General features: G+C 28.8%; 15 protein-coding genes across 42 annotated transcripts; 6 read left to right on the plus strand and 9 right to left on the minus strand.

Moving 5' to 3' along the window:
• The first annotated feature begins 6,471 nt into the window (after positions 1–6,471).
• Positions 6,472–34,318, plus strand: LOC126844856 (leucine-rich repeat flightless-interacting protein 2). Of its 5 annotated transcripts, none has more exons than XM_050583289.1 (12): positions 6,472–7,279; positions 10,609–10,742; positions 30,563–30,692; positions 31,558–31,706; positions 31,794–31,940; positions 32,043–32,159; positions 32,236–32,374; positions 32,982–33,125; positions 33,251–33,330; positions 33,394–33,498; positions 33,591–33,738; positions 33,807–34,306. In XM_050583289.1, the coding sequence occupies exons 2-11, from the start codon at positions 10,650–10,652 to the stop codon at positions 33,699–33,701; spliced, it is 1,215 nt and encodes a 404-aa protein (XP_050439246.1). In that variant the 5' UTR covers positions 6,472–7,279; positions 10,609–10,649; the 3' UTR covers positions 33,702–33,738; positions 33,807–34,306. The 5 variants fall into 5 exon arrangements, with proteins under 5 accessions (XP_050439246.1, XP_050439247.1, XP_050439245.1 ...); XM_050583290.1 differs by lacking the exon at positions 6,472–7,279 and adding an exon at positions 9,393–9,523 and having other exon boundaries at positions 33,807–34,307; XM_050583285.1 differs by lacking the exons at positions 6,472–7,279; positions 10,609–10,742 and adding exons at positions 17,029–17,326; positions 29,700–30,364 and having other exon boundaries at positions 33,807–34,318.
• Positions 34,319–36,131: 1,813 nt separating this feature from the next.
• On the minus strand, positions 36,132–50,755 carry LOC126844855 (cyclin-dependent kinase 12-like). Of its 2 annotated transcripts, XM_050583284.1 has the most exons (14): positions 50,262–50,755; positions 46,967–47,037; positions 46,041–46,833; positions 45,721–45,840; positions 45,512–45,661; positions 43,398–44,407; positions 42,788–43,150; positions 42,339–42,502; positions 42,076–42,272; positions 41,390–41,594; positions 41,053–41,321; positions 40,001–40,129; positions 39,696–39,891; positions 36,132–37,367 (listed from the first exon to the last, which is right to left on the minus strand). In XM_050583284.1, the coding sequence occupies exons 3-14, from the start codon at positions 46,802–46,804 to the stop codon at positions 37,257–37,259; spliced, it is 3,678 nt and encodes a 1,225-aa protein (XP_050439241.1). In that variant the 5' UTR covers positions 46,805–46,833; positions 46,967–47,037; positions 50,262–50,755; the 3' UTR covers positions 36,132–37,256. The 2 variants fall into 2 exon arrangements, with proteins under 2 accessions (XP_050439241.1, XP_050439240.1); XM_050583283.1 differs by having other exon boundaries at positions 46,041–47,037.
• Positions 50,756–55,195: 4,440 nt separating this feature from the next.
• LOC126844307 (probable nucleoporin Nup54) lies at positions 55,196–59,662 on the minus strand. The gene is made up of 10 exons (XM_050582417.1): positions 59,429–59,662; positions 58,487–58,738; positions 58,302–58,397; positions 58,055–58,219; positions 57,841–57,994; positions 57,040–57,182; positions 56,737–56,892; positions 56,302–56,678; positions 56,101–56,211; positions 55,196–55,589 (listed from the first exon to the last, which is right to left on the minus strand). Exons 1-10 carry the CDS (start codon positions 59,508–59,510, stop codon positions 55,485–55,487), a joined length of 1,641 nt encoding a protein of 546 aa, XP_050438374.1. The 5' UTR covers positions 59,511–59,662; the 3' UTR covers positions 55,196–55,484.
• Positions 59,663–60,132: 470 nt separating this feature from the next.
• On the plus strand, positions 60,133–62,320 carry LOC126844396 (bifunctional coenzyme A synthase-like). Its single transcript, XM_050582557.1, has 6 exons — positions 60,133–60,807; positions 60,905–61,053; positions 61,116–61,325; positions 61,405–61,659; positions 61,721–61,897; positions 61,975–62,320. The coding sequence occupies exons 1-6, from the start codon at positions 60,249–60,251 to the stop codon at positions 62,164–62,166; spliced, it is 1,542 nt and encodes a 513-aa protein (XP_050438514.1). The 5' UTR covers positions 60,133–60,248; the 3' UTR covers positions 62,167–62,320.
• Positions 62,321–64,319: 1,999 nt separating this feature from the next.
• On the minus strand, positions 64,320–72,710 carry LOC126844472 (kinesin heavy chain). 8 transcript variants are annotated; one of them, XM_050582694.1, is made up of 21 exons: positions 72,298–72,470; positions 71,991–72,205; positions 71,690–71,875; positions 69,309–69,396; positions 68,578–68,805; positions 68,358–68,501; positions 68,162–68,286; positions 67,830–68,083; positions 67,586–67,723; positions 67,402–67,499; positions 67,128–67,315; positions 66,842–67,048; positions 66,629–66,775; positions 66,402–66,548; positions 66,159–66,327; positions 65,907–66,025; positions 65,552–65,830; positions 65,266–65,475; positions 65,068–65,203; positions 64,913–65,005; positions 64,320–64,849 (listed from the first exon to the last, which is right to left on the minus strand). In XM_050582694.1, exons 3-21 carry the CDS (start codon positions 71,834–71,836, stop codon positions 64,830–64,832), a joined length of 2,937 nt encoding a protein of 978 aa, XP_050438651.1. In that variant the 5' UTR covers positions 71,837–71,875; positions 71,991–72,205; positions 72,298–72,470; the 3' UTR covers positions 64,320–64,829. The 8 variants fall into 8 exon arrangements, with proteins under 8 accessions (XP_050438651.1, XP_050438649.1, XP_050438653.1 ...); XM_050582692.1 differs by having other exon boundaries at positions 72,268–72,470; XM_050582696.1 differs by having other exon boundaries at positions 71,958–72,205; positions 72,268–72,470.
• Positions 72,711–75,038: 2,328 nt separating this feature from the next.
• Positions 75,039–76,251, plus strand: LOC126844683 (uncharacterized). Its single transcript, XM_050583057.1, has 2 exons — positions 75,039–75,183; positions 75,252–76,251. Exon 2 carries the CDS (start codon positions 75,363–75,365, stop codon positions 76,074–76,076), a length of 714 nt encoding a protein of 237 aa, XP_050439014.1. The 5' UTR covers positions 75,039–75,183; positions 75,252–75,362; the 3' UTR covers positions 76,077–76,251.
• A 349-nt stretch (positions 76,252–76,600) lies between these two features.
• LOC126844682 (denticleless protein homolog B) lies at positions 76,601–82,235 on the minus strand. Of its 6 annotated transcripts, none has more exons than XM_050583053.1 (10): positions 81,833–82,234; positions 81,342–81,554; positions 81,068–81,253; positions 80,862–80,969; positions 79,344–79,452; positions 79,067–79,281; positions 78,920–78,979; positions 78,750–78,856; positions 78,125–78,299; positions 76,601–76,898 (listed from the first exon to the last, which is right to left on the minus strand). In XM_050583053.1, exons 1-10 carry the CDS (start codon positions 81,885–81,887, stop codon positions 76,657–76,659), a joined length of 1,470 nt encoding a protein of 489 aa, XP_050439010.1. In that variant the 5' UTR covers positions 81,888–82,234; the 3' UTR covers positions 76,601–76,656. The 6 variants fall into 6 exon arrangements, with proteins under 6 accessions (XP_050439010.1, XP_050439009.1, XP_050439011.1 ...); XM_050583052.1 differs by having other exon boundaries at positions 78,750–78,979; positions 81,833–82,018; positions 82,100–82,227; XM_050583054.1 differs by having other exon boundaries at positions 78,750–78,979; positions 81,068–81,187.
• A 196-nt stretch (positions 82,236–82,431) lies between these two features.
• LOC126844219 (protein O-mannosyl-transferase 2) lies at positions 82,432–88,747 on the plus strand. Its single transcript, XM_050582229.1, has 17 exons — positions 82,432–82,656; positions 83,378–83,467; positions 84,030–84,114; positions 84,184–84,288; positions 84,373–84,481; positions 84,567–84,675; positions 84,751–84,913; positions 84,980–85,169; positions 85,545–85,654; positions 86,483–86,695; positions 86,817–86,968; positions 87,066–87,154; positions 87,595–87,743; positions 87,818–87,968; positions 88,038–88,178; positions 88,281–88,392; positions 88,469–88,747. The coding sequence occupies exons 1-17, from the start codon at positions 82,598–82,600 to the stop codon at positions 88,572–88,574; spliced, it is 2,133 nt and encodes a 710-aa protein (XP_050438186.1). The 5' UTR covers positions 82,432–82,597; the 3' UTR covers positions 88,575–88,747.
• Positions 88,748–89,432: 685 nt separating this feature from the next.
• LOC126844419 (glycosaminoglycan xylosylkinase) lies at positions 89,433–93,062 on the minus strand. 2 transcript variants are annotated; one of them, XM_050582606.1, is made up of 8 exons: positions 92,802–93,062; positions 92,036–92,230; positions 91,720–91,892; positions 91,348–91,541; positions 90,519–90,696; positions 90,283–90,459; positions 90,160–90,219; positions 89,433–90,082 (listed from the first exon to the last, which is right to left on the minus strand). In XM_050582606.1, the coding sequence occupies exons 1-8, from the start codon at positions 92,919–92,921 to the stop codon at positions 89,881–89,883; spliced, it is 1,299 nt and encodes a 432-aa protein (XP_050438563.1). In that variant the 5' UTR covers positions 92,922–93,062; the 3' UTR covers positions 89,433–89,880. The 2 variants fall into 2 exon arrangements, with proteins under 2 accessions (XP_050438563.1, XP_050438564.1); XM_050582607.1 differs by lacking the exon at positions 92,802–93,062 and adding an exon at positions 92,457–92,477 and having other exon boundaries at positions 89,434–90,082.
• Positions 93,063–93,621: 559 nt separating this feature from the next.
• Positions 93,622–97,633, minus strand: LOC126844191 (dehydrogenase/reductase SDR family member 4). 5 transcript variants are annotated; one of them, XM_050582150.1, is made up of 8 exons: positions 97,152–97,633; positions 96,772–96,937; positions 96,331–96,514; positions 95,674–95,751; positions 95,331–95,477; positions 95,116–95,250; positions 94,186–94,241; positions 93,622–94,125 (listed from the first exon to the last, which is right to left on the minus strand). In XM_050582150.1, the coding sequence occupies exons 2-8, from the start codon at positions 96,909–96,911 to the stop codon at positions 94,011–94,013; spliced, it is 855 nt and encodes a 284-aa protein (XP_050438107.1). In that variant the 5' UTR covers positions 96,912–96,937; positions 97,152–97,633; the 3' UTR covers positions 93,622–94,010. The 5 variants fall into 5 exon arrangements, with proteins under 5 accessions (XP_050438107.1, XP_050438106.1, XP_050438109.1 ...); XM_050582149.1 differs by having other exon boundaries at positions 97,175–97,632; XM_050582152.1 differs by having other exon boundaries at positions 96,772–96,871; positions 97,175–97,629.
• A 314-nt stretch (positions 97,634–97,947) lies between these two features.
• LOC126844192 (ER membrane protein complex subunit 5) lies at positions 97,948–100,886 on the plus strand. The gene is made up of 3 exons (XM_050582154.1): positions 97,948–98,181; positions 98,933–98,985; positions 100,030–100,886. Exons 1-3 carry the CDS (start codon positions 98,106–98,108, stop codon positions 100,213–100,215), a joined length of 315 nt encoding a protein of 104 aa, XP_050438111.1. The 5' UTR covers positions 97,948–98,105; the 3' UTR covers positions 100,216–100,886.
• Positions 100,654–106,210, minus strand: LOC126844190 (mitochondrial uncoupling protein Bmcp-like). 2 transcript variants are annotated; one of them, XM_050582147.1, is made up of 8 exons: positions 105,983–106,210; positions 104,404–104,530; positions 104,104–104,251; positions 103,740–104,025; positions 103,298–103,416; positions 102,050–102,110; positions 101,084–101,170; positions 100,654–101,023 (listed from the first exon to the last, which is right to left on the minus strand). In XM_050582147.1, exons 2-8 carry the CDS (start codon positions 104,465–104,467, stop codon positions 100,907–100,909), a joined length of 882 nt encoding a protein of 293 aa, XP_050438104.1. In that variant the 5' UTR covers positions 104,468–104,530; positions 105,983–106,210; the 3' UTR covers positions 100,654–100,906. The 2 variants fall into 2 exon arrangements, with proteins under 2 accessions (XP_050438104.1, XP_050438105.1); XM_050582148.1 differs by lacking the exon at positions 105,983–106,210 and adding an exon at positions 105,110–105,244.
• Positions 106,211–108,508: 2,298 nt separating this feature from the next.
• LOC126844993 (protein 60A) lies at positions 108,509–112,255 on the plus strand. The gene is made up of 6 exons (XM_050583558.1): positions 108,509–109,114; positions 109,573–109,753; positions 110,211–110,365; positions 110,586–110,789; positions 111,044–111,120; positions 111,226–112,255. The coding sequence occupies exons 1-6, from the start codon at positions 108,721–108,723 to the stop codon at positions 111,484–111,486; spliced, it is 1,272 nt and encodes a 423-aa protein (XP_050439515.1). The 5' UTR covers positions 108,509–108,720; the 3' UTR covers positions 111,487–112,255.
• Positions 112,256–113,027: 772 nt separating this feature from the next.
• On the minus strand, positions 113,028–123,787 carry LOC126844992 (recQ-like DNA helicase Blm). 2 transcript variants are annotated; one of them, XM_050583556.1, is made up of 19 exons: positions 123,484–123,787; positions 122,614–122,680; positions 122,470–122,524; positions 122,260–122,327; positions 121,459–122,185; positions 121,236–121,375; positions 120,084–120,305; positions 119,731–119,812; positions 119,506–119,653; positions 119,296–119,427; positions 118,405–118,669; positions 118,124–118,319; positions 117,030–117,214; positions 116,736–116,895; positions 116,417–116,604; positions 116,155–116,334; positions 115,546–115,684; positions 114,397–114,595; positions 113,028–114,044 (listed from the first exon to the last, which is right to left on the minus strand). In XM_050583556.1, exons 1-19 carry the CDS (start codon positions 123,606–123,608, stop codon positions 113,906–113,908), a joined length of 3,417 nt encoding a protein of 1,138 aa, XP_050439513.1. In that variant the 5' UTR covers positions 123,609–123,787; the 3' UTR covers positions 113,028–113,905. The 2 variants fall into 2 exon arrangements, with proteins under 2 accessions (XP_050439513.1, XP_050439512.1); XM_050583555.1 differs by having other exon boundaries at positions 122,428–122,524.
• A 924-nt stretch (positions 123,788–124,711) lies between these two features.
• LOC126844991 (uncharacterized) lies at positions 124,712–137,192 on the minus strand. Of its 4 annotated transcripts, none has more exons than XM_050583552.1 (12): positions 136,652–137,192; positions 135,322–135,492; positions 134,693–135,209; positions 133,923–134,215; positions 132,028–132,111; positions 131,724–131,957; positions 131,024–131,104; positions 127,347–130,273; positions 126,490–126,833; positions 126,193–126,423; positions 125,548–125,635; positions 124,712–124,921 (listed from the first exon to the last, which is right to left on the minus strand). In XM_050583552.1, exons 1-12 carry the CDS (start codon positions 136,665–136,667, stop codon positions 124,880–124,882), a joined length of 5,028 nt encoding a protein of 1,675 aa, XP_050439509.1. In that variant the 5' UTR covers positions 136,668–137,192; the 3' UTR covers positions 124,712–124,879. The 4 variants fall into 4 exon arrangements, with proteins under 4 accessions (XP_050439509.1, XP_050439508.1, XP_050439510.1 ...); XM_050583551.1 differs by lacking the exon at positions 136,652–137,192 and adding an exon at positions 135,962–136,250; XM_050583553.1 differs by lacking the exons at positions 132,028–132,111; positions 136,652–137,192 and adding an exon at positions 135,962–136,250.
• Positions 137,193–141,862: the final 4,670 nt, after the last annotated feature.

A 141,862-nucleotide genomic window follows, 5' to 3' on the forward strand; every position in this document is an offset into this window, starting at 1 on the left:
GTTGTGGAAAAAGTAAAAACTTATCGAATTGAATTGTCTACTTACCTAAATTAAGAAACAAAGGCATAAGCTATGTTTATGATTTTTTTAAGAGGGGGGAGGAAAGATGTTTTAGAAAAGGGAAAAAAACATACTTGCACAAACTTTTTCAGTTAGGTATTCCGAATACCTAAATGAAAAAGTTTAATAAGCTAACTACTTATTGAAAACTAGTTGTCGATCAGTAAAAATGTTTAATAGCCTATAGGCAATAGCTATTATATTCAATCAATTTATAGATACCTATAGGTTACCCGTATTTAATTTTTAAAGTACTTATACTACTTAAAAATGTTTAATGAGTGTACAAATTTTATTGTGAATAGTAAAATTGGGTTTATTTATAAAAAAAATTACATGCCCAATGTTTCATACACTATAATTTTACCTACCTAAGTAAAATTTAGTTATTATTTGTTTTTATTTTATTTTAATAAGATCGTTTATTTGTCATTTTCACTACTGTGAAAAAAATATCAACATTTTCTTGTAATATTAACTATAATGTATGTCTTCGTAACTCTAAAATCTAAATAAATAACCGTTATTATTGTTCACATGTGTTCTGTAGATAGATATCCGCACGACTTAAAAAAAATTATTCTTTTTTATTCAATGGACATAATACATTGGGGCGAGAATTGAGATCCTGTTCCGCCAATACTGTTCCTTTCCCTTTTTCGCCCAAAAAGACTGTTCAAAATTTAAAAACTTTAAGCCAAGTGGAAATAATAACAAAGTATAAAAGTAGAACAATTTAAAAAAAAAAGCTAGTACAAATATGGGGTCAGAGCATAGTGGGGATGGAGAGGTCATAGGTCTACAGGAATTATTATAACTGAAAGTGATAAAGTCACTTTTAAATAAATGCTTCGATGCGAATCTGTGGGTAGTATGTATAAACCATACTTAGCAACCTAAAAACTGACTATGGTCAAAGTGTAATTTTTCCCTAATAAAAAAAAATTATTGACTACAGATTTTTGAGGAAATTGTAAATGTTACAGCCCCATTCTAGATCTACATTTGGTGTAATTTTCATACATAAACATTAAAACCCTAAAACTTTGCATGAAAAAGCGAAAGAAAGAAACTCCTTCTAGGAGAATAGGTGTACGATAATTGTTTAGGTTGTCAACGATTGTCGGTAGTATTATGTCTTAAGAATATTCTATACAAATTTGAAAAAATATATGGAGCGCCGTAATTTTAAGTTGAAAAAAATGTAAATTTTTTTGGTATTTTTCTCGATTTTGAAGGGGAAGGGATGAACTTTTTACATTTTTAGTCTTATAAAGTACCTTACAGGTACGATGTCTGATATTGAGAGCTGCTACACGAAGAAATCGTTTCAGTGTAAATCTTGCATCTTTGTTGTAAATCTTAAATGTTATACTATAACTTCAGTTGTTTGAAACATTTTTAAACTATTTTTTTCTTATTTTGCCATGGAAATGGGCTACTTTTACTTAATCCATCGACTAATTTAAATTCAATTTTATTTTTGACGAAAAAGGGAATTTGGCGGAAAATGGACATTTAAGGGTACAATTGGTTAATTGCTAACCAGACACAAATCCAAAAGGGAAGGAGGTGGGTTTAGACTTTAGTCGCTCTCCTGCTTTAATTGTTTCAGCCTTCAGCCTAAACATGCCTAATAACTACCCCAATTCATTGATTCTGTAACTATATAGAAAGGGTTTATATTATACTTCTTGTTAAAAAAATATATTGACATGATTTTTTTTTTATCATTATTTAATTACTTTTTACAGAAAAATATGAAAATGTTATCTGGAAATGTTATATGTTGCTACAAATACCTTATTTAAAAATTAATTTTTAGTACCCACCTATTAATGTTTTATTGGTACATATTTGATTTAGTCTATGCCAGATCACAGATACGCACACGGATGAATGCATACTTTTGCGACTTCAGATAAAGCCCATCAAATATGTTACAGTTAAAAAAAATTGTATAAGCTTAATTTCTGACTAAAAGTAAATATATAGAGAAACTGTTTTGAAATTTAGGTTTCCCGCTAATGGAACAATAATACTTTATTTAGCGGTAAATCTAATTTTTAAAACTGTCTCTCCATGTATTGTCTTTTAGTCAGAAATTAAGCAAATACAACTTTTTAAACGAAATAAAACTGTTAAATACTTGGGATACTACATAATAGTAATATCATTGTATTGTAATTATGTCTATTACATACTCAACGGTTTGACCGATACTCAATATTTTGGGGAAACAAAAAAAAATATTTAATTTAAATGATAAATTATTATATTATTCTCATTTAATACCACATTAATGGAATAGTGTGATCTAGATGATCGTTTTTATATTGATAGTTTTATTCGAATAATGTATAACTCTGGCGACACTGACTACGGCTCACTTTTTAAGAAAATTTGGCTCGAACTAAAGGTTCCGTCCACAATCACTTATTAAATAATAAGACATGTGCACAGAAAATAGTGTGTAGTAGGTTTATTTAATCCAGTTTAAATAACGGTTATAAATTATTTATTTGTTAGAAGTAGTGCTAGGTACGAGCATATTCGTTTAATAAATGCGGTGTTTTATATTATACGGTATTACTCATTTGCTAGTTGTTCGATGACAGAAAATTGCCAACTATAGTATTACCCATTCCTTATTATAATTCGTCGAATTTAATTATGAAATTAAATCAATTCTAGCTAAACGAGCTTATGTACACCACTCACTAGTTGCATTTAAAAACTCATAAACATTAACTGGATTTCATTACTTCTAGTCTGCACTCATTACATTAGTTAAAATGTTCGTGTCTAAGTTATATTACCTTCCTTTTCTTCTTCGCGTTGTAATTTGTACAAATAGTATAACTTCAATTTTACGTATAGTTTGATATACTTACACAACATTTAAATAATTACCTATATAATAACGAATCATATTCACTACATGGTAATTCCTGAATTAAAAGAACAAGGTGAAGTTGATATAATAATATACAATTTATTTTATGTTCTGTACTTACTATTTCATACTAATATTACACTATAGTCCAAAAAATACGTTTGGTAAATGTTTGTATAAATTATTAGCTTCTCCCCTTTATATTTTATAATGCACAACAAATTACTAATTTTAAAGCTAAGGACTGTACAAATAATTTTAGAAGAGCCACGAATATCTTATAAAACATTATTCCTACAACACACGATTTTATTGACTGCCAAGAGTAGACTATTTTTGTGCTGTTGAAATGCGGTTTTTGAAAGATTAATCGTTAGCACTATTTTATTATACAACTGTGCTTTATAAAAACATATTACACGTACTATTTCTCGTGTAAATGGTATAGGAAGGAAAATGTATTGATGCAAAACGTAATATTTCCAAAATAAAATATTATCTTATATTTTAATTTACTGTTATATTTTATTAAATTATATGGTTTAAATATATCTAAAGCGGTCTTTATAATTCATATAGTAACATTATGACAACACAAATTATAAAAAAAAAATATCGTTGGTAACTTTCAAACACTAAAAGTTATTGCCTTCAAAATTGTGATAAGGTTCATATTTTATACCTTATTACATAAAAGATTAGTAATGTTATGATCATTTATTTGTATTTTGTATTACTGAGAAATAAAGAGAAATTTAATTAGGAGATACTAAATAATATAGATTTGTAAGTTACTTGCTTTTCAAATTTTTTTTACAATACATTTTAATAAAAAATGTGTTTTTACTATAATTTATTTGAAATATTTAAACTTATCTAGTTTAAAAAATATAATACAAAACAAAAATAGAATGTTTTGTAAAAATTATAGTCAAAACTTGATATTTCCACTGAAGCAAAATGTACTAATAGTTTAAAATTGTGATTTGTCAAAAATAAATGTCTAAATTCTTACTTATACCAACAACACTTTATTTAAAAATATTTTATCTATTTTTAACACTTTTCACAGCATATATACCTCAAATGTTCCTTGCACAGCAGAAAAAGATCTCTCCTGAAAAGCCGGTAAAACGCCAATAGCTTATAATACTTATTGCATTGTCACCCCACAATTATTAACGACATAATAAATTACACAATTTAATTAAAAGATAACATTTTTGGTGATTTTACAAATGAAATAAAAATATTTATTTAATGAAAATTTCATTACATGATTTTTACCACACTATTTTGATTTTCTAATCCATCTCATGTTTTTAAAAAAAAATTGTTTGCACATACCTTCACCTAAAAACTGCAATATAACTAAATAGTACAAGAAATGATTTATTATTTTTTCCTTTTAATATAAATTATAATAGTTGTCTTTTGTACCATGTGTCATTTTACATCAATCAGGTACTCCAGTAGTACTTCAAATTATGAAAATTAAGTTTTTGTTGGTAATTTTAAAATAAAGAATATGCATTTTCTTTTACAGTAATGTTTTTGAAAATTAATTTTTATAAAGTTCTTACATTTTTTTTAATGAGGTACCTAAATAGATATAAATAAAATTAGGTTTTTCAAAAGGCAAACATTTTATATGTATGTAAAAATATCCCCCCCCCCCCAGACACATACACACAATTGGTGAACATGGGTACAAGAGTTGTACTGAATTTTTAATAAAATTTATTGTTTTTTTTTTTGTTATCCTTTCCAGACAAACAAAAAATAGAATCTCCAGAACAGATTAAACAGAAAAAAAATGTATACATTTTTGCTAGGTAAATATAATAAATTAGAAAATAAAATATGTTTTATAAATAATTTGTATTAAATAATTATTTTTAAGTTTGTTGTTTTCTTCAACCCTATTTGGTAAACACGTCTCTTAAATCATAACATTTATTTTCTTTATGAATTATAAAATCCTAATTGTAAACAAATCTTATGTTAAGCTGTAGATTAACTGCTAATCACCAATGCCAATAAGTATAAATTTATAACTCTAAAATTAGACTATTATTCGAAAACTTATTGTGTGTGGATTTTAAAATTGTCAGTTGATAGAGTAATGTTATGAAAATACACTTTAAGGTTAGTTATTTCCAAGTGTCATTATAGTTAGGATCCATAAGTGTAGTTTTACTAGTTTGATTCTGGAAATATAAAAAAAAAACTATCTTCTAGTTTTAAATTTTCAGCGGGATGTAACATGTTTGATTTTATGAAAACTGATATTTAAAATGTTAATGTATAAATATACTTTCTCCTGTAATGTCAATTTTAGCATTGCCAAATATGAGTATTATACAAAATGACCGATATCTATTGATTAACCGATCCAAAAAAGCTACAACAGTTTGATGCATACATCAATATTAAAGGTTACTACACATTTAAAAATTCAGTCTAGACTTCAAAATATTTTCATTTTGTGATGGGATAAAAAGTAACTTTTGTTGAAATATATTGTAACTTTTTTTTTTTAATACAGAGATTTAATATTTTTTATTTACAAGGTTTGGATTATGTTATAATCATATCTTGCTTGCAAGAAAAATACCAAAATATAGTAAATAACTAAAGTAATAATAATAATAATAATTTTAAAAATTAAAGAAAAAGAGTAGACAGGCAATAAAACTATTGGAAAAGTTTGATGCATCAATCATTTTCAATTAAAATTCACATTTCTATTAATAGTTAATCATTTTTTTATAAAATAGCATAAGTTTGGTATTTAATAAATCTATGAGCTATGTCATGCTAATAATAATATTTTTCCTTACAATTAAAACCTGACATTTTCTACAATGTATTATTTCATAGATTGTTATATTATTTTTGGAAAAAGGTATAGCGTACTTGATGATTACTCTATAATGACTTATTAAAGCACAGTTAAATATTTTCAAAGTAATAACAATTTACAAAATTCAAATCAAAATTATTCACAGTAGAATGTGATATAATATATATGGATTATCAAAGTTACAACTGTGATAAGATTTTAGCTAACGCATTGATATCTTAATTTCGTTATCACCGAACGGTGTACCATGGTTGTTAACCGCCGATAAGGATAATATATGAGGAACATAATTTACATATCAGATATGATAACCGGTCTAACTTTTTAAAAATACCATTTTTTCCGAAAATCATAAGTAAATTGATTAAGTGATAGGTATTGTTATTTAAAGTAAATTAGAATTTAGGAATATAAAATACTAAACTCTTATGAAAAAAATATGGCCATGAAATACATATGCCAGAATGAATAAACTGTTTTATGAATTGCAAACCGTATTACACACGTCATACTACCTAGGCCCTAGTTCATAGTCCACCCACCATGGCTATGTCTTGTGTATCAAGTCAATATAGTGTAAGCACAGTAACTCTGGGTCCTCGGAACTGTATTCTAATGACTAATAAGTAATGTGACTATGGCCACAACTTAAGAAAAACGGGAACATCAGTAATTAGATTTCGATTTTTAATATGTTCTGTGTATAAACTATTATATAAGTTTGACCCAAATGATAAAATATTCGTTTTGCAAAAAATTATTTTAGCGCCTAGTGCTTATTCAGTCCCGTTCCTCTATTAATCGCAGCCATAAGAATAATGATTTCTGTGAAGTCTGTGGTTTGTTCAAAAAATTGTCTAAAATCTAAATAAGAGTAAAGAGGTCAAAGATTGTTTTTTTGAATTGACAATTGTGATTCTCGGCAACGACCTCGGATCCTCCTTCGCGCCCCGCCATTTCCTGTCGACCGCGCCACCGGTCGCAGAGAGATTTTCTCTTTATCATCTCCGTTTTGTAATGCACGCTTGTGTGCGTGCGTGCGAGCCAGTGCCCAGTGTGTGCGTACGCGCGTGTGTATGTGTGTGTGTGTGTGAGTGATTTTTTTTTAATTTGTTCACCTTCGCGTATCACGAACTGATCGTCGTCGGCCGTCGTTAATCTTGATGTGTTAAAGTTATGTTGTTGTTATACCAGTAACCAAGATATTGTATTTTGCAATTTTATATTTTTAAATCATAAGTGGCTTGTAGAAAAGTTATTATACCGAACTTATATCTTTATATTGGTTGTCGTTGTTAATTGTTATATAGTCGTTTACTGTTCCCTACTGTACATTACAATCCGTGAGCGCAGGAATTGTGAACAATAAATGTGCTATTGTTGTTTATGCACGGCAGATGGACGTCTCCAGCGTCCAAAACAATGACTGTAGCGATGTATTACGGTTAGAAATCGAGGTAAGTTGACTGACAACTGGTGCAGACATCTTAATTTACACTTTTGGGACGATACGAGACAACAAAATTTTGAGTGTAGGACGGAAAAGGCGTTGAGCTGCAAAAATGTGCTAATAATTAAAAACCCTTGGGCAAAAGCTTAGCCTTTTCATCTATAAGATCTTTATCTCTTGTAGTTGTATGGTTTCTATCCTATTTTTAAACACATCCTGTACTCTTTACCCAGTTTTTTGTATAGACACTAGACCCTTTGTTATCCACTCAACCAAACATAATGTTGAGCAATAAGCATACTCGGAAAATATTTTAATTGTATGCTCAAATATAATAAACCTATAAAAAATATCTGCATTTTCCACCCCCTAATTTGTTTATAAAATTAATCTGTAAATGTTAAAATATCAATATAAATCATTGTATATGCAATAAAAGTGTTTGTAACCGTGTTAATAGGGTTTTCCGTTATAAAAAAAGTTTGGCTAAAGATTTTAGAAAAAATTATAAATATTATAATACTTTCGTTTAATTCTACGAAGAAAAAGAAAGTAGGAAGAAAAAAATGTCACCCTCTAGAAGAACCTTAAACAAGTTTAGAATGATTTGATAATTTCTTTGAAATTTATAGTTATATTTCAAAGTTAAAAATATGGTAAATATGTTTAATGTTTAAAATTTATTAAAGGGCTAGGTAAATACAAAATTAATTCTAAAACCATACTCTTTTCAGCTCTACATTGAAGCCAAACAAAAAAATACTTCTTTAACCACCTAAAAATTTACTATATCTAAGCAGTGCTCGAATTGGGAAAATAAAAGTAGGTGGATGTTTTTACTTTATATGCTTGATACATTATCTAGTATTTTTTATACCCCTAAAAAAACGCCGCTTAATAAAAATTGTTAGGGGTACTCAATCCCCCCTATTTCGAGGACTGTATCTAAGCTATGTTATACTTTAAATTAAAATATTTAGTTCATTTTTAAATGCTAAAAAAAATTATAGCAAAATGTATTTATAGTATAATATATATATATTGTAATAAAAAATATTTTTAATATTATATTTTAAACATACATTTTTAACTACAGTAAAACTAATTTTTATTAAATAGTATTAGTTGTAATATGAAACAAATTAGCACAACTAATAATAAAGCATACAACATTTTTTACAATGACAAAAAATTAATTATTTGCTATAAAGTTAGTATAATGTATTTTATTTTTCTTATGCTTCACAAGCTTTTAAGGCTCTTAACAGCTTCTACTAAACTTGTCTATCTATCTCTGTATAGGGAATCTTCCAGTCTGACTGATTTATTAGCAACTCTGTTATTCTGATTCACTCTGTCTAACCAACATTGTGGTCATTTCTTGGATAAGTTTTTATATGTATTAAATTTGAATTATATCTAATGATGAGATTATCCAGGTTTCTAGTTTTAAATAATATGTTTTTTAGTTCGTATAATTTTATTTTGAAGTACATAATGGTATAGTAGAATAATATATTATGAGAGAAATAGCTACCCGAGTGACATGATAGGTGCGGAATGCAATGGGAAACCACCGCACTTTTGTAGAGCAAGAGTTGTCCAACCAACCTAAAATGGTCTTAAAAAAAACATATATTATCCTGTAACATCAGTTAGAGATATGTTAAATATTAGTAATAATTATATACAAACCAATACCAGTTATTATTTTAGATAACTTCTGTACAAAAAAGTGTGGTTGTAGTGGTTTGGTTTGGTACTTACTTCTTTTATTGAGTTTACTTTTTACCAATTTTTTGCCTCAATTATATATTATTATTATTAATTAGAATTATATACATTCACTGTGTTAAAATCATATATTTTAATTGTCAATACTATACATAGAAAATAAAATATAAGCTTGTCTTGTGACAAACAGACTCTTTAGTAAATGTTGGAATAAGGCCAACGTATTCTAAATTCTTGTCTTTATATACTGCAGACTAATCATTGATGTCTATCTAACTATATTAAGTTAAGCTAAATAGAGGTGATAGTAATATACGTTTTGTTAATACACTTTTTGACCTCCAGATCATTTTATCTAGTCTTCTTTATTTATTACCTATTAATTTTAATTAATTGTTAAGAAAGTTAATCATTATTACACTTAAGTATGTAATTTTTTTATTTTAAAGGTCTTAAACAATATATTATTTAAAAATTCAGATGATTTTAATTGGACTATATCATTTATAAAATATTAGTAAGTTTTAAGTATCTCTCTTAATTTATAATAAATACAATGGTATAAAATGTGTTGTGTCATATATTATAAAATACTTAATTTATGACTAACAATATGACTATATACTTTAATACCCTGCTGATAAGTACATTTAAATTATAGTGGTAGATTTGAGGTAGGTTTGAACGAAAATTGTGTCATTATTTTTCTTAATTTTATTTTATAGCAAATTTCAAGTTTGAGAGCTCCGATCTGTAGTTTAAAGGTTTGTACACATTATACTATTACCAACCACACCAAACAAGTAATTTATAATCAATCAATTTTTAATATATTTTGAATTTGTCTTATTAGTATAATAAAATATGTTCAATACAATTTATATAAAACTATTTTTCTGTATTTAAAGCAAATGTAGAACTATGCATAAATGCACTAATGCATATTCTATGGGGGAAAATATTCAAATCTACCCCGGTGGTCTAAAATTCAAATCCACCTACTTCACAATAATTGTTATTAATATTTTGTATTATATCAGGTAAAATAATTACAGTAAATCAATGTTGGGTAGATACATTGATAAAACACAAAATGTACCTAATACATCATTTTCTAATTTTAATTAATGAAGTCAAATAAAATGCAAACACACGTTGACATTAGTATTTTTGCTTATCACATAATCAGTCAGAATTTGTTGATAACACTACTTTAAACGGTGTGAATATTTAATCTTTTTTCTTAATATTTTCGGAGTGAAAATAATTCTATCAACATTATTTAAATGTAACCACGAAATCAAATCTACCACATCTTCCCCTACTTATTGCTTATAAATTTTAAACGCCAATGGTATTTGGCAGTTAAGTCTGCATGCACAAAAGCGGTTCAATCTTAATCTGATTAGAGTATAGTAACAGCATAGATTAAGTATACTATCGATAAGCAATGTTAATGTAATAACTGGTTAGGTTAATACAATATTGTTTGAACTTCAATTTTGGATTTTATTTTTTAAAATTATTATAAAAAAAGATAGTTGTTTTTTATTTATGCAGTTTATTTATATAACTAACATGTATTTATGTTTCAACTTTTAGAGGATTAATGCTACTCAATAAAAAATGATAAACAATCTATAATGGACAACCCAAGCTCAGCAATGGGTGGTCGCCGAAGACTTCCAACTACCCACTTTGCTGAGGATCAAGCATTTGATCAAATAGCTAAGGAAGTAAGTGTTAAATAAATCTTTTCAAAATAATAATTTAAATTATTATTAATTTAAATATAAGTAATGTTTTACAATTTTAATTTGTATAAGTCTGGTTTATTAAATTATAATTAGGTATTTATTATAATTAATATAATAACTAAATTATTAAAATGTTCAGAATTTATGTGCAAGTATATATCTCCGGCTTTATAACAATTATTATGGAGGTCTCAACCAAGACAAACAAAACAGTTAAAAATTTAAGTATTCTATTGAAAAAGTTTAAATTTATATGCATAAGCTCAATAATCACAGGAATTAATCTCTTTATATTTTAAATTTGTACGACCCGTATTAATATTATAAATATGCATGTACATTTTTGTATTGATTATTTTCTTTACCCGAATGCAAAAGAGGAAGGGTATGTGTGTGCTAAGATCTAATGTATATTTGTGTGTATGGTTGTTTGTTTGTTCTCACTTCTTACTAGTGACTGACAAAACAACAACAATTTAAAGCTTCTAAGAAGCAAAACATGCCTATATAGCTATGTTACTGCTTCTTGTTACTGCTCAATCGATATTAATGATTAATAAAGTAAAAACAAAGAACTCAATTTCTAAATCCGTCCATAGCTTGGTATAACTAAATAATTGCAACTATTAAACTACTTATATGAACAATAATTTTCAAGTTGCATTATGTTGAAAACTTTGTGCAATCTACCCATTTTTAAGAAAATGAATATTGGTTAAACCCGAAGTATTGGTACTATACATTTTGCATATATCTGTAACAACTGTGAATAAGTGTGTAAGTTTCAGTGATTTTACAGGGGAGCGATTTAAAACTTTAACCAGCTGCCATAAATCCCTACTTAGTGAATAACTCACATCTCTCTCAAGGTTTTCTTGTTGGTCCAACGAGTTAGACATTTATTCAAGGTGTGCTAGACGCCTCTGACTACATCCTAGCGTACTTAGTCAATTTTGACCAAAATTTGACTTGCACACTTATTCACAGTTGTTACAGATATAACCTGTAAGTATTTTTAAATAACATTGTTTTTTATAAACCTACAGATATATACACAAAAAAAATGTACAGTGATACGTGATAACAATACCTAATTGTATTTATATTTTTAAAATTATAATAAAAATATATTGAACTGTTTATAACCAACAATTTTTTTTAACATTACAATATATTTTTGAATATTTATTTAGCATGATGTTGTCTGAAAAATTGATTAATGTGTTATTTTAACACATTGTGAATTTTTGCAAATAAAACGGTATACAGTAAAGTGATAAATTAAAAAAAAAACTGCACATTCCAAACCAAGCTTAGTATAAATCAATACAGAAGAAGTTAGCAAATTTTAGTCAAAGCAATTATTAAATTTAAATGTGATTTCATCACAACCAAACACTTTGATGTGAGTCTGGAAATAGTAAGAATCCAGCACAGTGTAAACCAGTAAGTCTAAACCAGAACAGTTTAACCCAGCATAATCTAATTCAAGCTCAATTCAAACCAAATACAGTGTAAATCATCACAGTCCAAGCCATTATCAATCTAAAGTCTAAAACCATCACAGTCTGAACTAAGCACAGTCTAAACCAAGCATAGTCCAAACCTGAAACCAGCATAGTAAGAAAGTACCAAAGTGGGGTCTAGTATTCACTGATTTTCATTAAGTGTTTTCTTGGATGTGATTTTATTACTACCTCTTAATTACTAGTCTAGAAGAACTGAATAATATACCTGAACTAGTTTTATATAATTTAGCATATGACATAAGGTTCTATAGCAATTATAGCTAAAAGTCTTGATTTTATTCCAACAGGCTTCAAAACATTTCAAATTATGTGTTTTCGGGGTCGTCAATTTCATTTTTGAGATCAGTTTTCCATTTTACTCCATAATTAAGAGGTTAAGAGGGGGAGATATAATCCAATTTTTTTTTTATTTTGCGCTCATATACTAAATTTCAAGTTTGTAAACTCATAATAGTCTTCAAAATCCATATTTATAGTGTTTTGAGTCACTTTTTTTCATTATAAAAAAAAATGTTAAGAGATATTTTTTTTTACACAAACCTATCAGTAATTGTCAGCGCTTAAATCCTAAAACTTTTTTTGCTATGTTATCGCATATCATAGATGAAGGTAAACGGTCAAATTGTTTTCCCGGGTTTGAAAGTGAAGTAATTGTTAACTTTTGGCCAACCAAAGTATCAACCTCGTACGATTTCTTATCTATAGAGGTGTTACACGAATAAATCGGTCCATAGGGAGAAGTTATCGTGACTTCCAAAGTTATCAGACACAAACAAAACACATCATTTTAGTTTTGTGAGTTTGTTAAACTACTGATGTTGTTTGCAAATGTTATTAGGTTTGTAGGGAAATTCTCTATTCCAGGAGAAGGGGACTAAACATAATGGTATGATGTTGATGTGAGGATAGGCTTCGCTCCTAACTACTCCGTAGAATACTGTAGTATACCGTAGGTTTACTGATTACTCATTCTGGTGTCTTTAAATTTGTATCTTTTGCTTAAGTATAATGCAAATTGTCTAAATCAAGTCAAATTTTACTTCTTCGCTATTTGAGTCGACATTCAATGTTGGTAGAGAGAGCACGTGCTATTCGTGAGCTCCCTAAAGTTTTTCGATTTTCCCGAGATTTTTGTGCTAGTTTTTATAATTTTGGGTCTAAAAGTTGTATAACAAGTGCGCGTTCGGACCGGTGTCGATTTAGAGTCGGTCCGACTAAAACTTACTGACTTATTCAAGTTTCGCTCCAACCGCCCAGTAATAAAGAAATCTTGTAATCTTGAAGAGTGCTCCGTGGCGCACTGCCCCAAATAAAACACCGGGCTTTGATAGAGTCACTGGTAAAATGGCCAGGATGGCATGGCCTTTCATTAGTGGATACGTCACACAGCTCATCGATAGCTGTCTCACTGACTGCATCTTTCCCAACCACTGGAAAAAGGCCGAAATTATCGTCATTAAAAAGGGTAAGGACAAGGATCCTGTGCTTCCGAAATCATATCGCCCAATCAGCCTTCTTCCTACCCTGTCCAAGACAATGGAAAGGGTTATCTGTGACAGAATACTTGAGGAGATAACGCCAAACCTCAGTGGACTACAGTATGGCTACACCAAAGCTCGCTCCACTCTCAACGCCATTGGTAATTTGCTACAATGGGCTGAATTTAGCCTTGCTGCTGGCACTTCGTTCTATTCATGCATATAGCTTGATCATTCTTTTCCATTTTAATTGGTACCCCAAAAGTTAGTAGTGCGTTGCTATTTCGATAATACTTCTCTATTTATCGAGTCTTATGCTTGTTTGTAACCCACAAACAGCATATAATGTAATTCTTTAATGAATTCCTAGCGTCTCAACTAACTTCTATACTGTGAAAATGTGGTCTATAACGACCTAAATAAGGCGAGCCTCCTCACTTATGGGCACAACAAAATCGACTTCAAGAAAATACCTATCGTGGAGCGAAAAGGGGGGAAAAAATAAATTTTACCGCGTACAATTAATCCGATAACATAGCCCACCTGTCACTGCCGTTGATGCTTTCAATTATTATTATAATTAATAAACTTGTTTTTCTTCTTGATCGGTTGACTGAGAATCTGAGAGATTTTATTCAAATTATGTTATTATGCATGTATGATAAAGTATGTGAATATGTATCTGTTTACATTCAACCTAAATAGTTGGGTATGTTTTTCACGTATAATACTCTTTGTGTCTATCTATGTGCTGATGAGTTGTCCGTGGATTGAGTTATTCTCTGAACACTTACCCAAATTTCTTTGTATTTTTTCCCCCTACTGTAATTTATCTCTATATTTTCTAAAAAAAAAACAGGAACCTACTCTTAAGTACCTAATTTATTATTATTTTAGTATATTTTCTATAGTCCGATTTTTAACATAATATAATATGTGTATCATAATACATATCCTTATCGTGCAGTGGCGGAACTGGACCGAGGAGAGTGGTTGGGGTGTCTGTAAACTCCTCTTTCGAACTATGTTTATTTGAAATGCGGCCAGAGTAAGAAAGTTTAGCACGACGACCGACTATTAATAAAAAGTTATGCATACAATTTTTGTATGGTAGGTAGTGATTCGTCAGATTTTCCAATCGTTCAGTACGCTCGGTTAGATGTAACAATAATTTATTTATTAAAAACACAATCGCCGATAAGAAGTAAAACCTTGACGTTATTTGCAAAACTTCTTACGACAATATTGTTTATGAAAAAAAACACGATAATACGACCTAGTTTACTTTAAGCCGCGTTCTAACAACGTCGACGTCTAAGTTGTTTGAATCTACTTCGATTCAATGAATGAAATCAATAAAAACGTTTAGTTTAAACTTAGGTCAATTATTTATTCGATGAAAATCATCCTTAGATTTCGAATTCAACTCAGCCGGTGGAAAAACGGTATGCTGCTTACATTTGAACGATGCTGTACGAAGTATCATAATATTTGACTGCCATTTATAAAAATAATATGTTAAAATACCATAAGTTCTTACAACGCGTCTCTCGTTTTATCGTGTGTTTCTCTAGCCATAATATACAAGCAGATGTCCCGTGTTTTTAGTTCTAAGTATAGACTCGTGCGTGTCGAGCATTGCAGTATCTCATCATTTTTATTGTCTTTCTCTCCCGTTCGGTGGCTTATGCGGGTGGAGTTGTTCATTGCGCGTTTCGGTTGTGTTTTTACTTTCTTCAGACTTCAGTATAACTTCGGTACATCAGTTTTATACTGCCGAATGGTTTCGCGGACTCTTTTCGACTATTGATGTTTCGCGTAATATGTTTGGTAACGTAATGAACGCTTTGCACTATGTGCTTAACTACCAGGACTGGGACATTTATTTGCGATGGGGCGGCCGGTCGACGTCACGTGTCAATCGTACTCACTCTATGGCCGATTATCAGAAGACCAACGGCAACAAAGTAAGTAAAAAGCTGTAAAAATCCCAGAAGTAGTTTACATTTAGTTAAAAACGATGTTGTCCAGATAGGCAAATCAACAAGCTTAGGCTAATGTAATACTAACGGAACGTGCAAACAAACAACAAATTATCTGAAAGAACTAAAGTCTTCAAATGACAAATCCACGTAATATTGAGAGGGAAAATAACAAATTCCATATCACATTTGAATAGCTTTTTGTTAAAAGGGCACATGTTTCAACAGGTAAAATTTTGGGAAATGATAGAAAAACTGTAGAACTTTCAAAATGTGGTAATTTGTAAATCATTTTTTTATGTGCATTATGACGTGCACGGTACTCGACATTTATACCAAATTTCGATACTGTAAAAATATTTAATTCAATTTCATACTAGTTGAAAGTTGCAAAACAGTTAAACAACAAATGTAACATATGCCCTTTTAACAAAAAGCGATTCATTTATAAAACGTGCGTGTAATTTACAAGAATTCAAGACTGAACACGAGTGTTTTTTAGAAATATAGATTGAATAAAAACAATAGTTCAAATTTCGGCTACGGTTTTGTTGAATTGCTAAAGCCCAGGTTTGTAGTGAGTGGAGAGGGAAAAGCATTCTAACCAAGAAATAACAATAAAATATTTTTGTATGCTAAACGCTTTATAGGACGTCGATAGACAACCGGTGTAACCCCCTCGCTCAAGCACTGCTTAAAGTATTAATTTAAAATAATGTTTTTTTTTCACTTCTCATACAAAACAGGTAATAGTCACGTCCGCGCGTAATGTTAATATTTTGATGTAAACAAGGCGTTATTTCAATCGTGTTATTCAACAATCAAGTGTTTTTTTTCCCCATTTTATGATTTTTCTCACGACTGAGTCAAGTGCCAACGAAAAAATCGCTTTTCATTCAAAATAACCATTTGTTTCTTTTGTACATCCTGGGACACTCGCAATAATTACATACAACTTGTTGTTTAATCAGTGTTTCGGGCTATTCTATTCAAGGATAATATTTCATTTTCGACAAGCCGCGTACGCTCTATAATATTATTATTATTTATTATAGAATTCCAAGGACCTAGGGTCATAATAACGATTATGATTTAGTTTACCCGCATACAACGTGTAGTTTCTTAAGGGTATTGATATAGTATACAATATGTATGTTTATATATTTTTTTGTATAACGGAGCGCAAACGCCACCACTACTGCGTTCACGGTGCCGCGCAACCGGTTTGCCCAGAGTTCGCTATATACTGCCTTGTTGCAGTATACAATCAGTACGGTTGGGTCTGAACTCGGAGTACAACTCGACTTCTTCACATTTTTCGATGCCAGTGTGTGTAGTGTCGATGAGCCACCGCGGCAGTGCGTTTCTTCTGGGCCTGTCCGACCGCGTTAGTCATATCGATTGGTGTTACATTAATATACATATTGTTCGGTTTAGTCGGCAAAATTTTTTCCTGTTTTCTAGACAAAACCGACTCCATTTTTAATGGATACCCTGGCAACGTTGGACGAGTTTAGGTTGCGGTAAGTCGCTCCCAAACAAGGCGAGTCTCCTGCGAAGAAGTCGAATGCCAAGTAATATCAACCTCTCCCGACAGTCGCCAACCGACCATTCCGCCATAATCCGATTTATATTTAATTGAGACCGGGAGAGAAAAGTATCAAAATATGTGTGTGTGTATGTCTGATAGCTGTGTTTAAATAGTTTAGACTATGTTGACGAGGGGATGATAAAACCGGCTACCGTCGCGTCGTCAGCACCAAAACGTTTTTCGTTGTTAGTCCGCCCTCGCGTTGTTAAATACGGGAGTTTTTTGGGAAGAATTTATTACAATACAAAATAGACTGCATATTTCTAATGATTTTATAAGTACACCAAAAAGAACTTCAACAAAATACTGATCGTATATCGGAAAGGGTGAAAAAAGAGGATTTAGCCTCGGGGGGATGCCGTCATTTAGTGCTATCTCCATAAAAATAGACACCTGTCACTGCCGCCGATGCTGAAAATTATTATTATAATTAATAAACTTGTTTTTCTTCTTGATCGGTCTACTGAGAATCTGAAAGATTTTATTCAAATTAAGTTATTATGCATGTATATTTTGTTCACCTATTTATGTTTTATAATATACGACAAAGTATGTGAATATGTGTCTGTTGAAATTTAACCTAATTAGTTAGGTTCGATTTTTACGTATCGTGTAACATAATGGCGTATGTTTTATGCAAAATTTAAACAAAAACAATAACTTGAGATATTATTTGTTTTTTTGTAGTAGTAGTACTTAACTTTTTATGGATTTTCATATTTATTGTTAGTCGTAGTTTAAAATGCATTCTTATGTCTTAATGGCGTCTGATAAAACTTCCTAAAAAAACCTTAATAATACGTTAAAACCATGAGTGATGAAGCGATAAATTTTATTGTTTGCCGGACTTAAGTGTTTTTTTGTTATACCTAGTCAAAAGACAATACGCATAATATTGACAATGAATTCCTAATGTTAGAAATAATTTTTTGTAATCAATAATTCACTTGACTTGGTTCTTGTTTAAAAAAAACAAATATTCGGAGTAAGCGTTTAGCTAACGTTTTTGTTAAAATATGTATTAATATTAAGTATTAAAATATATTGTTCAATTTTTAAGTCTACGCTGTAAATTTACGGTTTACGTACAAATTGCTAATGACTTTACTGTATATTATCCAAGCAACTTAAAATTGTCTGCAAAACATATAGCTGCGAACGAGTAATTGATGCGAAACCTAATAAAATTATTAGAAAATATATCATAATATCTATAATATCTAACGCTATTTTCGTTGTATTATTATGTTTATGATTTCGTAGTCCCCACGCAGAACTCATTTGCAAACATTTTTATTATGGGCTCGACTGTAGGAATTTTAATGTATATTCAATGTATAATCCAAAAATACAAGAGATAAGCTAACCTTTTTAAGTACGCTTATGCCTTTATTACAGTTTTATGGAGACTTTAAAACATCAATCAATTCCCAACTATTTTGTTTTACCATCATTAAAAAGTTTGATTCATAAGATAAGCGCAGTCATTAAGATAATATATATTAGATATAGGTGTATTATTCAATTTAGTACCTCAATTTAATATCGTCAGTGCGTGAACTTCAAATCGAATGTCGTTTTTCCTTCATTGTCTGTAAAGTAGTAATATGTTATTGGTGTTATTTAAACGCGCCGTGAGTGCAGTTTTTTACATTTTACAAATTATATTTTTCAACTTAAGATTTTTTATGTAACGCGGAATTAACGCATTTGAGGCACATGGATATGCATAGTAAAAATGATTTAAGGGTAGAATATTATAATATTATGTGCTAAAACTAATTAATTCGAGGCTTTCCCGATTACGACAACGCTTATTTTAGGGAAACTAATATAAAATTTGTAGTAAAAATGTTACCGAAAATATTTTGTAATTATAGTTAGGTACAGAAGTGTTTTTAACGGAAATTGACCACACATGACACATTACGAACACTTAATTTTTATTTTTTTACCTAATATACAGATTTTTTCATTCATGTAAATTACAACTCTACAAATGCTTTTGTAATATTATTTTGAACGATAGAATTTTATACCTAACTTAAAATTATTAATATTGTCACAATATCAATTAATTTTATATTTTTTGGAAATTTGTCTGAGTTCTGTAAAGAAAATAATTCGGTTCGAAAACACATTAAATATTCTAGTGCCAATTGAAATTTGAACGTTAAAAACTTTTAAATATTTTATTATCTTATCAGGTTTTTCTCGACATTAACTGCTTATAATCGAAGTTTTAAATAGTCTTCGTGTTACAAGTGTGGGCTATAACATTTTTTTTATGAAGTGGAGTGTAAAATAATGGCGCAATAACTTCTGTGTACACGAACGTAATCATTAATATTTTAACTTGTCAAAACAGAAAAAAAAATGTCTACCTATTACACGATAGTAATAATAATAAATTGTAACAATTTAAAATTACTGTGTAATACGGTGTAGGAATTTTTTTAAAGAGTGTTTAAAAACACTTAATTAAAAACAAATAATATATTATTGTTCAGAATAAGAACAGAATTTTCACAACATATTTGTCATGAGTAAATGTTTAAACTTACCTAAAAAACATATCTTAACTATTTTTATTAGTACATTAATTATTTTTGGTCTCATTATTATAAATGAGGTACTATCACTTGTATCTAACAATTACTTAAAAAAATTACACGATTTCAGATTTCCAATCTCATTTATTACATTATTTTTCTTTCAAATTAGTTATTATTTAAATTTCAAATGGTAACCTGCATATTATATTTGCCAATCTCTCACGAACCTACGATGGTTTGGTATTTAAGATACTTACGAGATGGAATACTCGTATTTTTTTAAAACAAACTGATTTCTAATAAAAATGTTCTAAGTCAATAATCAGTTTTAACTTTTAAATGCTAATTTTTGAAGTATTCTTTTTCATAGTTAAGTCGGGAAAAATATGGGTTGTAATATTTTCTTTATCTCCACCCATTCTAAACCTTATGCTTAACTAAACTATAACCATTTTAAAAGAATTTAGCCAAAATCGTATTCAGAAGCAGCTTAGTGGGTGTCAACTAATTTCCTAAAACTTAAATAAGGTACAAGGATAGAATGATGTTTTTTAAATATATTTTTTCATTAAGAACGTATTTCTCAAAAAATACAAAAAAATGTGAAATTTTTGGTTAATTCAAATAATTTCTATGCCTTTATTTAACTTATTTCTAAAATCAACCAAGAAACATTAGACTTAAAACGTTAAAAATAGATTTATCCCCTAAATATGCCACTGAATTAAGATACATTTTTGTCAAAAAGTCAGTATAATTTAAGACTAATAGGTAATAATAGTTGATTGCACCATTATTCATTATGTATATTATCTCATAATTGGTGAATAACCTGTAGAATTGAATTGTTGAAGACACGATGGTAGGAGAATTTTAAGAATTTCACGTTATATTATCGCCACCCTACACATATAATACGATAATATTATGTATGTTGTGGTTCGTTGACCATAGCCAATGTGATAGCACAGCACTTACGTTATATTGTGTACATAATATAATAACGATGGCTATGATCGGTTAGTTTGTTGTTGATATTATTTTTTATTATAACATTTTATGTCACACTTACGTTGCATGCAACGTGAATGCGCTTTTTAGACTAACGAGTAATGACGTTGTACCGATGATGTCACGCTGGTCTCCAGTGATTCTTCATTTAGTTTAACCCATTTGTCATAATCATTAGTCGGCCTTCGTCAAGACGGCAAGCATTTTGATTTTGTACAAATATTTTCGTAAATAGCCCTATGAAAGTAAATTTCAATGATGATTAGTGAGAAAATTAACATTTTTAAGATTGAGATCATAGTTTAACATCTTAGGGGTGGTATTATTTAAACTACGCGGGTTATCATTCCTTTTCTTTTAGATGGATGTTCCTAAGATTTAATGGCAATTAAAGGAGTGCAAAATTAATAATTTTTTAGCGAAACGAAAGATTTCTTTTAATCTCAAATTAACTTCTGCCTATGTATACCGAAGTATCCATGATATTTTAAGCTATTTTGATTAATATTTAATGTGTGAAATTTTAAGTGCAACATTACAGGATTGATTAATCTGGGTTCAGTTAGGTTGAGTAAACACGAAAAATAATCAAAAAAAGATATACCGACAAAAAAAAATATTAGTATAATTGCCGTTGTGCACTAATGTTACACCTAAACGGCATAAATAAAAAAAAACTGTCGTCAGCAAGTCTCAATTGACTTTATATCAATATACGGTAGCCCGTTGTAATTGCTTCATTATAATATTGTATTGATTGCAAAAAATCAACCGGTCGTCGCCTCGTTAGACACAGTATGTGGTCTTGTATTTAAAATTGTTCTGTGTCAACCCAGATTTCAGATTTGCATAAATTATATCTTTCGAGTTAAACATAGTTTATCAACTTCCTAATAACCACTGTCATAAAGTGTAATACACGGAGTTTTTTTTATTACTATCGTGGGGTCAAATTCTTGGTTGAGTTTCATGCAGTTAATATAAGTGACAGGTGTAGTCAAACCTTGGGAATTAAATTAAAATAATACATTTATAAATATAATTTTATTTTTATTCGAACACAAATTCGTTTAATAACTCACATTTAGTTTTTGCTTAGTGAACTGTTAATTCTACTTAATGTTTACATAACGATCGTAAAACTTATCTTGTCCCGGTCGTATAGAGTTATTTTAATTCCTGATGACATTTTTCCGTACAGTATTTATAATCATGACTTCCATATTGTGATTTGCGAGTTCCGCCGCCACCTGCGCTATAACAATTATGCGTGAACATCGAACAATATCCGTTACATCTAATATTGACATGGTACGTGAAAAAATGTCGGTGATAGTACTGTATACTCAATACTGTAAGTTACTATTGGTGTGTACCAAGTGTGTTTACATTGAATATGTGTGAGCTTGGTAGTCGATAGTCATTATTTTGTGCCGCTTATCTACTTGTTGAACAGTCGTATAGTACTACCTAAACTTCCTGTGTTTGTGTGTATCACATACTATACATATTACATCACCCGCTATTTTTTTTTCAACGTATGCTAGCCGTGCGTTTGTGAGAATTGCATAAATCACCCTTCTCTATCAGTTGCGTAATTAGGAATTTGTAGGTACATCATTAATGAATATCTAATTATTATAGTTTAATTATTTATTACTATCTTTTAACAAACCACGTTTTTACCATAATATGTCTATATCGCAGCGGACGACAGGTAGTCGACGAAAAAAAATATAACACATATTTTTTTTATTATTTTATCTTGGAATTTGTTATTACATTCCATCGCGTAGTTGAGATAATCAGCTAAAAGTGCTTCGATAATAATTTATTTTACCATAATTTTTGTTGCACGTGGCCAAGTACCGAAAAACAATCGCGCTGGTTATTTAATCGATGTTTCTGATAATCTTTATCGTTTGCAAACAATATTTGATCATTATTATAACAACGAGTACCAATAGAGTGGGTTCAGGGGCAGACTGGTAGATCAGGAGACCGGAAAATATTCAGATGGGCCGGCTAAGTTCGCTAAAAGTGCGATGAGTGGGCTAAAGATGTAACAAGGGGGGAGAGGTGGACGTGGGCCTAGACTAGGAGAAAAGGGACTGTTGGCCGGGAGTGGTTTAGTTATATTACGTGAAGTAGTATAGTAAATTGCTCAAAATTTGTAATAACATAAAATAATTTGATCTCTTTATTCTTTATGCCATTGCTTACATTAAATATATAAATATTATTGTTGTGGATATATATATATTTTTTTTTATAGGGAACCCTAAATCGGGCCCCTACGTCTAGGCTCCAGTATAGTTGTAACTTGTATCAGCTCTAGATTAGTAATAAGTTTTGAATGACATGTCTATTCTCCATTAGTGAATTTTAACGATATACTGTATAAAATAATTTGGATTTTTAAAAAAAAAGTTTTATTCTCTAACCAATTTTGAAAGTCAAATTTAGATTGCTCTGAAAATCGATATGCGGTCTCAATTTGATAACGCTAATAAAGAAAATATCGATTTCATGTGTCTCAAACGAACATAATTAATTCAGGACTGAAAGGGTTAAATCGTATTGTACAATAATATTGACTATTTTCATATTATTATTTAAAACAGAAAACGTGCTATTTTCCAATGAGTAACGTGTTTAAAAATGAATAATGCTATGTTTATTATTTACTATTTTCAATTTTATCAAGTACCTTGTCCCCTAGAAAGGTTGGAACCTTTTTCTTTATTTCAATTTGATGATTAGCGTAGTTTTAGGACTTGAAGTCCTAAAAAAGAAGAAAAATTAATCTGTAGTAAAACCTTTTCTTTTATTAAGAAAAACCCCTAAAAAAACAAATCATATAGGCGGCATATTATTATGCATTTTGACAAGACTCTTTTCCAATTGATTGATTTATCTATAAAATGTCGATTCTTAGATTTGTGTAAATTTTTACGTAACCGTGAATATTTTCTGAACTTAAACTATAAAATGTCTTGTGAGTTATACAAATTCAAACTATTAAACTTCAATCGTTTGCTACAATAAATTATATATTAATAAATATAATCAAGGGCGCCTGTAAGTGAAAATTCAGAGAGGTGGCGGCCGTCTAGGATTTTGTAATGAATTTTGCGATCTTAGAATATTAGATATATATAATTTTTTTAAATTAAATGAATAATTAAGTATTCAATTTAGTTGTAGGTATCTATTCTTATTTTTAGAATGGTTTTAATTTTTCAAGTATTTTTTAGATAAAATAAACAACTTTTTTTTTAACAAATTTTTATTTTTGTTATATATATAGTTTTAGAGGTGTTTAACTAAATATATGATAAACAAATATTTTGAGAAATTATACTTTAGCCAGTTTAAATGAATTTCCTGTCCACTGTGTGGCGCAGCGGCCGGTAACATTGTATATTGGTAAAGATGAATAATGATTCTGTATTTTTTTTTAGTAATATAAGGTATTTTCTATAATAGATTATATGATATTTATAATACAATATGCTTCATTTAACTTATTTTAATTTGCTTGGATGTGCATTATAGTTACATGTCTAACGGATCCGGACGGCCGAATTAATAGCTATGCGTCTGCTTAAGTAATGCAGTGTAATACATCCATTAATCGTTTTCATTTGCATAATATTAATAGGTGTTCACTCGTCTGTTCCAAACTCGGTCGAGTTTACTGAGTATGCTTGCCTATGCTTTGTCTACAAAAAAGGTATAGAAGTACGGGAAAATATCGACGAATTTCAATAACACCATGTTCGTCTTTAGCCAGGAAAATATTGTTGTCAGACACAGATTTAAAAAAGAAAACTCGCAGTGTACGAATCCGTCTAAACCAATGTTCTAAATAACTCTCAAAGCTAATAAACAACGCACGCTTCACGGCCAACGGACATTTTTAAATAAAATCTCGCACTCGTTGTTGGCAAACACCTTGTAATAAATTACTTAATTACATTTTTTTTTTAATTTACGTAGACTGAATGTGGATTATTTTCTACACGACAGCGAAAATGAGCGATTTTTGGTACGACGAAAAGTATTATATTTTTATCGTTCCTCGTTTAAATTATAAAAAAAATACCACATGGAGGTCGGGTCATAGTCGGAAATCGACCCCATTTTAACCCCCTTAGGGGTGGAATTTTTAACTTCTTGTGGATTAATAATGCATTGTCATCGAATTGTGAGCTACCCTGAAAGTTTCAGCCAGATAGCTAGTCGGGAAGTACTCGAAATTTGAGTTGCAAGATTCCACCCGGAACGACAAACAAGATTGTGAGTTCATAAAAACGTTATAAAAATGGTTTAATTGATTCTACTTATTTGCAAAAAAAAGTTAGACCGTGCCGTAATTTTATGTACGTTATTTGTGTTTGTTTTTCGTTTTTGATAGAAAAATAATATACTTGATACAATAGTGGCTTTAATAAGTACCTTCTAAGTATGATTTCCGAACTATAAACTTACTACATGAATAAATCGGTTCAGATGTCGTGAGTCAAAACACAAAAAATGATTTTTAAAAAACAGCACATATTTGTAAAACCTATACCTTCTTGGCTTCTTAGCTCCGTATTGAACCTAAAACATGTTGACTGAATGTATATATACTAAATACAAAGCACATCTAGCCAATAGCCATGTAATAAGTAACAAAAAAAATGTTAAAAAAATTAAAACGTTCCACGGAAATACAGGGCGATTAAAAAAGAATGAACCAATTCCATGATCAAATATTTTGTAAGTAAATGTATGAATCAGAATGAGGGAGTGGCTGTTTGAAAGATTCGGTTTCTAAGTTTCAGATGGTTGCCACGTGACCGCGCCAGGTGCATCGGTCTCCTAAGGTTAACGTTTTCTGTGCTGTATCCTGCAACAAGGTTATGGCCCATTTGTTTTTTTTTAGGGGAACTGTTACATGGTTGTAGAAATTTTTTTATTTAAAAATGCTCTAACTGATAGGCCTCAGTGGGGAGGTGCCCCATCTTGTTGAAAAATGAATTCATTTGAATCAGCTTCTATTAAAGGGAAGACCCAGTTTCGTAGCATATCCTCGTAGGTTTGTCCTGTAATAGAGTTTGCCTTGAAGAAAAATGGGCCATAAGGCATAAACCTTGTTGCAGGATACAGCACAAAAAACGTTTACCTTTGGAGACCATGGAATATATTTGATCATGGAATCGGTTCATTCTTTTTGAATCGCCCTGTACGTTGAATCATAAATACTATGTTTTTATCCTTGAACAAGCGTTTCAGTCTTCTCCATCTCTTCCTTATATCCTCCTCATCCTTGCTCCATTCCCTCCCAATACCCTCCCCATCCTCGTCGCAGTTCCTTCCCATCTCTATCTATGATTCCAAAACGAAATAGTCATTGGGTTTTACTAAGAATAATATCTATCCATACCAAATTGATTAATTTATTGTATGTAAAACAAAATCAAAAATATATTTTGTAATTATATTGTATGAGATGTTCGTGTCCTATTTGTATGTTAATAAATTATACTACTGTTGGGTCACGTCTAACTGAACTAGTATAACAGGAAACGCATAAAGACTTAATTAGCAATTATTTAATAATATTATTTTAACTACCGATTTAATTTGTGCGACTGTGTGTTAGTTCATTTGATAAATTTAATGCCGCCTAACTGTATATTTATGTAGTTGGTTCATCATACAGTATTTTTAACTATTTGCTGGTGTTTTTATCTAATAAACATTCGTTATTGGTGTTGGCTACTCTGCAGCTTATACTAGGAACTTTGATCATCATTGAAACTTTATGTATACTTGTTCAATTACCATGTTGATCATTGAAGGCTTCATTGTCGCTTTTTAACTAAAAAATGTTCTTTTTTTTGTTGATCTAATACCTTAGTTATTACTTAGTTTTTTGTTAAATCAATTAATAATTTATGGAAATAAAATAATTTTACAAATCTTTGGTAAGTGGTCTTAAACAGATCCGAAAAAATAATCTTATAAACCAATTAAATAAATAAAATCTTATTTTTTGTTCGAATTGGACGCAGGTTATCCATTGTGATATTTACCAAAAAAATAAATGGTATTTTTATTAAACAAAGACATATAACGGAATAACATACTTTTGTGTATAACATTGTCCATGGGGTGTAGTAAAGTACAGCTCACTTTTGATTCGAACGAAATTCGTTACATTCAATTCGTATATGATAATAACAGTTTATAAAATAAGATAATCGGTACACTAGTACTTCGTTGTACTATTTATGCTATAACAATCGGCTTTACTTATATACTATTTTTAGATCTAATATTTTTTTTTATCTCGGTATCTAGATGATTAAGGGATTATGGTGTTAAAAAAATAAACACTTATAATTAATCGCTTTGAAATACTATCCATATTGCATTGTGGTGACATATTATCGTATTATTAAGATTTTAAATATTATGCCATTTTTTTATTTGTTCAGCTTGTATTTTCGTGTGTGTTTTTTTTTAATTAGCGTTTTTTTTCCATCTCCGTTTTAAAATATGCGACAAAGCGCGTCGAATTGCACGTTCTTTCTACGTGTGTAAAGCATCGACTATTATCGAAATTAGTTCATTTGAATGAGACATGCTCCTCCAAAATTCATTGGCATTTTGTTCACTTGTTAATCTAGTGGTGTCATCATCTACGTTAAAAATATAATTTATAATTAAATAGATAATTTAATATATGTAAATAGGTATAGACAATTTGAAATAACATGACCGTTTTTGTTTTTCTCTTTTTGCGAATCTCATTCCTCGATTGCTACCAACCGTAGTGCAAAATTTGATTGTTATGGGTCGTGTAAACCAACGTCCGTCGTAGGTGACGTACTTCTAAAAACTGCCGGAAGTAGATAATGGATAATGATATTATAATATATTAATAATTATACTATTATAGATAGAAAACAAATATTTTATAGAACGGCTTGTTGCAATGACAATTGTCGTTTTATTCATAACATTATGACGTGCTACCGGTAACGTTAATAATTGGTAGTGTTTTGAGGTGTGGTTCTTTGATAATTTTTAACGACCGAACAAATTGTGTGACTTTTGAGTGGCTAAAAATACCAAACTGACGTCTACACGTGGTTAGTAAATCTATAAATAGAGTTCCTGTTTTTCTCGTTCGGTGTGCGCGAAAATCATGAATTTTAATTTTAAAGTGATTATTATGGTTATCTGTAGAATAGTAAAAAAATAGTGTACTCCTGTTTAGAACAAAAACGACAATATAAAATTAACTGTACTGATAAACGATAGTTAATATCAGTGGTGACTATTTTAATTTTCGAATTTATATATAGAACGACTCAAAAGTTTCTTTCTAAGAACTAATTCGGAACCCCCTCAGGCCTTACTCCTCGACTTACGATTGATGTTCAAACACTAACCCAACAACTATGTTCTAGAATTCGAATAATACGAAGTTAACAAACATATTAATTTTAATCAAACCCTGGCTATTAAATGTTCAAGGGAGGTAAAATTGTCAAAACACTACCCGTCGGCCTTCCTGCAGTAACGGATATTACCTATTTGATGGTGGTCTGAAGCCTTCCTTATAAAATACTCTAACTTCAACAATATGTTAAAACACTGATGTTAAAATAAATAAGATTGCTGAATTTTCGGAGTAGCTCCAAGAGGATGGTTTTGCTGACATTTATGCTTTCAATCGCTTAATTTGTTTCCTCAATTCAATAAAACTTCCAACAAATTTTATGTATATTTATACATTGTTTAAAATGGAAAAAATGGAAATAGCTTTTTCTAATTAACCTAAACTAATTTTTTAATTTCTTTATCAAAATGCGACCTTTTAGCCCCCTTAAAGAAAATATTAAGCTTTTTATTAAAACCAAAATTTTAATCCGTCCAATAGATATCTCAGAAAATAACTTCTACGAAGTAATTTTTTATGAAACTTTCGTAGTAACTAAGATATAAAAAAATATAAAACGTTTTATTAACCAGAAAACGTATTATTTGCCCACCTTAAAATTAGTCGGTATAATAGAAATAGATTTTAGTCCAATATTGCCTATCCTCAGAATGGACATTTTTTAAGTATGAATAAATTAGTCATGATTGAAATATTTAATCATAGCTCATGAGTGATAGCTAAATTAATCATAGCTCATGAGTGATAGTTAAATTAATCATGATTGCAAAATGAATCGTGGACAATATTTAAATTAGTCATGAGTAAATGGAATTAATACGTATAATAGTTAGTTAATTCAATTATTATTCGTAATTTGTGGTTGTACGAATAATCAACTATAATTCAAAAAATTATTAAATAAAATATTAATTAAATCATGTCCAACTCTGCAGTCTGCCCTTAATAAATAGCCCTTTCCGTTCTACTTAATTATGCCACATGGTATTTTAATCCGGCAATTAAGTATGATGGTCAAGACGCTAAAAAAGAAAATAGTTATAAAACAATATCTTCTCAGTTTCGAATCGAAGTTAAAAATAATTATATCCCACAAGTTTTTGGTGGAAAATCGGTCGTGATTGGCCCCAATTCGCCAAATCACAATATCCTCTTGTCTGGTAAAAGGTGGGTGGCATTTAAGATGATTTTCAGTCGATGAATTCTGATGAAGTAATTATTATATGAAAACACACCCTTGCTGATGGCGGAATACTGTCGGTTGGATGACATTAATCGTGACTAAACCGTTTAGTAAAACGACTGTGGTTGCACTTGCCTGTGTTTAGGTGTGAATGACTTCTTTGTACCCCTGCAGTAAGTAAGCATTGACGGCGACAACATGAACAACTGCAATCAGAGCAATACAGACGTGGTGACATCGCGCGATTTAGTGTCTGGCGGTCACATTACTCATATATACATCAACCAAAACATGGACGAATTTAACAATGGCAAGTCGCTGGACGCAACACTGCTGGTTAACGTGCCTGTTTCGGCGTTTGCTACAAAGGGATGTCATCAGTACAGCAACGATAATCATAACGACGATGCCATAGTGAACATTCTGAACGATTCTGCAGCATACGACTACGCCAAAGACGTTCAGACGTCGTCTCAACTGATCATCGACGGCGATCAAAAGTATTCATGTCGGATATGTATCAACGACGGCGGTAGAAGAACAAACGACATCAACAGCCCGACTACAATAATTAGTCGATCTTGTTCTTGTTCCGAACACAATGATGACGAAGACATTGATAGCAGTAAATATTCAATTGGCGATATCGATGAACTGTCCGATGGCCTAGTGTCAAATAGCCGTCGACAGAGTGTGATGAGAGTGCGCAGCAATAGTTCCAGTTACGATTATTACTCCAGTGACGATCACTTATTGACCGATAATGAAGTCGACGGGATCGTTACCTTTCTGGACAAGAGCAACAACGAAGTATGTAATCCAAGTGCCTAATGGTCGCTTTTGTGGAACCATTAAAAGCGAAAGAACCGGAAATTATTATTTGTTTCGTATATTCTCCGCTGGAATGTTTTGAAAAAAATGTTATAAATAATATTTGAAAATATTGTCAAAGTAAATAATAAAAGTCTTTCTGTTTATTGACTTTTTCTTTTGTTTGTATTGTTTTAGGCCGAAGCTCGTTTGGCAGCTAGACGCCAAGCCCGCGTGGAAGCAAGAGAAATTCGCATGCGAGAAATCGAGCGACAGCAAAAAGAAGCTGAGGAAAATGCTGACAAAGCTTTTGATATGTCTACAGCAGGCAAGTATTATTTAGTTAGTTTAATGTACTGGAAATAAAAAACATTTATTTTAACTATTCAGAGTGATACTATGTATAATAAATTATTACTAATCATTTTTATATATTGCTATATTAACGACGAATGCTTTGAAAATAATATATTTTTACATGTGTATTGTAATTACTAACTAAAATAAATAAGTTACTTTTGGTTGTAATTTAATATGAGAGATTACAATAATATTCTTCTTCTTTGTCATGACGTGGTGTAAGAAATCTGAAATGGTAAACAGAGGATTATTACTTAGTAAGTTTCGAAATGTTCAATACATTTATAAAAATATTAATTTGTTACATATTAAAAATGTTTGTATTTGTAATCGGGTTTTAGTTTTTTCCCCTTAGTTTCTATTAAAAAATCGTGACTACAAATTTTTGAGAAGTTCGTTTATGCTATAGGACCACACTAGATCTATCTTAGTCTAAAATTGCAGACCCGAATCTCCTAAAACTACACCTGACTTTACCCCTTTTACTCTGCATATTGAAAAAAATGAAAACATCATTGCAAAACTAATTTGCTCTGCATCAGAGCTAAAAATATTTACTTATTATTACTACTGAGGGTATAAATTATTGTGATCGTATACTTTTTGGAAATATATCGTATTGATTATGGAATAAGCTGTGTGATTTATAATATAATAATATCCCATTATGATATGTTGAATACATCTGCGTTGATGCGTTCTAATGATTATTAAACATTAAAACATAATTAATTAAATGTGTCATAAATACATGTAATAATTATGTATCGAAATATTTTAAACTTAATACTATGATATTGTGTTATGACTGACTTTTATTTATCTATTTTCAGATGGACTAAACATAAATCGAATATCTCGAGTCACTACCGGTGTCGCTAGTCCCCGAACACCTGGCTCCATATCAAACAGTTACCAATCTAGTCGACGCAATTCAATTGATTCTCTTGATGAGACTACTCCCAATTTTCGAGATTACAGGGTAACTTCGCATTTCTCAGACATAATGTAGTAATAATAATACTAAAAATGCCTACCATTACATGGAACAATATTTCGTTTGCTATAGATGGAGTTGAAAGATCTAGAAGATAAATTTCGAAAGGCTATGGTACAAAACGCTCAACTGGACAACGAAAAAGCAGCAGCCACATACATGGTAGAACTATACAAAGACAAATATACAGACATAGAAGAAGAATTTATGCATTTAAAAGTAAATTACGATTTTATTTAAATTGGAGTAATTTTTTTAGTACATTTTTGAGTGGTCTGTAAGTACAGCCTTTAATCTAATTGTTCCTGTACATTTGTTTAGAAAGAACATAAAGAGAGTTGTAGGGAGAACGAAAAATTAAAACGTCTATTAACTGCCCAAAGAACTGAAGTAATTGCCCTACAACACGAACTGCAAGAACGAGATAGGCTAATTGAAGTAAATTTATTTAAAAATATTACTAGCTAATCTATTAAAAATGTGTAAACAAAATTTAATTGCTTATAATTTTTAGGAAAAAGGCCTAGTGATTGTTAGTACAGAGCAAGAAGAGTGGAATGAGAGTGACCAATGTAAAGCAATTACTATTAAACGGGCTTTAGTAACTGTAGAGAATGCTCAATTATTACAAGGTGCAGGAGAAGGCTGTTTAGGTATGTTTAAATTGGGATATTGTCGTCATAAAATTATTATTTAAAGTATATATATATATATATATTATGTGTCAGTTAAGGTTTAAACGATTTTTTATTACAATTGATAATAATATTTCAAGATTTTCAATTATAATTTATGCATTTAGCATTGACTGACTACACTGCTATTGAATATTTATTTTTACGTAATGAGTTTTATTAATTTTTTACCTTGTTTAAAAGCTTATTATTTTACACGTTGACTCAGCCCTCATGAAAATTTTACTTACAATCAAATATAAAACGGTAGCCAAAAACATTAGGTACCTATCAGTATAACATATCATCAATTAGTCTTTATCAATCATAATAGACGTATGCTAGTATTACTATATTTAATTTAGCGCATTTACTGTCAAAATTACTAGTTACATCAACAATTTTAAGGGAGCAGCAGATATGGGGAGGGGGAGTTCAACAAGCCCTCCACTTGGTTATATATAAAAAAGTAATAAATTCATTATTAAATTCTTGTTTTCCTATTTTCAATTTTAATTATGATTTATGACACTATGAGATCATTCAGTGTAGTAAACAAATTTGATAAAAAAACATTGACATTTAGATGTACGACTTAAAAAGTTTGCTGATGAACGTGCTGGTTACCTAGAAGAAATTAACAGGCTCAATTTAGAGTTGCAAAAAGCAAAACACCACAGTGATAGCCATTGTAATGGTACAGATTCGGATGATTTGGAAGATACCCAAAGTGAGTTTAACCGCATCAATAAATTGGTAGTTATTTCTAAAACATTTCTTTTTTTTTTTACATTCAATTAAAAAATAATATATATTTTTTAAATTGTTAATATTGGTCATATTATAATTTAATAGAAGAAACCAATAAAGTACTTGGAGACTATAAATTTAAATGGCAAAAAGCCGAACAGGACATTTCCACCTTACAAGCCAATGTAAGTATCGGCCTTTTGTTTAACTTTGTATTGATTAATTGGCTAAAATTTCTTTTCTTTTAGGTAGCTAGACTAGAAAGTCAAGTCATTAGGTATAAGACTGCTTCGGAAGCGTCTGAAAAATCTGAAGATGAGCTTAAATTGGAAAAGCGTAAAATGCAACGCGAGGTAATTTTTTACATCATTCGTTGTTACTACAATCATATTTTAAAGTAGTAATTTATTGATATCAATATAATCTAACGGTTTTATATGTTTAGCTTCGTGAAGCCCAAGCTAAAGTTGAAGAACTGGAAACTTCCAACATGCATTTGTTAAAACGCTTTGATAAGTTAAAAAATGCTAAATCAAGTTTACTAAAAGATCTGTAAACTGTTGTACTGATTCACTTTTCTGACAAAACTCAAAGTATGTATTTATTGGTTAATATTACTATGATCATGTGGATTTCATAAATTTTGTTTTTGTTTCTTTAGGAATATCAAAAGTGCAATATGATGGTGTGTTTGGGAATAGAGATGTACATACAGCCCATACCCGCACACACAATGCTAAAATTGCTAAATATATTGAATATTTAAATAAATAATATTTATTGGTAATTTTTTTTTAACTTTTATTAATTCAGTAATAATACTATATCTAAATTAATGCTTGACACTAAATAACATACATTTTAATAAATCTATCATTTTCTTTTCTATTGACTGACGTGATCATTTTTTTGTAATTCATATTATGTATGAAATTGAGATGTCACGAATATTTCAATAGCATAATCCTATTAATAACAACAATTTGTTAAATAACTTATTATTTATATAATTTATTTGTTTAATCTAGAATGACCTAAATGACCATAATGCATATTAATCATGTTTTTTAAACAGTATAAAACTGCTCACAATTTAATGACTTAAATTGTGTAAAGGGGTGAATTTGTATAGCGAAATAAATACTTATATTTTTAGTAAATTTTGTCAAAATGTTAACTTGAAATGTTGAAAGATTTAATTATAATGTATTGTACATGTATATTTATGTATACTTTTTTATAAATATATATAGTATATTCATTTTTTCATATAATATTAGACTTGTTTACTTTTAATAAGTTATATTTTTAAAGCATTTACTTTATGATATAGTAATAACTCTTTAAATCACTAGATATTACCTAAATATTTTTGAGGAAAAATGTTTTATTTTATTAATTTTAAAATTTATAATTTCTGTATACTATTATTTATTTATTTATTTCAATCATTTTTTTTCTCGTGCTTTTTTAATTAATAATTATGTTAACATAAATAAAACTTCTTCTTTCCTAATGTCACAATATATATATAATGTATAATTATTTATTTGTACCAAATCATTTACAAATTTGGATTATATAATAGTATATTTGTTCAAAAAAACTAATATTAAAACATTTACATGTGTTTTAGTTTCGTTCTACGATAATTAGTTACTGGAATCATTTGTTTATATGAAAGATATCACAATATTATGTAATTGGGATATTTTCAATCATACTTAGGTGTACAGTGTACATGCAACTTTCATCGACACATATCTTACCATATGGTACCTTAGTACCAGATTTTGATTCCTACAAAAATAATTTTTGTAACAAAGTTATCAACATTTTTTTTTTTGAATTGATTTAAACCAATTGGTCATTTTTATCATTTTTGTAGAGTGTATGTTAGGAAGAAAAATGTTCTAATTTCTCTGTTGAGAAGCGCGGTGACCTATGACATCTTTTAAACTGCTAGATAAATGTCTTCATGTAGCATGTCTATTGTTGAATAATAGACCTGAAAGTCAATAACGAAAAAATTACCACTTCCCTTTAATAAAATAGTCTAATTACTTCCCAACTGGAGTGGGTTTTTCTTTAGATACAGTACTACAGGTTTACAGTGAAGCAATATTACTATTATTGCCAAAACATTCTATGTATATACATTGTATTCTATATAGCATTGAAAAGTACGCTGGCAACCTTTTTATGAAGGGTAGATACGTTTTCATATTTAGTTTTTCACCTTATACTAAAAGCCTTTAGAGCTTAAGGTCTAAAAATTAGACTTAACTGTGGTTTTCAAAAATTTGTTGTCAAATTTGTTTTTATTAAGGAAAAAACTATCATTTATTTAGTGCAAACCACGTTTTTCAGAAAAAAAAGTAATATTTAGTTTTTTTTAATATTTTTATTTGTTATTTGGAATTATTATACATTTTTCAAGCAATCTGTCAAAAACTTCACTCGGTAGTATTCTCAACTAACAAAAACGTCAAAAATGTATTAAATATAAATGTTATTTTTTCACTCTTATAGTTACTAAAAAACTGACTTCTCTGACCCATCGAGTTTGTCAGGTTGACCAATATATATACTTGTTTGACAAATAGGTATTTACAAATTTGTATCGTTTTTGTGAATTTATAGTTTTTTTAATCCTTATGGCTGAAAACGAAAAAGGGAAACCACTCTCTAGGAATTAATTTCTAGAAAGTGGTAACTACTCTAAAATATCACTACCTGCTCAGGAATCTAGCCCTCGCGTATGTATGATTAAATAATAATATAGAAACAATATCACAATAAAATAAAGATTATTAATTAAAAAAAAAAAAACATAGTGAACAACGTTATACATGTTCGGTTTAAGTACATTTGTTTCAAACAATTATTATTTTATCACATATACACGTTTAGTTTGTTTAAAAATAATAATGAGAAGAATATATATGCTAAACATTATATAACATTAAACATACATGTAAAATGTAAATATTATACATAAATACATCTGATATCATAATATACAACCACGGTATAGAAGATTTTCTTCTTCTATACCGTGGTGTAACAATTAAAAAAACTTAATTCACACACATTATTTGAATATTGTTTGTTTGTCACTATTTTTACGTTGTTTTAATTATTGTATTATTATGGTAAAATATAATTACAGTGTCAAATATACACAATAGCATACATAAAACAACTTCTTGTTCATAAACACATTACATTATCCTCCGAAAAATTATCTTAACAACTATTTAGACGTCACGTGACAAAGACAAAACTCTGTTGTACAATACAATATACGAATAAATATAATACCTATTTTAACAAAAATAATGAATGATTTCCGTTTTACAGCCAAGTCATACTTACAACATTGTTTTTGTCCTTAACTTAAACATGAATACTTACAAATTGTACAATATCAAATTTAAACAATACACGACAAGGTTTCCAACAAATTTAAATAGTTCTAGACAGTCTAAAAATTCCATAGAGAAACATAGATTAAAAACCGCACTAAGTTGAAATTACTGTTGAACTATTGTTTGTACTTTGTACCCTGATAATCGATTGTCTGTTTAAAGACAGTTTTAAGCGCGTATTTACATATCATTTTTAAATTTATGTTTAGTACAATACAATTTGGGGTTCGTTTCTTGGAAATAAAAAAATAAAATTACTTATCTCATTTACAAAGTAAGAATGGGCTTCTTTTTTAAAGTAAAATACAAGTATGTATAAACACCGAGTAATAGTATTATAACATCGACAAACAAGTGCCCATCTAGACAATATGTCAAACATATATTTATATAATAAAAAAATATATGCTCTTAAAATCAGAAGAAAATCGATTTACAAATATTATATAATTGTAATTAAGTTCACAGAACAAAAAATATAAAAATAATTAAATTTGAATTTAACTTAAGTCAAAGTTATAAACATAATCAAGATTAATAAAAAATACATGGTTAGTCATTACCCATATAAATTATATATTCACCGAATAACTTTGAAGTAGAATATTATTCAATTAAGATAAACTACATTGAATAAAGTATTATAATAATTAAGAATCAAAACACTTGTATTTAATGACCTAAAATCGTTCAGTAGGTGGTAAAAATGAGTTCACACAAGAGCTGAACTCATTGTTAATTGGCGGAGTAAGATTGAGGTCTTCAACTATATCTAAAGTAGTACTAGTCACCTGAAAAAAAAAGAATGTTTAATTTAAATATCGATTATATTATAAGAGCTGACAAAACAATTAACTAGAAAACTAATCAAAATATTTACAATTAAAAAAAATATATTTAACCTGAAAAATGAGACTATAAAATCACTAATTATTTTATGATAAATATTATTTTTATCAAGTAACAGCCCACTGAAATTAATAAAACTGATAACCTGATACCTTGCTAAAAAAAATCACAAAATATCATAAAAACTATTGTTCAAGTGTCATATTTTAGGTAAAGGTACCTTTTTTCAAATCAAAAAAATGTTGACTAGTTTTGAAGTTTTAATCAAATGCAAAAAATGTTAATCAAATTAATCTTAAGAGTTGAGTTAGAGATCTGAAATTTTAGAGAGTTCTTATTTTAGTAAGTAGGCTACCATAGATTAAAAGGGTAAAGCTTTAGAAAAAAATTTTTTTTTAAACAGTTCTACTTGGGTAATTTATTTTTATAAATTTACTGTAGGTTTGATGAAAAGTAGACATTTATAATGTCCAATAAATTTGCCATCACAACCAATTATTTATTTAGCATGGTTTGCTTCCAACATACAATTAATAATTATGTAAGTCAGATATTAGTACATGCCTTTATATAAACACTTTTTGACACAAACGGAATGTATCATACTTTATTATATATATGTACTACTTCAAATACTAAGAATAAATGGATTAGAGTTAGGCCATAATCATCTATTACAAACAGATTTAGTGTTATAAAAATAACTTATTGATTTATATTCTTATTAATTAAGATCAATTGTTTAATTTTAGTTACAACACAGAGGTAAACTGATATAGGCATAAGTATCGCTGCTCGCAGTTAGATAGCGCACATTAGATCTTTCGGCTAACCAAATCGCTCTTGGCATTTGGTCATAGGTACTTAGACAATCAGAGAGGTTCAGATAAAGTTCTGGAAAAAAACCAGACTATACTCTCTAGAAAAAAGAATTGAAAATTTGATAATAATTTTACATTAAAAAAAAAAGTTATAAGCTAATTTGGTTTTACAGTTATTTTCTTTGGTACAAATAACAAATGAAGTTCGGAAAAACATTTATATTAGTTAGTAAAATATCATTTTAGTACAGAATATTTTATGGACCTTAAATCCGAAGTTATCACAGTGGTGAACAGTTTACATAAATAATAGGGGAAACTTAATTTTTAACCAGGTTACAAGATATATCAAAATAATATTTAAAATTATATGAAATATAAGCCCCTGACCTATATGCTATAGCCAGGGGTTTGTCAATAATTTGAAAGACGCTTTTGGAACAGCTTTATATAAAAAAACGTATGTTACAAAAACCGTCGATGGTGTTCAAAATACATAGCTCTAAATTTAACTGGCTTGTATATTTAACTGTCAAATATACAATGTTTTTTTTTTTTTGGTTATTTGGCAATAATATGTTTACCATCTTAGGTCCCAATTGTATATAATTTAACTTTCAGACATAATTCATTCATACCATGACTGGTCCAACCCCACTATGCTGTGTCTACATTAAGCTGTTCTTTTTTTAACCAATACTAGGGGAGCTTAATAAAATGAAATGTCTGATACGTTTTATCATAACTATGTTACAAATAATAAATTCGAAAATGTCTCTCAACTAATACAGATCAAGTTGTCTTCTTTAAAATTAATAACAGGTAATTTTGCTGCACGAAACCTAACTCTAAGCCTTACACTATATTTAAGCTATACTATTTAAAGTGCAGTACATTTTTTTTTTTAAATATGTAGCGCTAATACCACATTTTACTTGACCACCATCATATAATATTATGTACATTGTACAGTTGAATAACAAATTATTGTGAAAGCAATGCTATAAATAGGTAATTAACACTTATGGATTAATTAGTTTGTATGCAAGTAATTTAATGACTTTACAATAGAATAGTGTAAACTTCAAAAACATCACTAAGGCAAGATTTTAGTATTGCATGAATTGCTTCCGACATATAATAATAATAAATGTCAGATATTAGTACATGCACTTATTATACAGATATCGGAAAAAAATTAATCCAATTGAACATAGTATTCTAGTCAGCTATTTTAACGATGAGTATTAAATTAAAAACTATACTCGATTAAAAATAAAATTAAAACAAATAACAAAATTAATAACTTATAATATTAATGAATAAAGAATGCAGCCTTAATGATACTGTACATTATTCACTATATTAACATATGATTACTTTTTCCCAGTAAGATTTTTACTTGACAACTAGATTAAATTAAGATAATCTAAGTTACAGATTAAATACCTCATCAATTTCTGCATTAGAATTTTTTGGTTTTTCAACATCGTCACTATCAAGTTTGTTACATTCAATGTTAGTATTGCTAACTATTGCTGCTAATGCAATATCATTTTCAACTTCGTTATAGTTATTATTTTCAGAATTTGGTTTGGTGCCTTCAGCAGAATTGTTTCCATTATTTTGCTGATCAGAAGGAACTCTAAAATAGAAGAAAATGTATATTATTTTGTTGTTAATAAATTAAATCCCATAATAATATAATAGCTTGTATTATTAATTAACTAAGTAGATGTTGATTTTATACTAACCCTGGTACCGATTCACCAGTTTCATTATTTTTTGGTTGATTTTCTCGTACCCTTTGATCCCTTTTCCTTTTCTTACTCCATAGTTCATGACAATCCTGCCAAGTTGGTAGTGCTGCCACAACATCCATTCTAAAGTTGTACAAAATTAAAACAAGAATGAAACATAAAGTTGATAAAAAACATATTGTATCAAATGTTTTTGGGAGGGACAGGAATGTGAGGGCAGTATTCACAGTAATCATATAATTTTTTTTGCAATGGATAAAAAAGAACTTTATCCGTGGAGTAGCGTTTTTAGTTTTTTTTTTAATTTTAGCACAATCAAAATTATTCCTTCGTGAAGATACATTTTTTACATTTTTTCATTTGTTTATAAAAAAATATCAAGTTCAAAATAAAAACGCTACCCCGTAGATAAAGTTCTTCTCTATAAATTGTGAAATTGTTGTAAATCTACCATTAATGCTGGCCTCACATACTTGTCCCAAACAAAGCATTTTTTGATAAAGAAAAAATTGTAATTTATCCAATAGAAATGACTGTGATAATCTGACAAAAAATATGATAATTGATGAAGAATCCTCATCACTGTATTAATAAATAAATTTACACTATAGTTCAAATTCAAAATAAAAATTTTTTCTAAAAAAAATTGCCTATACTTTACTCTTTGGAAATAGGCGGTATAGCATCCTCTTAAGGAAAAACACAAGTGTAAGTTTAAACTAAAATATTTAGTGTCGTATTGAGAGCGAGAGGGTGTTGACCTTTCAAGTATAGACACCCTCTTGATCTACAAATTCGCAATCTAAAATATTATTAAAAAAAAGTAATTTATACATTTGTGAAGTAGTAAAATTGTTTGGTGTGTACTAAAAAATTCTATTTCATTACCCGTTAATTTGAATTAAAAAAAATTGTAGAAATTAATTTTAGATCATAAATAGTGGGTGTTTGCATTTGGTGTTGATAATAATGTAGGAAACAATAATTAAAAATTAGTTCTGTGCCAATTATTAGAGCAGTATATAATAAGACGAATTTACACTCACTTTTCTGGTTGTACGTTCTTTAGCCAACTGCATTTTAAAGCTTTGTCAGCAGTAATTCTCTTACTAGGATCTAACTCTAGCATACTGTCTAATAAATCTAATGCTCCATCATTCATAAATGTAAATTCCTCGCGTAAACGTCGACGATGTACTTTTTTTGCTTTCAAGGAATGCCAGAAGGGCAAGTTAATTACTGTAGGCCATACAGCCGGAGTTGGACTTCCACAAAGTCGTGATATAGTTTCTAATTGCATCATTTCTTCATTAGCCTAGAAAAAATTAGTTTGTTTCATCATTAAACTAGCTCAGAAATAATAAATATAAGTTTATTACATACTTGAAATAATGGTTTTTTTAAGAACAATTCACCTAATATACATCCACAAGACCAAACATCAATGGATGTACCATACCTTTCTTCTCCAAGCAGTAACTCGGGAGGTCGATACCATAGTGTTATAACTTTATTGGTGTATGGTCGTTGTCTATCTTGAGCATTATACAATCTAGCCAGTCCAAAATCTGCAAGTTTCACTTCACCTCTAAAACAAAACAAACAAATATAAACTATGCTTATTTATATATAAATACATATTCATAGGCAAAGATCATGAAAAATATCATTGAGAAGGGAGACATAAATATTTGGTAGCAAATAGACACATGGGAGGTTCAGCATCAATAAATTATTATAATGGGGTTAGGCCACTGCCCTAATCTATGCCTACAAATATACTATACTAACTCGGTTTAAAATGAGAAACGAGCTCGGCGGCTATCTGAAAGCCACGTAAAATACTGGTTTTCAGGTAGCCGCCGAAGTCGTTTCTTATTTTGAACAGAGTATATATGAAATGTGTAAACATTGATTTCCTATTAAACAGATTGGCCATTTTATTGTTAAAAACAGCAGCACCAAACATTCAAGCAGGGTAAATAAAAGACTGAGATATTTATGACAATAATATTAGGTTAACCAATCTATTTATAATAAAATCAATAGTATAATGTTAAAATGTGTACTTGTTGTTCATTAAGATGTTGCTGCACTTAATGTCTCTGTGTAGAAAATTTCTACGATGACAATAATTTAGGCCCTCTAGTAACTGGCGCATAATACTGGCATTATGTGTCTCATTAAAATCTACCATTCCCGACTCTAGTAAGCCCATTAAATCATGATCCATGTACTCAAAAACTAAATAAAATGAACCTCTATCCTAAATTTAAAAAACAAATTTATTTAATTACATACTCAAACAATAAGAAAAAATGTTTGTACTCACCTTTTTGAAATCTAAAGCATCTTGCTTGTCAGTAACTATTTCTCTGAGGTTAACAATATTTTTGTGATTTAGTTGACGTAGAATTTTAATTTCACGCACAGCTGTTATAGGGAATCCTTCCTTTTCATTTTCTAGACGTACTTTTTTTAAAGCAACTAAAACACCTAAAGTAATCAAAAAACTTCTATTGGTAAACAACTAAGAGTTGTGACTTGAGGAAGATTTAAGATGTGGTGGTTTCTCGTCACCATCTACGCTCAGAGGTGGCCATTTTTTTCACTAGACAATTAGCCCCGCCCGGCAAGATATATGATTAGCGACTTAACTTCAAATATAAGCATTGCCACGTCAGTCTACTCGACCACATTGCCCCAATTTAAGGGTTAACACTTATGTAATACTAAAAATATATCTTATAACATACAATTTTCAAAAGACTGTTATATTACCTGTAGCTTTATCTTTAGCCTTATAAACTTGACCATAAGTACCTTCACCAATCTGATTTATGACTTCAAACATGTCAACACATTGTTCACCCCAATCAATAGGGCTATTAGCAGCAGCAGATTTTGTACCTCGTCTTCGATGTAACACTTTTGGTCTTTTAATCTTAATATTTGGATCTATAGGGCGAATTGGTCGATTGGAATTTGAAGTAAAAGAAAAACTTTGTGGGAATCCAGTGCCTAAGCCTAACATAATTGACCTTTTAACGACACTTTGTTCGAATCCTGGTAACGGATGAGTATTGGGTGTCATTTCTGGTATTAACGGTGCTTTTCCCTCCATCTTTGGTTCGGGAACAGACCCTAAAAAAAACAGTAATAAGTACATTTGATTTTCATGTTTATGTCTGGAAACAGACTGACATTAGAGCACCAAACACAAAATGTCTTATCATAAAAATAGCTAAAACACTCGAGAAAAACATCAATTATAATTAATATTACTGCATTTGCATTCTGAATCATATGCAAAGGCATTTTTACTATTCTGCGTAAGATAATACATTGTCAAAAAAAATAATGTTTAATAAATATATTTTAATATAATTACCAGGTGGTAAAGGTAAGTCCTTGATACTTTTTCTTGAAAATTTAATCTCAGAATCTGGAGACACGTGATTTTGTAAATCAGCTATAGGTGGCATTGGCACCTTTAATATATCCAAGTTATCATTTTGTACAGTTATATTTTTATCTAGTGGTGATAACTTTGACGAATTTGATGAAATTGATTCTTGTGACTGTTGTACTCCATTCTCTTTATTTTCTACTGTAGGGCTAAAAATAACATTATTTGGATCCTTGGAAGTTGGAATATTATTTGTTTTTACAGAAGTTATTTCTGGTTCAGAGTTGCTGGGTTGCACTGTATTTTCTGATACATTGCCCAGCACACTTGAATCAATATCATCATTTCCATTACTTTTACATGACTTTGAGTTTAAATTATAAATCTCACTGTCTTTTTGTTCGGTTTCCGAATCATCATGAATTTCTACTACTTCAACATCATCACCAGTCTTGTTACTTATTTGTGTTAAACGTTTCATAACCAATTCTTGCCTTTTTCGATCTTTTACTAATTCAGCAAACAGACTTGTTTCACTCATTTTTATTTTTGGCTTAAATTGCTTGGAAGGACTTTTATTCAATCTTTTTCCTTTGGAAGCGGATGAATAATTTTCAAGCGAGTCACTATCTGAGTTTCTATTTCTAGACTCCTTATTTGGAGTAAGTGAACGACTGCGACTACGGACATTTTTAGTTGGCGATCTAAAGTACTTTGAACTGGAACGATTTGAAGGTTTCCTCGATGACCGAGACCTGTGTGGAGAGGATGCAGAGGAATTATGATGAGGGGATAATATTGATGGATAGGACGTATGTTTAGATGAAGATTTTAAATGGATACGAGCTGGAGATTTTTGGCAATGTTTCGGCGAGTGGTAATCATTATGATCATGTCTTATGTGAGGTGAATGTGATCGAGAACGTGATAGCTTTGAACTCCTTAAATGCTCATGATGGCGCCGATCTCCTCGTATGGGACTTCTTGATAATCTGTAACAAGTAAGAAGAACATAAAAGTTTTCATTTTTGTTACCATATTATAAATGAGTATAATTAAATAACAGTTAAACCACAAACAAGTTATTCTTTTACCACAATTTGCTTTTAGCTAAAAAAAATAGTTAAAACAATTCTTTCCAGTGCATAGTATTTCAGTAACAATCCTGCAATTTGTAATATTGGCAAAATATTTTGATGTGTTCTCCTTCTTAAGTATTAATACTTTTATGGAATTCTCATTCCAATTTCCTGAACTCTCTGAACATTTCAAACTTTAAACTATGCCTATTACTACAATTATCCTAGTTATTTTATTTCTTCCACCAGATTGGCTTTGCAATTTAATCACATCAATGCAATTAATTTGATAATTTTAAAATGTAAAAAAGAGTTATTTAAATTTCATGTTACATTTTACATTACATTTCCTTGTTATAAGTAACATGAAAAATTAGTAACCATGTATAATAGTTGAGACTTGAGAATTGTTAAGTAGACTGTTACTACTTATTAGTATATTTTAGTTATGACCATATTAATTTGATTTAAAGTAAAAATAATTTCATACAAATGTATTGTATTATTTTAATCCAAGAAAGTATATAATTACAAACAACTACTAAGCTTATTTTAGGTTGCACAAAAATTTTTAACATTTAGACACACATCAGTTAATATTCTTTTTTTATAATGTTTCTCCATTAGCATCTTAAATTTCTAAAAATAATACCATATTTACCTTATAATAATTTGTAATTCACTGTCTACACTTATTGCTTTGTAATACGCTTAAAACAAGTCATCTTCTAAATATTTACAATTCACTCTCCGTTATAAACTCTCTCTTAATCTAGTATCATTATTAAATGTATATGTATACTTAAATAGGGCAACATTAACATATTTCTTATATAATAAATAATAATAAGATATAATTAGACCATAATTACTTATAATCATTGAGTTGTAATATGTTTATTAACAACAAAAGCTATTCAAAAACAAAAAAAATTGTCTATTGATTGATTAAAATTTTTTATAAACATTCATGCAACCCGTCATCATAAATACAAGTAAATGAAATTTATTATTTACCTATGACTGTGACCAGGTGATCTAGCTTTATCAGTTTTCTTTTTTCGAGTTCTACTCCTTTCATATTTATCACGAGCTTTATTTTTACTGTGTTTTAACCCATCGCTGTCGCATCTATCATTATAATCGTCCATTCGTCTTTTATGGTCACTAAAAATTAAAAAAAAAGTATTTAATAACTAATCAAAAAATACTTTATAAATACAAACCGGCTGTGATGTTTTGGAGTACTCCTTGAACTATAACTGTATCGACCATCTGGAGGTTCAGGGGTACGACTATACTCTTTTCTTGTTTCTATATTTAATAATGATGGGCTCTTCATCCAACTTAAAAAAGAAAGAGGCAATAATAATTTAATAATACAGTTGTAAAAATTGAATCGAGGTTAAAGACCAACCAACTAAATCACAAATATTTATCGTAACCTACAAGACCCACACTATAAAATAGAATTATACTTTAAAACCAATGTTACAAAGTTATTTATATATTTTTGTTAACATAAGCCTGACAGATAATGTGTTACCTTTTTTCTTCTTCTTTTCTAAGGTGCTTGATATGTTTTGCATCTTCATTGTGGGTTGGTTCAACTTTGGAAACAGCTATGCAAGCTGACTGTGCTAATGGTGGAGTATGTGATTCCTCATTGGGGGGATGTACAATACTACAAGACTCAACCAAAGTATCCCCATTGTTTTTGGAAAATTTTAATTCAGGCAGAACAGGAAGCTTTAAGAAACTACTATTACCAAAGTTGGACGAATCAGTTATTTCTTTGATCTCTTTCTTCTTTTTTTTCTTCTTAGAACAAGGGCTAGTGAATTTTTTACTTAGTTTTTTAGATTTTTTGTGTTTTAGTCGTTTTTGCTTAGGAGACGACATTATATCTGTAACACCATTACTTTTGGTAAAGTTTGTTAACACTGAAGATTCATCAGGCAATGAATCCTGTTCCCATTGATTATTTAATACAGAACAGGTTTCTAATAAGGATTTAGGCGAATTTTTTTTAGTTATATGTATATTTTGAACAATTATGTCATTTATAGATTTTTGCTGTCGTGCAACTGCACTCTCCTCAACATCACTATGTATTTCACCTGCTTCAGGACTGCTAAGCTCTTCGGAACTTACATCTGAATATTCAACTAAAGGTTTATTTGATGATGAACCGCTATTTCTTTTGTGTTCTTTATGTTTTAATTTGCGTTTGTTCTTTTTTTCTTTAGACTTGCGATTCAATATTCCTTTACTAGTTGTACTATGTTTTTTTTCTACTACTGGGGGCATATCTATTCATTCCCAGTCAAAAGTGTAGCCTAATTTAATAACATTTTTTTTTTTCTCAGCAAAATAATTAATATAATATTAAATATAACTGTTTAATTCAAAATAAAACGATAAACTGTTTCTTAATGATTTATTTAAGGGTTATTTTGACAGATTACTTACAGCTACTGGATCCCACTTCTTGCTAGTAATAGTGCAGAACAATGTTGCAATTACAATAACTTAATTGGGATCTGAAAAATATAAGATAATTCTATTAAAAACAACACTTAATAAATATAAATAAATATATATATATATATACATACACACACAATTATATATTTTTTATTTTTTCAAGTTAAATCAGTTTTTGTGTGTTTATCTCCATTTAAAAAGGAAGGATCAAACTTTTTTAACGCTTAATCTTATATAGTACTGTAAGTATAAAATTATTAATCTATAATAATTGTAGGATCCAGGGGCAAATCACTTAACAGCTAAAAACTAAAAGCACGGATTCGAAAGTATTCCATCATATAATGTATAAAAAGTTTATCCAAAAACATCAGAAATTTTTTTTAATTTATATATATTACAAGTTTTTGATTTACAGGATAGTATGGTAAAAAACAAGTTTTACAAAATTAAAATAGAAAAATATGTTTAAAAAATTTGCTTTTAAGTGTTGTGCCAATGGACCCTTTAACTGTACAAATAAAAAAAAATTAGTAGACAGCCTATCTAATTTGTTAAGGACACAGCAGGACAACCTGAATTTTTAAAAAGCCAAAATAAGATTTTTATTGTCTCTATACCACTCAAAAGCAATTAACTGGTTTCCAAATATTTCAACTTATTTGGTATAAACGTCTTTACTGAATGATAATCAATAACCAGGAAAATGTATTTAACCTTCCTAAGGAGTGGACATTTTTTTAAATTTATATTGTCTTAGCGTAATTTTTAGACTTGAGGTCTAAAAATACTTGTAAACGACTAAAAAAATTTACTCAAGTCTAATGTCTTATTGACATTGTGGTACAACAGAAAAAAAAAGTTTAGATTGAAAACATTTTAGTAAGATTTAATATCTAATAGTGAAAATATGAACTCAACACTTATAAATACATATCAGATGTATAGTTTTTTGGTTAACTTACCTGTTTTAAATAAATTCACTTGATTGTAAGCTAATGAAAAAATAATAAAAGTACTAATACCTAATAAAATTAAAAAAATAAAATAAATTGATGGCCTCCTGTCAAAATGACTATGTGATAAAATGATGTAAGTGCAAAAACATCTTTAAATGCTTTTTTTTGATAAAAAAAGATATTTAAATATGATTTTTCACTTGGGTCACTTTTGGCATGACAGCACTGAAATGCCAAAAAAATGTGTGCTGTCTACAAATACCTGACTAACGTGATTACAATTAGGTATGCATAAGGATTTATGAAAATAGAGAACTTTATATACAGGGTGATTCTTTTAAAATGGGCCACTCAATATCTCATAGGGTTAAGGTAATAAGATATGTAATTTATTTTTCGTGATTTTTTTATACAATGTGATCTATATTTTTCACAATTTTTTTTGTTTTCACCACTCTTCCAACTTACTTTTTTGATAGCAATTTTTAAAACTTAAATGGTTACGCATATATTTCATTAACTTTTTATATTTAGAATAATGTACTAAAAATATTGAGGGTTGATAACCAGCTTTGGAAAACTATTTTTGAAGTTATAAGAGTTTAAAAGTTAGGATAGGGGAAAAGTGCGATTGGGAAATGAACGCAGATAAAAATATTATAGGTACTACACTCCACCATTTCTTCTGTCCTAAGCTTGAAACTTCAATAACTTCACAAATAGTTAACCGAAACTGGTTATCGACCACTCAAAATTAATAGTACGCTGTTCTCAATTTAAAAAGTTAATAAAATGGATATGTTACCATTAAAAATTCAAAAGTTGTAAAAAAAATAAGTTGGGATTGCGATCAAACAAAAAGTTGAGAAAAATTGAGATCACAATGTGATACGTATAAAAACAATATGAAAAAAAAAATGTAATTTCTTATTAAACCCTATGAGATACTGAGTGGTCCATGAGAAAAGAATCACTCTATATTTATCCATAGAGTAAAATATGAATATTAGTAGAATTTTTAATTTAAAATTAGTTTATATTTAATTGCACGGTCTATCTATAAAAAAAAAGTAATTATTAAAGTCAATCTTTACATGAAAACTGATATTAAGTGCATAACTTGAATTTGTATCTAATATCTTATTTATATCTAATATAAATTAAATGTATTTTTGGAGTTACCAAAGTCTTCCTATTCTTAGTATTCAAATAATTTATAACTGTAAGTTTAATTAAACATTGAAACATATGAACAATATTTATAAAAACTATAATATTCCCAATCAAGTCTCGGTCTTGGGAATACTCTAGGAAATAAAATTCCCAGGAATTTGCATATCACTGGTCCAGAGCCCTATTGATAAGAAAGCCTATACATTTTGTAAAAAAATTTTAAAACCTTGATTTATTGAAAATTAGCAAGCATATGATATAATTACAATTAAATATAATTATATAATTACTTCCTGAACGACTTGTACTTTAAATTTAGAGATAAATTATATGATTGAAACTGCTTCGTTCTGTTATCAGTTTTTTTTTTCAGAATTATATAATATATGGGTCAAAACGCCAAATACAAACGTATGTTTGGAGTATCCCTCCCGGGGAATTTTATGAAACTTATTTGGATTTTTTTTTTATTAATTTGGTCATGGTCGTATAGAGTATTTTTCTTTACTGATTTTTTTTTTGTTGTTATTTTATACTAACTTCGACCATCAAAAAAAAATTATTAAAAATCTGATTTTAATGTAAAATAATCTAAGCTTTCTGAAAAAAAAATTCATCTGTGTATTCGAATAACATAAAGTCATTAAAATGAGTTTATGATCTAAAAGGGAATTTTTTCATGTTGCCCATAATTTAAGAATTTTTCTTATATTTTTACCAGCAAGTTGAGTAAATTTTACAATAAATGTGTAAATTCCTAACTGACTTCTCCATAAAAACGGTTAAAAAAAAAAAAAAAAAAGATAAAAATTCATAGAAAAGTTGTAAAAACAAAAATTATCTTATTATAACACATTATTATTTCATCTATTTTAATTACTGTGATTTTCTTCTCGATTTTTCAAAACAATTATGTGTAAGTATTTTTTTTACTCTGATCAACTTAACCCCCCTACCCCTCGAATTTTGTTTCTAGATGCGCGCCGCATATATCTAGCAACAATAACATTCATAGGAAACAAATAAAAAGTAAAGAACATGATAGTATGGTAATTTCAGTCCTATAATATTGTAATAATACTGTTTATGAACGCATACTGATATGACACATGATTATAGTAATAATAAAAATAAAACAATTGTCTTACCTCAGTACTTGTGTGATTCAAAAACCCGGTTCACTTGTTAAAAAAAAAAGTGATAATAAAAACTTGGCCAACTAATTAATGAAAACACTCAAGTCGCGACCGTCTAAAAACTACTGCAAATGTACTTTTACTGTTGTCAACATTTAATAAAAAATAACAATATTAGCACATGACAATCGTTATGGAATAAAAAATGTTAAGACCATGATGTGCGTGTCTACTGTGTTATTGATGTGTTCATGTTAATCAAAACTTTTGATTAGTTTCGATTGATTAACCGTTTTACTTTCACGGGCGTTTGGAGTTTTACATGAAATTATTGAGTATTCAGTAGGTCGTTTGGCATTTTAATGTTGATTATATTATAATAATATGATTATGTTCTCATCGAGGCGTGCACGGCTAATGTCGGTTATCAGTTAGCTGTGTATCCGGACTCCGGAGTAGCGACTTGTACCCATTCCGTATGTGCGATCTCGGAGCTACTGTGGTTGACCGCCGAGGCCATTTTACTTTCCCCCCCATGTACATTCGTCGTTGTTTAGGTTGGCATATTTTGTAGGTAGCATTGGTACCCAGTTATCGCGGTAAGCGGTTACCTCCACTATCGAAGGCCAAAAGTCGCCGCTCGCGCGCACTTTGCATAAACACTTCGTAGCATGATATAAACATTAATTAATAACTATATTATATCTATATTTTATTATATATTATTAAATATATTAATTGTATTTAATCAATATTATAAATTAACCTTAGACATGATATAACTAACAAGTAATGTCAACAGCTTATCAGCCGCGGAAATTTGCTGGTGGTCACGTCTGGATGAAACCATAAAATATATATTTTTTTTAAGGAATATTATTCACTAAACATAATGTAGACATTGACCTTATACAACTTCTAGACGGAGCATCCGTGTAGTTCCAGCGAGCCCACGTGGCTGCGCTGAAGGCGGGACCTAGTGACGTCACCAGGTCTACTGCTTGAGCGCATACGAGTTCCCAGTTAGGGGGGCGCGTTAAAAAACCGAAAATAAATCGGCATAACCGTATTTTTGCTGAAAAATAAATGATCAGAAACACAAACTAACAGAACTGTACTTACACCAAACTATAAATTAACAGAAAAGTATTGTAGCCGACAAATATTTAAGTCGAAAATAAATCGGCCCAAAAATATTTTAGCCGATCCGTATTTTTGCCGACACTCATTTTAGCCGAAAATAAATCTTCCGAAAATATTTTGACAGAAACGTACTTTAGCCGACACATATTTTTCTTATCAGTTTATTAATCATTATGTGATAAACTATATACCTAATACCTATAACTGATATTGCAAAACATTGTTTTTTAATTTAATTAACACTATTTATATAAGTTGTAAAAGACTGATAGCCATTACTTAATAATTGATTGTGGGCGGCGGACTGTTACAGAAATTCTATATAACAATAATTATGTTATTATTATAAAACATAGGCTTACTTGCCTTATTAGTTTGTATCCACTGGCATATAACATTGAGTCGGCTTATTAAACAATTAATCCCTCTAAATTCATAAAAAAGCCCGTTTTGGTTAGATTATTTAAAAATAATAGATCTCACGAGATCAAGTACTTCAGAAGGGCAATCACGGATGTGCTCGGAGGGCATAGTTCGTAACAGTTTAGCCAATATTTTATATTATGAAATATTAATTATTGCTATCGATTTAATTGTCATACTACATAATATAATACATCATTTTTAATGAAAATATCTTAATAAATATTTAATAAAATCCTCTATTTCTGGACCAACTATTGAATAGAAATTTCATGATTAATTTGGTATCAAACCAAGAGCTAGAGTGGAGATCACAGTAATAGCAGTTACAGAACAATTTTTTTAGGGCCTTGAGCATCGAGAGTGAATTTTTAAAATCATTTGACTTCGAAGATATTATCCGAACTTTTGCAAACGAAAAATCTAAGAAAAAAAGTTATGTATGGATGAAGAGGATAAATAAGTTGACAGTTGCAATGATAACTAGTGACTAATTTTATAATAAATACAAATGTATATTTACCTATAATTATAAATATTATTTATATTCATAAATAAAATTATGCAACATGATATTTTTAATTATTAGTAATTTGTAGTTAAAACCCATCCCCTTAACACTCAACACTGAAAATGTCTTCAATACAAAAATTGTAATATATTTTATTGGTATTAACAAACCGAACAGAGCTGTCATTTGTTATTAATACTTAAATAAATTACCTACCTGGCAATATATAATAATTAAACACCAAAAAAAGTTTTCATATTGTAGCTTTGATACAGAGCTGAGAGGATGGTACGTGTAAGTTTTGAATTGATTTAGAACAGCTACTGGAAAAACACACAAGCGAAATAGTTTGATAGATTTCTATATTTCTAAAAGTAAAAAAGAACCGTGAAAATTAATCTTAATAAGACGCTACTGCCCTGTAATTCGTAATATAATAACAGGATTTGCGCGAATACATACGGTGATTTAATGCTAAATTCACCAAATTTGACATTTAGTGAAATTAATTATTGAAAATTTAAAAACGCTTAAGCACAGATTAAGAACTCTATTTACTGTGAAAATAAGGTTATTTTACAACAATTCCTAGACACTTGTCGATATCGGTGAACTTTAAGTCTGCAACATTCAAACTAAGTGTGAGCGGGCAAAATTTTTACATATTCGTAATCAGCATGCAAAATACTACAGATTAAAAAAAAAAAATAACGAAAAAAAAGGTGTCCGATAAAGTAGATTTGTTTCCAGAGCATTTTCAATAAACGAAAATATCGAGATGTTTTTGTTTTTTTATATCCCGATTAGTTGAAAGACTCTCGCCCACCATAAATAACCTAACCATAGGCAACGTAACGCAAATAAAAATAAAATATTATTTCGGGCGTCACACGTTTTTTAGAATTTGATAAAAAAAACGTAAACAATATCATTGTTCACCTTACTTAATGTTCGTGTCTATTAACATTCCTTTTTGGATTTTTAACTTGTTTTAAGTTTTTCACATGTTAAAAATCCAAACGTACCGCCGACCACGACCTACGAAGGGTAGTGGGTACTGTGTGTCGACAACGGACGGTAAAATAACGCGCATGCGCAGAACCAAAACGAGTTACTCAGCGCCTGCGCAAACACAATGAATACGGCACAGAAGTGTCGGCAACATTATTTTCGCTGTAAATATTGTTCTGCTAAATTTTTTTCGGTTAACATATGTTTCGGCTTAAAAATTGTTTGAATAAAATATTTTCGGAATTATTATTTTTCGGCTATAATAATTTTCGGTAAAATTATGGTTGTACAAAATATTTTCGGTTTTTTTATAGCCCCTCATATCAAAATGACCAACGATTTGCAAAGATAAGGTACAATTTATAATAGTATGCTAACAATGTCAATAATAACAATTGTCTGAGTGAATAAAAAAATAATAATGGGAAATTTAACATTAGAGGATTAAAAGCGGAATTTCTCGTCTGCCTATCTCACGCGCAACATTAAAGTTACTAATTTCTTTTTCCCATTATACCTATTGATCTACTGGTGCGGTAAGATTTTGCAAACTTTGAAGTTTGTCATAAAGTTTTTTGATGTCAGGCATTTTTTTAATTTCGGAATTCAATAATTTCCAAATTTTATTTAAAAATTAAATATATATAGTGTTTGAATTCTGAAATATTTCATGTGAAACATTTCAAATGAAATATTAGATTTTTATTTATTTTTTAATTTAACTATTTGGCCCTACTGCCTTTCATAATAAATAGGTATCCCGCCAACTTAAAAGATAACAGTATTATCATTCTCAACGTGCAATCGCAAATCACTATTCACTGTGGCACATAAATCATAACACATTAAGTGATTTAACTTTTACGTAATACGTTCAATTAAGTGTAATATAAGTACACCGTTTTTTTTCCTTAATATATTGTAATAAAAAATATTATAGCAAAAGAAATATTTTCAATATTGCTAAATACAAGTTTTATAGAAAAAATGTATGGTAGTGTGAAATATTTAATTTGTTTTATTTAATTATTTTACAAGACAAAAATAAAATTTCATGAAATGTTCACATTATATAGTATATTTATAAACTAATTAAAAAAATTATAAGACGATCTAGTATGTTCAATCTATTAGAACGATAATAAATCCCTCGTCCCCGACAGTTCTAGTGCCACAGCGTCAAACGTCATTAAAATGATAATTTAACAGGTCAAATATTATCTATTCGTCATTATAAATAACAATCTAAATTCAAGGTTATCTACATTTTAAACACATAATATACAGAATAGTCAACATAATATGAAATTCATGATATTATATAAGTTATTTATCATTAAATATTTTTCTGTAATCACGATTTATGATTTCTTAAAAATTAAAATATTAAATAATAAGATGAACAAATACTATAAATTATACTAATTTATAGTAATTTACTAAGTATAACATTAAAATGTAGTAAATTTATATTATAGTCTTAAGTCCATGGAAATAATTATTTGACATAATATATTGATGTATTTAAGTATATTAAATGGTATCAATTTTTTTTTCTGTTTTTAAATATTTGTTTGTTTTGTTTAATTATACAGTAATGCAGCATGTTGTGTCATAACTTTAAACTTAATAGAAACATTTTAAACACCCGAAGAATTTCTTTTATCTTATTCTTTGTTTCACAATGTAAGAAAATGTGTTCGGTATAGTTTTATTGTTTGTCAATATCCACATACCCTTCCATTATGGTAAGTGAGATAGGCTTCACTTTGATTTAAGCACAAACATGACCACTTCTTTCAAATCAAACTAGTCTAGGTTCATCAGATAAGTTTTCCTAGCCGGATAGACTCAGAAATTACTGTATTAATTTTTTATTGCTCCATAAAATTTAGCCACATTGAAAATAATTATATTACAAAACTTTAATTCAAAGCCTTGGGTTTCATGGACTAAATTCACCTCAGTAGATAATAAAGGGCTCAATGTAGGAGGGGTAGAGAGGAAAGCCTATCTATAATTTACTGTTATATTACTTACCTAATTACAATAATTTTCTATTTAAAATAAATAGTATAAATATTAAATACAAACAATGGCTTTGATTTTATTTACATTAAATTGAACTTGTTTGATTATATTATAATTTATTTTACATTACTTAATGTTTCTTTCATCAGTTTTATTGAATTAATATCTTCTGTGACAACCGTTTGCATTTCTGTTATCATTCTCTGTTGTAATTCCAAAAACTAAAAAATAATTAATTCATTATTGAGCAAAGTTATAGAAATATGTAAGAGGTATTGACAACGCTCAGCTGCTGGAAGACTGTGTCATAAGTGGTAGGTAAGGACTAGAACTCTTATTGGGACGTGTATATATTATATAAATTCAATGCAATATGGGCATTCCTTATTATAAATCTTATAGGTAATCAAAAACAAATTAATTAATTAAATTTTTGTAAGATAAAAATCTTGATCACAATAAAAAAAGTATTAAGTAATTTTATAAAAGAAATAACTATTCTATTTGAGTATTGTGTATACAATTCATATAAAGTTCACTAAATTTATATCCCAACTTGCAAAGTACAAAAATCCCATTTAAACATTGGTAACAAGTTATTCTCAAACGTGAAAAAAATGTTTTTTTCAATAAAGCTTTTTACAATAAATCAAGAACAAAAGAATCTTTACAACAAAACCCACACAATAGTTATTATATAATAATATTATTATTATTGATCTTTAAACTTACATTTTTAATTTCTTCAGCTACTTGTGGTATGTAACCAGTATTATTTTTTGAATCTTCTGATAGTTCTGAGTTCTTCAATCGAACAAGAGTGGCTATCTCAGTCAGTTTTCCCTACAAAATGATAACTGCAATTAGATACTGAACACTTTCTAATTTTAATAATGGTTTATAATTATTTAATTTAATAAATAAAGCTCGCACTTGGAATCTTAATGGCGAATTAATATCATTATATAAAACTTCTAATTGGTTTTTAATGGTTTCTTCTTCTGGTCTGAGAGCCATGCCAGCATTTAGTATCACCATTTGTCCAACCAATACTTTGACAATTCTATGTGTTAATTGGTCCATTTTATCCATATATTGATCAAGCTTTGATTCCACTCGTGTCTTCTTCCTAGCTAGTTCGCTCAGTCGATCAGAGATACTATTAAGTGCCAATTTATGTACATTCACTTGTTCACTATGACATTTATACTTCCAACATAGTTCTGAAAATCCCACAATTGGTACAGGGATAAACACTGCGGGATTTGGGTTGTCAGCTTGGGCTTGTTTCCATACTCTTAAATCAATACCTATATGATAAATAAAAAATAATTACTAAAAATTTATAGCTAAAATAGCTAAACAAACCAGCAGGAGGATGTTCATAATAATCCCGTAAATTCTCTTCAGTAAACCCTGCATATGGAAATACATTTTCTACGCCCATAGTCGTTAATTGTTGCTTAGGTGATGGTTGCATTAAGTAGTTCACTAGATCGTTATTTGTAATCCTTTTTGTATGACCTATATTACATATTATTATTACATTACAAATAGTATACATTTTGATGCAACTACCCTAATAGAATTGGTTTATTATTAAATCACATTATTATAATATCTCATATATATTGTAAATTGTTAATAGCAAAAAAATTGAATAAAAAGTACCATTTTCTAGTTTCTCTTCGACGTATATCAATGCCATAGATTTTGTCTCGGTATACCATTTTAAAGTGTCTAAATGTACACTTAAATTTGGTTTACTTCCAAAAATAGCAAATAAATTTGATGTAAGTTGCACTTCTTGTTTTCTAATAATAAACAGTAAATTAATTATTTTAGTTTTTTTTATTAAAAACAATAATATATATAATAAATAGGGTGGTCAAAATGTTAAATGGTGCTTTAATAAAAAAAAAAAACTCTAAATAAAACTTTAAAGCCCCTAATTTTTTTTTATAAATGTTTAATTATTAAGATACATGTTTAAAACATATAACAATGCTTTTTAGAATAATTGATTTTATTCGTTGAAAATTAATCTTGCAGTCATTTTCTATTTTAAAAATTACATTTTAATTCCATTAATATTATTACTCCAATGTGTAGGATTACCTAATCAGCTTTTCCCAGAGAAAACAATTAACATCTAATTAAAAATGCCCAATGTAGTTAACACCCATTAAAAACTGGTCCAAAACTTTTAAAATATTTTTATCAGATGGGCGATTTTAAAACCAAACATTTTTTTTTAATATTAACGCAACCATTTGATTGATTATATTTTATTCAAAGGGGGCAGATTTAAACCTTAATCATAGTGTTATTTTTTTTTTTTTTAGTTGCAATTATAGTATTTAGCATATGAGGAAAAAATTGTTCTATAAACCCCTCACAAAAATAAAAATTGCCAAAGACCATGGAAATTGTAACGATGGCATTGCCTAATAATATTTATAAACAAAGTACCTTATGTCATCCATTTTTTTATTTATTATAATAGTTACAAGAGCATCTCGGCTTGACGATGTTGGTTTCACACTGTAAGTAATTGCTTTAAAACGACAAAGTGGATTTTGAGGAGTATACTCAACAGGTGGAGTATTATTTAGTGCATAATAACCTGAAACAAAATAGTATATTATATATCTTCAAAAATATTTATGTATTTTAGTATAATTACCTTTTCCTGTACCCCAACAAGCTTGTAACAAATTAAGCTTACAAATAATTTGATCTCTTTCATCACCAAATAATTTACAATTTACAATAGAATTTATTACTATATCATTAGTGTTTGAAGTTGGTTGCTGTTGCTGGTGCTGATGCAACAGTTGATTACTAATCCCTGACATAAAAAAAAACATTTATTAATAATAATTACATTATTTATATCACATGTAGTTAGTAAATAAGAAAAATAATTATACCTTGAGTAGATGCAGATGGTTGACCAAGTGCAAATGATGTAGTAGTACCGAAAGGTTTTGCTCCAAATGATGCCCCGAATCCTCCGAAAGAAGGGGCTGTAGAAAATAGATATAATAAAGCACAATAATCATACTGCAAAAATTATACTATTCTGCAGTAACAGATTCATTATAATTATTCTTACCAATCGATGCAACTGGTTGGGATTGTCCTAGACCTGAAAAGATTGACTGAGATTGAGTGGCTGGCACAGTGGATGAACCAAATCCTCCAAATGCTGGTGTTGTATTTGTACTGGATCCAAATCCAAAAGATGGTGTAGCACTAGTAGTTACTGTTCCAAACCCAAAAGAAGGTGTAGAAGTAGGACCTGCTGATGTAGGTGCACCGAATCCAAATGAAGGAGCAGCAGTAGATGTTGTTGTACCTCCAAAGCCTATATAAAACATTTAAAGAAATATGTTTTTATAAATTCATAACATGGAATAACAACTATGTATTTACTGAAACTTAAAAAGTAGTTAATTTGATATAATATCAAAAACAAAAATATTTCTGTCAAAGTAGAGTTGAGCAATAATTTTTGGTCTATCATCTTTTCCATTAATAATGTTATTGGAGGGGGGGGAGAACTGTTTTTCTCACTGCTTCCACATACTTGATTATAGGTAAAAAATATAGGAAATATGCCTGGCTTAGATCTGTTATTAACCTTATAATAATGAATTAAATAAAAATAAAGAATTTTATGGCATAAATTTACTCTACCAGACACTCTTTTTTCCATATTTAAGTGTTTTTTTACAAATATCAAGTCAGAATTAGGCAAACTCTTCTAGTTAAAAAGTTATAGATACTTAAACATTAAAGTTTTCCTCATATAATAGGTTGACGATGGGTGCGGTGAGTGCCAACAACGCCGTGAAGCAGTAACTTTTAAACTAGAGGAGTCCCCCAATTTCTGACTTCAAGTTCGTAACCAGCGTAAAAAAAACACTATGATATGGCAATAAAAGGGTGTCTAGTGAAGTAAATTTGCAAAATAAAATAAAATGGGCCCTGAAGATTTAGTTTTCCCAGGGCCCGGCAAAGCTGAATACGACCCTGCATATAACACATATTTTACCAAATGGACTGGACGTAGTTTGAGTATTCATTCCAAATCCAAAGCTGGTTGATGCTGGTGCATTGAAACCAAAACCAGTCATTGTCAATTCGTTTGATTTTTTATTCAAGTCTTAAATAAATATAAAAATTAAAAAACATTCGTTATTTGAACATGAGCACGAGTAGCCAGTAGGTATTAAGCTTGCAATCCAAGCTGCTTTATGCTTATGGTTTTGTATTGTGATAACGAATTTCTGTTATAAAATGTAACCGCCGTAGCTGTCGGTCCTAGTATTATCTATTCTGTGGTATTCTATGTAATCTCTTTTCCATGGTGGTATTATAATAATGATCATAATATAAGATAAGAATGAAGAGTTTACTATTTATACCAATAGATGCCGGTATGACAATTAAGTACGATAACAAAAGCACCTCAGTCCTCACTGAAATATATTTTTCTTACTCACTACCCAGTTACCCTTACAAATTTCAAAAATTGAAAATATAATTAGGAATATTTGAGTTGTGAGTTGCGACTTGTGACATCGTCATGTGGCTATATCTGTAACTCAATAAAAAACATACGCCGTCGAGTACCCTGTTTATCTATAGCCGTGGCTTAGGCTATCCTATAAGCACTTTGGAAACCCCCGGTTAATGTTATCAGCATTATTGCTTACAGCTGCACTCAGCCGACCTTCCGTGATTATTGTTTAATTACAATAAATAATAATTCAATATTATACAACAAAAAAATAAATGTCTATCATGTTTACACTTTTAGATTTACAATAAATAATACTAATTAAATATAAATTTGTTGAATATTATTACTTATGGCTAAGACTGGATTATTAATATGTTCAAATCCTCTTCGTTTGCTTCGATTATTTCCACAAATTCAGCGGGATATTCAAAACACTTTGTATGTGCATTTTTTTCTCAGTCCCATACAAGATAAAAAGAATATTCGAAATAAGTTCATGTTAGTAAACGCATATGAAAATTTGAATCCACTGAATATCGATGTACGAGTACTTTTATGTGGTCTCAAAGGTACAGTTAAATATGGGATTGCTACTAAACGACCCGTTGATATTATTTACTATGAGAAACATATTCAGTCCGAACAAATAGCAACTTTGGTATCATTATTAAACAACAAAGCTCCTGACTATAAAACGGTACCTGTACAAACTGCTGAGGATAATGATTTTTTTGAAACTGAAACGAGTAACGCGTATGATAAATTAGATAGTAATTTATATGAAAACGTGGTTTTGGGTGGAACATTTGATAGACTACACAAAGGTCATAAAATACTGTTAAGTACAGCAGCCCTAAAATGTACAAAAAAGTTAACAGTTGGTGTTACTGATACTTCGATGCTAAAGTGTAAGTTGACAAATATAATTGAAACTTAACACTTACTATAACTATAAAAACACATACTAATTGGTTTAAACTATAAATTTAATAATGTGTTTTATAGCTAAAAAGCTTTGGGAGTTAATTGAGCCGTGTGAGATTAGAATAAAAAATGTCAAAGGATTTTTGAAAGACATTGACCCGACATTGGAGTATGATGTTCTTCCGATTTATGATATTTATGGTCCTACAATTCATGATTCTACATTTCAGGTTATAAGTTAATTCATTTTTATTTAAAAAAATTTGGTTTTAATAATTTATTGTCAATTTAGATGATTGTTGTAAGTGAAGAAACAACTAAAGGTGGTGAAATGATTAATGAAAACAGAATTAATGTTGGATTAAAACCTCTTGATATAATACCTGTACCATTATTAAAGGAAAATAAAACTTTAATTGATTGCTGTGAAGAAGAAGAAAATAAAATAAGTTCGAGTAATTATCGTATGAGAATGCTGGGTACACTTATCAAACCGCCCCAAGTATTTTATTTTTGAAATTATTTAATAAATCACTATAGTATTTCACTAATTTAGACTATTGTGTTGAAATATTATTTAGCCAAAAAATGATTTAGAACCACATCCTTACATTATTGGATTAACTGGTGGAATTGCAAGCGGAAAATCGTCCATTGCAAATTTGTTGAAAGAGAAAGGAGCTTTTATTATTAATGCTGATTCTCAAGCTCATGGACTGTATGATATAAATCAACCTGCCTATCAACCAATCATAGAGACATTTGGTGTGGAAATATTGACTGCTAATAAAGAAGTAGACAGAAAAAAATTAGGTTCCATAGTTTTTAGTAACAAAGTAAATATAAAATGTACAAATATTTGTTGTTACCAGTACAATAGTATTCTGACTTTTTCAGGACCAACTGAATAAATTAAACAATATAATGTGGCCACTTATCCTAGAAAGGATAAAAAATGTTATTCGATCAACCAAGAACTATGACATATTTGTTTTAGAAGCTGCAGTTCTTTTAACTGCTAACTGGCAAAATAGTTGTCATGAAGTATGGGTAACAATAGTACCACCTACTGAAGTAAGTCATGTTTAATAAAATAACTTTCATACAAAATAATAATATTTGTACTAAGTAAAAAAATATATTTTATTTAGGCCATTGTTAGATTACAAAACCGCAACAACCTAAGTGAAGAAGAAGCCCTTAAGCGAATTAATTCTCAGCCATCAAATAGCGAGTATTTAGAAAGTGCTAATATTTTATTTTCCACATTATGGAGCTATAAATGTACTCAAATTCAATTAAATAAAGCGTGGAATGACCTTATATCTAGAATATCAAAATAAACATTCACAAGCCGCACGTTTTTTAATTTGGTTTAATAGTTATAATGGTTATGGTTTATGTGTTGTTTTAAGTATAAATTGTTATATTTTCATATTATATAATTTTTAATTATTAAATAATTATAATAATTGGTGTAAACGGTATTATATTTTGTTGTCATAATTAAATATAAAATATTTATTTAAAAAAATATATTATGTGTAAAAACTATAATCTTTTATGTAAAAATTTTTTCATTTTGTTGTATGTCTAGCAGTTAACCAGTATTTATAGTAGCAACCGTATAAAATACTTAATTGACAAATAAAATAGTGTGTTATTTACAATTTCATAACATATCAAATAATATTGATCACGAATAGTCCACTAACATGTGTCTAAGATTCTAAATTCATATTGGTGAAGTTAACTTGCCTATGATTAATGTTATGCACTAAATTATTTAATTTGGATATAAATCAAAGCCAAAAAAATCTTCATTTGTAACATTCTTACTTATTTACGTTATAAACAAGTAAGAACAGACGGCTGTCTTAATTATTGAGCTTTTTGTATCTTGGTTATTTGCCTAATTCAGATCACTGCAACAATGTAATACAATTTTTCTCTCAATCCATAAAGTTAAGTGTTTAAACTAAATTAATTCTTTTAATATTTAAAAAAATTAGTTTCACTCCAATACATAAATGTCAAACACATTTTTTGACATAAAATATGGTTTTGGCCAACTCGCAAATAGTTTGCTTTCCAAAGTTTTGTTGGTATATTATATTGTATACATTACATATGCAATGTAATGTTGCATAATACCTACCTGTATTACATTGTTGTGGCACACATTGCCAAATTTATTTTTATTCTTTAAAACTATTGTAATTCTTGAAAATGTTTACAATATAATTTATAGTAATAATTTTACTTTAAATATCCTGTATCCACATTTCTTCTTAAATTCTTACAACTAAAATCCATTTTAACCTTGCTACTGGCCAATAACTTATTGGTTATTTAATAGTTTTCAAAAAACATGGGGTTTAAAACGTTAGCAGACCAAAATATGCCTACATTATTTGTTATAATCACTTAAAATAATAATTTAAATTAATAGTTGTATATTCTGGTAGTTATTATCAGTTTGACTTAACTATATAAAATATTATTCCTAGAAAAATGCTCTTATATCAAAATATAATATCTTAAAATATTTGTCTTCTGTATAGTAAAATTGTATGTGCTAAAATGTATTCTCCAATGCGACGGCTTCAATTTTATAACCATACCATGACGCTTACAAATCATGGGCGTATAAGGGGAATTCAACCAACTTATATAGGTAGCTATAATTTACATTGGGATTATAATTTGTGCATTTTATCATCGATTTTATAATAATATATATGTAGATAACTGATAAGCGGTGCTCACATAAAAAAACCGAAATCGATTTACTCAGGGAGCAGAGGTACGTAGCACAGCTTATCTGTATATTTTTTAATCAATGAGTTTATATAGTTATTTAAGTATAACTCAGCGTTCATATTGCTTAAATACTTAATAGTTATTCCAATTGTAAAAAATTACCTCTTCTCTTTCATATCATGTAATATGAGTCATATTAGCCTTATTTCCTTGAATCTTGTTCAAATCGTATGGACTGCCGCAGTGAAGAAAGTCGTAACTTGATTTTTACATTTTTGATGAGAGCAAACCCAAAATTTTAATTTTAATTATTTATTCTTATTTTTTATACAAGTTTCCCATACACCCAGACATGATTTCTACAAAATTTTTTTCGTCGAGGAATAGAGAGGGTAGGTTTATTTTAGAGAGTACAGTAAAATAGACCTATCCAATAGAAAATAATAAATTCGTTTTTTTTATCATCTCCAAATTTAAAAAATCAAATTATGCCTTTCTTTGAGACGACAGTCAATATTAATTATACACGAAACAAAACAAAACATAGTAAATATTTCCTAATGGATATGGATACTGTTGGTTTTAAAAAAAGGTTTATCGGAGATTTTACTTCAACTATACTATAACTTATTTATTATTTAACAGCGTTTTTTTTGTTGAAAAAATAGGAAAAATATGTTTAATAAATAAATAAGACATAGTTTCACAACTGTCTAAATAATAATACATACAGTTTTTAATTAAATAAATTAAATTAATAGAAGTTAATTTAAAAAAAAAAAATGTATAACAAAAATACCATAATTTTTTTTTTTTGCTAAAATGTTCATAAATAAAGCCAAATGTGTGGATGGGTTGGGAGGTTTGTAGATTCGGGCAGTTAAATACATAATTAAAATATATAAATAAATCAAATAGTTATGATTTTTTTTTATGCAAGTACAGACGAGGTGATAGCAAATAGACACCACAGCACCATTAGACGTATTCAGAAGCCACACTATCAACACTTTCAACCGAGACAAATGCAGTGGGAAAATGATGACTAGTAGCATATAGATTTTTACTTATAAACGTATGAAAAAAATCGCAAGTGCAAAATAATTAATAGACTAAAAATAATGTAGCAAAAATTATGTCTGTAAATAATATAAATTCAATTTGTATCAAATACTTCCACCACGCAGTAAAACGATGCTTTTTGGCAAGAGTATGTAAGTATAATGTAGAGTAAAAAAACACTTCAACTAGTCTCTGTTAATTCTGAAATTATAAATGAAACAAATTTTAAAATAATTATCATGTTATTTCAGGCGTATATACTACCAGGTATAACTGCTGCTTTTCGTTTTTTAAGTTCGTCTTCACTTATTCGATTACTTGCAATAATATTATGTTGACCAGCTCTTATGGGTTTAGCTGAAATAATTAAAAAATTAATAAATAAAAAGTTTTATCACATAGATTTTTTCTCTAGTTACCTATTTGGGGAATAGGACCACGGCGAGCTAAATTTTTTTGTCTGACAGCATCCTTAATTCGATCTACTTCATATTGGTACCTTTTTCTATCACGCATGGCACCTTCTTTAGCATCTTTTAATGCAGCTTCAAGTGCCTAAGTAAGATGAAGATTTTATGATTGTTTCCAATATTATATACATAAATATATAAACTAACCTTCACACGATCCATTGTAGCACGTAATCTCTTCTCTAACTTGGGCAGTTCACACCGTAAGTCAGCATTGTCCCTGACAAGCTGTTTGTGTACCTTGGTCAATTGGTCTAAATTGTTTTCCAGAAAACTGATCTTTTGTCTTTGGGCTAGTGTACCGCCACTGCTTGCTTCATCAGTTTCTTCAGCAGTAGCAGATTTCTTCATACGCGACTTAAACGTGGAAATACAATGTAATATTTTAAATTAGGTATATTAAACTTAAAATAAAAGAAAAATATGAACATACTTGCAGGTCTTGAACGAATATTTTTCGTAAATTATGTAATGTTTGAAGCTCTTTGGTAACAGTGTCTTCCAAGCCTTTCAGATCCTTACGAGCTTGTTCACGACGTTCGTTTGCTAAAACAAATTCTTGCAAACGTTGGCTCTTTTCTTGGTCTTCTTGCAATAGTTTGTTATAATCGGTTTGCAATTGCTGCTGTGCTAATGAGTATTTCTGTACTTGATCTTTAAGTTCAGTAACTATAGTTTGTTTTTCACTAATCTCATCTCTCAATTCAGAAACCTAAATGTCCAAACCAATGTTATGTTAGTGATTACACGTATTGAGAAATTTTGTCACAACAAAAATCAAAATATACTTGTTTATGATGAACATCTCGCAACTGATCCATTTGTTCTTCAAGAGCAGCTCGCATACTGGTTGCTTTTTCCTTTTCTTCTGCTTTTTCTTTAGACGACGAAACAATATGCACTTGTTCTGAAGTATACATCACATATTATTAATAGTATAATTAACTAAATCTTATTTATTATTAATTAATTTTGCAAAATTTGTATTGTATATTATTTTAATTTAATTATTATCAAAATTTATTAAGATTTTTACTTACCTGCTGCTTTTACTTTGGCAAATTCTTCTCTTAATGCATCAATATTTTCTTCTAAAGCTCGTTTCTTATTTTCAGCTTCTTTTAATGACTCTTGCATGGACTTAAGTCGAGCTTCATTTTGAGAAATTTTTAATCTACTCTCAGCAAGTTCTTTCTCATAATCATTAACCTAATTTTTTTTTAATAAAATAAATAAATATATAAAAAGTTATTATTTCACAATAAAATGTTAACAAAATTTACCTTTTTGTTTGTGTCATTTTGACTGGTTTCAAAGAAGCTACAACGCTGAACTAAATTTTTAACTTCAGATTTCATTTTGCTAATATATAGTCTAGCAACAGTAAACTCTTCTTCTAATTTACAATTTCCATCACTAATGGCTTGTTGCTATAAAACATATTTATTCATAACGTAAATTTTTAAGATTTATTTTGAACTGTCAACTAGGATTAAAGATATTTATTTACATTGAGTTCAGCTTCACTGCCAATCGCCATACCAATCTCTGAAATATCTTTAAGAAGATTTGAGAGCATATCAGTAGTACGTTTCTTTTGATGTGCTGACATGTCTTTCAATTGTTGTAATTCAGATGAAGTCGAATTTAGAGAAGACTAAACCAAAAATCCAATAATTCGTTTTTATATTATAACAGTAAAAAATTCTTTCAAGTTATTTACCTCTTTTTGAGATAACTCTTCAACAAGAGTTTCATTTTCTTTGTTTTTCACATCAACTTCTTGACTCTTCTGGTCATAGTTAACAGCGAGCTCTTCAAGAGCTTGTAACACTTCTTTTACTTCTTCTTTAGCACTTTCATTTTCATGAGTAATACGATGCATTTCTTGTTGCAGCTGCTCATAGTCACGCTGCGTTGATGTTAGAAGCTATAAAACAAATATTTAATTAACAAATAATTTATTTGTATAAATATATATATATATATATACATATGTTAAGACTTACTTCTTCTTGTTCCATGATTTGTTCTTTGAGTTTTTCAATATCTTGACTCTGTTGATTGATTTCTTCATCTTTGTCATCCAGTTGTTGGTACAAAGCTTCACGTTCTTCTTCAAGTTTTTGTCGTTCTTCAGTTGACATTGACTCAGTCATAACACCACCTGGTACTGCAGGCACTGGTCCAACTAGTTCTATAAAAAATATAGTGTATAGACAATTTTAGTTGTGTAAACCCTATTTCCTGTCAGAGCCTATCATAGTTGAAATATTATTATACCTTTTTTAATATCAATTTGGACATTAGGAGTTGAAGCCTCCATTGGATCTTGTAAATTAACTTGTTCATCTTCTTTCACAGTTTCTCCACATCTCCAACTACGAAATAAAATGAAAAAATATTTTTTTTAAACAACTAATTGTTGATTATTAAATAAAAGTTTAGTATATTTTTAGTATTCTACCGGTTGAGCTCCGATTGCAACTTTTCACATTTAGCTTTGAAACGAATACATTTTTCTTTTTCTTTCTCATAACGTCTTTTCCATTCTTCTGCTGTTAATTCTTCATTTACAGTGATAACATTTTTAATTGTTTTTGCTCTTTAAATTAAATAAAAATAGTAATTAGTATGAAAAAAATTATATAACCTACACTCTGTGAACTTTGTACTGTATAATTACAGTATATTATAAAATTAAAATATACCTTCGACCAAAATCAAGAGTAGATTTAGTTTCAGACTCATTAAATGATGCAGGTGAACAACAAATAATAATTGTAGTACGTGCATTCCCTCCAAGAGACTCTTGTAATATACGTGTCAATTTGGAATCTCGATATGGTATGTGAGTCTTTTTATCTTCAGCCAGAGCAGATATCACATTTCCTAAAGCCGATAATGACTTGTTGATGTTCTTTGCTTCGTCCAGCACCGTACCTTCAGCACCAGTTTTACTAACCTAATTATTAATTTTGGAACATTTATTAAATTTTTTTTTAAAAACGTGTAAAAATTATAATATGAAAAAGAGGTATACCTTCTCACTACCAGCTAAATCAACAAGATATAGCTTTCCAGATAGTTTCTTTTCATTTTCTAAATTTTCTTGTTTAACATTAATTAAAAATACACTGTGACTTCTTGAGCTGTGTTCATTCATATCTAAGTATAAATGACAAAGTTGTAAGTGCATCAACAAAAAATATTTGAAGAACAATATATTTTATAATTACTTGTTACAGCAATGTGCCTATTAGCTTTGCCTTCTTCAATTACGGCAAATACTTCTTCTGGACTAGAAACAAAACGTTCAGTAGCACCTTTCACAAAAGGAACCCGGTTCTTATCTTCATGAACACTCAAATTTACTTTTGATACTAGAAAAACAAAATATGTATAAATTGTATGTTTTTCTCTTTTAATATATACAAATTTAAATTAATTTATGTTTACCATCTAATAAATCACGAATTTTGTCCATATAAATTTCAAAGTATGATACTTTGATGTGGAATTCTAGGTTTTCTTCCATTGCATAGATATGATTAAAAATATCATTGACGATCCGTGGTATTATGCCTTGTTTGGATGGATCACCAATGACTCCTTCCATCGTATGTGTTTTACCAGAAGATGTTTGACCATAAGCAAATATTGTCCCATTATACCCACAAAGAACATCTATATGAAAATGAATAATATATTAGTGTACTACAATTATAAAAAAACAAAAAAGAGAAGCGTATTTCTGAGCTTATTAAATTTATACTTTATAATACTCATTAATTTAATTTTACATAATATAAATATTTTTTATTAGAAAATAAATTTAATATTGCCCCACATATAAGCAGTATATTAAATTGCAAGCAATAAAAGTCTATAATAATTGGGCTAATGAAATTTAATACGGAATGTTAAAAGAAGAACGAGTAGGAAAGCGCTCACTGTCGTAAGTGTGAAACTCAGTTATGGGTCCTCTCTCTAATTTTGTGCAGGCAACTGTCTATAAGAGAGAGAGAGACCATCCTCTTTTGAGGTCTTAAAACCTACTCCGGAGTCCGGGTCAATAACAGTCATAGGCAATAACAATAATAATATCAAAATATAATGTTGTAATTGACTTTAATGTGATAAATAGTTATTTTTAAAAACAGTTTCATATTTAAAAATTGTAGTCTTACCAGATACAATTGATTTTGCAGCATCGCCATAAACTTTATCTTGAGAAGCGTTTGGTTTAAATACTTTATCAAATAAATAAACTTTACCCTAAAAATAATTTTAATAATATTAGTTTTATAGAACAAATTGATTAATTATAAGTATCTAAGACTAACTACTACTACTAGCGCTTAATGTGTTTATAAGTTTAAATTAATTTTACTAGATGTTTCTCATTTTGTTTTTATAATTTCATCAAAACTAAATCTTTAGGTTTTTACATACCCTAAGTACAAACAGGAGAATTTGGTGCAACAATTTTCTAACAACTGTGAATAAGTGTGTAAGTCGATTTTTGGTCAAAATTGACTAAGTACACTAGGATGTAGTCTGAGCGTCTAGCACACCTTGAATAAATGTCTAACTTGTTGGACCAACAAGAAAACCTTGAGAGAGATGCGAGTTATTGGCTAAGTAGGAATTTATGGCAGCTGGTCAAAGTTTTAAATCGCTCTCCTGTAAAATCACTGAAATTGATTTACACACTTATTCACAGTTGTTACAGAACAGTTGTGGTTTTTTTACATGTTTCTTTTAAATTTGATTTTTTAAGACTAAATTGTAATTATAATATTATATTATATTTATATTACGAGCACCAAGAAATGTACAATAACCTTAACCTAGGAGGTTAAGGTTCACCTCCATGCATTCGCACTTTTAAAAACCCCACTGATAGTCGCGCTGCGGTATTTGCACTGCTTCCATGGGAAAATTTGTTTTTTTTTTCGCCTATTGTGTTGATTAGCTATCAACTAGAGAATAGCGAAAGTAACACCAGGCAGACCATTGCATTCCTCAATATCTCTTCTTTGTTCATTATTAACATTTTTATTTTATACGTGGACGGACAATTTAAAACTCAAAATTTTAGTCGGAAAGTCATCCCCTAAAATAAATTGTGAGGGATTCACATCTATATTCTGATTCTAGATCGATACATCTTAATTCTTATTCTTTGAGTTAGATTGACAGAGTCAGGAAATACCTTTTTCCAATCCCTTTACCTATTGTCTGCCCAAGCCCACACACTTACACTCTATCACAGTAGTTTAAGGGGGCAAACTTAGTACTAGAAATAGCAAGTTAAAGTCCCGCAGCAAAATAGACATTGTTTACCCCTACCTAACACTAAGATGAGATTACTAGAAGAGAAGGCACATTAAAACTTATAATAATGTAATACTATGTACATATGTATATAGGAATGAGCATACTGAGTTCAAGCAATATAATAATACCTATTTTGGATGGTTTCAAACAAAATTGTTTTATTTTAACAATTTCCATTTTGAGGGAGGTCGCGCGGTTTCAAGTGTAACTAGAAAAAAAAGTGTTTTGTTTAACACATTCAACGTCAGTGTATTTTTTAAACACTTCCCGCCTGGCTGATTACACTGAGTTAACACTGAAAACATGTTATACGGACAAAACAGGTAGTAAACCAAAACTAGCTATTTTTAGTTGTTCATACATATTCAATGAAAGACTGAAATTAGTTATTTGCAGTGAACGGCCGATTATTTTAGAAACTATTTAAAAGTATATGATAACTACTCGATAATGACTACCCTTCATCAAATGGCTATTCAATCTGACTTTAATGATGACTACACGCCCTCACCGCCGTTGAACTTGTTAATAAATATAACTATAACTAAATTCATTGTCAGCTCAATACAATCCCAATTCTTTCTCTATAAGTATATATATAATTTAATTAAAGCTCTGATATATTATATAAATACATACAACACCATGTAGGCTTACATAACACGTAGGCATACACAACTAATTTAGGCTTGCAAATATCAGAAGTTAATCTACAAAACATAGTAAAATGCATGTCTATCAAAGGTCTAGAGAAAAACAAATTTAAAATAAAAACTATTTAGCGAAGAATGTAAGAAAGAAGTTTACTTTTTTCCTCTCTCATACAAAGTATATAATTTTTTGTTATATAATTATATATTGTTGTGTTTTATTGACATCATCAAAATATTAAACATTTTTAAAGTTATTATTCATAAAATATACAACAAACTTTTTAATACTCATTAAAAAACATTAGTTAGAAGGTAATAATTATTTGATGTTTTGATGATATAAGACCAAAGCTTTGACAACAAAAGAGACGATTGATTAGCTGATTTTTAGGTTTTGAATGAATGAAGTCGGTAGGGCCAGAATAATTATTTTTAAATTATATTATTCTTGGCCTAAAATAGAGAGAGAACAATTGTCTGATTATTTCCCCCTTTGAATCCATCATTGAAAGAGACAACATATTAACAAAATTAGCCGAGTGATAATTAATTATTATGAAAAAAACAATACTCACTCCGATAGTTATGCAGTTTTCATCGGGTCCTGTAGGGAACTTAACTACAAACTTAGAACCAGCTTTTTCTTCAGAATCGTTCAAAGGACGAAAACGGCAAACGACTTTGATACTGTCTTCAGCAGCAATTTCCCTTTCTGCAGCCATTGTGTGAATCTTTATGTGTTTACAGTTCAGTTATCAAACCTATAATTGTATACATATATATATAGGGCGTACTAACTAGTTATAATTGAAACAATTTTTAATATTTTTTTTTTGTAAATACTAGATTATTGTAAAAGAGGCGGCGCAAAAATACCATGTATGTTAAGTCGCGCGACAAACAGTACACACAACACTGTATCTCTACGAATTTACCAGTGTCCCATACAAAGAAAATTATTTCCGTCAGCAACTAGTACGCATACGGCATAATTATTATTCTCGTTTTCCGTGTGGGCACTATATTACGGACGTCCGAAATATTACTCGCATTTCGGGTGGGTGTAAAATAACAATTGTTTTGCGTATAATCTACATACAATTACGAAAAAAATATTATATTATATTATTAAGATATTAATTAACTAACGTACGAGGATGATAATGATTGTTTTTATGATTACCGATATGGCCAAAGAGCATAGGCCGACGTCGGCGGCGACAGAGTAACAATAATATACTAACTATAGTAACTACCGAATAGACGAATACAAAAAGATAATCTAAAAAAAAAAAAGTAAAAAAACTAGTTATTTCTACGTTATTTTACTATAGTGGCTGATGCACGGCCAACCCGGTTGGTGATTACGACTTACGCGACAACGGATAGCCCCGTTTCGATACGGTCCCCCCGAAGCCCGTCAGTATTCAGTAGCACTTTGTATACCTATGTATATTATGTCGATATAGGCTGCGGAGTGCGGTACACTGTACAGTTGCCGAAAACGTGGGAGGTACCGCCCCGTTGGATTACCCTGTGTGACGGTCGGTGTTGTGAACGGCGTGCCGTCAACATTCAACACGCACAGCAGCCAACAACACTGTAAACGATGACCAGGTATCGGGCACCGGCAACTGGCGAGTGGCGAACCACAGCACCGCCAGACCGAGACGAATAACAAGTCGAGGGAAGGGGACAACGTGGAGGTAGAATTTTGGATTATCGAACGCATTATGTCGTATCCGGACAGTTAACCATTTCCACACAGCAGGCCGAATACCGCTAAATTTCAAATCCAAATGAATGACGCCAGACCACATTTCCTTCGTTCAAATTGTTGAAAATATACCCATTTAATTTTATCAGACTTAACTTTAACTTTGATTAATGTGATGCGACAAAAAACGCGATTTCAAATACATTATACTGTATACACTTCCAGTATTGTAAATTGTAATATGGATTGAAACGCTACACGAAATTAAAAAAATAATATATTATTAGCTCTTTAGTTTTTATGATTTCTGGATCAAGTTTAAATAGTTATTAACGTACAAACCAAAATGTTATTTGATTTGCATGTTAAACATTTGGCCCCTAATTTGTATAATATTGTAAATTTGGAGTACACCGTACAACTTTTAAATTATACGGATTTCCAAAAAAAAAAAAAAAATAGATGCTGCTACTTTAAAGTCTTATAAAAATATAAGTTATAACTTATAACACTAATAAATAGATGTCTTGTAGATATTTGGATTTCATACATTTTAATTTTGTTCAGTTTTGACTTCTTAATAATTTTGTGAATGGATGTTTTTTATTTATATACATTTATATTGTTCATAAATATTTTTTATCTCTTATTTTGGCTATAGGCCATCAATATTGAACTAAGGCTTTCAGCGATCGCTAGGTAGACCAACCCTACTTTGATACGTACATATTGTATCTGAAATGAGTGTCACCTTATTACATCAATCATTAACAAAAAATATTTTCCAGTAAAATATTTTTCAAAAATTAATTAATGACATTTTATAGTTATTCTTTTTTAAAATCAGTTTTGTGAATTTTATTAAATAGCTACCTATGATAGAATGTACAAATATTTACCTTTCTTGGGACTCACTGAAACTCTTTTCTACTTTTGAAATTTGATGTTCTTAGCATTGTTTTTTTATTTAAACAAATAATATATCGCAGATTTAGTTTTTAGTAAAATACTTTTTTCTCAATTTAATAACTAATTTTTCCAGGTTTTAATGTCTGGTCCCTTTTGTGTAGAATTTTTGGTTAATACAACACAATTAATAATAACTTATTTTTTCAAACAACGTACAGCTTTTTATAACACACTAAGCTGAAATATGTCTTAAAAGTTAAAACTATGTTGATGGATTTTTAAATTCATAATAAAAATATTTAGAATACAGTTTAAAACTATTTAAGTAAGTAATACTAGGGTGACATTGAACATTTATAAACATTGTAACAAAAACTTAATTCTAACTTATAAATTTATCTAACTTGTAATTACTCAAATTTTACAATAAAAATGATTTTTTAAATCAAATTAATCTTTTTGAAACGTCCTATGTATTTAACAATAAAGGTTTCATAAAAATGATTTCAATTAGTTTACACTTAATAGATAATTTGATAGCATTTATCAAGTTTTAAAAACTGAACTATTAAAATTTGTGAAATTAATTATTTTTTTTCTAAGACAGAGTACTTTTATTTTTAATTCCATTATTAAAAGTCTTATTTTTATTTGTAATAATTGAATAGGTAAAACTTGGCAGCGTTTTAAAAATACAATTTTTTTCTTGTACTTGGCGTTTTCGTCAGTTTATACTTAGTATTCTCCTTTGGATCAAATAAAAGGATTGCTTTAAACTGATTTTATTTAAGGACTTAACATAAAATGTGTTTATTTTTTTTTCGCGAAAAAACATGCTTTTGTAACTTAATGTTGCTAAAAAAATATCTAAAGAGGACGTAGCCTGTCATGTAAAACTCATTACATATTAAGGTCTATTATATTTCTTAATTTGAGTAATTTTACAGAAACCTGTAATTGTATGTAGTCCTCATAGGTACCTTTATTTTTATTTTTATATAGAGTATAGTCATACCTTGATTAAGTATGTAATCAATGGTCTGTGTATGGTCCATAAAAAAACCAATAGAATATTGTATGAAAATAATCTGTGGTTTAGGAATGTTGGAAAATTGTTTTATAAATGCCCACGACGTGGCCGATGACGTTTTCCCGTACGAAATAAACAGCCCCCTGAGATTATCAGCAACGGTTATCACAAAATTTTAACATACCAATTTTTATTAACATGCTCCTAATGTTATCAAATTTAATTACTGTTGCTGTTGATAAGTGATAACGTTTGACACTTTTATGTTAAATATATTATCACGCTCAAGTCTATATAATTATCGTTTTGGAATTAAAATTAAATAGTACGTTCTTTTACTTTAGTCTATATTAAATTCGTGTTTATAACATATTCGAAAAAATCACTATTTTTTTTCTTCAGAAAAACTAGCTGTAAGTTTGCTTAAAATAAATTTATCATTATTTTTTTTTTAATTTTAACCTCTATATATTGTTGGTAGGAAGTTTGTTTGGACATTTTGAACCTGTTATTTGGTACGAGTAAAAACAGTTAAAAGTACAGCAGTGCATCAAGAAATATATGAGTATTGCATTAATTATATTGTGATAAAATGTCACAAATATCTTATGCAGCCGCACTCTCTAAAAATATTGTGAAAACTCCTGTGGATCTTAAAAAAATGCCAGCTGAAAAGATATTGTTTGTGATTGATGCATATACGTTGACCCAAATGGATATTAATTTTGGTCCATCAAGTATTGATGCTATATCAAGCTTAAAAATTATTGAACGGGCCTACAAATACTTCGCTTTGATGAAAAATCGTTATCAAAGTAACCAATTTGCCATTTGTTTGTTAACACCACTTTCATATAATATGGTACTGGACTTTACTTCAGACATAAAAGTTATAATAAAAGAACTTACATTATTATCAAACTCATTATTCATAAATGAAGATGTTGCGGCTTACGATTTTGGACCGTTTTTAACTTTTGTTGCAAAGTTAAGAACTTCACACAAAGATTCTGTTTTTAGAGTTTTAATGTCATACAATAGAGACGACTGTTTACCTATCATAGATGTGTTAGATGAAAACACATTTAGTACTTTTTGTTCACCAAATTTTTTTTTTGATATAATTTACATATGTGGTAATAATATTAAAATAGATGAAATGGCTCAAACTATATATGGAAAACTAGCAGTACTATGCAATCCATTGTCTTATAAAGTTTGTGTTCAACGTAAGCCAATGGCTATAATGAATGGTCTTTCATCCCTCTTACCACATCCACACGTTCGAGTACTTCATTCTTCATAAAATGTATGTTATATTTAAAGTTCACCACTATTTGTCTGAAATCGATATTTAAAAAAATAATGAATGTTTAACATAATCTTGTAAATTTGTTTTTATTCTTCAATTTGTATATGTTAAATTGTTAAATACATATTAACTATATCGTATATTATAATAAATTATATAACACTAAGAATTATATAGTTTTTTATATTTATATCCAACATAATCAGTATTATTACCATTAACTACAGGTTTTAATGAAATTATAAATAGAGTTCAAAATTTGATTTTGTGAAATACGTGTAAACCAGTCATTGATAATTTGTGTGTTTTAATATTGTAAATAACAGATGTTTAAAAAATATTAATGATTAGAATGATTCATCTTAATTATCACTTTTAGATCCGTCAGCACATACCACACTAAGATTTGAAATGATTTGCTTTAATCAAATAAGCTATAAAGTTAATTTTGTTTACTCTAAATACTAAAGTATTACCAATAGCTTTTAGATATTCTACTTACAAATGTACACATGAAATTATCTATTAAGAAAATTTTTTTTTATATTTATACATAAAAAATGTACAAGTTGGTTTATACACTAGAACTATCATTTTCAAATATTGCTTCTAATTTACTTCGCTTATTATGTGGCATTTCTTTAGTGAAATACTGGTCGATTAAATTATTAGGAGATGATGCCAGACTTTGTTTACGTTTTTTACCAGACGTTGGAGTTTGTTTTTTGGCAACAGGATTCATTTTTTTTGGAGTTTTTTCCAACACTTTTACACTTGGTAACGGATTCCAAGTATCCCAGTCTTTCATATCTTCTTCTAAAAACCGTCAAATAAGATATCTTATTATTTATTAAATATATTTGTTTATTTAAGGGGATTGAAAACGGTTATTAATCAATTTCAACCGTGTAAATTTATTTTCAAATTAATAGATGCAAGGTTCAGGGTATAATTTTTAATTTATACAATTTTTTCTACAAGTAAAAACTAAAAGCCATTTTGTTCTAGACCTAGAGCCTGACAAAATTAATCCTACATAGCTACATAGAATGATTGGATTTTAATACTGTAAAAATAATTTAGCTGATCTACATTTTTCAATTCAATTTTTGAAGAACTGTTTTATTCACTTAAAAAAACCAATGAAGTAAATACTAAAAATTTTTAGAAATTCAAATTGGACTTAAAACACAATTTTAATTGAAATATCAAAAATCGATTCCCACAATAACCTGGAAACCTTTTTTCTAAATTATAAACTCAAATATTTTTACAGAATTGAAATCGGACCATCTAGGTAGGCGTAATTTTCTCAGGCTTTTAGGTCTAAACCGTCCAAAAAAAAAAAAACCGACTGCTTTCAATTCCCTTAAGACATTTTTTTTAAAAATTATACTTTTATTATTCATTAAGTAAAAAAACAATCGTAATTGTATAGATATTCTAACATCTAATTAACAAACATCACACTGTTTTGTCAAATCTACATCAACATTTTAAGTAATGTATAAAAAAATATTGTTAGTAGATTTTTAAGTTTTAAACTGTTGTCTATAAATCATATAAGTAATTTGTAAATAAATTTTTAGAGACTCATTTCTCGAATTTTATTTTTAAAGAATGTATTTCTTTTAACTAATTAATGTTATAAAAACAAATCTCATTAATTACTAAAAATGTAATCACCGTTAAAACATTAGTTCAGTTTTATTATTTGCTTTTGTTGTTTTATTCCCAAATCTCGATTTTTGTTAAACTAAACCCTCAACTAAGTACATTGTAAATATATTTTGTATAATTGTACGGCAACAGCCTAACGACCCGTCCCAGACAGCGAATTTGTCTATAAACCGTCATCTTATGATTGCAGCGTTGAGCCTTAAGGCTTAAAAGCCTGATTTTACGAATCTAAAATTTAATATTATTGGTAAATTGTAATTTGCTAGAGTAAAAACCATCAATATAATTAATTTTGATACATTTGTTACGAATGTCTTAATACTAGTAAAATACTATACAGTGAGTACTTATAAATAACATACCTGTTTGTAGTTTAATAGATTCTAAAAGTTTAATAGGAACAGTACGGTTATTTGAAGACAATAACTTTGATTTATGTGCTGATGTCTTAGTAAATCTCATTGATAAAGATTTATTATTACACTGAGAATTGGATGTTGACCAAATTAGGGGCATTGAATCAGCGCTTGCAGCAAACTATAAAAATATAATAAGAAAATTAAAATGAATATACAATTTAATATCATGGTGCATAAGGCCAGAACATCTAAACATTTAACGTAATGTTTTAGTACACACGAGCAACATATGTTATATTAAATAAATGTATATAAAAAAATATTCCCAATAAGTTAAGACTCAATAGATTGTCATCATAAAAGTTCTATTAATAATTAGTAGTCTACTTATACTAATGAGTAATATTATTCTTCCCAAGTGCATACATACTAATATTTAATTCATGACATTGGAAAAAGCAAATCTTGTAAGGGTATATATATATTTTTTTTTTAGCAAGTGGAGGTCAAATTCAAAGTCTATTTAGACTTAAGTCTCAAGTAAGGTACCTTACATTTATGATTTGGCCTGATGTAATACAAAAGTCTAATTTTACTAACGTTAAATAGAATTTGATTTTATAACTACCTTAAGACAAGCATTATCAGCACACCAGTCTGAGTTACTGAACTCAGCTTTTGAATCTGTTGGATCATCCATTATAGCATATACGGGTTTCTCTATGTATGGAAAATCTGTAAGCCATATAACACCATTTTGCTCTTTGCAACCACTAAATAAATATCGGCCATCATTACTTATACTAATTTTGGAGTAGCATGTTTCATCTTCGTGTCCAGAATACTTGCAAATTAAATCTAAAAAAATACAAATCATAATTTATGATAAAACAAAAATTTTAATTTGCCTTTGGTGGTATTTTTAGTCATTATTATTATTATTACCTGTATTAGTAGTACTATCCAATGGATAGCAATAAATTACATTGTCAATACCACTTGCGTATAAATGAGTAAGTAAAGGATTAGTTACCATATCTACATAACCTGAGTTTAGAAGTCCATATATATTTTCATGAGAATATTTTAATAATGGGACAGGTTCTATAATTCCTGTAACTTGTCGATAACTTTTTCGTGTATCCCAGACTTTTATATATCTGAAAATCCGATAATAAATTATATAATTATTTTTATTTTTGTTATTATTTTCGGCACTAACGGATCCATGCTGGAACAAGATAACACTGTATGGTCGTTTTTAAATATGACGCAAGATACTCCAACTGCTTTTCTAGATTTCTTTTTTTTTCTTATGAAACAAGGTACAGCTAAATGTTTAATACAATAAAAAAATATTATTACTGGAAATTAATGTATCCTAGTAACTGTACATATTAAAATATTTATTAATCTAAAGAGAAAAATGTAATATTAATTTCTAAGTATGTACTTAATTTAGAGTTGAAATATTTACATACTGTGTAGAAAAATATCCTTAATGCACAAATATGAAATAGCAATTTTAAAATTAGTCCTAATTATTTCCAGAATATACATATAATGTATATCCTGATATTATTAAAAATGAAAAGTACACAGTAGTGTTGTAAAAGTTGCTATTTAGCAGGCAAAATTATGATTATAAACACTTTTTATAAGTATACTTTTAACTTTTTTTGATCAAATAAATGTTCAGTGTAAAACTTGTATATTATACTAAAAACATATCTTTATAAAACATAAATGAAGGTTGGTTAAATCTCAACACCAAACTTAACAGAATAAAAAACAATATACGACTATGGCAAAACCCTGGACTCACCAGAAAAGGAAAAATAGTGATTAACAGTCTTTGAATAGGTCACACGCGATGCATGTGGCGTACCTCTAACAATCTCCCACATACTCACAGAATGCCAAAAATATGAAAATTACCGCAATTAAATCAAGCCTTAGCATCAAACACTCAAGATATAACGAACTTAATATGTTTTCTTAAAAAAATCGAACTGTATAGTAAAATATAAAATTTTCATGTATTAACCTTAGCTGCTGATGTAAATAAAGACCAATAAAAAAAAAAAAAAAAAAAAGGTTGGTTATAAAATATTAACGTTTTAAATACTAATTTTGTACCAAAGGAAAAAAGGTTGATTTGATGAAATAAATAATTGAAATGTTATTAATTTTAGATTGATAATACAATTAATATTTATAATTTATATTGTATCTACGGAATAAAGGGTATAAATATTTTTTATTAAACTTTTCAAAATATATGAAATAATTGTTTGTTGGTTGTAACAATTAATAGTCTTCTAAAACACAGAACCAACAATTATATTGATCAAACATTTTACAACTATGAACTAAAATATCACCGTTTACAAACTCAAAAATCCAGCACCAATATGGTCCGTCCCCTATTTCTTGACCTCACTTTGCTGGCTTTTTTAAAAACTACACATTGTTTGTAAAGCCACATTAACCGCCCATACCCAGTGACACACAATATGTACATATTTGTCTACACGTTTGCCCTTCTCTCATGCCCAAAACCAGGTCTGTAACTGTATATAAGTATAATGTACTTAGTAATAATTTCTTAATTATAATAATAGTGTAAACAAAAAATGTATTATTATAACACCAACCGATTTACCTCTGGTGCAGAACAGAACTCTGCACCAAAAGGTAAAAAACCAACTATGTAAACTAAAAAATATAATATTCATACTGTGCGCATTAGGTATTTGATGATCAAAATTTAAAACACTGCTGTTACTATTCCTACGAGCATCCCAAATTTTGATAAAGCCATCTTGACATCCACCACAAAAGACATCTAAACACAGCAATAAGATGAAAAATAAATTATTTCACTACAAATAAATAACAGATTTCAGTACATTTTAACGGTTACAAATTGTGAAATTTATTTACCTGTGCTTCCAGGGCAAAACATAACACTTTTAACTGATGAATTGTAAAAGAATTCTTTTTCCGTAACAAGGTGTCCAGAAGGATCTAAATTACACAACTTTGATGTTTGATCACCACATGCTGTAATTAATTTCATTTTAGGTTCAGCCCATGCAAAATTAAAAATAGCATTATCGTGCACTAAATCTAGTCAATACAAAAATGTAAATATAATTAATGATTATGGCTAATTATTACAAAGAATGATAAAAACTCTTAAATTAAAAAAAATTACTTTTCTTAAATTGTGAGTAAGGAAAATCAGAATGTTTAATAGTATTTTGCACTACTATTTCTCCATGTTCTGTTGAACATGCTAAGATGTGTAAATTGTTTTGATTTCGACTAAATCTACAGGCAAATGTATTTCCAATATCACATAATTTCAAGCTATCAGGAGCACAGTCTAGTTTTTCTATATATAAATCAAATATATTTTTTCTGAAACCTGCAAAAAACGTCTAATTAATTATTAATTTAGTCTTTTAGTGAGCTTAATGCTTAGTTTGTTGTCGAGATTGAAAAAAAATCTAGATAATTCTTATTGTTAACCATTTAATAATTATAAATTAATTATTACTCATAGTCAATAAGTTATTATTTTTTTCTGTTTCAAAATAAAAAAAAATAGTGAGAATTTGGTTAATAACGCCATTCTTAGTAAAATATATCGTATTTAAACCGAGATTAAAGCCTATACTAGGTAAAATATACATAATATCTTACCACCATAACCAAGTAGTCTTTTTTCTAAGCGGATGAGTATGTTAGTTGGATCCATGGCTATGTTAATTAATATATATTATATTCATTAGTCATTAAGTTACATCAATATATTAATATTCAGTTACATCGATTTTGATTGAAATATTATAGCAAACAATCTGACCATTTTAAATTTTCGACCGGGAACTAAATAAATAAATAAATATACGACGATAACGATTCTTATCCATATTAGATTATGTAGAATCATTCATAAGCAAGTAGAACCTGTGACTTGTCGTCATTAACCGTATTTCACTTGCCAAATTAATAATTTGAAACATTTAAATATAATATGTAAAAACAAAATTATATATTGTAAATTTTAATTAATATAAATGTATGTTATTTGTTTTATATTAATTAAATAATAGCATTGTAGACCTTTTGAACTTAAGGCCGAATATGCCAATACCCAATAATACCACAGAACCACAGTAACAGAAAACCCGTTTATCTATAACCGTGCATAGAACAAATAACGAGTTATTCTGTGATAATACTATCAATTTTTCCAATCATAATTTTTGATAATACTTTGTTGACGTTCACACTTCACATACAGAAAAAAAAAATAATACATTATTTTACCGTTACAAATACTCATTGGCAAATAAATTGACAATAATAATTCTTTTAAACGATGAAAAAACATTTTGATAATATGATTGTTTTGTACAAATTCTGCACACTACACAAGATTTAATTTAAATTTATTTATTTATTATGGCATTGTCGAAAACAAAAGCTTCCCAACAAGTCAAAACGACCCAACTTATTACAAAGTAACATTTTTATGTCTTCGAATATTAATTAGATATGTTGTATTTTTTCAATTGTTTCTCTACATGTCTTTTAGGATTTAATTGTTTTAATTACGATTACTTGAATTTTGTTTTTTGTGTAAATTTCTATTTAATACAATTGTGTTGTCTTATTGATGTCCGCCATCATGCAGCAGGCGACGACGTGAATCGCAATTGAAGAACACAGTAGTTTGTGGGATTTCTTTCTTAAGTCAGAATTAGCGGACTTCTATAATTCAATAGCTGTCGACTAGGCCTCCGCGCCTTTCGAGGTCCTTGTTTTTTTTTGCCAGGCACGTGACATGGCTTCCAGAGCCTGCATCCACATTAGCTCGCGGGCGCCGTGCCATGGTTGTCTTGTGCAACGATAATTCTTCAAATTCAAGTAGCTGTAACTTCAAAATTAAGCGTTTCGGCAATTGTTTTTTGCACCATAGTTTTTGGCATCGAAAAACAAATTGATTGAAAAAAAAAAATTTGGGCCTGGGGTGGTATATTCGATTTGTTCCTTTGATTATAATTAAAACCATTCATAGTTTTTAAAAAATCAGATTTGTGTGATCAGTTTTTATGTGTGTCTGTTAAAAATGTAGTATATAAATATATTATACATACATTTATACATAAGTGTAATAAAAAAAATCATATCAAGTTAAAAATTTGTGTGAAACGTTTACTGTACACTTTCATTTGTTATCAGGGATGTATCATGGTGGAGTGCTTTTATGTTGCTGACAGTTTTATCATTTGGTACACGGTTATACAAAATTGATGAGCCTGATCACGTATGGTGAGTTAACAACTTTACTGAGATTCATTATGTTACTTTACTTAACATGTTTCTTATATTTACATTAAAAATATTTTCTGATTACGGACAATATTTCTCCAGCCGCCAGAGGCTTTTCAACAGAATAATTATTATATTGTTAAATTGTTGTTAGGAATAATGCTTAAGTTTAGTATCTATTTCAAACTTTTTTATTCTATTTTTCTAATTACAATAGTTCAGCCCTCAAAAAAGTTTCAAATTTTTAAACCTGAACAAGTAGGACTTAAGATCCCTACTCAAAGATTTATAAAGCAGGACTCGTCTGAGATTTTGTCTGTTAATTTCTCTATGTATATTTTGGACTTAACATATAAAACTCGAGTATTAACTTTTTGCAGTTAAAATAGTTTAGATTTTGAATACAGAATTATATGTATATTTTACTAGAAAAGATGTATGCTTTTAGTTTTAACAATTGGCATATTTTTGTTTAGTTTATGCATTTTTTTTACATAGGAGAAATAATGTTCTTAATTAATGTTAACTTGCTCTAATCAATTATTCTTTTTTTTTTTTTTAGCTGGGATGAAACACATTTTGGAAAAATGGGAAGTTGGTACATTAATAGGACATTCTTCTTTGATGTCCATCCTCCATTAGGAAAAGTATGAGCTAAAAATGTTGTTATATTATTTTTAACTCAACGGAAATATTTGTATATTATTTCCCCATAGATGTTGATTGCTTTATCAGGAGTTTTAACAGGATATAATGGGAGTTTTCCATTTGATAAACCCGGAGACAAATACAATGGAGTTAATTACGTTGGAATGAGAGAGGTCTGTAATAATTCAAAGTGTATTTATAATTTTTTTCATTTTAAACCCTAACATAATTGCTTGAAAATATTGTATTTTTTTTAGTTTTGCGCCATATTAGGTGCTTCATTAGTACCATTCACGTTTGTTTCTATTTGGGAAATGACACATTTATTGAATGCTGCAATTTTGTCATCACTATTTATTCTTTTTGGTAAATATTTCCAATTGTTATTTTATCCTTGATATATATATATATTATAGTTTTATTGTCTGTCCTAATTATTTTGGTTTTGAAGATGTTGGAACTTTGACTTTAACTCAATACATTTTACTTGATCCAATACTTTTGTTCTTCATGTTGGCTTCATTCCTCGGAATAAGTAAATTTCGATCATGTGATTCAAAGTAAGTTGCATTATAGACATTTTTTTTTTTCAATTCTTCTAATTTGTATTGTCTTTTTTTATTCTCTATAAACAGCAGGGAGTTTAATTTTACTTGGTGGTTTTGGCTTATATTTACTGGTATCACGATGGCTTGTTGTATAAGTGTTAAGTTTGTTGGTTTATTTCAAGTTATTTTCATTGGATTAATGACTATTTCTGATCTGTGGACCATACTAGGAAAATTATCAAAACCCATAGTAAAGTATACAAAAAACACCATCTCAAAAGAAATGATTTAAGTTATCTTTAAAAACATGTTTCAGACTTACACAATGAAACATTTTGTAGCAAGATTTATATGTCTTATCATTGTGCCAATATCGGTTTATGTTGGATTTTTTTACATTCATTTAATGGTTCTTAATAAAAGTGGAAATGGTGATGGATTTTATAGTTCTGCATTCCAGTCAAAATTAGAAGGAAATTCATTACACAATGCCAGTATGCCAAAAGGTAAAATTACTAATTGTCAATTATATCAAATGTTTTGAAATAATTTTAGCAGTTTTTTTTTTTTTTTTTTGATATTGTTTAAGTTGTGTAAATGGCTTTTTATATAACAGTGATACAATTATCGAGACAATTAAATCAACATTTTGTTTTCTCTTTAATCATCATTTTTTATTTTCTTAAAGTTCATTTCTATTACCAAGAAAATGTGAAAAGACAGTGTTTAATTAATTGTAATTCTAAATTATTTAAATTTGGTCCATTTGTTTTAGTTTATTAATATGTCTAATAAATATAAGCATAACGCATTTGTAAAGAAAATTAGAAACACATTTATAGTATGTTTTGTTGAATGTATTTATTTTTTGTTGTATATAGAAGTAGCATTTGGATCAATTATAACATTAAAAAATCATAGAACTGGTGGTGGATATTTACATTCTCATTGGCATCTTTATCCAGAGAATGTTGGTGCTAAACAACAACAGGTTAGTGAAAACAATTTTAAGTGTTTAAATGGAACAAATGAACACACTTTTTTTGTGATTTTTATTTTGTCATCTTTTACTGTTTTTACGCTGATTACGAACGTGTCAGATATCGGCGGTCTCATCTAGTTCAAAAATGTTATAGCTATTTGAACTTTGATTTTTTTCACAGTAGATGGTAGCAACGAGAGATGCTTTTTTTCTGACTTTTGAAGAGGAATTTTCTTATAAGCAGCTCCACTTGGTCGATTTTGTTTCATTTTAATGGATTTTAGAATATCTTAATATAATAAATAATATAAAAGGGAGTATGTCAGTTCTTAATATTATCACTTATTACACAAGTAATATACGTCTTCAATATTAATGTTTATAAGCCTGCTTTCTAGTGCCACCACGGTTAATAGATATCTATTTTGAATAAAATGTAGACTAATGACCAGATTGTTGCCTTTGTTCCACAAAAAAAATGTATTAGATGAAATTTGCTGGTCCAGTTAGGACCGTTGCACCTCCCCCTCCCCTAAATTCGACCGTGAATGAAATAAAATGTTAAAGTGCACACTAGCCATTTTCAGCACATAAACACATACATATTTTGGTTGTTTTAAGACCATAAATAAAATTGCAGGCCCTAGTTATCATGATGTCAAGTTATAATTACAAACTGGTTAGACAATTTTTAATATCGAGTGCAAAACTAAACCTGTTTGATCCAGCACTGATTATAATCTTTTTTTTAACATGCTGTGTTTAATGAAATTTATTTAAGACATAAATCGCTATTTAGTTTAGTTATAAAATGATTAATGTGATTTATAAATATAGATAACAACATATGCACATAAAGATGAAAATAATCGTTGGCTTGTAAAATTCTACAATGATGATGAAAATAAAAACAGCAGTACTAATATAAGGTTTGTTAAACATGGAGATATGATTAGACTGGAACATGTGCCCACTAGACGAAATCTACATTCACACCGTGAGCCTGCTCCCATTACAAAAAAACATTATCAAGTTACTGGCTATGGTGAGGTAAGCTACCACCTAACATGGAGGCTAAATAATAATTTGTATCTCCATTTTTTTTTCTACTACAGAAAAATTGTCTTGTATACAATTTACACTTCCATTAACAATTTGTCTATTCATTTAGAATGGTACAGGTGATTATAATGATGTATGGAAGATATTTATCGATGGTGGTTCCGATGGCTCTATAGTATCTGCTGTTATTAGTAAAATTAAATTAGTTCACGTTCTTCAACATTGTGTACTTACTACAACCAACAAACAGTTACCCAAATGGTAGTATATTTTTATTGCAGATCAGCTGTCGTATATGAAAATAAACAATTATTATAAGAGTGTCGCGTGAATTAATTAACGAAAATTCGATTTTTAGGGCATTTGAACAACACGAAGTCACATGTAGTCCAAATTTAAGAGACACAAATTCATTTTGGAATGTTGAAGACCACATAAATTCTAAACGTAAGTTAAATTTTATTATAAAAAATATGTTTGACTGTTTTAGTTTAAAAAAAGGACGTCAGTATTGGTAAAATTGTACTCTGTTGCAAATTTTGAAATTTTCATGTCTTTGCTGTGGCACATAACCGAAAAAAACTGTTTTAATTTAATTTCCCTAAAATCAGAAATATTTTAGCTGCATATAAATTGTTCAATAAAATAAACCAAAATTGACCTGTCCCTTGACCCTAAACATGCCGAACTATGTTCAAACCTACAAGCAATTTGAACTTTTACATCCATCACAACACATTTCCGAAATACACCACATTAGTTCTGATGTATAGGATTAATGTTCTAAATTTTGTTATATTATAATGATACTTGTATCGAATATCTTACATGCTTAATGAATTTAATATTTGTATTTGAAAAAACTATCTTAACTTAATGATTTATAGTTCAAAATGTGAGTTTTGAACTGTATTCACCCAGTTTTCTAGCTAGATTTCTAGAATCTCATGCTGTCATGTTCCAAGGAAATTCCGGCCTTAAACCGAAAGAAGGAGAAGTTACATCCAGACCCTGGCAGTGGCCTGTAAACTACAAGGTTTGTTGTACATTTAAAATGTCAAAAACTAATTCTAAGTACATCATTTTTTATGTAACAATTATCGTTAACAGGGACAATTTTTTTCTGGAAATAACTACAAAATATATTTGCTAGGAAATCCTTTTATTTGGTGGACAAACATAGTAATTATGATATTGTATAACGTGTTATCAATTTCAAAGGCCATCATTGACAAACGAAGGGGAAGATATGAAAAAAATGGTAATATAAAAATAACAAATTATTTTAAATTTGTTTTTTTTTTTTTAACTTAGCATTGTTTGCCTACAGAGTCTGATAATAAGTTATGGGCAACCTGTAATTGGCTTTTTGTTAGCTGGTGTTTACATTACATTCCATTTTATGCTATGGGAAGAGTACTGTACTTTCACCACTATTTTTCAGCGTTTTTATACAGCTCAATGTTAACAGGTCAGTATGATTATAAATCTAATTAATACTGTAAACATTTTTTAAATATTTACACGACTATTTTTGTTATTTCTATGATTAATGTACTGAAATTTCTTAAAGGTGTCAGTCTTAGTTATTTATTGGAAATTATTAAGTCACCCAAACCATCATTTTTACGAAAAACAATGTATGATGTTCTTAATGGAATAATATACTCGTCAGTCGTTTATAGGTAGAGTAAATTATGCAATTCTTTTTTTTTTTTTAATTAACAAAGTTATTTATTTATTTATAATTATTGTTTTTAGTTTTTATCTCTTTTCTCCTCTTGCTTATGGCATGTCCGGAACACCTGCTATAGAACAAAACAGTACTATGTATGGACTACGATGGTTAGACTCGTGGGAATTTTAAATTGTTTTTTAAAATTATTTTTATAAAAAGAAACTGTTCAAATTTTGTATTAGAGTTTATTTTTTTTATAACCGTTTTATAATTTTTGTATCAATTTACATAACGTGCATTATATATTTTAAATTATATACTGTGTTATGGTAAAACAATTTATTAAATATTTTTTATAATTTTTTCAGTTTTGTTTTTATTCTTCAGAGATGTTATTAAAAAGACATTTTTAAAAGTTTATCCTTAACCATCACGATATGCAAAACATAGCAAATGCGATTATTTATAAACTAATTATTTCTATTCCATATATGGCGAAAATTATTAAACTAAAAAAATGTTTGATTAAAGATCGCTGGAAAGTGTAGTAGTTAGCAAATAAGATATAATTCAATATTTAGCACCTGTAAAAACGAAATTTAATTTAAAATTTTAAACAAATCACAAATATTTTTGACCAGCATTGTATTACAAAATAGCAACAGTTTAAATGTCCGTTTTATAGTGTATTTCAAAAGTATTACATTACGACATTATTTTTAAACGGATAGCAATTGCTTTTTGACTCTTGTGTAAATTTATTTTTTGGTGTTACACTTTATTAAATTAACAAAAAAAAGTGCAACTATAACATCCGCACATGTGTGGTTGGTATTTTGAAAATACTATTTTCTACAAAAACGTGCCAATGGTTTTTCAACATTAAATTTCAAATCATTATTTTTTTCTTACTCGGTTCAGAAATGATTAAATTGAAACTTAATTATAAATAAAATCGAATTTTATTACAAATATATTTTGCTGTATTAAAAAGAACAATTCTGTAATTGATAATGTAAAAAAAATCAACAAAATTATCATGTCTTATATATATCATGTCTTATCTAGGTTTTTATTATCACTAATTAATCATAATAACACAATATTATTTAGAATGATAATAATTTTCCTAAAAATTAATATAAAATAAAAAGTGATTGAATTATAAAGTACGAGGCGTATAGCGCCAGAAAAGCTTTACCCTCAAAAGATTGTATTTTGTTTTATTACATTAAACATTTTTTAAATAAATTTTTTACAGCCCAACTGGCCTAACATTAAAAAAAAATGATGAAATACCTAACAAAGCTTAATTTTTTAAAACAAGATTAATTTAAAAAAATTATAATTAGTTTACTTTTGAAATTATGTATTTGTGGGTTTAACTTTTCTAGGTCTATCCGCCTCGTACAATTCAATACTGAATCACAGACGGCGAACTCAAATTGTCAAAAACAAGAAATGTACGTAAATGTTTTTACCGATGAGTATTTAATTACTTAAATACTGTTTCGTTGAAGGTTTTTTGACACATAGTTACAGTAGCGTATACAATTCGTAATCTTCTTTCTAAAGCATGGTATTGTGGTAGAGTTAACAAAGATACGGATTCATGTATATCCAACATTTTTTGCAATATGTGTGTGAAACTTCCTCCTTTAATAGACTTCAGTCTTTCCCATAACTTTAAACGTATTCTGTACATAAACAATATTAAATAAAATAATTGAGTATTGTTTACTACCACATAATTATTTATTTTCACAATACTTACATGCAACATTGATAGAGTGGAGCTAAAATATCTAGATGATCTTTAAATGGATTTCCAAAACTGAAAAAAAATGTTTTAATACAACGCAAAAACTTAATTTATTAAATAGTTTTTTGATTTTACCTTTTTCCATTATCAATGAGCAAAATGGTATTGTTAAGTTGTTCAACAACTTCATATCGATGGCGATCTCCATTTCCAATTATAAAATCAAAAACACAAATTTCTACAAAATCTAAAACCCTCTCAAAGCCGTATTTAGCTAATACATCTTTACAGTAATTGTTGTCTTTTTCCCATCTACACAAATAACAGACGGTTTAAATGAATGTTTGCCATTATTTGAAAATTATGTTCACCTTGCTAGTTTGTTTTCTTTATATGTTCGCCTCCAAGGGTGTAATTGTGCACGTGGTTTTAAATTGGACGGAAGATATAACATAGCTGCCCCTTCAAGTCTTCCACTTTTAGTGCAGACAGGATCTTCTTTTTTACAGTAATAACATTTACCGTACAAACAAGTTTCATTGGTTGTAGCTAAACAAATAATCATAAGTAAAATACGATTAGAACTTTCTTTAAAAACCCTGATCTAGCAACACAAAATAAAAATAATAACAATTAAACAAAAATATGGAAATAAAGAATTATATAAATGTTATTTTGAATGCAAATAAAAGTTTACTACTTACTTTAACCGTTATTAGACATTAGACGTTTATTCTATTTTGTCTATAACTGGTTAGAAACTAGGCACTTTTTTTTTATAATATTCTTTTATGTCCAAAATCTACGCTATGATGAAGAATTGCATCACACAATAATAGAAGATGCAATTGAAGGACGAAAACCACCAGGAAGACCACCAAGTAATTTGTACATATCTCAACTGAAAAAAGATGCAGGGATAGATACTTGCGCAGGATTAAAAAGGCTTGCTGAAGATCGTGAAAAATAGAGAACGATGTTAAACGTTGTAAACTAACCTACTACCAGTGGCAAAAAAAAAAAATGTCCTACATGACATTTTCTATCTTTTTTACACTTCCAGCTGCATAATATCCCAATTGAACACATTTTTAACTACATCTACCACAGTCCATTTTAATTTATTGATACATATTACAAGATGTTATACTTCTATACTTGTACTCGAGTATAAAATAATTAGGTATGTTTAGTACTTACAATTAATGTACATAGTTTTTTTCAATCCCAAACTAGCAGTTTCTTTAATTTCTGTAGAATCTAAAATTCGTTTCACAGTAATAGGAACTCGAGGTAGTCCAAGAATAAGAGAAATGTAAAATGCTATAATTTCACCGTTGTAACGATCCTTACCAGCATAAACTGACCCTTCAATAGTGTCGGATTCTAAATACCTATTTCAAACAAAATAACAAAATAAAAACAATCATAACATTTCATAATTATATAAGCAAACTATTTGTGAAATATGTAAGGTTTACCTTTAACTAACTACAGAACCCAATTAAAAATACCAAGCACGGTATGAACTATATAAACAAAGATAGTACAACAAAATAACAGTTTACATACCATTTCGGTTTAAATAGGACTTCCTGTTTGTTTTCAAAAGTCAACATTAACTTAAGTTGGGTTCCCTTTATAGCGTTGATTGTTTTCACTATTCTCGAAGTTTTCATCAACTTTATAGTAGTGCCCAAAAACGGTGTCCCATAAATTGGCATAAGCCCATTTTCATTCATGGCCTTAAAATGGAATAAAATTTAATGCTTAATATAGACATAACTGATATCGATTTTCAAATGTCTTTTTGAAAAGTGTGATTAAATAAACGGTACATATTCTTAATACAAAAATACATTGCTTGTAATCATTACGTAGAGCTTACTTTCACGGTAGCTGTAAATATATCTATTTTGCCAGTAATCTTCATCTGGATATTACTAATAAGCACATTAATGTCTTTTAAAACTTTTGATTGACTAGTTGACATTGGTACATCAAAATCATCATCGAGTTTATTTAATGAATTTAAGATATTTTGTGTTGCATAATATGTTGCGCTATAATTAACAGCGGGTGTCTAAAAAAAAAAAAAATGTAACATAAAAAAACGATTGAGAATGTACCAATAAATAGACGGTTTCCCGACTATCAAACCGAATCACCTAAACGAGCGAGAATGGTCTCTCTCTTTAGACACTACTGCCTTACGCACACGGTCATTCGTCCTTACCAATATTAATAACTATATATACATTTTATTTATTACTTTTAATAGTACTATAGAATTTGTTATCAATACAAACCTACGTATAACTCGTAGACAATTTTTCCTAGGTGCCATTATGTATCCAACAAGTTTTAAAATTTCTTATTTTTTTTCCCAATTAATTTTTATAAACAAAATTATGTTTTAATTGCCGTTGCCTCTCCCAATTATGATAACTATATTTTAGTTTTTTTTTTTTTAAATTATTTTTGTGCCTTATATTATAAAAATTCATCTAATTAAAATTACTATGACTGATCTAATTACTATGATTGGCATTTAATAATACAAATACACTTCAAATATCATACTGGGTAATTAATAATAGTTTTTAATTTGAAAACCAATATTTGTTCAGTGGTATTCTCATTTAGCTGCTCACCTCATCAGGTTTATCCTCTTTGGAAAAATATAGTACTAAATAAATATTAAAACATAAAACACAAAAAACACTCATTAATGTTACATAGTAATACTTATGGTACCATCTTAAACAAGTCATAATTAATTACTATATCAAATATTAACGATTAAACGTACTGAGAATACTATAGGTATATCACATGTTCAACTAGTAATTAGCGTACTTTATATTTTTTTAAATATTTCCATCTACAATATATTATTATTATTATTATTATTACGAACAATCGGTAGTATTTTTTTGTTTTTTCATTGTTATCACTTATCATTTGTTTATCAATTTCTTTCACAGACATAGATAATAATCGCCTATAATATGATAATAATATTTATAAAAGCATATTTAATGTTTATTCTTATTACTTTTAGTTAGAAGCGGTGCACGCTTGTAAAAAACATGTTAGCCGTCGATTTGTACGAGACCAGCCGGTCAATAAAGAAAGATTTGTTTTTTTAATTAGTCGAATTATTTCCAAATTTTTATGGAATTGATATTGTGAGATTAGCAAGTACAATCACTTCGTTTTCCTTTGATATTTATTATTTGGTTTTAAGGCGATAATTATTTTTAATATTGTACTAACATACAATATCGTACTTTATTAACTCTGCAGTAGGCGCATCATACCCAACTACAACTGTTGTTTTTACCGCCAAAGCATATTAATTGGATATAGTACAAATATACATAATTAACATTCAGTATTTATAAAATAATTTCACATGCGGTGATATAAGTGGGTTACGGCTAAAGAGGAGTTAATTCAAAGTTGCATAAATACACCGTCAACAAATGAAACCTTTATTAACTTTTATCTTTACTCTTACTATACATTAAACTACACAACCAACATCCAATCTTAATTATACACATTGTTTTGATAACATACAATATTTTTGTTCGTATAATATAATATTATGTATGTTTATACAAAAACTATTAATAGGTATTTATAATAAATGATATATAGTTTTTTGGAAACAAAATCTATACAATTAATACTATTTCTACTGCCAGTACAATAAACCTTTACTTCCCCTATCTACATAGATATGTTTTGTAATTATTATATGGGTACCTTGTAACAAGAAAAAAAAATAACATTCAACGGGTCAAATTTTCATACGTTTTTCAAATGGACACACTCATTCGCTGTAGTATTCAACATTATAGTCTTGATGTCATGCCACCCGAGGCTACTAAAACTTCTCCAGTTATAAATGACGCAGATGGTGAACATAAAAATGATATCACCGAGCCAATTTCTTCAGGTCGACCAAATCTATAAACACACTATAGTAAAAAAACTAAACTGAAATATGTCAAATAGTGTTTTAATTACCTTTTCATAAGTTTCATTTGAAGCAAATATTCACTGAGAGATTCATTTTCAGTCAGCTTAAACACAATTAAAACAAATTAAGTTAAAACAATTGTCTATATAAAATAATAATTATCGTATGGCGTATTGACCGGGAGTGGCTATAGCTAACTTATGCCAGTTCAGACACCTGAAGGCGCATGGCATTTCTGCCCCGATTAATCTATATTATTAAGTAAATAACATAAAATATCAGCCAATATTTTATATTCTGATACATAAAATGTTTTACTTGAAAATATTAAGTTTTAAGTAACTACACAAAATCCAACTCTCTTGGATGGATTGGGAAGAAAGGTTGGAAAAACAGTTTACATTAAAATACATAATATCTATACAAGAAATAGAAGATGTAAAGCATAAAGATTATTGGAGAGACCTAGTGGAAGCTGTTAAATGATAACATAGCGTGTAAGACACAAGGAAAAAAAAATTATACTAATATATGTACCTATGAAATAATAATACATCTTTTTATATTTATCTATATTAGCTGATACTTATGTTATACCATCGGAACATTAGTTATGGGTTAATTTTAGATAGAATATATTTTTTTAATAAAACAATATTGTATTAAAATAAAAAAACAAAATGGCCATTTGAATGAGTGAAGTCTTACTATAAGAAATTAAGGATAACGCAAAATCGAAATTTATTTAGTTACTACACTAATGCAATGATGGTAGGTACGAATTGTATTCATTAAAATTCATTAAAAATAATTTAATAATAAAGTCGATCATACATATTTTCCATGCATAAGAAGTATGGTGTTTACAACACATCAAATCATAAGAAAATTTAATTTTGAGAATCAAATAAATACAATTCTATGTATTCATTGTATTTTATTAATTGTTAATAGGTATGAATTTGTAATTTGCTTACAGCCGATGCAAATTTGGTTTTTATAATACCAGGAGCGACACAATTCACCCTTATATTGTGCTCTGCTAAATCTGCTGCGACCACTTTGGTCAGTCCTAGAAGTGCTGTTTTACTAACAGAGTACGCCCCAAGCATCTATTATAATAATAATACATATTATTTACACATAATAAACACGAGTTTTTAGTTATAATTTTAAATAATATTAAACATACCGGCATAGGATTGATACCGGCGATTGAAGAAACATAGACAATTGAACCTCCACCGCGAGATTTTATGTGAGGAGCAATTTCTTTAGTTAATAAAAATGCACTTTTAACATTTATGTCAAATATCTTATCCCATGCTTCATCCGGACACTGCAATTAAAAAAAAAAAAAAAAAAATACCATACAAATAGGATAAGCCGGACAAATCCTCTCTCTCTCTCTCTCTGTTTCTTTCAATTACTCTTTTCAATTAAAGCCTCAATTTAATCTATACTACACGTAGCAGCACGACCACATGATCACACAAGTTAAATAAAATGTTACTTAAACACAAAAAATGTCTTACGTCGAGAACAGAACCAGATACTGGGTTGGTTGCAGCATTCGATACAAATATAGTAATACAACCAAACTTGTTTATCGTCTAAAACATTAACACAGGTATAAAATTACAAACTTATAAGTAATAAAGTACCGAGTGTAAAATCAGGAAAATATTGATTATAGCTTAGAAGGACTGTACGTACGAAAATGTTGATTGTTATTATTACTTAATGGCTGTTAAAAACAATACATTTTTGTAAAATCACAATTTTCATGAGTCACTTTGTTTAGTCATCAGCGTTATTTCAATATTAAGATCATAGGTTTGTTTAAACAAAAATTGTGGCATACAATTTTGAAAACACTCAAAGGATAGTCATAAGAAACTCTATTTTAATTTAGGTTGCCTACCAGGAGTGAATATATACCATAAAAATTTGATAATGTCGATTTTTTCACAAACAATTTATACAATATTTTCATCATCATCATCAATCTTAACAGGTTTTAAGGCCCAATGCACGGCCATCCATCATGAGATGACTGTTTCTAAACGGATTTGCTGTCTGAGACGGTATATTTTTATAGTGCTTAATTTTAAATTTTACTCGGTACCAACGATTTTGATTTGTACAGTAGTTATATTAAGTAAATTTTTTAAATAATACAATAATTTTACTTCTTGGATTAAATTTTGTCTATCTTCTTTTTTAGACACATGACATACAACACCGTGCACTTTATTTTCTCCAAATTCGTTTTGAAGAATTTCGACAGCTTTATCAACGTTGCTCTTTTTACGACTACTAATCATTATTGAAGCTCCATCGACGACTAATTGTTTAGCAGTTGCAAAACCAATTCTAAACATATAAAAACGTATTATTATTAATAGTTGGGATGTGATTAGGAGATTGGAAACGGTTATATCCTGTATATTTTGTCTACGCAACATAGAAATTTATATTTGTTGCAACACACATGGATAGTTCCAGTGTTGCGCGATAAAATATCTAAATATTCAAATTTCTCAGATTCTCATCTCTACTAGAGAACGAAATTCCCGTTAAATGACCGTTTCTGATCCCCTTGATTTATAAATGAACTTAATTAAATTTACCCTTCAGTAGACGCAGTAATAATGGCCACATGACCATCCAACGGTTTGTTGGTACTTGAATACATTTTCGTCATCTGTCTTCGAAATTTAGGTGAAATAGCTATTGATCGAATAGTTCGAATTAATGATATGAGAGACATGGAAATAGTAACAAAAAATCACAAACCTAAATAAAACCAAACAATATAGTATAAATTATAATTATTTACTAAAAATAACTATTTGTAAAAAAAAACATTTATTGTAACAAAATAGAAATTTGTTACCGAAACTTAATGTTACAAAAAATTGTATTGGCTTATAACGTGAAAGCACAGAATAAAATATGAAATTTCATTTATTCCGTGATCAAAGTAGTGATAAGTTTTATTGGTGTTTACTTTTAAAATGATAGCCGACCTACCTGTATGTTAATATTTTATGGTAAACTATAATATCGATAACTTGTTGACCTCGTCAATTTTCTTTAATGTTTTAACATAAACGTTCGAACTTTGTTACGTTTGAATTATAGTAGTTGAGAGAATTGAAACGAACTTGCGTCGTCGTAGCACAAATATTATAGTTTATATTATCCCACGTCTAATGACTATAATGTTAGATAATAATCGTGCGACCATTGACCATTGGCTATTAAAAATTAAGATTTTACCCATGATTCACACACTTTCATTTTACTTTCTCTTATTATTCTACTCGGGGAGTAGACACGTAAAAAGCAAAGGCAATAACACGTGTGCTGTAGCCTATATAAAGTATCAGACTTAAAGTATGAATTATAACTTATTAATTGTTATTTGTTTTGATTTTTAACATAATATACGCGCACCATGGACTTATAAAGGTTTCTTTATCCTTTGTATATCTGTGGTATGATTGCACGATTAATATTTTATGAAGATAATGTGCATTATGCATTAATCTTACATATCATACATAATATAGTATTATGTAGGTATGTAACTTGAATTACAAAATTAAGAATAACTTTTTGTGACCAAAAATTATTCCGTGCTTGCATATTTATTATTTTTGTTACAAGATTATAGATATCGTGATAACCGTTATGCGGGTTATCACGTCGTGCCAAGGACGTGGTAAGCGCAGAATATATATGAAAACAAACGAGTTACCGCGTATGAAAAATCAATATCTTTATCAATGTTGTTTATCAAATAATTAATCAATTCAGAGTTATTAATTCTGACGACAGACTATTGTCGATTTGTTTTCCTGTGGTTTACATATTTTTAGAATTAGATTAACACATTATAAAAAATAGAAATTGTTTCGTGAGAGATCAGAATCGAATTACAACAAAACAATTAGTTGAAATGTTTAACGTATACAATTACATTATTTTGTTTGGAATTATTTCATTACTGCATGCTGCCTACTCTGCCGCACAACGTAAGTAATGAAACTGTTAATAAACAGACCGACTAAAAGTTAAAACTGAATCAGTAATATTAGTAAAAACATAGCCGTTGGCGTCTTATCTTCTAGTTTAATAAATTTTCAATTATTACTATAGAACATTTCTAGTTTTTATTTGAACTCTTATTTTGATAAAAACAATTTTACTTATTGTACTATGTACAGGTTGTAAATATCATCAATAATATGGCATAAAAAATAAACCTATAATTTTGTTTCATTATTGATTATTGTAACATTTGTTAATCAATGAATATAGTACTAAAGTTAGGTTATTGTATTTGTTCAATGCTATTATATAACACTTGTCATAAGTTAATGTTATACATTTTGGTATACATTTTACTAGCAGACACCTTTTTTTTTTTTGCCATCTAGTAGTGTATTTTACACTGATTACGAGTATGAAGTCAAAAATGTGCAAAAATGACTCCTTTAGTTGAATAGTTGTAGATATTAAAACTTTGGATACAACAATAATGCTCAAACAAGTTGCCATAACTTTTGAACTAGAAACGTCCAAGGATTTTGACTTTAAATTTGAAACCAGTGTAAGAAACGTACTACAAGATAGCAATAAAAAAACTGAATAACAATAATAATAAAGAGTGTCTGGTTAAGTAAATCTGTTCCTAGATTTTGTAATATAATTTATTGCTTCATCATTTTTTTATAACTGTTTGTTTACTTAGTTTATTAACATTTTTATTTTATTTTTGTACAGACCGATCATACTTACGAATCACAGAGCAAGAGTTTGATGGTCTACCTATTGATGTGAGATATTAATTAGTATTTTATTTAGTTTGATTGTTTTGTTGTAACTTATCCCGTTTATTGTGTGCTAAATTGAAACTAAATAGTATAAAAACTGATAATACTACAATGAAAAATGTCGTTAAGTACTTAAGTAAAAGCAAGTGATAGAGATTGACATTTGTTATATTCAAGTATGTTAACTTTTAAAATTTAAAATAAAAAGAGGAAAAATAAATTTTTATGTATTCGATTTCCACCACATTAGAATTGGTACGTGGTACCTGAAGAATGTTGTTATTGTATTTTGTTTTCATCCTAAAAGTTCAAAATTTAATTTTCCTAATAAAATCATTTTGTTAAATCCGTTTTTAATAAAAGTATTTTCCATAATAATACCCAAGATGATGGATGGTTTTTTAATTTTGTCATTATCTGGATTTTATTGAGGTTGATAATGGCGGTGAAGGTGTACCTAATAGATACATACGCGACATAGATTGAATTGTACAAATTGTATAAACAAATTTACAATTGTATAAACAGTTCATAAAACGCCATCGATTTCCCAAACAAAAGTAGTACTTGGGTACACTATTCGAGTTAATCGACATTGACTAAAGGCCAAATATGGGGACTACCAGTTGCTACCTTACCAATTGTAGGGTTGACTGCAACCGGTGATTGAAAAAAAAAACAATTTTTCGTGGAAAAATGATCTACGATTTGGTGCAACAAACAGTAAAATCTGACTATTGCTTACAATTATATTACAAAACGCATTTGTTCCCCGCCCATTGCAGAGATATATAGCTGGTTGTTGCAGTTGACCCTTCAACTATGTTACAGGCAAACATCATTCATGCGAATAAATAAAAATGCATTTAAGGCAACTCTATATGCACTATGATCGCTGAAAAGAAGTAGTATATTTTGGTGCTATGGTATTGTTAAACAACCACATTGTCCATAAGCCTCTATTAAGCTTTGTCATAACCCTTGTCTTTGTAAGCGTATTTATTTTGAAAAATCAACTATTATAATGTTATTCATTGTGATTTCTAGATATTTGCTCAAGGTGTAATTAGCCTCTTTGTATCCATGTATGGAATTCTATATTTGGCTGGTGAATTCAAAGAAGTAAGAGCGATCGAAGAGCTAGAGTCCAAAACATGGGAAACCTTACATAATGCACCGTCATTTTATATCTTCAATCATAGAGGGAAAGCACTGTATTCAAATGAATTGTAATTAAATGGGGTTTAATAGAGCATTGCTGCACTTGCAAATGTAAACTTTGCAAGTATAAGGTTATGGAATAAAAATTATTGTACGAGAAGATTTCAACAAATGTTTAGCATATTTTGATACTCATAATATAGCCAATATTATGCAATGTATATAAATTAAGTTTTATTACTATAGTCGTTCTATGCAATGCTGTGTATACATTTGTACAATCCATATGCTGTATAATATATTAATTATATACCTATGTATTTTAACAGATAGTTTATTAGTTGTCATGCATCAATGTTTTTTTTTTTAACTTTTAAAATAAAACTTCAAAGTTAAGTTGAGTTTTACATTAGCCTCTAAAAATGTAAATCATGAACTTTTTTTTTTTTGTAGACATTTTTTAAATTAATAAAAATACCAATCAAAATAAAAACAAGTAAAACAATTGCTGGATTATTGTATTTTGTACTCGCTATACAGTATACATAATTAGGGTTTAAGTGTCATTTTAAAAATCTGAAGAGTGTTTTTTTTGTACATAGATATGTAAATATGTTATACAATATAAATATATCAGGAAGGACTTAAAATTATTAAATTTGTAAGACACTTTAACAGATAGGTATCAATTAATAAATGTTCACAAAAAAAAAAAAAAATACTACAGTTGAGGAGGTAGTGGATTCATGGTACTGAACTGTTTTTAAATCGTTTTCAGTCTTTCATAAATGATAAAAAATATGATGTTCCAAGGTCCCATCCTTACAAATGTCGGTACAAATCCTTTGTAAAGCGCCAATACTCCTTCGGACTTTACAGTCTAAAACAAAAACGTAAAGGTGATTGAATTGTATAATTATTTAATAATGTCTGTGAATACCTTTACAAAGCAATCAATACTTCCTTTGTACACATTTTGCTGATTAATGAGATTGTTCTTGACATATTTTTGATTCATCAGCCTCGTCTAAAATTAAAATAAAAACGTTCATAATAGTTATGCCAACGCTGTTCTTGAGAAAACCATGTAATTTTAGTGTTTACTACACTATGAATAATCATCATCAACAATAACAACAAGAGGTGTATATACTAAAATAAGAAGCGAGTATACATTCAATTTTGACAAATTTAAAAAATACTGCTTCAAAAGTGCATATTCCTAGTACCACCATACTTTAATTTAGTTTTTAAGTCAACATCTTTGTACCTTTGGTTTGCGGCACTGTTTATATATCACTACACACGTAATTCTCAATTGAATACATTATTAATCGTTTATGAAGCCCTCTATAATAATGTATCTCGTAGGAACTAAAAACTGTGTCCAGTAATTAGATGGTAGAAAAATAACTACAAAGATTAAAGAAGTGCATTAACACGTTGATGGACACTCATAATTTTTGAAATTTCCAATACTGAATAGTTCGCCCAATAGTCGAGTTTCCTTTATCATGTGACACCATTGAAAAGATTACTGCTATAACTGTAATACCATAACATGAATTTTTCATATTACTATTATAGCACTAATGCCACCAAAATGTCAAAATATCATATTACTGCTACAGCAGTAATGTCCGTCAATGTGTTAAGTTGTATTACGTTAATTACTAAGTATATTTTTAACACAATGTGCCTGCTAATGCATTTAAACCGATTGAACTTAATCAGTTGTTATACAAACGGAGCAGGGACACATTTTTGGTTGAAAACCGAGAAGCTGTCGAGAATAAACAATGTAAACAATTCTACTTCATAATTGTTATATAAACATTTAACAATGTATATTTTATCCTAATGTTAGTTGCAATTAACTAAAATACAATTTGTTTATTAATATTACCCTGATGACATCGATAGGATTTGAAGCTATTGCACTTCCGAAACTCGCTACAAGACTAGATCTGCAAAAAAATTTAATATATGCTGAACAATGACACAGATAAAGAGTTAAAATTATCATTTTGAATAATACATGCTTTAAAATGAGTCTCGCTTTTATAAAACTTATATTTTCCACTTTTTTTGTTTTACTAATTATCAAATATTATGTTCGTATTTAGTAGATTTTTTAAATTTGTAATTAATTTTAATAAAATAATAATATTTAGATTTTATGCGGAGCACAGGTTATCACAAATATATACAAAAAGAATACACGGTTTCCGTTTGAAGAAAAAAAATACGTTGGTGACTGTAGGTCAGATATTTTAAATTTTGGACCATTTATTTTTTAACTTACCTTATAACGCTCTAAAATGCTCTACTTTTTGATTGAGTTATTGTTTTTCAAGAAAACTTCATATACTACAAGTTGACAAATTATATATTTATTAAAAAGTTAATATTGAATTATAAAAAAATATATTTAAAAAAAACTGCTTTTTAAACTAATGTAAAAAAAACAATTTAAAATTTAAATTCGAAAAAAAAGTTGATATAACAAAATGAAATTGCATTAAAAGCATACATTAAAACAATTAATATTTTGATCTTGTTTTTGATTGTATACTATTTATCAGTAGGCTTTATGTAGTTGAAAAAAATGTCTAGACAAATCCGAGAGGCAACCGTAAAATGGGTACCACACGAACCCCACAAATTTATGTTACACATATTTAATTACTTATAAGCAACATAACGTTATATCAATATAAAGCTTGAATTTCTATTTTTGTTTAAAAAAAAAAAAAATAAATAAAATGTTGGTTTCAAACTAAAATCATAAATTTTGGTTTCAAACTAATTTTTTTTATCAATTATTGTAATCAATATAATACCTAATTTGTCTTATGTTATTATAAATATACTATTTCACTATTGTCTATTGTCACTATTTGTTTTACTTTTTAATTTATCAACATTACTAAATTTATTTGTATTCTTTTCAAATGGTACTTATGAAGCTTGTAAATACAATTTTACAATTTTCTTTACTTTATACATTGTATTCACTTTGTATAGAACACTGTACTATACCACATGTAGTTTAGACGGTCGATACGGCCGTGTTCTAACAATCCCACAATGTGCAAAGGAAACTGTAAATATATGTTGAAATAGTGTAGAAAAAGTTGTAATACAAACTTACATAAAGTGATTAAAGATATTATTTCCAAAAAACACCATCATATTGTGTTTACAATAATCATAAACTGGTAACTCTACAGCAGCAATGATAGCTGCTCTTTGTGATGTAGGAGCAACTCCCTAAAAAGTCATTGAATATTTCGATTAAAAACATATTTTCAAAAAATTATTTAATCATTCAAAGTACACAAATGTCAATTGAGTACAATAATTTTAGGCACAATTTGGACTTGGACGCCTAGTTCTCGGAATACTAATCTCAGTTTGGGAAACTACGGTATGCGTTCTATACCGAAAGAAGAACAGCGAGGGTTTTGATACTATTGTCAGTATTAAAACATCCTCGCACTTTTTTTTATAAAAAAAAAAATTGTATCTTTGAATGAAACATTAAGTTATGATAATTAGTAACCAACGAGTAATATATCAAAATATCATCTAACCTTCCATAATCCTCGGAGTCCTTCGTGTACATAAATGTCACGAAAGCATTTTATAATATTACACTTTGGTTTGTTAGCTTCACCTACGGCTTGAAGTCGTACTTTAAGCACATCAGTAGGATTAGCTATTGACGCCGATATAATACCAGCGCACACAGCACATCCAAAGTTTATTGCTATGTCTTCTGTGGCATGGAAATAATCATTAGCCGTTTGTTTTAGTGTGTAGTAAGTTCCAAATTTGATTGTTCCGTAAGTAGACTGACGTAATAATGCAGGACTAATTCTAAACGGAATACAAGCAAAACACATTTTAAACATTATAATGTTAATTTATTGGCAGTCCGTCCGTCCGATGTATTACCCTGAGTATAGAGATAAAAATCCTTCTTGTTTATAAATCTGAATAAAAGCATCTACCATACCACTATACTTTATTTTGCTAACGGTTCCATTAAAAAATTGTCCTTGTACTTGAAGCCGTGTTTTAGTTGTATCGATAGGAAACGTGCCTTGAAAATAAAATAAAAAACATTACAGTTTAGATTAAAACATAACTACATTTTGTTTATTAGATGTGTTTAATTAATTGAACAAAATATTTTGTTCAATAGATTACTATTATTTATTTTAGAAAAACATGACAATTTAATGGATGACTTACTCAATTCAGCGATACAAGATGCCAAACCACCATATATAAATAACGGCCAATCCCTACTTTCCATTACAGAGTTAATATATAAATAAATATATATTTTCGTTTAGTAATGAAAGTGTAATGTCTAATCCTATAATAAAACGAGAAAAAAAAATTGTATTAATTAATAATAAATTAAAAAATATGTATATACTCAAAGTATAAACGATTTTCTTTAGTAACTATTTTGAAACATTATACATATAATTATATATATATATATATATATATCCAAAGTATTTAATATTTCAGATTATACAACTCCTTAATATCTTTATTAACTAGAAGATAGTGATATTTTAAACACTACAATCGAAAGTCTATAAATTACTTATACTTGTTATGTATACGGCAAAGCTGTATATTATGATAAAATTCAACAAACCAATATCATATTGCAATTTATAATACGCAATTTGGTAGACAAACGTAGAAATCAAGTAAAACTATAAAACTTTTTGACTTTAACAAGAAAAATACTATGCAAAAACCAGCGTTTACAAGAGTAAATTGTGTTATAAAAAAACAAACAGTATGTTTTAATTATTATTTAATTTAATTTAAAGTGGATTGCAATAATGGTTTATTCATCGATTTTAGAATACATTGTTAAGCAAAGTTCCATGTATAAAATATTGTAGACTAGTTTTACGTCATTGTATAGTGGTACCTCACTATAGTAGCTTTATGTTATGATTTCGGAACGTCAATTGCCAATCCCAATTAGGTAATCACTCACGATTTTTAGCGGCAGGCCATTCCATGTCCCATATCGCAGCATGTAGGACACATGCATATATAGGACTATGTACTTACACAAAAGCAAAAACTTAAGAGACACACCCAACCAACAAGCCAACGGCCATAAACGGCAGGCTTATTAAGACTAAAAAAAGGAAGTATCACTTTTGAAATTCAGTCTGGAAATAAAATAAAATAGTTCAAAATACCTACCGTTGCTAGTTTTTACCTATGAAAAACATATTTTTCATGATCAATGTAAATGACGTTTTACAAAATTATAGCACAGATTACAGATAGTGTACACACATACAAAGCGTTATGATAACTTAGTTGACGTAACATTACAATATGGTTTATATAAATTATAAAATTTGGGTTGCCGAAAAAGTATATGCTGTGGGTCTATTATCTATGTATAATTGAAGTATGGTTATAGTTTGTCGAGTTAAAAAATCAGCAAGTTTTTTATGTTTCTTCCAGAGGGAAGGATTAATAAATATTATGTTGATGATTTTGAAAAAAATATTTAGAATCTAGAATTATTAGCGATTTCAACTTTATGTTAATTGTATCGATATTTTTTTTTTTTGGAAATAAATCGAAATTCCTTAAATTGAGTAAAAAATTAATCAAACACAAAACAAGGAACTAACCTACCAGCAATATAATATTATGAATGAAATGAACATACATGGAACTTTTACTACTACTAACTTAGACTAGTGGGTTTTATAAATAGGTATTTTTAAAAACACATGAATAAATGGTAAAACAATATGTACTATTTTATTTTTCTTACCACTATTGAATACATGTTTTTCTTTGTGGTTCGCACCTACAGAAAAAACATACTTCTGAGGCGGGGCTTTTGTCTACATTAATTTACCGTAGATTATATGAAATCTATCTAAACGTATTATACACAAGTATAATAACTAATAACAATAATACGAAAGAATTAAGAAATATTACAAATTGAGAATAAGTTATTAATATTAAGTTTTTAATATTGTTTATGGCCGGTAACTATTATAGATAGCGTAACACGTATGGCTGATAACGGCATTGATTAAACGAACAATATCGATACTGTAATAGGTATTTCGATTAATGTGAACTACTGATGGGAATCGGAAAATCCGGATTTTCACAAAAAAACGCTATTTAAGCTACTTAAAAATCATATAAGTGTTAAATAATTTTACAATATAAAGCTCTATATCTAAGTAACAGTTTTTTGATAAATATGTGAAAATAAAACAAAACACCAAAGAGATAAACTGCTTTTGAATTTCGGGTTTGTTGAAAACCGAAAGCATTTTATAGACAAAGTTAAGAGTTTTTTTTAAAAAATGTTATCAACAAATTTTACTTAGGTACACATCTTTATATTGTAATAGTATTTAACAATTATATGATTTTCAAATGACTTAAAAAGCGTTTTTTTTTTTTGAAAAATTCGGATTTTCGGATTCCCATCACTAATGTGAACATTATATTAACATACAAATATAAATTATTATGGTAATGATGCCAATAATATTATTACAGATTAAATAAAACTTTTATACTTCAATGTGTGTTATTACGAGAAACACTACGTTTTTAATAAATAATACTTGTATAAATGGTCGGTAAGGTAAAAAAAAAGGAAATACTATTATGTTGGTTCAGTTTCAAGTCCAAATCAAAAACCTACTATTTGAACAAGTAAAAGCCAACCATTAAAAAACAACTATTTAATCATTGCGAAGCCGAGATGGTGTTATTTATATTTTTGTTTTAACTTTCTGGCCATTTGATCAATGTCTTACATCGGCATGTTTATCAATCGGAAATCTTTCGGGAAAATTCACATATATGAATATTAGTATGGTGACCGGATATAAAAATAAACGTACATTTTAAAACTTGGCTTTACCTCAATCATAATTATTGGCGAATGTGTATACTTTTATAGTTTCTACCCATTTAGCCTACGTCATATTATCCCATAGGCCATCTTTATCTTTATAAATTACTTTATGATTACTCTATTATTTCTATTTCTATCAACTATAAAAAAAAAAAGATTTGGAATTATAATGTCAACTTATTAGGTGTCTTTATGATGGAAATACATAGAAACTTAATGCACTGGAATTATAAGAAATATTCTAATGTATGATTATTGAAAAGTATATAATATACTTAAATTAATTTTTAAAGGTAAAAGGTTTGAAGCATATAAACGGTTACACCGCAAAACGTCGCCCGACAAAACGCCGCCGGACATTTTACCGAGTATAAAATTTAAGTTTAAAACTTTATTAATATGCTTCTTACATTTTTAACTTAAATAACATTTGAAATTTTATAATACAAAAATTATATACGCGGAAAGTATATAATTGTTATGGTTGAGGATTTTTAATATTATTTTATTTTATTTATAAGTATCATAACATTTAAATGAAAAAACAAAATAACAAATTGAATTGCTTTTAGTAACTTATTATCCGATTCAAAAATGTTAACATTTTATTACAATTATTTTCATCAGTTTGTAAAAACCAGCATTATATTTGTAATCGTGTTTGTATATTGTAATCGGTTATATAAATCGGTATTCGGTTGAATCATACAATAAAAATGAATAATCAAATTATGAAAAATCATAAACATACGTATTAGCCTGTATACTTTCAAAAAAAAAAAGAAAAGAGTACTGCCTGGTCATCATAAACATAACTCATAAGTCGTGTATGAAGTAAAATAATTTTTTTTTTTTTCAATGTCGCCATTCAGGAGAGGCAGTGGCGATTTGTTGCGGATGGGAAGGGGGGGGGGGGTAAAAGGACACAGAGGTCCCCAAATCTGAGGGTGGTCTAGTCTTTCGGATCCTATAAACATATTATATACGTTTTGGAACGCCTTCTCCGTAGTCAATTTTGAAAATACGCCGCTGAACAAAAAAGGGTTTTGAATTTTAAAGTTTTATCTTTTTGTATGGAGGCACGTGGAACAGGCTTATTCAAGCGGTGGGTTCGGAATTATTACTCTCGACGAGCCTGAACGAGAGGAGTACAACAATTTCATAGTATTTAATTTCTATTTTCACTTGTACCGTACCATATTACCGCGGCCTTAGAAGACTTGTAAAGACATTTCGATTTGGGATGTACCACAGACATATTATGTAATATTAATATTATTAACATAACATGTTATGAATAAAATATATTGTTTATTATTCTGATATGGGTTATAATTTGGAGACCAATGGGATTTCTTATCACTCACTGCTGCTGGCGGAACGCACACATTATTTTTCTCGGCCCCCGAGCTAATCAATTCGCGGGTTTATACAAAGAGTTATTTTTTATTTTATTATTGTATTGTTAGTATCTGATAGCCATTATTATTATTATTATTGTCTTTTTTTTTTTTTTGTATCAGTGACTATAGATGCTCGAGGCTGATCCCGGATTAATTAATTTTTTCCCATCACCGTTCTAGTGACTTCATCGTATTTCATGTTTGTCATATTAGTGTTATATGTTCGTAAATATGTGTGAAACAAAATGCTTGGCAACATTAACATTTTTGTCAATTGCATTGGCGTACAACGTCGCTTGTGCAAAATCACCGACTGGCGTTTACACGGACAATGGATTCCAGACGGTCAAACAAGATCTCATGACGATCGAAGAACGCAACGAGGTCGAACAAGAGATACTGACCATGTTTGGTGTCCCGAAGAAACCTAGGAAGTCTCCCAAAAACTTGGAAGGATCGGCACCACAATTTTTATATGACGTTTACAGGTCGTTACAACAAGACGGAGGACTACACGAAAGAAGAACGAGAAGTGTATCAGATATTGGCCTTTACGATGATCGTACTGTTCAAGACAGTGATGTCATTATAACATTATACCTATCAAATCACTGTAAGTACCTTTTAGTGTCGTTCTCAAGAAATAAAAAAAAAAAGTGTTTTTCACTGGTATAGGTTTTTTTTTTTAAATCATAATATACAGATTTTTATTGACACGTTATTCGAAAGTGATTATTTTATATTGTTTTATCCTTATGAATATCGGTGATCACCATGAATGCTACTCCACTTTGCTTAGTCCGGTTTGTGTTGGGTTTTTTTATCTGTGTATTTGTTTAAAACCTATAGTAACTTATTCGGTATACTAATATATTTTTATTTGAAATGAAAATATATTTACACACTGTAAATAATACAGTGTTCAGTCATCATTTTTCAACAGCTAAAGTACTCGATACTCTTGAACAATCTGGTGAACAATTGAGTGGATATTAATTCAAATATTATTTCAAAAAAATTACAATTGATTTTCGTTTTTCATTAAATTTGTTTTTAAACTTGTGTTCTCAGCACCAATAAGTAATGTACGACATGAACACGGAAAACGAATCTTATTCGAACTAAACGATGTACCGTCAGATGAAACGCATATGATCACATCTGCAGAAGTGCATTTATATCAGTCTGGTAGTTCGTCTAACGGAAAGCTATTTGCTGTTACCCTGTACCAAGTTTTAATAACAGAAGACGGGTAAGGAGTGTATTGATTATTTTAGGCAAAAATTAGTTTTTTAACAGAGGGGCACGCTAATTAAATAATAATTAGTCTGGGCGATGGTTTTAGTATGTATATAAAAAAAAGGGACAAATGTGAAATAGTAAAACAAGTTTTTTTCGAAAGATCACCAGTGAGAGGTTTAAGGGTAAATGTTGACTAAAGAACAAGTGGGTAGATATGATAAATAAAGATGTAAAACAAGTGTGTGGATCTGATAAATGAAGACGTAGAACAAGCGTGGACTGAATGAAATGATTGAGTGAGATTACTTTATTCCTACAAAACACTTTGTAGAGTGATAGGATATCGCTGGCTGACGTCATTTGTGTGGGGTTAAGGCGAAAAGGGGAAAATACATACATTCTGATTATTACATTCCTGAAAACCATGGCGTAAGCCAAATAAATTTGTTCCTTATTTTTTTTTATAGAGAAAAAGCTTTGAAGTTTGTCGACACCCAAAATACAACCACAGACTATGATGGATGGCTTCGGTTCAACGCAACTGGTGCGCTGGTGTCGTGGGCTCATTATCTATACCCCAACAGAGGGTTGTACGTATCGGTTCATTCGCTTGACAACCAAGGTAAGTTTTTTAACAATAAATAATAACAACGGAATAATAATAAACCAATTATTATTTATTCATTTAATTATTCTGTTACAAATTTAACAACAACAAAAGATTGATAAACGATAATAGTTTCCAGAAATTATCACACCAAAAGTTGTTTAGATAATAAACAGTCATATTTTATTTAACCCGTATCGCTTCCAAATTTTGTTATTTTCTCAAATGTTTTTAGATCATGAAATAAAACCAGAAGAAATTGGTATGGTAACATGGGCCGATAAACATCAGTTGTCAGAAGCCAAAAAACCGTTTATGGCAGTGTACTTAAAATCGAGAAACGGTGGTAATATTGTCGGTGGACCATCGTTTCAAAAACATTACAGGCGACGAAGGAGGAAAACGTTCGAGAGCAGTTACAATTCAAATCCATTTCAAAGTAAGAGTAATCACATTCGTTTAGTATAATGAGAATTATATAAATTTCAACTTTCTATTGATGTACATTTTTTTTATAAACTAAATAAAATAAGTAAACTCTCTGTGACAATTTTTAATCGATTGTTGGCATTTTTTTTTTTTTAATGCCAATTGTAAGCCCGCGTAAAAAAAATATTATATAATTTTTACTTTCTATTGATGTACATTTTTTTATTATTGCGAGGTCTATGTATAAAATATAAACGTTTTCAGATTTCGCCGATAGTTTTCAGTCAAGGAGCTGTCAAATACAAACATTGTACGTCAGCTTTAGAGATCTCGAATGGCAGGTAATAAATACCGCAGGCATTATTATTTACTAGACGTATTGTTATATCATTTGAAGTGCGATTTTGGTAACCTTGGTCGAATGTTTTTTTGTAATTTTATTATAGGATTGGATAATTGCACCGGATGGTTATGGCGCATTTTACTGTACCGGTGAATGTAATTTTCCACTTAACGCTCACATGAATGCAACTAACCATGCGATCGTTCAAACGCTGGTTCATTTAATGAGCCCGCTGATGGTGCCGAAACCATGTTGCGCCCCAACTAAAATGGCACAACAAGCAGTGTTATTTTTTCTGGAAGACAACAATGTCATCTTAAAGAAGTATAAAAATATGATTGTCAAGAGTTGTGGTTGCCATTAGAGTAAGTGTATAAAATAGGATTGTTTCTCACAATGACGAAAAGAATATTGTCCTACATGACTGATAAATGTTAAAAACTAGAAACTCGTGTACTATAAGCGTACACATTACCCGTTAAGAAACTAATTAATTGACCACTTGTAAAAACGTTCATTACTCACATATTGTGTAACCATACACTACATAGTGCTGTTTATTTATACTCCAGCGTGAATACAATCGCCTGTTGAAAAATCGTGTACACGGACGTTTACAATCTCTTATTTCCTAAGTTTATAATATGTACCGTTTGTTTTATTAGCTTGTAATTTTATTGCTGTACTATTGAATGTATGAAAACATGTATGTTACATTCTAAAAAATGTACCGAAAATCAACTGTATACTACTACTTGGTTATACGAGAAACGCAAGAATATATTATTTATTATTTTGGGTACATGATATTGTTTCAATTGGACGTGTCCATTGTAAACCAAATTATTTTTAATGTAACAACAATAACCTATTATTGTTTGTTCATATTTGTCCATTAATAAATTAGTTTGGTTTTTTTTTTATTTCGCGACCATATTAAAATTATACATTGCAATTATAATTGATAAATTGTTTTATTATTTTTATAAACTCGATTAAAAAAACAAGGCAAATATGATTATAATCGATTAATGCTCGTTATATGCGATCTGATCTTGTAACATACAAAATAATATTATTATAATATGCGAGACACATGGATGTGAATTAATTTCCTATAAACATTTGCACAACACACCTTATAAATTATGTTTTAGTTAAAAATATTGAATTGTAAGTTTATTTTGTTTAAAATTAAAACTCAACGCTCAAATAGATAATTCTTTTAGTTCTATTTCGTCGTAATGTCAATTATGGCAAGGTAACACATGCGTTTTAAAATGGTAAGCTATATCATCAAATCTAGCTGTTTGTACTATCGGGTTTTATTGTCTTCTCTACAATACAAATATCACAATTAACTTCTAAAACACAATTGTTACAATATAATAAAAATCACTCGTAAAACGTTGAATGTTACCACGTATTTCTATAATAAATGTCACAGTATTAAATTTCTTTCACGTGGTCGTCACAGCAGCGGTAGTTAGGCCATAGTAATATACCATGCGATTGTACGTTGGTGTAAGACAAGTTTCATAGCAATTGTAAAACAAACGATACTCAAATTATCATCTTCATGTGTTGTGCGCTTGTTATTAAAGTAGACGATACTAAATGTAAATACGGACAATTTTTGTACGCGTAAACTGTGATAAAACAATAAATGAGTTGTACGCAGCCGTTGTAAATTAGGTTTTAAGCTAGTCATCGTCCACTGGGAGGTGGATGGCCTGTGCTGCACAAAAAAGCTAAGGACTTGCAGAAAGCAGCAAAGCGCCTCGTCGCTTTTTCGAGTACCACGTACTAGTGGATGTACACAGTATTATACGTGTTAGCTTTTGTTATAATTTCACAGTTGAAGGTTTGTTCTTGTGCTTGTTTATACAATTAAGACATAAAAAAAAATTAATGAAGTACATGTATGAATGCGTCGCCTTACAAATAATATAATAATATTCAACAGTATTTACAACTACAAAAATAGGCATTACAGTATATTATAAAAATAGAAAATTGTCGATAATTCAATAACATTATTTGTTAAAAACACTTGTGGTGAACAATATACAAAAATATAATAATAATAATAATAACGTAAAGTGCGATGTAAGTGCGCTAGGGAGTCGGGACACTATAACCCCACTCATAATGTATAGAATTATACACTATACCTCCTAGAGTAATTAATTTCAATTAACGTATTTTTTTAGTTTTTATAAATTGTAAAAACTATGAAATTAAATTATTTATTTATAATCAGCCTTAGAATAATTTCGATAAAAAATACAGCACAACCAAATTGTGTAAAACGGCATAAATTGTACGTCTGTACAATAATATCTTACTACAATTAATAAAAAAGTATGTGTAGCTCACCACCGTGGTTATTGGGCAAATTGCATTGATAAATTAATCGGTCATTTCAAAAACGACATAAGTCACCGATTTTTCAAAAAACGACTTTTTGTCAAATTTGATAATTATATACTTAGTTACGTATTCTGTGTGAAAACTAAATTTGTCAGACTCATAATAATACAAATGTTGAGTACAAGAAATTAGAATTACTGCAAAAACTATTTATGAAGTTCTTTGTGGCTAGTGTAAAACTTTAATTGTGTCGTTTTTGAAATAACCGATTCAAATGTATCGTATTATGTATAAATTACAACACAAATATACAATTCGTCTATTTGCATTAGTGCGCTTCTCGAAATAACATGTAGATATTCTTTGAATAAGTTAAAACGCCTATTCCATGTTCATTTTGTTCATTGCCTCTATTCCTTAGTAGACGATTTAGGCATTGGCAGTAAACCTGGCTTCTTGGTGGAAGGACGCAATTTGGCATTTAACTTGAGTGCTACTTGACGTATCCTAGTCATATTGGCATTTCCTGTTCTTTTGACGGTGCTTTTCCTAAATAAAAAAAAAATAAAAAATTATAATAACATAATAAAAGACTAAGTATAGTTGATTACTCTATATACACATAAATTATATGACCTGGTTAAAATTCAATAAAATGTATTTATTATATAAAATATTAACCGACAGACTTTTCTCAATAATAATGTACTATACGTGTATATTTGACAAAAACAATTAAGTCGATCAATTATTACTACACTTTGTTGTAAATTAAACTTTCTTGATGCTGTTTTTTTTAACATTTTTATTACGATTTTTTTTTTTTTTTTAATATTATTTATTACAATATATTATGTTGATTTTATTTATTTTCCAACCACAAATATTCGTAAATTCTTACTTTTTACTTTTCCTAAATCGTTTAGAGCTTCTGTTAAAAGTAGATTTTCTTTTTTTACCACGAAAATCATTGTTCATCATTTGGTTAACCATCTCGGAATAACAATGGTTTGATGACGATGAAATGCTATCAAACAAATTTGTTTCATTTTCTTGTTCTTGATTCGCTAATTTTTGTTCTTCTTCAGCACGTATCACGGCTATATAAGTGTTTTTAGAAATAATTATTAAAAGTCGATTATATATTTCAATTATATTACAATACAAATACGTCATTGTTATGGTCTTTAAATGTATAGCGGACCAGAGAAACTGGTAAACGTTAACTGCTCTTTTGAGTTGCCCATAATCGTTGAAATGGTAACTAACCGTACTAATACTATACTTGACACTATACTCTATTAAATCGACAGTTTTTTTTTAATTTGTTCGTATGGTATACCACCCCCAGAGTAAAGTAAATATAGGGTACTACCTACTCTACTCTATATGCTACGCATTTAATATTTATCTTTTCATCTGTCAATATCGATATTCTGTGACAACTCTTGTACAACCTTTCCCCCCCCCACCCACCATCACCTTGGAATATTTAAGGTCTCGAGGTCCTTTGGGTACGATTTTAGCAGCTGGTATGATTAAAATATAAAGTAATTGTTATAAGCAAAAGACATTTGGACCGTCACATATCTTTTTAGGTATTTTATGTATAAATTCAGTATTCTCCTCTATCTGCTCCAATATCGGGTTGATCGAGAAAACTCGGTAATTTGGTCCTCTTTCAGTTACAACTTACAAATCAGTTATATCGTTATGGTCCCCTTACACTTGTTATGAATAGTTTTGGTCGAAATAAACCGAACGCACCACATTGTTAATAACAGTGTGTAGATAGTCGCCCTATCGAATGGTTAAGTCTATCCGTAGACCGCAATATACATACATACATGTACATTACACATACATTATTCGCATATAGGTACCTATGCAATACCTGTAATGCATAATACGTGCAAGGTACCTTCACAGGTTTTATGCAATCATAATATAATCTGCGGTAGCCGAGGGGCCAGAGCAAAAAACTAAATCAATACATATAATATACTATGTTCAATATAAATTACGAATATTACACAATTGGTTCACTCACATAATTTCTCCAAGGCAGCTTGTTTTGTTATCTCTAGTAGAGGTTCGCCGTATTTTTCATAATTTGATTTCGTGACACCTTCAATTTTCAACATGTCATCTTTATTTTGTGGTAACGCGTTCGCCATCAACTGAATAGTCTACAACAAAGATATTTTATTACATTATTGTTTTTTAAGGTAACATTGTTTTTTTGACCCCCTTCAATTTTTGCACCACATTTGAAATCAATTCATATAACTATAGTAGATATATTGATTTTCGCATTACACTAACATTGATAATTTAGTAGGTATTGCTAGATACGTCGAAGACTATTTTTGAAGTGTAATAAAAATAATTAAGATGGTACTCGCTTTAAAAAATGACAAGTACAATTTGTGTAATTACATTTTTTTTTTTTTTTTTTAAATCAGTTTCCACTAAAACATGTTAAACATGACATTTTTATATATAAACTATATCATAATAAAATTATGATATAGTCTATATTCACATAATATTATGTGGATCATACATATGTGGTCTCTATTCTTAACAATGTGTCGTGTAAAACAAAAAAGGACAACTTGTTGGCAGTGTTAGTAAAATAATTGCATTTTTTCCTCACTTGCATAGACATCACAGCCGTATAATTGATACTCAATGAAGCAGCTAAACCTCGGCAAACATCCATCAGGTCTTCATAGCATTTCTCTTGTATTTCCTTAATCAGTGGATTATGATTTGTATGGGTATTATTATGGGTTTTTACGGCTGAAACCGTTTTTGGGCTGTAGGCCATTTTCAACTATTTAAAAAAAAAAAAAATAATAATAATACAAACTACAAAACGAATTGTCAGTTAAAAAAAAAAACCACATTTCTTTTACCCTAACAAATCCATTAACAAGTCTATCGGCTTCATAACCAACACGAATATATGAATTAATTATATTCGCTTTAGATGCAATCATTTCTTCTCTTAAATACCCTTCGAGTGTAAGCTTATGCATCAGACGTTCAATGTCTTGTCTTTCCCAATGTTTTCCACAGCCGAATAAATCTAGCTGTTCGTGGCCTAAATTGTAAAACCTCAATATTATACTATCGCACAATAAAACAAAAATTATACTAGCATATCATTTTATGCTATTATAATATACCATACATTATTGTATAGTGTGAATAAAACAATGAATAAAATCCTACCGAACGACATCACCTTGGCACTTTTAGTTCCTTTAAAAATGTCAACAAAATGTGTATAGGTAAAATTGATTTGAGAATGCCTTTCGAAGTCGCACAACGCTTGAGCCATTTTTACAATTTTAATGCTCTCTTCGGTGACATCGACAAGTTTAGTTGAAATCTAAAAACGTTAAAAGTCTTTTATTTTATTCATTAATTGGTTATTACTATTATTTGATAAATCGTACAAATTGGCGTCAATTGTGTAATTTTTAGATTTTATAAATAAAATTACAATTAATTAGTAAATTTTACTTTGTTCCGGCAATTATCGCAGGCAGTTGTTTCGTTTGCTAGGCAATTGTTTTTGTTGAACTTTTCATTGAAATAGTTAAGTTGCAATGCACGTCTGCAATCAGTTTTGTTTTCACAATACGATACAATTCTACAGAGATTTTGAAAGTGAACTTTCTTAGTTTCATTTGTTGCTCCACTGCCGACTAATAATAACAAAAAGTACACAAATGTTATGTTATTACTATGTATTTCGATTTTTTTACTAAAAAACAATTTAAAAACATTAATCTTTATTGTAAAAATTAAATATATATATGTATATATTTAATTTTAATGATTAATATATATTTAATACATATATATGGCAATTTTTTAAAACAAGTTAGGTGCTTGAAAACATAGCTGTAGCATGGGGGAGGCATACAGTGCTCACAAAATTGATATATGCCCTTAACAAAAAAAAAAACAAAATGTTTAATTAAATCAAATATTAGTTAAGGATTTATTATTATAAGGATTTACACAAAGTTTCATTAGACTACCCTTGGGCTTAGCATCTTTCAATACTACTATATAATAAACTCGATTCTATTAATTAATATTATAATAACGTACAATTTTATGACGATTGGTGTCAATAAATTATTTTTAAACTACTAAGCATTTCACAGTGTACTATTGTATTTTTTACACCTCCAAAAGGTCGGTTAACTATCAATCGCATTGATAATAAAATATGACCTCGTGCATTGGCCTTTTTCTATCATGCATGCATTAGCATAGGCATTTTGTTTATAATTAGAAAACCCCAAATTTACATAATATGCATCAATGCTAAGTGGCCAATGCTGACATAGAGTATTTTATGTTTTACACTACAGAGATTTATTCAATCCGACATGTCTAAAGTCTTATAGTAAAAGTTAAACTTTATAGTTAAATAAACCCTAATAATAACTTCATAGCTACCGAAAATAGGACAAAGTGAAAGCTATAGAGATTAGCTGTTATAAGTTATAAGCTATAGATTACTTATAACTAAGCTTCGTAGCTACGTAACTTTCACTTTTTCTCATTTACGTTATCAAATCGGTTGTTTACACATTATTTACTTTGAATCAGTCTTTGAATACGTTGCATGTCTGAATAATTGTAATATAAAAGACAATATGATACACTGCCGTCTCTTCCGGCTCTCCCAGATTCTTGGTAATAACCTTCAATAGATTTGGGCAAAGAATAATGTATGACGAAGCGAACATCGGGCTTATCGATGCCCATTCCAAAGGCGATTGTGGCACAAACAACCTAAAAAAAAAAATCAAAAACTTTCCGATTGAATTCCAAAAACAACAGCTATGTACGCTTATTTTAACCTATTATAACTGTATACATTTATTTTATTCGAAGACCATCGTAATTGGGTGTCTTTTCGTATTTTATCACTCAATCCAGCGTGATAGCTAGCCGCTTTTATTCCCTGTCGACTCATCGTTTTGGCAGTATCGTCACACTCTTTTTTCGTTAAACAGTAGATGATACCGGATTGATTTTTAAATTTGGATTTAATCAAATCAGCTATATCAATCATCACAGCCTTACCCTTTTTTGAATGAACTTCATAAATAAGATTGGGACGATTAAAACTGGAGATAAACCTACAAGTACACCAAACATAAATATTATACAATACAATATATCGTTTATATGTCACTTAATTTCTAACAACTATGTATATGAAGCCAAAATGGTTATTTGAAAATTATTTTCAAAAAAAAAACCTTTCAACAAATAAGCGCTTAAAATGATAACATTTATTTTAAAGAAATTCCTTAACAACTTGAACTCCTCAAGCCCCGGTTTACACCTATCAAAGTTGACGCGTTTGTGGTTCCAGTATCTATTCTCCTCGAACAAGAACGAAAGTGTTTACATTATAAAATTAATATTTATTACCAAGTAGCTGTTACTAAAAACCAAAATTAGATTTATTTTTTAAAACCATAAATAAAATTCGAAAAAGTAATATGGATCGCGTCAGTGGCTACAAACATTTTGATAAGTGTTTGTGGCTGCACAGATCGGATATAGATAATTGATTCGTACGAGTACTGTGCACGTGTTGATATTAACAGAATTACACCCATGTAATTGATTCGTCAACCTCGAACGCTGTTTACCAGGTTTTTCGGATTACTCTGATAAGTGTAAACTGGCCATTACGTTAATTAAAAAAAAAAAAAAAAAATAGTATTTTGTGTACATTAATATAAAAAAAATATACCATTTAGTTTGTTGTATATTCAACTGGTGCAAAATATCTTCACGGACACGCATTGTTGCAGTCGCTGTCAATGCCATGATTGGAACATTAGGATATTTGTGTTTGAAAAATCCCAATTTTTTATAGTCTGGCCTATACGAACAAAATGTCATCTGATGTACTCACAATATTTTGTTTTTATCAGTGAAAAATATCGAAAAACCTACTCACCGAAAATCATGACCCCATTGAGAAACACAATGGGCTTCATCAATAACAATACGAGATAGTAAGTTTCTAGCATTTAAATTGTCCAGTATTTGTGACAGTCTACCACTTGCAGCAATTTTTTCAGGTGTCACGTAAAGTAATTTCACTTCTGTGCCATAAAATTTAAAATAAATGATTAAAACACATGTTTCTAATTGATATTTTACTTATGAACGAATTATTTACGTGGTTCGGCGGCACAAAGATTTTTTAAAATGTCGAGTTCTTCTTCGGGTGGAATACCGCTCAGCAAGTGTGCAGTTGATATCTGAGTAAATAACAATACACATCGCCATATAAATTATTTATACTTTGTTTAGTTTTTTTTTTTTTTTTTTAAATACTTTTTGAAGAATTACACTTGTACAACAATCAACTTCCAAGTTAAAAATAACTATATTTTTACATCTACAGATTCGGTGTGTAATGTGTTTTTTTGTTGGGGAATTTTTATTAAAATGTCTTATTCATTTCAATGGTAATATATTATTATCTAAAGAGTAATCTTAAAATTAAAATTATTTTCAAATGATACTTACATCAAGAGATTTCAGTTTTTGTGTCTGATCTACAATTAGAGACTTAAGTGGTGATATGACAATGGTGACACCACTACTTATTACCGCGGGCAATTGATAGCACAACGATTTACCTCCTCCGGTAGGCATCAGTATAAAACAATCATGTCCAAGCAATGCCGCGTTTATAGCCTCGAGTTGGTTGGGACGAAAGTGACGCAGGCCAAACGTTTTTTCAAACACCTAATAAATAACACTATGTATGTATATTGTATAATATAATGTGTACACTTGTCCAACTACAATTGGCATAAATGTGTTGAGTAAGTTTGAACAATTCTACAGCAACAATGTTTTCTATACCTATTCATATATTACGCCATACAGTAGCCCTCATTATTGTAGACAGACGACAGTAGTCCTTACACGATCAGTACATTGTGGACTGATGAACTGTCATTATCTATCCACAACACGCGATAAACATTATCGTCAACAAATTAATTACTGAAGGCTGGATATGCAATTTTTTCTTCAGTCATCAATATTGAATTTTCATTCTATAAACTCCTACGGTGCGCATATTACACGATCAACGTTACAGACTGTATCTAAATTAATACTGTCAATAATAATAATAATACTATATTGTTCTAATATTATAGTATACTACTACTAGGACTATGCTGTCAGTTATGTAACTACTGTCAACATTTGTAAAGCCAGTAATACTGATTGTGTGAGAGCCACACTGACTGAAGATGAAAACTACAAATGGTTTCCATTATTTTTACACAAGCTATCTAATGACTAAGTTGTATACATATATATATATATATATATATATATATATATAGATATAGTATACAACTCGGTTTAGAAAAAAACCTTAGCAAACGACATTCTGGTTAATAATAAAATAAATAGAAATACCCTTCACCAAAATAAATAATACACTTTTCGGTAGTATTATTTCTTTTGGTTAAGGGTATTTTTTAAAATATTTTAATACCTAACCATAATATTTATAGGCAATATCATGCTTGATGTACGACAATTGTGCGCTATTATGCAATCGATATTATGAGTGAGTAATATTATTTTATATGGGTAGTATTTATTGTTTTTTTGACATTCGAATGAAAAATGTCTTAAACTGTACAATCAAATTACCATTCCGAGTTCCCACGAATGGTCATATTCCGTTTTACTAAACTCTGCAATATTTGAGTCTTGCTTGGAATAATCACTCTTGTCTACACTTGAAGATGCGATGTCATTGTTTTCCAAACAATATTTCTGAGCATTTGTTTCTGAAATAAGTTTTCAATAAAAAAATTAATAACAAACTTAATAATAGGCAATAAGGGTAAAATATTTTTTAAATTCAATTTACCATCATTCAATATATTGATCTTGGTAGTAGATTTTTCAATATTGACAATGGAATGAGAGTTTTTAAAACCAAACTCGTTGAAATTACTCAATGACGGGCTTAATGAATTATTAAATTGTAATGGAACACTGTGTGAATATGGTGAGCTGATGTCAGCTTGTACAAGTTCATTTTTTGGTTTGTCACTATTAGTTTTAACTATATCGTTGACGACCTCATTGTCTTCATCTGTTTCACACTTATTTATCTCATTGTGTGTAAACGTTTTCAATTTTGGTCTTACATTAGATTGAGCAACTTCTGAACAATTTCTTCTGGTTTTTGCTTTATTTATACTGTTAACCGAAGATTTATTGAAAATATTTTCCGTGTGTAATAAATGAGAATTAAAATCAGAAGCTAGTTCGGGTGTCTGATTACCTAAATACTGATTAATGTCTTTTGACTTTGTACAAGTCGGCATATCTATGTCCGAGTAAGGCAAAATAGCTTCATTGTTGTCTAATATTTTTAATTGACTTTTCAACTGTACCTTGGCGACATTTAGTTTGTTAATTATTTTTTGACGAATTTTTTTAATATGAGGTAGCGACGATGCATCACGGAGACCAGGAATTGTAACCGCTACGTTTTCCGGTAAATTAATGAACATGTTAAACACTTTTTGCAATATATCGTAATCGAGTTTTTCTAATTTGGCAATATGTGATTTTAAGTATGCGGTTTTCTGAAAAAAAAAAATTCTAAAATTATACTTTTTTTTTTTTTTGGAATATCAATGACTAAATCAAACCAGCTTACTGCTGCAATGTTGTTCGTAACATCTACCCTGGAAGCCAATTTTTTGTTATTTTCGCAAGACTTCATAGCTAAAAATAAAAAATTAACAAAATTCACAACTAATAACAATTTTTTAACTGAATACAATTCTTATTATCTATGAAAAAAAACTATTGTGTTATTACAAACCACGAGAGGTAGAATTATTTTCAGAAAAACAACTAGAATTACATTTTGTAATTTCAGGTGAACTTTTAGATGCTTCAACTGCACAGTTATATTGCTCCTGATAGTTAAAAACAAAACAAATTACTCGTTACAATTGAGACAATCAATTACTCATACACTGATATTAAAGCAAATCAGTTTACTTACTGTATTTGAATCAAGCATTGTGATTCTTTCTGAAGTTACATTTCTACTGGTCCTATCGTTAGTAGTGCTGAAACAAAAATTAATCATTTTATTGTTCTGTGAAAAGAGTGGTAACAAAATAATAGTATTTCACCATAATAATACAACGACAACAATATGATAATATGTTGCTTTTACAAAACGGATGGTACATAATAGCCAGATCGTATTTCGACTTCAGAAATAACGCGCAAGAGAGGTACTTATTTTGCAAAAATGTGTAAGTGCTTTCACGCGAACTATTGATTTTTCCTATCAGACTGCACGCAGTATAATGTTTGATATAATTTAATGTAAAACTGCAGTTTATCGGTTATATGTGTGTGGTCCATTAATAATAATACGATTTTAACGTTTTTAGCATTCCAACAGAATACTGAAAAAACTATTGAATGTGTTGTAAAAACCAAGGAGAAGATAAAAGGAATAAAAATAAACCCTGACCATACGAAAATACCTTGTGATATTTTAGGGGGTATGGACTGTGGATCGGTTAGGAAATAATATTATCTAAAGAATTACCCAATTCAAATGTGTACAAAATTTATCCTATCAGATACTTTTTGTGTAGAACTGCTGATCTATAGGCATGATAAAATATGCCCAATGGTATAAAGTTGGAAGTTTGTTAGGTAATCAAATTAGGAAAGAGCCATACACAAACTTGTGAAAAAGATAAAAACCCATTGTTATAAGACTAATATCATCGTATTGGCTATACATCGAAGCTAAAAACCGATTGTAAAACTAATTTCGGCTGACCAGCGTAAAGGTGATAAGATAGAAAAAACTTTTATGACAATAATATCAATAAGCAGTCTAAGAACGTACACAACATAGTGGTTTCCTTGTGATTGATTGAGTGGAATTTTGTTGTATCCTTTAGATTCATCGTTTTCCACAACTTGTCTCTGACGCTGTAGAACCAAACTAGGTTTCTTCAAATGGAATTCCATAATGCAAAATTTGAAATTACTTAACACCTATACTGTACTGAGTGCACAATAACAATTGCCACAGTGTACTATAATATACAGTACATTATAATTAAATAACTGAATCATGGTTTTGTAAATTTTGAGCCAAGGACCGGATCGATTTTTGCATTTAATCGAAAAATACTCAGTAAAAATATTATATATTATATATATGGTTAATATATAGTCAATTTATATTTTATATATACACAAGTTGATCAAGTAATAACATTTGATAACGTTTATCACATGTTAACTGTTTACTCGATTCTGTGGTATTAGTTGATAAGGTGAAATTCGATAATCGATTTAAAAATATGTCCGGCAGCCAGCGAAACTATGACAATTTATACGCAGCCATACAGGGTTCAGGGTTGTTTTACGAGACGGCCCTTCAGGCTTCACTCCATAACTCCCACTTGACGCTCGTCTACGTTGGAGTGAGCAATCACTCGCGGGTAGGGGGGAATAAATTCATAATTTTTTTTGTTTAAAAATTTGTATTAATCCCGATTGTTGTAATCTGTTTTTTTATTAATTATAATAATAGTGGCATACAAACATCGACTGCTGTAAAGTACAATATTAGATATTAGGATAGTGTTAAAACTTGAAACACCAAATTTTTTGAGACACCTCCATTAAAATTAACGCTTTGGCCTTCAATACGAATCTAACTTTTTACTATACAGGATTCTTAAACTGTGTTAAAATTGAAAATTCACATCGGTTTTTAAGTGGGATTTTAATAATTGTTTTTTTTTTGTAATGCCTTGATACCATTTTAAACGTACAACAAACACGAAAAAAAAAAAAATTATATAAACTATATTAATTAGCGACTACATAAATGAATACACCAAAATTAACATGAATATTTAATATTTTGCAACAGAGTTTTAAACCATACAAATGAGTCTATTCAATTTAGTTCCCGTTGAATATAAATGATAAAACTATTACATAAAGTGTTATATTTAGAATACTATGGTAAAAAATATACTTAAAACAAAATGTAAAATCAATAACACTGATATTTAAATAACTAGCGGACAATGTTTTTAAGTCTCGATATGAAAAAAAAAATAATCATCAACATTTATTGATACATTAATTGCAATAAAACATCAAATGGTCATTACAAGTACAACAGAATATTAATATACTTTTGATACAAAAATATTAACAATATTTTAAAACAGGTTGTTTTTCAGTGATGTTAAACAAAAAACCGTCCACGCCGACGTGTCTCAATATCTTTTTTGGTCACTTTTATACATTTTAGGTGGAATCTAAAAGAACAAAATTAAAAAACATTTGAAGTTATTTTTAATGTATCATTATGCATTAGTACACAGTATAAAGTATTGCATTTTAATTTTTTTAAGAATCCATTCTTTATTTGAGGCTACACAGCAAAACCTAACTAGTTGATTTTATCTAATTGTATAGAACAAGCGAAAAATTCAATGTTACCAAAAGCTCCTAGTCAAAAATCAAAAGCTGTAAATCTGAAAATTTTATATAAAGTAAAATATTTTTTTTTTCATAACATAATAATTACATACAAGAGAAGATTAATGTTAAAAATGTAAATTATAACTGACAGTTATTACAGTTATTCCCTTTTCTTGTAAAATTTGATAAAATCAAATTACGAGATTTTGCTTTGGTTAATATAGATACGAGTTTTTGTTTATGTGTGTTAGTATTTGAAAATACCACGAAAATTGTTTCACTACCTGCAGAAAAATACAGTGTCTTTTTAGAAAAAAAAACCTCGATTTTTCGACTTGCGAGGCGGCTTTGTTGTGTAGCCATTGATAGTTTGTATTTTAATTATCTTAAAAATTGTTTCTTTTAATATCGCATTATTAATTTTTTAAGGATTTAATGAATTAAAACTAAAAAAAATTACCTGACTATAATCAAAACGATCTGAACTTCTTTTGGTTGCTTTTTTAACAAAATCTTCTCCGCCAAAATGTTGAGAACTATTTTGAAACCTAGAACAAATATATTTTCTAATTAACTATAAATATGTAGTTTGTACACAATGAATGAAAAAATATTTATGACTTATAGCGATTACATAGTTTAGGAAAAAAATTAAACAACACTTGTGGTTATACAATTTATTAATGAAGTAAAATAATAAATTATTTAAAAATATTAATTAATATTTTATAACCATACATTTATTATTTCGGTTACGGTTGAATGTGAAATGATAATTTGGGTTGATATTGGTTATGGTATTAGATAAAAAATTGTATTGGAGTTTTTTATAGAGAGAATTATTGGAGAATTTGTATTACGTTTATTTATTTATTGATAACATGTATATATTGTTACTCAAAATGTTTTACATTGAAATAACATAAATATATATATTTTTTTTACAGGGGAAGATTAATTTTTTGTTGAAAAAAAAGGTTACTTAATTCTCTTAGTTAAATATTTAGTTATTTATGTTCATCAAAAAAAATTTTTGTTTGTGAGAGCTAAAACTTTGCAGCAATAAATATCCAATAATTTTGTATTTTGACAAACAAAAACTTACATTCTTTGTGAAGAAGAAACACGTCGCTCTGATTCCTCAAACCTTTTTCTTGATTTATACCCGTGAGAGTTATGACTATCGTAGTAATTTCGTTTTCTGTCTTCTTCACATATTTTGTATCTTTCCTGACCTCTGTGTCGGTCTTCTCTTTTATAGCTGGATGGTGTATTATAATTATCTTGGTATTTTTTTTTGTCCGACGGCATACGTTCGTTACGATAATTATTTGATCTAAATATTGAAAATAGTAGCTGTTAAAAAATATATCAATGTAATCTTCTAAAAAATAATTTTTACCTGTATCTTATTTTAGCGTCATAGCGATCATCTTTACGCGTTGTTTTCCGCCAATGATTCGACTCTTTGCCTCTATCCGATTTATGTTTATGTACAGAGTCTTCCCAAAAGGAAGGACTTCTTCGAGCATTATTTTTTCTATCGATTATGTCTTTGGGTGGGAATGATGTAGATACAAATGTATTGTCGTCATCCACCAATTCACCAACCTCTAATTCTGAAGTTTTGACCACTGGCTTCTTACTTGACAATGTTAATGGTGAATTAGAATTTACCAACTTCGAGGTGATTTCTGAAGGTAAATCAAAAAGGGCCAATATAGGCGACAAACAAAGATGGACCATCTAAAAAATATAACAATTAGTATAGTTGTTAAAAAAATATTTCAATATTTTTAAAATAAACAAAAAATGCTTAAATTAATAAGTAGTCATCTTTAATAGGACAACACACTCCGTCATCACGGAGAATGCGTTTGCTGTTAAACAGTTTTAAATCTAGGCCATACAACTACTGTAAGTTTGAATATATTTTTAATTCAATAATTTATTACAACTTACAAAATTTAAGACGATAATTATCCCTACCCATTGGAAATACAGAACCCATACAAATTATATACGAAAAGTGTATAAACAATATACTTTAGTATTTCAAATAAGACATTATTCAAAAATCGCACCTGTAAATCATTTAAACATTATAACTGAAAGTTATTTCAGTTATTTTTACTTAAATATTGGACATATTATATATATTTTATAAGACTATATTGATGTTAACTTGATGTTTTACAATTTAAATAACGCACAATCCTGAGTGCGGTAAGACATAGTGACAAAAATATCATGTATTACCTCACGTTCGTCGTCTTCTGTGATTATTTCATACACCATTGGTTTTTCAAAGTGCTCTTCAATATTAAAACGTTCATTATCAATTTTATTCATTTTCACCGTTTCAGAACGTCCTTGAATGTAGCTATTTGGTAATGTGTTATTCACACTACTGGTAAAGCTCATTGATGATGATTCCGATGGATTGGACTTGTTAAGACTCAGATTAGTAAACGTTTTGGAAGAATTCAAACGCAAATCAGGTACATTACGACTCGAGTTCATTTCATCTTCACTGTCTTGTTTCGAGTCACTTTGGTTAAAATAACAACATGATGGTGTGTTAGTGGCTTTTTTACTATGTATATCAGTATTTTTCGATTTGTTTACTGCTGTTGATTTTGAACTATCACTACTCTTTACGAGTTTGTTTTTGGCTTGTTCTCGTGAACTTCTTGTATGACCACAACTATTGTTTAACTTACTGGATTTAATTTTTTTTTCAATTGGATTACATACGTATGGTTTATTAGGAACATCCATACATTTTTCTGTTTCAATTAATTCAGGTTTTCCACAATGAACCGCCGATGGTTTGTGGTTATCAAGTAACGACGATTTTTTAGTATTTTTCTTGTTTCGTTCAATTTGTTCAGTGAGCGAAGCACACTGTTCCAGACCTTGTTCAGCTGAAGAAGAGCGCTTTGCATCGTTAACAACCACCGTATCTTGAATTGATTTTCTACGAGGAATAGGTTTGAAACCTGACGTTCTTTCATCTTCTGTTGGTTTTTTCTTGATAATTAATGATTTGGGCTGGTTTCGGGGCTTTTCATCATCATCGTCACTCGAACTGGTTAAACTATTATTCCCAAACAGTTCGACTTTGACGGATTCATAAATTTGTGTTTTATTTACAATTAACTTTTTACTTTTATCGTTGTTTTTAGACTGAGGAGGAGGAGGAGTATGTTTGAATTTAATTTTCAGCGGTGATGATTTTTTCTTTTTTGCAGTTGGCGGTGTTTTTATTACATTATTGGTGGTTTTCATTGGTGGTAGTATTTGCGTTACAACTTCTTTCGGCTTATCGACTACGTCATTCACACTTGCTGTTTCAACAAGTTTGTTGATTGATTTTTCGGTAACTTGTTGTTGTTCAGATGATTTCACGATATCAACAGACTGCGAGTTTCCAGGTGTAGGGGGAAACGGCGAAATAGGCGGGCGATTTAAATACGATGTTTCTCTAAATACCTTTGTCAAAGGTGTTTCCATAAGAGAATCTTCATTGTGCACTGGTGTGGCTGGTATTGGTGTTACAAGCTTACTGGGGTCATATTCACGCAACATTTTAGAAATTGGCGTTTCGGGTATAACAGTAGATTCATCATATTTGTAAGGAGTTTTTGCAACATTGTGATGTTTAATCAATGAAATATTGCTTGAGTTTACTGAACTATTTATTTCGGCAACGTCATTAAATGAATTGTTTTGTAATTTTACCTTCTGTTCGTTTTGATTGTTTTTCGACACGGTTACGGTTGATAATGATGGTAAATAAATTTGAGTATCCGATATTATTGTTTTATCGTCATTTTTCGATTTTTCAAATTTGTTGGTAGTACCAAGTAAGTGCGAATCATTTGCTTGCTTGTCAATTTTTTCAACCTCATTTGGAACGTTAAAGGTATGAATATCCATTATGTTATCATCCTGTTGTGGTATTTTTTCAATAGATTTATTAATTGTAGTCGAACAACAGTTGTCTGTTGAATTATCAAGTTGTTCTGGTGTTTTTGAACGATTAAAAATGCTTTTCTCAGTTTCTTGATTTTCTGTATCAGTGATAATGATGTCAGAAATAATGTTAGTACCATTGAATAATTGATTTTCATCATTTTTTATCGTCAAATTATTTTCTTTAGTATTATTTAATAGCAAATTCGATTGAACAGCGACTAAATCTTTAGATGATTTATGATTAACCTCTGTGGACGTATTTAAGTCATTTAAACTTTTATTTTGATTTCCAGCGGGAATAATATTAATTTGTTCTAAAAATTCTTCTTGTTCAACTTGATTTGGGTACAAATTTCTTGTATTAGTTAGTCGAGTATTATTCTCAGACGTAGCAGCTAAGTCATCTTGCATCTGATGATCTATTAATCGAGAACAAACATCAATCGGCTCGTTTAAATTGTTTTTTTCGTTCAAACACATATTTAGTTTACTAGGTTCATCTCCGTCTTTCCCGTCAATTTTATCTGAACCACCAAATTCTATAACATTTTCATTTGTCACATTACATACAACATCAATATTTTGAACGCATTTCACATTTTTTTTTGGCGTCCTTCCCTTTCTAGAAGATTTTTTTGTTTCTCTTCCGCGAGTATCCAAAGTCACTATTTCACTGCCGACAGTGTTACTTACACACGGTTTTCCGTCTATTACTGTATCCTTTTTGGCAATAGATTCAAATCCATTAACTGCTCCCCAATTGCCTTCAAGTTTGGGCATAGGGCTTGTCAACGATTCTTCTAAAATTGATAGGATTCTTTTTGGGGAGTCGCAAAAAAGTTTTGAACGTGCCTGCTCAATTGCATTTTTCTTGGGTTGTGGCGTACTAAAATCTAGAGTTCTTATATGAGTACTTCTACGACGTGGCGTACTCATACTTTTGGTTTTTGGCGGTTTCTGTATAGCATCTGGAGTGTCGTGAGAATTAATTTCATTGACAACGAGCGCTTCTTTGGATACGTGCGAAAATGTGATATTTCCAATAACATTATTGGTTGTTTGTTCCAATGAGATCAGTTTAGAAATTTCAGCTGAATGGCTAGGTTGTACATCAACATCAGTTAGGTTTTGCATTTGATTTTTCAAACAAGCATTGTCTTCCAGCATGTTTTCCATGGATTTAGATAAAATTATGTTTTCGGTACCTGTAACACATCAATTTACTTAATTATTAATACGAAAAATTAAAAAACACCGCATATACAAAGCAAGAGCATATTCACAAGCTTAAAGTATTTAGTTACTAGATTTCTATAAGTCTATGTAAAAGGCTTTACCTTCAACATTTTTGTCCAAATAGCTAAACATTTAATAAAAAATGTAAATTGTAATTTTGGGAAAAGCTAACACCACAGATTTAATCAAGTTCTATTAAACCTGCGCAAAAGACTTCAATCCCTATGCTTGGGTTCCAATAAAGACGAAAAAACATATTAAAATAGGTAATTATTTCAAACATTTTTTTTTTTTTTATTCTTGCCACACTCTTTAACGCAACAAGAATATTCATTTTCTTTAATGATTTATAAATCAATAAAGCTAAATAATTATAATTAAAATAATTAGCGCTGGATCTAATGGCAAGTTAAGTGGGCTGCCGGATAAGGCTGTTACAAATTTTAAGCCTGATCATACTTTCCTATCAAACGGAGTAAAAAGTTACATATTACGTACAATACCACAACGTGAGTATATAAAAATAAATTTGCAACTTGCATGGTGCGTGATAAGAAGTCAAATTTGGTAGAAGAGATATTGGGTACAATCCTTACTTAAATAAATTGAATCTTTAAAATGAACATAATCAATATGTAATAAGCATTGCACTGGTAAAATTATCACTTTAATTAGTAGGTACCGACTCAAATTATTTAAATACAAATTTCAATACTTACTTTGAGATAGCTGAGGTCCTAAATCCATTGGTTTTATATTTGGTATAATTTTCCCAAAGTCGGATTTATCATGATTTTCATCTGCAGACATATAATTATTACATTTTTAAGTGTATACGGTGATATCTATCTAGGATGGACTAGAATAAATCAATTTTTTATGGTCCCTCTAAATTGTTATACCTGAATATTTAAATGAATAATCTGTAAAAGTGCTCAATACAAACATTTTCTAATAGTCCCGTTTAATGTGGTTATAGATGAATAGTTTCCTAACAAAATGTAAATTAATAAGCTATATAAACAGCATAGCAAACCAAATAATATAACCTATATAAGCCAGGATTTTCTCTGAAATAGTTATTTGAAAACTATGGCGGAAAAACTTATAATACTAGTAATCTTTAGATTTTTGACTAAAAGAGACTATTCATAATCACACACATACACACACTACTATTAACAATATTCTGCCACTATTTGAACTTTGTTTTTTATTATACATCGTTAAATTTGGGGTTGCATCTATTTAAAAATATATGCACAAATAACGTTTAAGTATAAATGCACGCACATGATGCCTAATAGTGATATATTTAAATGTTCCCCTGAATAAACTAGCTAACCAGTTAATTTGATCATGTTAATAGTGGTTTTATTATGAATCAAGTTTTATTATTAATTACTTAATAAAACTTACCGCTATCCATAGCGGATACTGCACTTGATGTACTACAATTAAATAAATGTGTAAAACTTGTTGATAGATTTGATTTGATAGTCCCTTGATTTACATTACCCTCGCAATTCTCAAATGATGATTGTTTGTCGTGGCTTTCATTTATTAAAATAATATTGCTATCAATTTTTTTACAACTTTTGATATTTTTTGTTCTAATACAACTTTTTTTTTTGTTGATTTTCATTGAGCCATCTACACAGAAAAATAATAAAAATACTTTACTGATCACTTTGATTGTTTACAAAAAAACTTGGTACTGTACATTTTTTTTTAGAATTACGCAATCTTGATTTAATACAGTTTAGTTCAACATCTTTGTTGCCATTTACAGTATTGCTATTAAAAACTGAAAATTGTAAAAAAACTAATAAGTATTTATAAGAATATTATATACATGGAACAATTCATTTTAAAAATCCATAACGAATCAAGTTTTGGAATTTTTTTTTTTTTTTTAAAGGCCAAATAAAGTTTTGGATTTTGAAATTTTTCATTATGAGTTCTGGCTTGGGTTCTTAATTTTATGTTTTATTAAACACAACCGGCAACTACAAGGTTTGTTAGTACACTTGATATTTAAAATTCATTAGGTAATAAACTTTGCCAAGAAGTAGGAGCACCAAAATAAAATTAGCTCAATATAATATGGTCAACAAGCTAATAAAAAAACCTCTTTTTTTAAAAAAAATTCAGGTACACATTATTAGTTTATCTGGTTTTTCTAAGGATAAATTTTAAGATCGGTTTGATTTAGTAGTAGGTATTTTCAAGTGTATATTACACCCTTGTCTCGTGGCAAGAGCAACAACTCAATGGTACTCTAGGAATATAAGATAGGGTGTATGACGCTCTAGGAAAAAGATTATTCTGTTGATGAAATGTTTGTCAAAATTGATCCAACTGACCTTTGACCGAGATATAATTTTTATAATCATACAACTCATTAGTCAGTCAGAAACCAAACTGAAGGTACAACAGGGTAGCTCTATATAAAAAACACACATCTTAGGTACAATAAAAAAACAAAATTTCCATTGTCTGAATACAAACATAATATGGTAGTGTTATCATTGGTTCTACTAATGTATTTATGTAAGATATTTTTATTGCTATTGATTAAGTAAATTGACAATGCCTGTGTATGGAATTGGGAGTTATTTTTTTGTCATATAAAACCTGCCGAGAATCGTGTTACGACATTTATTATACTCCAGGGTATTTCTAGAACTGGGTTAGATAGCAGTTGGATTAAATGGCAAACTTGAATTATGCACCCTTATTTTTTTTATTAGTCGGACAATTCACCGAATATATTATAATAAATATTATATAACAAATATGCAATTTAAAAAAAAACAAAATTTTTAGAAATTACATTTTGAAATTTTATGATAGATAAATTTGTCAATACAAGAAAAATATTACCAAATATTTAAGGTGTTTAAAACTAATGTGTTTTTTTTTTATGATAATAATAGAACGCGGTTTTATATAAGTAACCAAATACAACTACCAAAAAACAAAAATAACCGACAATTTACAAAATATGCTTGTTTAAAATGTAAGATAGATAAATAGATAAATAAGATAGATTAATATTTCAGAGCATTAATATTCACAGAGCATTGATATTTACAGAGCACAGTTGAGTGTATAATTATGTTAATAAAAGGCGAATTATAGAAAAAAATTTAAAAGCTCTTGAGAATTCAGTTATAATGCAAGATAAAACTGCTCATAGAAGGAAAGAATCACAGAAAGGGACCACATCTGGAATAAATACAATTAATAAAAGACCAAGGGTGTGATCTAAGTGCAAACGAAAAGCAAAGCAGACGACTGACAGTGTAATTTACGTATTGGTAACCACAGAGAGAGATTGGACATTTGCATTTTGCTGTAATCTGTAAGCTATAGTATTGTAGTATGTGATCATATTATTTACTTTATTTAATTTGTACTGATAACTTATCTATTAATTTTTTGTTTTTAAATAAAGATTATTTTTTCCATCATTCTCTTACTCGTAAATTAAAGTATATAGTATTTTTTATATGATGTCAATAGTCCTTGATACAACAGATATAAACTTTACTGCAGTAAAGAAATTATTTAGAAAAATAGTTATTAAAATATTTAAAAATAAAAAAAACTTACTTAAAAATTCATCTAACAGATTGTTTATTTGTGGATTACATTCTGTAGAATCGAATGTATTTTCAAGTAACGATGAATTCAAATTTTGGGTATTTTGAGCTGTAACTGACAAATCAGTTTTTTTTTCAGCTTCAACAGATTTATTCATAGTGTCTGCTTTTTTTCTAAATAATTTTCTTTTGCCTTGATATGTATTATTAACAGAACTTGTTAATGTATTATCTTCTTTCAATAACCCTGGCATAGCTTCTAGTGGCGTCGCTTCAGGTATTTGATGAATTTCTGGTTTATCACTAAAAATTAAAAAATAAATACGTTTTATATGAGTTGTTTCTTAACATGAAATTCAATTAGATCTGCTTACAATAAAGAAAAAATTGTGCAAACAAATAAAATAGAAAAAAAAACACCTTAAAACCTTTACTGGTCGATATGTAGTATATTGTATATAATATAATCTCTGGAGCATTTTTAAATATATATTTACTTTATAACAATACAAATTGGTTCAAGGTTCACTAATTCGATTATATAATAATACAGTAATGATCATTTTTGATCTAGATGTATTTGTATTTATTTGTTACACTCATTTGACAAAGGAACTTTTTTGTTTTTGGAATAATAAATTATTCCCAAAAGTCTTCTAAAAATTATGTGCTTTTATTTTACAATTATGGACAAATTTGAGAAGCGACATACTGAGATTATAATCAAGATGTATTTTAAGATTTAGTTAATTCAGTGTACTTTGCAAGTAAAATACTTACAGAAGACTTGTGTTTAACGATTCCCCTAGGCCTTGAAAAGAGTTGGTTGGATGAATCTGATGACTTTTTGGTGATGGACAATTCTTTGTTTCTTCAATACGCTTTGACGGAGAACCAATTTTTTGTGGGCATACATTCAGGTTTTCTTCAAATTCAGAAGTGATGTTTGGTACAATATTAGTAATGTCATTTAATTTAGTCTTAGAAAACGAACAAGGTGTAGAATGTGCTATGGAAAATTTATCATTTGTGCTTTTTTCAAAAGAAGAAATAGGACTTTGTTCTACAGCTGATGGACGAGTAACCACATTAATTACTAATAGACTTTCTTGCAACAAACTTGGACTGTCGTTTTTACAATTAAACTGTTCTTGTACACATTTGTCATTCGTTTCTCGATCAGTTTCTACACACTTGTCAACTCTTGTAGACTGATTCACATGACTCGTGTCCAATATATATTGCAATTTTTCTATCACCGTCTTGGATTCATAATCGGCTGATATTTTTCCATCGACTAAAATTATATTATATCCATGTATTTGTAATATGACAAACAAAAATTTAGAAAATTAAAAGATATGATTATAAAAAACCGTTACTTAGAACATGTATGTTTGTCTACTTACTCATACTGCATATAATTCCAAAATAATCGAATATGTCATCCAAACTAAATCCATTGACTTTATTGTTGAAATTCCGCTTTGCTAAAAACATCTGATAACATTCCTTTAAAAGTGGAGATGTCCTTAGAAAACATTCTGCGGCAACTTCATTTTTTTCTTTTTTCAAATATCCTATGAAAAGAAATAGAGTAAAACTTTGCACAAAACTTATTTAATAGCATTGCTAAAAAAATATATAAATCTGTATAACATATTTTGTGATAAACATGACAAATTTTGAAAACCAAACTTTATAAAAGCAACATAACAATAAGTAATTAATTAATTGTAATTATATTGTTTAAAATGTGTAATAATTGTTCATTAGTTTTACTAGTTTTTAGTTAATATTTCTGTACTTTTGCCCTCGCGGGCGTAAACTAATTTAAATAAAAAAATAAAACTAAACAAATACAATGATCATAAACTGTATAGTAAAAAAATTGTAGTTCAAGATGAAATATGAATTCAAAATACTAGGAAGATATTACTTGTTGGATAGAAAAGTTGTTTGCTGTGATCATAAATTTAAATTAGAAATAACAAAATATTAATAATAGATACTCGTAGAGCAGTACAATAATCAACAGAAATATTTTACCATATACTAATCGAGCAATTTCCGATGGTAGGAAAGGTTCCATTTTTTGAGTATCAACTGAAGTTCTCAAAAAATTAAAATAAATACGCCAACAGCAGCCAATGCATATAATATATATATATTTTTTATTATAGTATGCCGGCTTGAATAACGGTACAGTTTATTAGTAAACAAACGTAGATAAACAATAAAAAAATATAGTAATAGCAGACTGCGATCGAGAACGTAAGGCACAGACCACAGTCCTGTAAGGCGTAAGCTCAGTGAGTAGTCGGTAGTGACAAGATTCCTGTTTATTACACAGACGCAGGCCGCGGCACTCAGTAGCTGAATAGATATATAGTGTATAATGCATTATGTATATGAGCGCGAAAAACGTTTCTGATAAGAATGGTAGTTATCAAAAAACCAAGATAAACAACGATATGAATTGTCTGGAGTAGAAAATCATGTCCAACTGCGCCATCTAATGTTTAATATTGCGAATTGCAATAGTAATTTCTAAAATAATTACAGAAATGACCAAAGCATTAGCTAACCTAACCCAAGTCAAGGTTTATAAGTTATGGATACAAGTACAATATAGTGTATACATTTAAGATGAGTTTGCTATCCATACTTCAAAGATTTGCCATCTAAAAATTATCGTTCATCGGGGTTGAAGGATTTTTTTTAATATGTTATACATACCTGTAAAAATATACATACAACCTAACACTCCAGTCTATTTTTCAGCTCTAAAATCCTAAAATTACGTCCGTGCAAATTGTTAACAATAGATATTGGCTTCAAGTTTAGCTATAACCTTGACTATAGTCGGCATATTGATAATTTAATATGTGTGCTGTAGATCTTTAAAACACGTTTTGGTTTTGTTATGAGGTTGGCAAAAGACTACTCAGGCATAACATTAAAGTGCTATTTTGTGCTCTTGTCCGGCCTGTACTGGAGTATGGTTGACGGTTGTGTTGTCTGGGATCCCATACAGCTAATAATTCGAGTCAGAGAGTCCAGCGTACGTTTTGCGCTTTGCCAGCAACCTACTCAAAATTCTTTGTCCGCCAGTCACCACACGTTACTTTCAGTTAAACGCTTCGATGAATTATGACGTGCTAACAAATGCATTTTTAGTATTTTTAGAGTTGTCAATAATAATTTTTGCCGTTGTTACCATACATTGAAAATATTGTTGATGTTCACTGATGATTGACTCACACATAGCAACTTAAAAATTGACTACGTTCAAAGTGTAGTTTCTTTTTAGTTTGACAATATCGGGTTGCTACCACTTTTCCCAATTTGTATATTTTCCAACGACCACATTTCCTATGGAAAAATTGTTTATTGGGAAAAGTGAATTTGAGGTAAATTGTCCGTTGGGAATGTTTGTATTTCAATAAAATTGAGAAATACCAAATACCATTTTTCCCAACTATCATTTTTTCTAAAATGTAAATATCCTATGGAAATAATAAAAAATTGGAAATAGTGGTTTATTACATTAAAATAATTTTGGTTTGTTTACCAATAAAATGATAATTTCCAGTTGTTGATAGCGTAATACCTCTGCTGAGCCTATGTAATATTTTTTGATGAATTTGAATAATTAATATTGTAATATTAGTTAGATTTACATGTTTTATTTACCTACAATTATTTATAAGAAAAACGTATAGGTATTTGAACTCCATACTCTATACTCACAGATTGGCTATATAAACTACAAGGAAATGTTTTCTACCAATTCATAATTTTATTTTCTGACTGCTTTTTTTTGTGGTTACTACATGTATAATATGTTTAATTTGCTGGATCCAATAGGCTTATGCTCATGGTAATGAATTATTGTTAATAGATATTAATATTAAAAATAAAAGACACTAATGTAACATTCAGCTACATAATGGATATAACATTTCCATGTATTTGTTGCGTCAATTTAAGTGTACTTAACTATTTTTAACATATTTTTGGATATCATATCTTTATGAAATTTAAAAAAAATAGTTTCATACAATATGATATGAACATTGTCCATCTATGGTATGTTAAATCTATCACAAAACAAACAAAACTATTGCTATTTGTAAAGTTTATGAAAAACCAGTATCTAAAAAAAAACTTTTATTTTAAATACATTTTTTGTATGTGTAATTTATCTTTCAATATTAACAATAGTTACTATTTTTTTAAATTATAAACTACTGTATTAAAAATCAATAGTATACATTACATACAAGGTGTGTTTAATAAATACCTAGACTAAAATTCCTACCGATTAACTATTAATGTTAAAACACACTAATTTTATAGAAATTAAATAGAGATCATTTTCAGTACTTAGTTTATAACTAAAGTCATTATTTCAAACTAGTTATTTACAGCGCATGTTCAAAATTATAAATATTATACAAAACCGCGATTCTATGATAGAAAATATTTTGTAATAATTGGAAAAGGTTTTAAAAACTATTAAAAAACTATGGAGACTTGAGTTGATTTTTGGAGATTTTTTTTTAAGTCATTGTGTAACTTTTGTTTGGTTCAAACGTTTTAAAGGAAGGCTAGATTTTCATTGAATACGACCAACATTCTGGGGCGCTTTCAACATGCTCTTGTTTGATAGCCTAACCTTTTATTCATCATATTTCTACCAATTCCATTACAAGAAAGAGTAAAAGTTGAAATAATTTATTAGCATTAAAATTTATTAGCGTATACATACACTGATAAATATTTAACACTTCATTACTCTTGCTGTTTTCAGTCACACTTCAATTAAGTGTGACTTGGGTAAACTTTTTACATCAGTCACATGTGTATATTTTGTAACTGGGGTAAACTTTTAACTCACATAAGTGGTTAAGGGTTAATTTTAGATGCTTAAAAAGTAATCAATTTAAAATATCTGTTTTGAATAAAGACATATTAGCATTAAGAGATGACTATGCAACTCACTTAGGTAAAATCAAACAAATAATAAATAAACTAGTTAAAAAGAGATAGTTTAAAAATCTAAATAATTGTAGTATTGTAGTATTACGATACTACAATTATGTATAAATTGTTTCATATGAAAAATAAATATTCTTTATCCCAAGTTATCAACAAATAAAACAAGTACCTTACAACTATAAACAGTACTATGCATGCATCACATTTTACACATTTTAATCTATACACATTTGAGTTTATACACACCTACTAACTCAACCTTGTTGGTACCTGCTAAACTATTTACAACGCATTGTTTCAGCTTACATTCATGGATTGCAATTATATAATTAGACTAAGAAGAACAAAGAAAGTTTAGTGAAGAACAGTCTTATCAATGAAATCATATAAACGCTATTTACTTTATATAAACTCAGTAGATTGTATAACGTACATTTAATAATATTTATTTGTAATACTAATAAAATTAATTTTAATATAATATAAATCCATTATGTTATTATAATAAAATAATATATTTGTTTTTTTCAAATGCTGTAAATATCAAAATATATTTTACAGACTATTAAAAGTTTGAACTATAGCAAAATAATTCAAAATATGTAATTTATTTTGAATATTATTCATAATTGTATACCTGTGTTACACATCGACCCTTCTAGACTGCAGATACAATTATATAATTAAGTTGATTTGAACGTTCAAATTAAATGTATACCTATAAATAAAAACTAGGTGAGTAAGTATCTAAAATAGAAACTATTTGTACAACCAAAGAAAAATTGTGAAAAGCTGTATTGATTTTGATGTGGTTCATTGATAATTATTGATGTCATCGTATTGGATTTGTGAAAAAATTGTGGATATAATATGAATTGACGATAGAATAATAGTTATAATAGAGCTATTAAACCATAAGCTATTTATTATTTAAACAGTTACAGTATTAGTTATAAAAATGTGATGTAAAGTATTTTTTCATTACAAAAAAATGTATACTTCAAGTGAAACCATCTTAATCATGTGTTCTTACAAAATAATAGATACCTTATTTGCAATATATTGTAAAAAATTATAAATTCGTACTAAATAAATAAATATATAAATTAAAAATTGTGTTTATTTCTTACTAGGGTAAAGGCACCAGTTATTGACACTATAATCCTGACTTTGACAATGCTTTGTTTTTTTATATCACAGATAAAATATATTGTTTTTTTAATGAAGTTTTGTCAAAACAATTTATCTTAATGGTATAAATTATAAAATATCTTGATGTAATAACTGTGTTATAAAAAAGAAACACTATATTGCCAATAATTGGGGGTAGTGCCTGTTGTTACCCTATGATGAATTTATTTTTAAATATCATTTTAAAAATAATATTGAATTAGTTGTATTAAGTTTATTATAAATAATTGTAATTAGTCTTATCTCACTTTAAGCAAAATACACTTTTATTTGAAAATTAGAAGCAAAAACAAATGATACAAAAATATATTAATCACATTCAATTATATTAAAAATTATCGTCAAAGCTGCAAGCTTGTTATGTGTTGTAAATTTGATTAGACCTTTACTAGTTTAAAAAAATATCCATTAGATTACATACAATAAAACAGATTATTAATTTTAGAATTCTGCAGTTAGACAGCTGTAAAGCGCAACAAGTCTGCGCTAAAAAAACTATTAATTAAAAAATGCAATATTTTTAAAAAAAACTATTTTAAGTTTAACTAAGACAATAAATTTAATTAAATTAAGTTTTGTACATTTTCATAATCTCTATAACTTCTAAATTAGATTTTTTTCTTAAATAGCCCAATGTGTAAAGAAACGTTTTACTAACATTTTTGAAATATTGCAAAATTCCAAAAATGGCATTTTCAAAACGTTTTATTTTTAAAAATTTCTAAAACAATCTGTTTTAAATAACAATAAAATATTGCTTAAAAAATTATTTTTTAAACTATATTATAATAATTATTTTTTTTTAATATTTTATTTTATCACAGGTATGAAAAACATATTTATCTATAATATATTTATAAAATCGTATTTATCAAGTATTTTAATAGTTAGAAAATAATGTTTTTTAAATGTGATCAAATAAATCAATGACATAATATAAAATGACACAATGTAATTTTTACCTAAATTATTATAATATATATATATATATATATATATATATATATATATCCTAGGATTATCTGAGGGGAGGTCGGTGAGGTGATCGCCCCAATTTTCCACAATTACTCATAGGGGAGGGTTTGGACCCGAAGACCAAGATTATGCTATTCTTTGTGCTTACAAATGTACTGCGTAAAAAATATAAATAGCCGAATAGCCTCAATATTCATGTGAATTTTGTATGTATTTTAGTAGACTGTAAATAAAATATACGATTTCATAGGTTTAACAAACAGCTAGCAGCTAGCGGTCTTTGTCTATTATTTAAAAAAGGTCCCTTTGTGCTATTGTAACGCTCAAAAAAATAGGCGCAAATAACATATTGGTTTTGAAATAAATCATCAAATTGTTGTGACGATATAATTTGTATTGTAATACAATTTAAAAAAAAACAGTATGATAGCGGCATCTTTGTCTATTATTTAAAAAGGTCATTGCATGCGCTATTGCAGGTGTAAAGACGATCTAGGATGCCGACTGCGAATAACGTGTAGGTTCCTACTTGTTGATTTATGACTTATGTCATCGTACGGCATATTCATCCATAATAATTAAAAAATATTAAGCATGTATTTTATTAAAAAACAGATTTGATGCTCTAAATTCAACTGCAAACAGTAAAATGTCTTTGCAATGCTTTACCGTATGCGATGAAAAATAAACTAGAATAAGTAATTGTTTTTAACAAAACGTACACATTTTTTTACCTAACTTACTAAAGAGAATAACGCAAAATGTTCTCTGAATAATAAG

The sequence above is a fragment of the Adelges cooleyi genome, unplaced genomic scaffold, assembly GCF_023614345.1.
Source record: "Adelges cooleyi isolate 19-005CV unplaced genomic scaffold, UGA_ACOO_1.1 ACOO_flye_CR_arks_rails_tigmint_CR_PRNA_651, whole genome shotgun sequence".
NCBI classification, from domain to species: domain Eukaryota; kingdom Metazoa; phylum Arthropoda; class Insecta; order Hemiptera; family Adelgidae; genus Adelges; species Adelges cooleyi.

What these genes read in the sequence shown, in the direction of transcription:
- LOC126844992 (XM_050583555.1), bottom strand. Translation starts at nt 123,608, where the DNA reads ATGGAATTCCATTTGAAGAAACCTAGTTTGGTTCTACAGCGTCAGAGA. An exon ending in CAATGCTTGATTCAAATACA is followed by an intron (nt 122,525 to 122,613) that starts GTAAGTAAACTG and finishes TTTAACTATCAG; the next exon opens with GAGCAATATAACTGTGCAGT. An exon ending in TCTTTGTGCCGCCGAACCAC is followed by an intron (nt 119,654 to 119,730) that starts GTAAATAATTCG and finishes TTTATGGCACAG; the next exon opens with AAGTGAAATTACTTTACGTG.
- LOC126844396 (XM_050582557.1), top strand. Translation starts at nt 60,249, where the DNA reads ATGGCTAAGACTGGATTATTAATATGTTCAAATCCTCTTCGTTTGCTT. An exon ending in CCATAGTTTTTAGTAACAAA is followed by an intron (nt 61,660 to 61,720) that starts GTAAATATAAAA and finishes TGACTTTTTCAG; the next exon opens with GACCAACTGAATAAATTAAA. An exon ending in CAATAGTACCACCTACTGAA is followed by an intron (nt 61,898 to 61,974) that starts GTAAGTCATGTT and finishes TATTTTATTTAG; the next exon opens with GCCATTGTTAGATTACAAAA.
- LOC126844472 (XM_050582700.1), bottom strand. Translation starts at nt 71,836, where the DNA reads ATGGCTGCAGAAAGGGAAATTGCTGCTGAAGACAGTATCAAAGTCGTT. An exon ending in AAATCATGGAACAAGAAGAA is followed by an intron (nt 67,049 to 67,127) that starts GTAAGTCTTAAC and finishes TTTGTTTTATAG; the next exon opens with CTTCTAACATCAACGCAGCG. An exon ending in CTACAATGGATCGTGTGAAG is followed by an intron (nt 65,204 to 65,265) that starts GTTAGTTTATAT and finishes CATCTTACTTAG; the next exon opens with GCACTTGAAGCTGCATTAAA.
- LOC126844683 (XM_050583057.1), top strand. Translation starts at nt 75,363, where the DNA reads ATGTCACAAATATCTTATGCAGCCGCACTCTCTAAAAATATTGTGAAA.
- LOC126844682 (XM_050583051.1), bottom strand. Translation starts at nt 81,887, where the DNA reads ATGGATCCAACTAACATACTCATCCGCTTAGAAAAAAGACTACTTGGT. An exon ending in TCAAATACCTAATGCGCACA is followed by an intron (nt 79,453 to 80,861) that starts GTATGAATATTA and finishes TTAAACATTTAG; the next exon opens with CTGTACCTTGTTTCATAAGA. An exon ending in TCTTGTTCCAGCATGGATCC is followed by an intron (nt 79,282 to 79,343) that starts GTTAGTGCCGAA and finishes TCGGATTTTCAG; the next exon opens with ATATATAAAAGTCTGGGATA.
- LOC126844855 (XM_050583284.1), bottom strand. Translation starts at nt 46,804, where the DNA reads ATGCCCCCAGTAGTAGAAAAAAAACATAGTACAACTAGTAAAGGAATA. An exon ending in ATGCTTTAGATTTCAAAAAG is followed by an intron (nt 42,273 to 42,338) that starts GTGAGTACAAAC and finishes TTTTAAATTTAG; the next exon opens with GATAGAGGTTCATTTTATTT. An exon ending in TAAAAAAACCATTATTTCAA is followed by an intron (nt 41,322 to 41,389) that starts GTATGTAATAAA and finishes AATTTTTTCTAG; the next exon opens with GCTAATGAAGAAATGATGCA.
- LOC126844419 (XM_050582606.1), bottom strand. Translation starts at nt 92,921, where the DNA reads ATGACTTGTTTAAGATGGTACCATAAGTATTACTATGTAACATTAATG. An exon ending in CTCATTGATAATGGAAAAAG is followed by an intron (nt 90,220 to 90,282) that starts GTAAAATCAAAA and finishes ATTTTTTTTCAG; the next exon opens with TTTTGGAAATCCATTTAAAG. An exon ending in CCACTCTATCAATGTTGCAT is followed by an intron (nt 90,083 to 90,159) that starts GTAAGTATTGTG and finishes GTTTATGTACAG; the next exon opens with AATACGTTTAAAGTTATGGG.
- LOC126844991 (XM_050583551.1), bottom strand. Translation starts at nt 136,004, where the DNA reads ATGGAACCTTTCCTACCATCGGAAATTGCTCGATTAGTATATG. An exon ending in AGTATCCGCTATGGATAGCG is followed by an intron (nt 131,105 to 131,723) that starts GTAAGTTTTATT and finishes ATATGTCTGCAG; the next exon opens with ATGAAAATCATGATAAATCC. An exon ending in GACGCTAAAATAAGATACAG is followed by an intron (nt 126,424 to 126,489) that starts GTAAAAATTATT and finishes TTCAATATTTAG; the next exon opens with ATCAAATAATTATCGTAACG.
- LOC126844307 (XM_050582417.1), bottom strand. Translation starts at nt 59,510, where the DNA reads ATGACTGGTTTTGGTTTCAATGCACCAGCATCAACCAGCTTTGGATTT. An exon ending in AACTACGTCCAGTCCATTTG is followed by an intron (nt 58,739 to 59,428) that starts GTAAAATATGTG and finishes TGTTTTATATAG; the next exon opens with GCTTTGGAGGTACAACAACA. An exon ending in TTATGAACATCCTCCTGCTG is followed by an intron (nt 56,679 to 56,736) that starts GTTTGTTTAGCT and finishes TTTATCATATAG; the next exon opens with GTATTGATTTAAGAGTATGG.
- LOC126844192 (XM_050582154.1), top strand. Translation starts at nt 98,106, where the DNA reads ATGTTTAACGTATACAATTACATTATTTTGTTTGGAATTATTTCATTA. An exon ending in TGCCTACTCTGCCGCACAAC is followed by an intron (nt 98,182 to 98,932) that starts GTAAGTAATGAA and finishes ATTTTTGTACAG; the next exon opens with ACCGATCATACTTACGAATC. An exon ending in TTGATGGTCTACCTATTGAT is followed by an intron (nt 98,986 to 100,029) that starts GTGAGATATTAA and finishes TGTGATTTCTAG; the next exon opens with ATATTTGCTCAAGGTGTAAT.
- LOC126844190 (XM_050582147.1), bottom strand. Translation starts at nt 104,467, where the DNA reads ATGGAAAGTAGGGATTGGCCGTTATTTATATATGGTGGTTTGGCATCT. An exon ending in TTTTTATCTCTATACTCAGG is followed by an intron (nt 104,026 to 104,103) that starts GTAATACATCGG and finishes TATTCCGTTTAG; the next exon opens with AATTAGTCCTGCATTATTAC. An exon ending in AATATCTTTAATCACTTTAT is followed by an intron (nt 102,111 to 103,297) that starts GTAAGTTTGTAT and finishes ATTTTTTTGCAG; the next exon opens with ATCTAGTCTTGTAGCGAGTT.
- LOC126844191 (XM_050582150.1), bottom strand. Translation starts at nt 96,911, where the DNA reads ATGTCTCTCATATCATTAATTCGAACTATTCGATCAATAGCTATTTCA. An exon ending in GACAAAATTTAATCCAAGAA is followed by an intron (nt 95,752 to 96,330) that starts GTAAAATTATTG and finishes TTAATGTTTTAG; the next exon opens with ACGATAAACAAGTTTGGTTG. An exon ending in CCGGTATCAATCCTATGCCG is followed by an intron (nt 95,251 to 95,330) that starts GTATGTTTAATA and finishes TTATTATAATAG; the next exon opens with ATGCTTGGGGCGTACTCTGT.
- LOC126844856 (XM_050583285.1), top strand. Translation starts at nt 29,753, where the DNA reads ATGAACAACTGCAATCAGAGCAATACAGACGTGGTGACATCGCGCGAT. An exon ending in TTTTGATATGTCTACAGCAG is followed by an intron (nt 30,693 to 31,557) that starts GCAAGTATTATT and finishes ATCTATTTTCAG; the next exon opens with ATGGACTAAACATAAATCGA. An exon ending in CCAATTTTCGAGATTACAGG is followed by an intron (nt 31,707 to 31,793) that starts GTAACTTCGCAT and finishes CGTTTGCTATAG; the next exon opens with ATGGAGTTGAAAGATCTAGA.
- LOC126844219 (XM_050582229.1), top strand. Translation starts at nt 82,598, where the DNA reads ATGGCATTGTCGAAAACAAAAGCTTCCCAACAAGTCAAAACGACCCAA. An exon ending in GATGAGCCTGATCACGTATG is followed by an intron (nt 83,468 to 84,029) that starts GTGAGTTAACAA and finishes TTTTTTTTTTAG; the next exon opens with CTGGGATGAAACACATTTTG. An exon ending in TTGGTGCTAAACAACAACAG is followed by an intron (nt 85,655 to 86,482) that starts GTTAGTGAAAAC and finishes TTATAAATATAG; the next exon opens with ATAACAACATATGCACATAA.
- LOC126844993 (XM_050583558.1), top strand. Translation starts at nt 108,721, where the DNA reads ATGTTCGTAAATATGTGTGAAACAAAATGCTTGGCAACATTAACATTT. An exon ending in ATTATACCTATCAAATCACT is followed by an intron (nt 109,115 to 109,572) that starts GTAAGTACCTTT and finishes TTGTGTTCTCAG; the next exon opens with CACCAATAAGTAATGTACGA. An exon ending in GTTTTAATAACAGAAGACGG is followed by an intron (nt 109,754 to 110,210) that starts GTAAGGAGTGTA and finishes TTTTTTTTATAG; the next exon opens with AGAAAAAGCTTTGAAGTTTG.